The sequence below is a fragment of the Diuraphis noxia genome, unplaced genomic scaffold (genome assembly GCF_037042655.1).
Source record: "Diuraphis noxia isolate RWA-SAM2 unplaced genomic scaffold, SU_Dnox_SAM2 contig0004, whole genome shotgun sequence".
NCBI classification, from domain to species: domain Eukaryota; kingdom Metazoa; phylum Arthropoda; class Insecta; order Hemiptera; family Aphididae; genus Diuraphis; species Diuraphis noxia.
Window position 1 is genome coordinate 39062646 of NW_028301714.1, and position 144179 is coordinate 39206824.

At 31.4% G+C, this 144179-nt stretch overlaps 2 protein-coding genes across 8 annotated transcripts; one reads left to right on the forward strand and one right to left on the reverse strand.

The window, feature by feature from the left end:
* Window positions 1-489: 489 nt before the first annotated feature.
* LOC107163239 (soluble guanylate cyclase 88E-like) lies at window positions 490-14800 on the forward strand. Of its 3 annotated transcripts, none has more exons than XM_089226919.1 (14): window positions 490-751; window positions 3983-4157; window positions 4258-4384; window positions 6131-6309; window positions 6377-6558; window positions 6737-6860; window positions 6925-7060; window positions 7185-7311; window positions 7462-7666; window positions 7718-7864; window positions 7961-8093; window positions 8219-8422; window positions 8508-8762; window positions 12128-14800. In XM_089226919.1, exons 2-14 carry the CDS (start codon window positions 3990-3992, stop codon window positions 12964-12966), a joined length of 2826 nt encoding a protein of 941 aa, XP_089083045.1. In that variant the 5' UTR covers window positions 490-751; window positions 3983-3989; the 3' UTR covers window positions 12967-14800. The 3 variants fall into 3 exon arrangements, with proteins under 3 accessions (XP_089083045.1, XP_089083044.1, XP_089083043.1); XM_089226918.1 differs by having other exon boundaries at window positions 491-751; window positions 3902-4157; window positions 8219-8446; XM_089226917.1 differs by having other exon boundaries at window positions 491-751; window positions 8219-8446.
* Window positions 14801-17971: 3171 nt separating this feature from the next.
* Window positions 17972-85610, reverse strand: Ten-m (teneurin transmembrane protein Ten-m). 5 transcript variants are annotated; one of them, XM_089227949.1, is made up of 32 exons: window positions 85302-85610; window positions 52024-52299; window positions 36393-36614; window positions 35881-35965; window positions 34063-34265; window positions 32998-33924; window positions 31677-31954; window positions 30643-30859; window positions 30035-30229; window positions 29759-29968; window positions 29279-29614; window positions 28702-28909; window positions 28020-28046; window positions 26939-27155; window positions 26689-26865; window positions 25904-26565; window positions 25583-25818; window positions 25075-25518; window positions 24308-24488; window positions 23661-24244; window positions 23331-23576; window positions 23085-23253; window positions 22837-23014; window positions 22490-22772; window positions 22250-22421; window positions 21913-22170; window positions 21615-21843; window positions 21195-21514; window positions 20789-21132; window positions 20505-20665; window positions 20157-20432; window positions 17972-20061 (listed from the first exon to the last, which is right to left on the reverse strand). In XM_089227949.1, exons 1-32 carry the CDS (start codon window positions 85333-85335, stop codon window positions 19606-19608), a joined length of 8811 nt encoding a protein of 2936 aa, XP_089084075.1. In that variant the 5' UTR covers window positions 85336-85610; the 3' UTR covers window positions 17972-19605. The 5 variants fall into 5 exon arrangements, with proteins under 5 accessions (XP_089084075.1, XP_015366039.1, XP_089084076.1 ...); XM_015510553.2 differs by having other exon boundaries at window positions 33793-33924; window positions 85302-85608; XM_089227950.1 differs by lacking the exon at window positions 85302-85610 and adding an exon at window positions 83671-83701.
* Between the last annotated feature and the right edge of the window lie 58569 nt (window positions 85611-144179).

Consider the following 144179-nt stretch of genomic DNA (forward strand, 5'->3'; position numbering starts at 1 on the left):
CGCACACGCCTTGACAGGCACACAGTAATGCCGATAAACCGTCCGCCCAAACCACCTCGACAGAGCGCCCCAACGAACTGGTCTTGTCATAAAACGTTTCAAGATAACCGTACAATATTATAATTCAACCGCCATCGTTACATTACTATTAATACAGCCGTATAATTATATTATAAATACAATATAATTGTGAGATTTTCCATAACAATGATATGTCTCGGTGACATTTTGAACCGGGACAATCGAAAACTCGGAACGCGTAACGCACGTTAATTTGTCGAGTGGTTGACGCCCGGAGCAATGTCGGAGGCGGGCTGTGGTGCAGAGCGGACGAGAGCTGAGAATAATAATAATAGTAATAATGATAAAATAATAATGAAAAAAATCGCTCCGGAGAGGGCGAGGGCCGAGGACACTCCGTTTGGGGCCTATCTTTCCGCCGTCACCGCCGCCGCCGTCGACGCTGCCGACTCCCGAGTGCCAGCCGTCGTCGACTACCGATGCACGCACTGGTTGATTCACACATTTCGACGACGGTCTGCCAGTGCCGCACTATGAATCTGGTGGAGATTTCACGTGCTATCCGCTGAGTAGTCACCGCGACAAATAATAATTAAAAATATCAACCATACAGTGATATTAAATAAATAATAACGACAAATCGAATTCCGCCGGCCACACGATATCATCATATTAAGTGCATTTGCTAAAATATTATCGCAAATATTATATTCCCAGTGCAACAAATCACGTGAGTACAGGAGAAGTCGATATTAATATTTTCGTATTAATGTTGTTATTATTTATTATTATTATTATTATTCGGGTATATACGTTTACGCGTGGGACATTATTATCGTTTCGACGTCGCAGTATTTATTTATTTTTACTAAGCCCGCACACACACCTTGGTGCCATCAATTTCCCAGAAATAAACTATTGTTTTTACGAGGTTTTTCATTTTTTACAGCTTTCCGTTTTTATTTTTTTTTAAGCTCAAAACTTTTTTTACGACCACACAAAAGACAATAATTTCGAATACCGTCTGGTTGACAGAAGACACTCCTGCGCGAACGGTTGCACATCAAACTCATTTTTTTTTTTCTTGAGATCCATTAGTGCAGCAATCCACTTGGTGCGCTTAATTACCTGGCTTGTCCGTGACTTTTAATATTTTAATATTTTATTTGCGATTTTATAACTTCAATACTGTTTGAACAATGTAAGATATAATTATGATGTCATCGTCCGTTTTTCAAATTACTTTATATTATGCGCAATTTATATGTTTAGTAAGTAATGTTTTGTATAAAATATTACATGTGAACAACTCCGATGCTTAAAAGTTGTTTTCTTTTTTATTTGACCCCAAAATGATTTTTACGCTGAATATTTTTTGCACGTACGCTTTGTCAGATTTTCCAATTACGTGTACCTATACGAATAAGGTGTAATAGGTTCCGTCAAATTCATTGCCAAACGTCGTTGAGTAAACCATCGCGTCGGTTCTGTGGACCTATAGAAGGTCATACAGAGACGAATATTGTGAACAGTGAATATGACGTGATCGGAATGGATCACAGCAAATTCAAATACCTACATTCTGTCGCGATGTATGCTTATCCACACACGATTTCATCTTAAAATTATACACACACAACTCATATTGCCATGGTATAAAGTGACAGGATAGATAATTATTGTAAAGCAATGTGCGATTCAAATAAACATAATGTGAGAATATCAACGTTTAATTAACTTAAAGTTTAATTTCTTTGCCTATATTAATAATAATAACCACATATTGATTAATATTCTTCTGATGAACAATATGATTCGTAACATTGCATCAAATCTTGTAATAATTTCAATCAAGCCAATAAAATGTATTGCTTATATTATTTAGGTATAAATATGATTTATTAAAATGTAATTTAATATTTATTTCTAGATTATAATATTATAACAAAAACATATAACATATAATTTGAATATTATTTTTATAGTATCAATATAATAAATTAATTTAAAAACTGAAGTAAAAACAATTTACAGAAGGTAAACACAAAATAAAACTTCTTCATCTACTTATTAATAGATCTACATATTTTATTTAAACATAATTTTTCGTCTAAAATGTTAACTTGACGATTCACTATGTACAACAAGTTTAACATGATGTTACGAAAAAATAATTCATTGCATTACACATAAAACACATAAATACAAATAGAATACATGTATTATAATATCATTATAAAATTTACAACTGTAGAGTCCATACAATAATTCTAAACTTTGAAATTAAAGTTGGGGCTATAGAAATCATTTTTTCATGCTAATAACTTTTTTTATTGTCTGGGTATAATGTTTTATTCAGAATGTAGCATATAATGAATTTTTTAGAACGAAATAAAAATCTATAGATTTTTTATTTTTGTTTCTTATTTTAAATTTCTAAAAATGTACTCACGATATCATGAGTCTACCTAGAGAGTAGTCATAATATTTCAAAATTTAATATTAATATTTTAATTACCTAGGTTAGTTTAAAAGGTAATTTCTATATATTTAACATAAAGGAATAAACGTGTTTATGTTATAATCAAATTGAAACAATGTTTAAGTTAACAATATATTTTCTTCAATATGACAAAATAATATGAATATCATTTGGGTTAATAGTTATATTAAATGTTTTAAGTGAAATCAATTTTTTTTCTTAAATTAGATTTAGTCTCATCAAATATTTATAAATTTGTATATTATTTTATAACGGTTAGGTTAAAAAAATATGATGTCTGAAAACGACATCTTGTGACCGTACTCTTTTAGTTGAAAGGAAATTTACGACATCTCGGATATTGGACTGTGAGCTTATGCAATGGCCAGATGTTTCTATGGCGACGACATTTTAAAGTAATTTATAGCTCAAAATCATTGCACCTGTGTGGAAAGTACGTTAAAAAGAAACACCCTATCTTACCACGTAATTGGCACACCAATAGTGTCCCGTTTACATCGGGCCAAACGTTTCAAATTAATAAATATATTTTGTCACGAACAAAACACGGGTATAAAATTAAACGTCCGATGGGATTTTGCTGATTGCAGAACTCGTAGTGGTACCACTAAATATTTGTTTGTACACGGACATAGAATTAAATGGCAAACGGTAAAAATTGTGATTTCAGAACATGTGATTGTATTACCTACTGAATAAATTGGAATTGAATTAATCACGAGTATTTTTCAAGGAATAAAAACGCAATGGCTATATCACGTATTTTTTTACACAGCAATTTAAAACGGGATAATAAAAAAATGCTAAACAGACTTATATATATAATGTAGAAATATAATAAAACCCATATTTATAATCATACTATATAATAAAATGAATGACAAAAGGAAAATCGTGATTGAAATATGATCGGATCCGTTGATTTTTTTTACTTAGGTTTGTAAAATTTGTCGTGAATGGATTAATTATTAACACAAAAAGTCTTTTATGTTTAAAATTATCGATGCAGTGGTAGATTTTGTACATAAGTTGTTTCGAAAAAGATTTTAAAATTGATGGTAATGTGTGATTTGTCATTCGTAACTCATCGGGGAAACTAAAAAGAGAAAAATAAAAGCTATAAGCTGCGTGTCACTGATAAACAAGAATTGACTTCAATAAATAATATATTATCAAACAAGGGGAACCTTTTCAAACAAATTACGTTTGATATCACAGTTCTACTTTGAGTTTAATAAATTAATTGAAATATATATAAAATGAACATTATTTCTTAAGTCCCTTTTAAATTATATAATATTATCTAAGAACACATTTTTAGGGAGGAATCATTGGTTTGAAACGTTTTATCTGGTCTCTTTTAAACCAATTTCACAGGCAGTTTGGCCCAATATCTTCAACGCGAGACTCTGGTAAAAACACTTCGACATCAATTCATAAAGCGACTATTTATTGCAGATCAAAAATGTACGGGCTCTTATTGGAAAACCTCTCAGAGTATATAAAAAAAATGTATGGTGAAGACAGATGGGAAGAGATACGGCGAATGGCCAATGTGGATCAACCCAGTTTTAGTGTACATCAAGTCTATTGTGAAACGCTTATTCCACGGCTAGCAAAAAAATCCCAACAAGTATTATTCACATTTAACTATATTTATAACAATTTTTCACGTTAATGTATTTAATATAGGTAATACATTTGTATAAACTCGCATTTTATATGTGTTTAAGGTACTTGGAATTACAGAGAAAGAATTTTTTGAACAAATGGGAGTTCATTTTGTCAGTTTTGTTGGCCAATACGGCTATGATCGAGTACTATCGGTATTGGGGCGGCACATGAGAGACTTTCTAAATGGTATGAAATCAATTTTAATTACAGAAATGTATTATTATTTAATCTCATTTAAAGCAATTTTCATTGAATTTTTGCTACTTAATTTTTAACATTGAACCAAACATATTTTTGTAATTATTTTTTAACAATGGATGTATAATCTGAATTTCACGATAACGGTTATTTATAGAACTAGTATATTACCTATAACGATTAACAAGTTTCATTCATACGCTTATTCGTGACTTGAATCAATAATGCACGTTTGACCTTAAAATATATACGTTCCTGTACACATGTTGAAACCCTACCTTCTCTATATTATGCACTTAAAAATAAACTATCATTGTTTATAGAATACTATTGATTTTTATTAATGAAAAAAAAATAAGGTTTCATATCATTTATTAATCTGTGCACAACGATATTATTATAACATTTTGTCGATGGTATTATAGTATCATTATAAGAAAATAGTTTATTAACTCATCAAATATAAATTGCAGTATGCATTATACGGTAAAATAAATATGTCAAAATTGAAAATACATATTATAATTGTGTACTAACTCTTATTTTATTTAACAATTTAATAAATTCCTGAAATCACTTGATTTATATGAATATACTACCTAATATTCGTTATTCACTATTTTACTAGTTAAATATTTAGTAGTCCCGACGTATAATTTACTGGTTATCTAATATTTTAATATCATTTTTATATGCAATAAAATATTTTGATTAACATTTTTATATTTGCATTTATACAAATTTAACTATATTGTAATTTTTCTATTCTATCTGTGTTTTTTATTTATTATACGTACTCATATTTTCTCATTCTGTTTCGCCCCTAGTATCATCTTATTTATTTTTCATGTTCTTTTTCTCATTCCATATCTCTAAATCAACTTAATATTATAAGCTTGGTGCATATATTTATATTTATAATAGTTATGTATATTAAAACAACGGATGTTCTTCTTCTAGTAAGGATTATACACAGAACCTATACAAATCATATGTCGTATAACATAGTGTCCAATACAATAATATTCGTTATTATGCAAACATAGATAATATAAAAAAACAAGATGGTAAAATTATGAAAACACACTAAAACGATTTCTTATAATTTTAACCCTTACAATATTACAACTCTTTCAAAAATATTTAATGCAATTTTTTAAATTAACGATGGGGTAGGTACTATATAATATTATTTAAACTATGTATTTATTATTAAATTACATGACCAATATTTGTATATTATATGGGCATATAAACTATTAGACTTAAACATATTGATATTTATTTTTAGTAAATTGTAAATAAGAAACTTTATTCACTGCGATATTCGTTATGTTTCATATAATTAAGAACATGCATTGTTATACTTTTTTATTCTTCCGTTGTATATTAATGGTTTTAATCAATAAAAAAAATGGCAGGAATTCTCGATTAAGTTTTTTTTTTTTTGTTATTATTATTATTATTGTTATATTTTTCGTAGTTAATTGATTGGTTTGGGTATTAAAACTAATAAAACAAACTGTACGTAACATGCTATGAAAAAAAAACCTTCAATATAAAATGCAGTGTTTTGCGATATATATAAACAATGGTATAATTGTGTTGTTGGTGCTTGAAATATATTTCAAATTACTCGATCTAAATTGTACTGAAATTTGGTTTTATTTACACCCAAATCAACTATGTTAGCACTAAAAGTACTATATATATAATGTACGATTGGCATTATAGGTTTGGACAATTTACACGAATATCTGAAGTTTTCATACCCAAGAATGCAAGCGCCTTCGTTCATCTGTGAAAACGAATCTAGACAAGGATTGACATTACATTACCGTAGTAAACGCCGTGGATTCGTGTACTATACAATGGGTCAAATAAAAGAGGTGGCTAGGCATTTTTACCACAAGGTTAATAACACGAACCAATACTATGGCTTTAACTCAACCTTTTTCATATGGTATGTAATAATTTTAGGAAATGCGCATTGAACTAGTTCGTGAAGAGATTTTAATGGATACAGTGCACGTGACGTTTCAATTGAAATTTGATAATAGAGCGTTTACATTAGCATCGATGACAATGACAAGGGAGGAAAAACATCTTCCAATAAGTGCATCGGTGCTGTTCGAAATATTTCCGTTTTGCATTGTGTTCAGGTCGATGACAAAAAACAGACGTAAAATTAATATTATTTCGCTTCATTAATTATTTTTTTAGCTATTTTTTTTTTTTTTTTTTAAGATATTATATGCACATAATTATTTTAAATCTGCGGAGGGAAATAATAGCTGTACCCAAAATACATATACTGAACTGATATTATTTCTCATACAGCTCCAACATGATTGTTCAAAGCATTGGAAATTCATTGATGGTCATTTTACCAGATCTAGTTGGAAAACGGATTACTAATTGGTTTGATCTTGTTAGACCCTTAATAGCTTTTAAATTTCAAACGGTAAATATTTTATAAATATTTAAAAAATTAAAAAAAAAAATTACGACAAACATTTTTGAAATAGATTTTGAATCGAACGAATAATATTTTTGAGCTTGTTACTGTTCAACCAGTGCTTTCAAATCGACCAACAGACAGACACGTTATTCTAAGCGATGAATCCTATTTTTCTCCAGAAGAAAACAAGCTTCGATTAAAAGGTATAAATCATAAATTACACGTAGGTATTAATAAGTTTTTTTTTTAATTTTTTGTTATGTTTTTAAAAATATTATTTGATTAGTAAAATTATCATTAAATAATCACAACTCTTCATTATCTTAGGGCAAATGATTTATATGGACAATTGGCAAATGATGATGTACTTGGGTACGCCCGTGATGCCTGATCTCAATGCATTAGTAACTACTGGTCTATACATTAATGATCTCTCAATGCACGATTTCAGCAGGTTGGTTGCAAACATAATAATTAATTGAAAACTTTCCGTTCACCTATTTCATTTTTGTCAATAAATCTGTACACGATGGCTGATTACTAAGGTACACGTGTATTACAATACAAGTTGATGGGTGCTCGTTTTGTTTCTGTTTTACCCTAGGGACCTAATGTTGGCAGGGACACAACAGTCAGTTGAATTAAAGCTGGCACTAGACCAAGAGCAGTTAAAGTCAAAAAAACTGGAAGAGTCGATGCGGAAACTAGATGAAGAAATGAAGCGTACTGATGAGCTGCTATATCAGATGATACCTAAACAAGTGGCCGATCGACTGCGGTCGGGTGAAAATCCCATAGACACATGCCAAGTAAGTCTTTAAAAATGAATTGATTATAACAGTACATAAATCATTTTTTAGATGTTTGACAGCGTGTCCATATTATTTTCGGACATAGTCACGTTTACCGAGATATGTAGCAGAATCACTCCAATGGAAGTGGTTTCAATGCTGAACGCCATGTATTCTATATTCGACACACTAACAGAACGAAACAAAGTTTATAAGGTTGAATATTAACGAATACTACGTTATAACATATATTATTCATGCTTACTTAATGCATTGTAATATATCGCATGAATTAAAAAAAAACATTTTCAGGTTGAAACTATTGGTGATGCGTATATGGTTGTTTCGGGTGCACCAATGACTGAAGATAACCACGCAGAGAAAGTTTGTGATATGGCATTGGATATGGTCGATGCAATTACAGATCTAAAAGATCCATCGACGGGTAATTTATTGTTTTTCAAATACACACACACACACACACACACACCTTAAGTTTCTGTCGATATCTCTACGATATCCTTTAAAAGTAAATTTAATTAAAAATAAAATCGTCTATATATTTTATAGGGTCTCATTTGCAAATCCGCGTCGGTGTGCACTCCGGAGCAGTGGTAGCTGGTATCGTTGGTTTGAAGATGCCGAGGTACTGTTTGTTCGGTGATTCAGTCAACACTGCGTCCCGAATGGAATCTACAAGCGAAGCTATGAAAATTCATATATCACAAACCACCAGGGATCTAATTTCGGCATCGTATATGGTTAAAGAACGCGGTGAGATTTACGTAAAAGGAAAAGGTAAGGACCGCCATTGCTGTGGTCCTGATGTGGTCTGTTTTGATTCGGAAATTTTTTTCAGGCGCAATGAAAACATATTGGTTGGAACACCGGGAAAGCCGACCTCCATTAAGTCGGGTGCTGCCACTGGCTAATTCCGATGTACCAGAGTTGGAGTGGGAGCGTAGTGCCGATGCTGTATTAGACATTGTGGAACGCAACACAGACATGAACATGCAATTGGCGGAAGACAGGATTAGAACATACTCACCGGTAACATTTCAAGAAGTGGCTAGACACTCGATATCGCGTTCACCAGTAAGAGAATATTACCGAGGTTTGTACAATTATTCATCATATGTTCATACATGTTAATATGATCTCGAAATAATATTTTAGTATATTATACTTTACAGTTCTTTCAACACTAATCAGTTGTTTAAATACAAAAAATTATGTGTACCTATATACAAACAAATCAGTTTATTTTAAATAAAAAGCTTAACATTTTAAGATAGAGTATAATACATTTAAGGAAACGTCAAAAAAAAAAAAAATTGAATTTATATTATTTCATTGAATTCAATTTCTAGCGTTAAATGTAATGAGTTTCTTTATAATATATTATATGTTACACGAAATATTGATTATTATTGTTTTCAATCTATTAATCTAGTACCTAACTAAGGTTTAAATAATCTATAGAAAAAATACAAGTTTATTGTTTAAATAAAATAATTACTTGAATAAAAGATAGAACAAAAAAACCGATTCTAATTAGATAAGAATAAATGAAAATTATAAAATAAAAAAATCAGATAATATTTTCGAATACAACAATGGTAGATTAAAAAACCCTTTAATGCATGATATATTTTATTATAACATATTAAAGAAAATAATAATCTTAAATTGTAAAGTATAAAAAATGTCTCATTTTTACCATTCACAAAACAAAGCTATAATTTTTGCAATTAAAACAACAAAATTTAATACTTTTTTAAAACTGATATGAAGATTGAAATATAAAATATAGAAGATAATATTATAAACCTTTTTTTTTCTTTACGGACATACATGTTTAGAAGCTAAGGTCACAGGTGTCTGAATGATATAATATTTTACAATAGAATAATATTTGCTGTGCTTTGATTATTCGTAAACCATATAACGTTTTGAAAGTTTTTATTGTATTTTATTCATATGGATTGAATCGCTATTTTTTTTTTATTGTAAAAAAAAATAAATATTATCTTGACTACAAAACGGAGATTCATCGATAACAATTATAATTTATTTCATTTGTAGGTTACGTTATTCTTTCAAATATTATCTCAACAATGTTTCGTTGATTGATTCTAATAGAATATTGATAACACCTACTATTACACAGATTTGTGATATATTATGCCATTCATCACATTAATGTATCTGTCACATCCACATAGTGAAACCACTCATTCCATGAACTGGATATCCAGATGGTGAAATTTATCCAGTTCATGAATTTTGATGAAAATACATTATTTGGACATCCGTTTCATAAAATGGATAATACCTATATTTCGCACTTTATGTAATTATTATAAAACAAGATATTTATTTTATTATATCATATTACTATAAATATAATATAGATACTTTTCTATATTAATTGTGCTATTAATAAAAATATAATAATTATAGTCAATAAACTATATCATATTAGTTTTTATTTTTATTTTATTTTTCATAAACTATACGCATATTTATTATATAGACGACTAACTGTATTATACTTATATAACATAGGTACTTTTCAGTATAAATAAAGATAATAATGGCTTATCCGTGATCTATATTTCATGAGAGAGATATTAAATTTAATTTCGGTAATTCCACATCAGATATCAGGTGTGCTTGTTTTAAAAATAATATGCAATGGAACAGTCGATGTCATAATCGTCATGCAAAAATAAATAATAAGGAAAACAATGTATAGGTATACTTTAAGCCGTTTAAGGTATGTTTAAGTTAATCAATTAATTATTTTGTTAATAAAACAATAGGTAGTTGAATATTATAATAAATTATAGTTAATTTCATGAATATTTTATAACAATTAATATAGGACATAGCCACATAGGTAACACTGTTGTTTATAAAAATATATAATATACGCATAGTTTTTGAAAAATAAAATAAAAATATATGATGTAATATGATATAATTTATTGACTATAGTAAAATTGTTATATTTTTGCTTATAGAACAATATAAAAAATTACCTATATAGTTATAATAAAATAATAATTATACAAATTACACAATATAGGAATTATCCGTTTCATGAAATGGATGTCCAATAATAATGTATTTTCGGCAAAATTCATGAACTGGACAAATTTCAATATCTGGATATCCAGTTCATGAAATCAGTGTTTTCGATATGGGGATGCAGCATATCCAAAGTAAAAATTTAAGAGTTATTTAATTTAATTATTTTGGAAATATATACTCATTTTATGTAATCAATAATAAAACATTGTTTAATACTAATAATAATATAACTTGAAACACTTTATAATATATAGAATACATTGTAAACAATAAGACAAGTACTATATTATGTTTTACATATTATTGAGATTATTTAAAGCACCTACTTTATTTTATTTAATGCACCTATGTCCTATACTGTACTTTAGAATAATAATAATAAAAATAAAACATAATAATAATATTAAGTTCGCGTTTTATATTAGCATAAAAATAACATAAAATATATTTTCATACGAGTTGAAAAATGAAAATGTACCATAGGTACCTAAGCGTTTTAAAAAAACTCTTAAGTAATTATTATAATTGTGTTTGTATTAAGAAACATATTTTAAACAAAGAAAAAAATTTTGAACATTTATCTGTCTCTCATAATATTATGAAATCTGCTACAAATATACCTACTCTAACAATTTACGAAATACGAGTAGGTAGTTTATAAATAATTAATCATCATAATAGTTCTGAATACCCAAATAATTATCATATTGGTTTTTGGTATGATGATTTATGATGTTAGAAAAATATATTATAATAACTAAAAATATTAATTAAGTACTTAAATATAGTTTATAACGGACAGTAAATTAACTAATAAATTGTACACATATTTTATATTTTATACAAAAGTATAATTACACTGGGATATTGTATTTTTCAAATAATTAATTTAGATTTTATTTACTCAAAAAGTATGTTTAAATATTATACCTTTTTAAATTAATAATTTATATAAAAGATTATTATTAAATCATATTATAATATTACATTGAACTGTACAAATTAACTATACAAAACAATGATTTTCTCAAGAAAAATGTGATGTTAAAAAAAATCTTTAGAGAACTTGATGCACATAATAAAACATTTATAACGAAAGTGCACTGTATAAATAGTTAACATCAAAAATCAAGACGAAGTTCGTAGTTTTTTACTTGTATGCATTAAGGTTTCTACCTACTAAAACTAAAAATGTAACTCCTGCTATATTATCTACCATTTTCAGATCTATTCAAGTAAAATGCTTGTAAATTGTAAAAAATAAAAAATAAAATGATAAAAAAAATAAATGTTTTCTCCTTAAAATAAATAGGACAATTAAATGTAACTGTCCTAGAGACGTTTCTATAGAAAAAAATAATTAACCATTGTAAATGGTTTCAGAGTCCAGGTCAAACTCAATAAGCTGCACACCCATCGTTTCACAGAAAGAGCTGCAACGATTGACGTGTCTGAATAGAAGTTCGTCACCGCTGTCACGGTTCACAAGGAAAATCGAACAGTTACCAAAGCCGGATTCCACTTCGGCTATGATTGCCGTCGTCGCCGTCCAGAGACACAGATTCGTGAGAAATGCGGGTGCTGGTCGGGGTGGTACTCAGACAGCTCCGTCATCACCAGAGGCGCACAAGGAAGAGGATACGTTGGCCGAGTCATCGCCGATACATCCGGTGGAACTATCACCATCGGTATCAGCGCGATCACCGTCCCCACCTCCTCCACCACCGCCTCCACCATCGCCGCCACCACCGACGACGACTAAGTCCAATCCCGTTTTGGTGCATGTGGCTGATTACGTTTCGTCCGATTGTGTGGACAGCGTTGATTCGGATGATCAGCGATCACTACACACCAGTGAGATTGATCTCGGTGGATCAGACGTCGAGGGGTCTGACGACCACCCTCATCCTTTCCCGGAATCTTCCGATGACGATCTACCCCCAGACGACGATGACGACGACAATGACGATTTAGACCTATCTTCGGTTGGTCCGACCACTCCACTACCTCCTTTGTCGTCGCCGTCAGCTTCGCTAACCGATGTTCGAGCGGTGACCACATCCAAGTCCGACGGGCAGATATACGGACGGCGACGTGATGAACTAGATGACGATGCGAGTACGTCTAGCCTTAACAGACAGACCCAGTGTTGCATTAGATTCAAAACACATCCAAAGTCATCAAGGAAGCGATCGCAATCCCATTCTTGCAAGTTGATCTAATCGTATACGTCACCTGAATTTAATCGTGTATATATTTATAAATATAATATTCATAATAACCGCTTTTCAATTTACAAGTGCTGTTGTTTTATAGTTACAATATCATTATTACGGCCCAAATTCTGCAATTTTCTTTTTGTTATTCAAATTTAGACTAATTATGGTAACCAAGCGGATTAGTAAAAATAAAATAATCATATGTTTTATCACCACTGAATATTACACAATTTAGCAAAAATCATATTGTAATTCAATTAAAATAAGCATTTTGATTGGTGGTTGAATTATTTTATGTTGTTTATAAAAACGTGTTTAATTATTACCATCAATAAATTGTCCAAAATATTGAATAAATGCAAAATAAAATTATCAAATATTATATCGCATGAATGCCATACCTACGACAGACCAGCCCCTATTTTACTGTTTATTTGTAGCACAAATAAAAAAAGTGTGTGATAAACATTCATAAATTTAAATTTGCCAAATATTTTCCAAAATAGCATGCTCTCTCCAAATCTTCAAAATGAACAGAAAAATTATGCAGAATGTTTTTTTTTTTTTGTAGGGGTGGTGGGTGGGTGAGAGGAAGGTTTGGATATAATAGCTTAAATCTATGGTTAATTCTTATAACGGTTTAAGGTTAACCATTGTTGTAGATGACAAGTCATCATCGCTTGTAGATATTTAATCAGTGGAACTTTTTTGTTGTGTTTCTGTGTGTGATAAGACTTAAATATTATTTGTATAATAAATTATTACTTGTATACAATCAATTTCAAGTTATAAGTCAATTTTATTCAACCACGTATAGTGTAATATTTCAAAAGACTTTTTTGATATACAGTGGTCGCCGCTTATTGGATTCACGGTTAATTGACTCATTCGCCTATCAGACTCAAAACGGCTGGTCCCGATCGCACATAAACTAACACATAACAAAAAATTCGTCTATTCGACTCACAAAACAATTAATTGGGTCATTTGAAAATTAGATAAATAAAGAAAATATGCACATACATTGAACAAACGTGTTATAAATAAGCTGGTACCTTTTATCTATTTTATGATTATGAAGTTGGCCGAAGAAGGGAAAATCCAATCAAAATTAGATGGATTTTTATCAAAAAATTAATTTATTTTATTAATTATGACGTATGTATTTTATTAATTTTATTTTATTTTTAATTGCGTATAGCTAGATTTTTATTTTTATACATACCTTGAATTTCAATACATATTTTTAAATAAATACGTTTTTAAATTTAAGCATTTTTTTGAGCCATTTGCCTTATTGACCCATTCGGTTAATCGACTCAAATTGTCGGGTTCCTAAGTGAGTCCAATAAGCGGTGACCACTGTAATACACAAGTATTTCTCAGAAAAAAATTGTACTTAGTATTAAATTGTATTTTTTTTATATATATATACTTTTAATCACTCTTGGCTGATTATGTTCCTAAATTTTTTTTTTAAATTTATTTAATATGACATGTAGTAATATTTTCGAGATTAAAAAAACCTATATACCTTTTAAGGTTTTAAGATTTACGTTTTTCCGTTAAAATTGACAAGCTTCTAATAACCCCACTTGGGACGAATATAATATAGCTACCTATAATGAGCAATATTTTAACTGGAACTGAATTTACTTTCAATCTCTCCCAATAGACCATATTCACACTTTTCAAGTAGTTTTCTCATAAGTAGTGGTTTAGGTATCATATAAATATATTCTAATCTATTGATTATAATATCATGTAGTTTTTTACAACAACTTGCTTATATTTGAATAAATAATAACTTTCGATTGACTGTATTTTCTTATTTTAACGATCAATTGTTTTTATTTCGACAGTTGTTTCTCATAATCAATTCCAGATTCCATATGTTTGTTTTGTGTTAAATTTAATAGGTACGATCCCTATTCATAATCATAAATTAATCTAAATAAATAGTTTGATATTTAATACTCATCTATTATACCTGTTAATGCCATTCAATGAGCTTACGAGTTCCATTGAATCAATTAAATAAACTAACTGGCAATCTTTAACATTTGAATTCGTTCATTCATCGTTCATAAACTTATCTTAGATTAATTATCTTATTTTAATTAATGGTATCTAGTTGGAATAGTTATTTAAAATTATATAGTTCTTACATTTGAAAAAATTACTTTTGTATACATTATGAATTTTATGAGTCAAGTTAATACTACTTCTAATTCTTTTTTTAAGGTTTTTTAAATATATCCCCTTTGTCCATTTATTTTTTCAACATTACATAGGTTGAATCAAATTTGTATTTATAAACTAGCATAATTGTATTGACACAAACGAAATTATTTTATTATCTAATTAATTTCTTTTTTTATTTAATGTGATATATATCTAACACCCATGTACAATATTTAAATGTGTGTGCATATATTATACGTAATTATTAAATACCTATCTATTTTAATTAAAATATGGTAAGAATCTTTAATTGTATCAAATGCATATTATAGTTCTCCATAGGTACATTGCATTAGTACTTATATTAGATATTCGTACCTACTTAACAGTATTAAGTACGTATAATTATATTTACCATGGTTTATGAACGTTTATTGATGTCATATTATCATAGGAGCTATTACATTAAGAATTCATCATTGTTTATTTGTCTGTCCCTATGGAAATTGAAAACCACCCAACATCACTTGTCACAGTTATTGTATTTTGAATGAATTATGACCAATGCGTGTAAATCATTAATGTTATTATGATTTCAAGCTATACATGCTAAAAGCAGCGTGCTAATTGATTGTTAATTAATATTTTGTGTACATAATATAAACAATTGCAAATCCACGAAAAAACTATAAATGTAATTATGTTTTATCAATAATATCAACACTTTAATAATATAATATTTTCCGATATTTTATGAAATACTTTCATAAACCTTATTTAATATATATATAATAGATACATAATTTATAAATAAATATATATTACTATATATGAATAATTTCATAAATACATATTATATTCGTAGTCTCAATGAACGCTTTTGATATATTACAAAAATTTTATTCACTTTATGAAAATTCAGCAATCTAAGTCTTAAAACTTTATAATTTAATAATTATACACTTTATAAACTTAATGTTTTATTACCACGTAGGTAACTTTAGATTGTAATATTAAGTAGGTATGTAGTTATCATACTTATATTAAACGATAGCGTAGTTATCTTATTTTATACCTAATAATTCAATTTAACATGTGATATAAATTATACTTATAAAAGATTAAGCTAGTCGTTTTAAGACTACATACATATGAGTAGTTTGTATTAATTATAAACTTATAATGATTATTAATAAACCGATTTAGAAAATCCATTACATTATTTTCAATTTCAATACTGAAGTTATTTGCATTGTATTTTTCTGCGAATTTTTAATGTTTACGAACGTTTTTAAACGTTAAATAGTTCATGGTTTGCATTAGTCCAACGATATTTCAGTTAAATTATAGATTTCTAAATGGTGTCTTGTAAAAAACAATAACTCTTAAAACAAAAAAAAATTAAAATAAGGTTATTAATGTAGTAGTTAAAATAAATAAATATATTTTAATGAAAAAAAAACTAATAACTTTCAAGTGTTCAAAAGCATTTTAATCTGAATCTGAATTGAAATTTCAATTTAATATGAATTAAATAAAATATTTTTAAAGTCACATTTTATTATAACGTTTTAATGTGATTACTGATTGACCACTATGTATATAACATAATGTTGACCTTAATATAATGACAATGTTGATAAACATATTAAATCTAAATAAAATGTATGTGATAGGTACATTAAATTATAATTATGGCTAAGATTTATATGCAATAAAAAATTGTAAAATATGCATTTTATTTACCAAAATATGCAAAAATATGCAAAAACAAATTTTTATTATTATTTATTATAATTCATAATTTTTTATTACTTATTATTAGCTCATATTATTACATTAAATATTAGTTTGTTTAGACGTAACTTGGCACTTTTACTTTGAACTTTCGGCATACTGGTCACTGTTATTAAAACCATTCAAATTATTACGTCTGCACATTTACGCAACACACGACGTCCCAATACAATTTTTCTGTGCTATCACACTGTATAACATTGTGTAAGTAATTCTACCAGTCGTCCGACCAACGATAAGGTAACGAACGGATATTATCTGACCTAAGATAAAATAGGTAGTATTTATGCTATATATTTACAAAAATTCAACGGATAAACCAAAAACTGTCGACTTCGTGAAGTACCATTTAAAATTAACGATAACTTATAAAAATTAAAAATGTTAGTTAAAAAATATCGAATTCTAAAAAAATCTATGAATATGCAATTATATGCATTATGTCCAAAATATGCAAAAAGATGCAAAAATATGCAAAAAAAAAAATGGTCCTATTTAAACGAGAATAACCCAAATCGTGGACAAATCTGACAACCAATCAATTTGGACTAAAGGAAAAAATCATGCAAATGCACATAAATCCTAGCCCTAATTATAACAAATGTATTATTTATTAAATAATTTCTATTCGTGTAGTAATTATAAAGATATTTAACCAACCAAAATATCAAAATTCATAGTATAAATAGTTACTATTTTTATATTCATTTGAGTTAAATAGAATTTAATGAAAGATTGCACAAATTAGAATTACTTTACTGTAATATTAATGCCTATAGACTAACTAAATAATAATATGTTATTTCATCAAGTTATATATTTATATTATGGATACGTACTACGTATCTGCCCATTTAATAAGTCATTATTTGAATATGTTTGTATAATATTCAATGCATAAAAAACATAATTATTTCTGTTTTTTGAATAGCCATGGTTAATGTGTTGAAATGTTATTGATAAACATTTTTATAGTATATGTCAGTTTGGATAAATGTCATTTTGCGTGGAAATATAAAATCCATAGTATAACTAATTCAATTTTTATTTCAATAATAAATATCATGTATTACTCCAAACTAATTCATGTATCGTCTTAAAGTATACATATTTATAAATATATATATATAATATAATGTATGTACATAATAAGTCTGCATGAAAAAAAGTATATATACAAGTCATCTATAGGCTAAGGCTAAGAAATAACATGAAACGTCTCCATGTTTTATCAACGTCAGTTCTGTATAAAACATAACTATTACTAAATGTATTTTGTATATATTACATGTTTCTCTGTTAATAAATATAAGGCCCTATAATATTGTATAATTATTAGTGTGATCATATATTTTTTTTTCTTTAATAATTGTAAAGCAAATTACACAAATTTAAAAAAAAAAATATATATGTATAATATAATATCCCTTAATAGTATTTTTTTTCAGTTACTAAATTTAATTATTTGTTTTATGCTGTTATTTTTGAAATAACCATGTAGGTTGCTATATATTATTATAATAAAGCCTAACGCACCATATACGAGTAACTGTATAAACTACTTCTTTTTTTTTTAATTGTCATGCAAGCAATTAATTAACATAGTCTAATAATCATAATAGACATATGTTATTGATTATGGTAACATTACATTATAATTAAGGTTTATAAATATCATTTAATTTTAATGTAATACTTAAAAATAATAAGAAAAACAAAAATAATAAACAATTGCACAAAAAAAAATTAACAATCTATATTTACAATTCAGTTGATTTTTATTTACAAATTGTTTTCCGTTTGAATGGAAATACAAATCATCTGTTTCAATGATGCGTGTAAGTATAATTACACATACTTGTGTAACGTCTTATTGAAAAAGAAAAGTTTTAACAAGATCACAATAGAACAAACTATTCCTGATTATTACAAATTATATATTTTATTACACAATTCAAAAGGACAAAAAAAAAATTGATTAGTAGGTAGGGATATTTTATTCTCAAACGAAATATGGTACCAATTTACGATTCCCTGAGTGTACCAATACAAAAATATATGTATTTTTCGTTATATATTTTTTTTTATATAAATATAATCAAGACGTAAGAAGAACTATGAGAATTTAAAATTAAATGTTCGTGTTATTTACTCGCTCATAACATAATGACTAGATACTGTTGATTATTCTTATTTTGCCAATTAAAAACAAATCACGGCCCGGAAGATAAATATGATCAGACGTGTATCGAATGGACGGAAATTGAGCAGTTGATAAAAACAAAATATGTGATAATAGATTTAAATCTTAATTGTGTTCACAGGAACGAAATGGAATAAGGATTTAAAAATAATATGCATAATGTCTAAAATCGAAACGTTGTTGGCTTGTTTATTATGCACGAGACAGAGTACTTATTGGCATAAGGTAGGGTGGATCGGATATTGAACAGATTGATCATAGACCGGCGAATAAGTTACGCGAGTAATAAATAAATAAATTAATAATAATAATAATAATAATAATAGGTAATAATAGTAATAATAACATGTGGAAGTATATATTATAAAAATAATAATGATAATAAGAATAAGAATCGTAAATAAATAATAAGTAAACGTTGGCACTATACATCTGATGGGGCCTTAGTTAAGTACCGTTCATTCGTCCCTGGTGGTCTTTTTGTAATGGGTTCGTCTGTTTCGCTTTTTCCGGTTTGGCGTCTTCTGGAACCTTATGTTTCCAGGGTCATCGGCTAGTTGTGGCCGGTGACCACTAACGTCGTGTATGACTACTCCTTCGTAACCATCCACTCGACCGCGGTTCACCAGCTCATCCCGCTCTTCGGCGTTCCACTCAGCCCTGGCACCCCTTGATCCGGCTGCCACCAGCGAACGTTCCGATTCCCATGCCCGTTCTACTGCTCGCTTGTGCGCATGCTTGAGCAACCGGTGACGTTCCTGTTGCGGGTCCGTACCGTACCGAATCGATATCAGCGCTTCGGCGCTCAAAAGTCTCAGCTCTTTACCATCTGCTGTCTCGTGAGTGGTCACGTTAAACATGCCACCCAGCCGTTTTAGCTCTTCCATATCATCGTTCTGCTTTAATGCGTTGTCCTGTTAAAATAAACATACTCAGTTATTGTCTCGGGACTAGTTGTTTTCATAGTTTTATCTTATATAACTACTTTTATTGATAGATAAAAATGTACCTTAACGAAATAGAAGAGGTCTTTGTCATGTTGTTCAAAATGTAAGTCCAAGAAATACGATCCGTTGAACACAGACATGACAACATCTTGTACGACGCTGTTGTCACCGTCCACTACAGATATTAATGCTAAACCTTCGTTGCTGCGCGATACCAATACGCCCTCACCAAATATGGATCTCTGGAATGCCACTCTAGGCAACAGGTTTCTTGTCTGGGTTTCCATCTTCAATAGTGGCTCGGGAATGAATCCGAATTCACCAAAAAGTGACATTTCCTTTAATATAAAAAATAAACAGAACCATTTAAAGTAACACATTCATAACATTAGTGGTTATTCTTTAAATACCTTTTCTACAATACACTGCAGTCCGGATACGACATTAAATTGAGGAGTAAGTTGTGGAGAAGATACTTTTGCACTAGGTTGATGAAGTTGAATTCTGGTGTAAGACGATCCAATCATGTTTCCAATATCATAACCATAAAGTTTCAACCAACTGTTCAAGTCTATAAGACACCAAAAAATGTTTCAAATAACAAACCAACTATAATTCTTAAGTGTACAATATAATACGTCCTTATTTTTTTTATTTTTGTTGCATAAAATGTTTTAATAGTATTATTACACACCTGTCATATAATTAATATTTTGCGCACTACTCGAACTGATAGGATCATTATTTTGGAATCTATAGATAAATATGTCTGTGGGGTAGCTAAGTCTAGATGATAATCGTTCCCAGTCAGGAGTGATCCATTGACCAACAGAAGGATCGTACCACTTTTTATCAAGATATATCAGCCTAGTATGTGGATCTAAAATTCCTCCGTGGAAGTCGACTGGAATATATAAATCCGGATGGCTATCTTTTCTGAGCCCACCAAAAGGTGTTCTTGTTATTTCTTTAACTATGTTTCCAGAAACATCGAAAACAGCCAATGGAGATCCGTTTTGATCAGTAGCAACAAAAAATCTAGCATAAACAAGATTTCATTAATTACATGTCATATCATTAGTTTAGTGTATACCATTTACCTTTGTTCTGGAGAATCAATTGCAATCAAAGTATTTCTATCGTCATACAGGTAGTGGAAAGTTCTTCCAGTACTTGGATAATGTATAGCCATTACTAAATTAGGCCGTTGAGGATCAGTATAAAGAAACTGAGTTACGTTTTCTCCGGCGTTTCTAATACCTAATAATCGATTTTTGTGATCGTAGTAATAAGAAACACTAAAACGGTCACTTTCAGTAGCATCACTGAGTAATCCCATATCGTTATAGTTTAAATGTGTTTCTCCTCGTTTGGATACAAAACCACGTGTATCATAACTATAAAGTTGAACGTCAGCTACCTACAAATATACAACATTGTTTTGGTTTTAGTTATGAAACATTCTATTTATTTGTATAGTTGTAGTAAGCTATGGTGATAAAATCTAAACCGTATCTCACCTGAACCACTCTATCACCAACATCATAACCCAATGTTAATTTTTGACCGTAGTCCATGATACCAATTATATTTCCATTTTCATCATAGATGTACTTCCAGTCACTACTACCAGCTACTTCAAACAAATGACCATCAGCACTATATGTCATTGTATTTTGAATTTTTGTTCTGCCAAGTGTAATCTTTTGAGATGAAATTCTATTTCTAACATCATATTCTAATTCCATTCTATATATTTTATAAAAAAAAATAGTAATTAATATCAATGCTCGCCGAAATATTTACACAAAAACGTACCTATACACGTCCATAGACTTAATGTTGGTCATTATCGACTTCAAACGACCGTGATTGTCATATTCAGATATAGAGAAAAATTGTTTAGCGGTATCATGTATGACTGTTTTATTAAAAGTATTTTTGTAGATTCTCAAATCACTAATGCTTTCTAATGTCCCAATATTTTGATTATATTTCAGTTTTAACTGAGAAAGTTCTTTATTGCCGATGGTAACATCAATAGAAGTTACTCGTGCATTACCATCTGTTTGGTATCTATAAAATAATGATGAAAAAATAATATAATTAAGAAAGTAGTAGCTTTATATTTTTATTATGTGAATAATTAACTTACTTCAAATGCGTATTATGTAATCCACATTTCGCACTGAACAAATAACGTTCGTCTTTGATCATACCCAGATGATAACGAATTTCATGTTTTAACTCGAAACCAGGTTCAACTACATTTATATTTTTTACCAAATTTGTATTGGCTTGATAGGTATAGTGTATAGATAAAAGTCCTTAAAAAATATTATTTGTATTAAAATTGTGCTTGACTTAAAAAAAAAATAATAGTATTTATACGTACCAGCTAATATTATTTCAATGTTTCCATGTTGGTCATATAAGTAAGATACACGGCCGGATTGATGTGGATAAATTTTTGCCAAAATGTTCGTGTTGTCATCGTATCTTAATTCGTATGGGTGTGGGCTTACTGGTGAATGATATTGGTACTTATAGAAGCCTAATGACGTTTGTATTGAAAAAGCGTGTATGTGTCCTCTTGGAGTTGTTAGTGACTGAAGAGCACCAGATTCGTCGTATTGTAATAAGTAATCACTTCCTCTTGGGGTAGTTACTTTCAATGGCTGTACAAAATTTTTTATTAAATATCTAATAATAATATAAGTTATCTTATACTCAAAAACTTACCAAACTGCTAAACATATCTTTGAAAACGTAAAGCGTAGATTTGCCATCCGCATAACGAATTTCAGCTAGTCGACCAGCTCTATCATAACCATACATTTCTTTAAGGTCACCCCAACGCCATACACTAAGTCTACTAAAACGATCATATGTCAACTCCACTTCTGAATATATTTTGTTCCTGTCAAATCAAATTAATAGATGCAGTTCAATACAGTTAAATAATAAACTATAATTTTATATAAATTTACCTAGGTCCCCATCTAAACGGTCTTCCAGCGATATCGTAGGTTATATTTATTAGTTCAATGTGTTCGTCAATAAATGCTGCAACGGTCCCACTATCCCTGTCAAACTCGAGGGATACGATATTTTCACCATTTATTCGTAATTTTTTACCCACTTGTGCAACAGATTTAGCTGTAAATTAAATGGAATTATTTAACATTTGATTCTAATGACCTATTATTTATTTATTCTTTTATAAATATTTTTACCTTCACCCGGTTTCAATTTGCCTCCCGATTGTCCTCTTAAATAGTATCTCCATTCAAACCTATTGGCCAATTCAGATCCTATTTCAGTTTTTAATTTTCCTGGCACAGGGTAGCTTTCCACTAATACTGAGTTTGCTTCCATTAGTACTGCATAAGGAACTGACTCAATTGTCACTCGATTTCCCCAAGACGTCTCAGATACAATATCACCTTCACTAGTTATTGATGTATGTTCCTCTGAACCACCTTTTAAATAATGAATATATAATATTTAAGTACCTAATCGATTTAAAATATATTATCTGATCAAAATTGAAATTAAAAATTTACCTAATTTTGTTTCTACAGACGTTCCTTTAATCAACATTGTCATTGGTTGACTATCATCATTATATACCATTACTGTAGCACCTTTTGCGCTCAAGTCAAATGCCAATCTAATGAGTTTTCCAGTAGGCGTAACAGCACCAGTTAATCGTCCAAAATCGTCGTAAGTATATACATAGCCCCTACCAGCTGAATCTAGCTTTGACCGTAATAATCCAGACGGTCCATAATAATCAAAGGTTATATTATAATTGTCAGGAGTGTTAACCTCCGTTAATAGTTTCATACGAGACATGCGTAATCTACATTTTTGGCCTTTAGTATTTTCGATTGAATTGACTTGCTGTGCATGATCTCTTAATAAGAATACTTTATTTCCAGCTGCATCAGTAACAGAACTTAGTTTTCCACTACTGGTGAATTGATTGTAAGTAAATTGATAGCTAGTCTCCCCAGTAAGAATATTACGAGTTGTGATATGTTGACCAAAACGGTTGAAAACATAAAGTTCTTGAGTAGTTGGTGAATAAACTTCGTATTCGCGGGTAGCTGACGCTTCTGGTGACCTCGACATAATAGATCTTATTCTGAAAAATGTATAGGACATAAATAAATTATAAAAATAAAGCTAATATATTTTAGAAATGTACCTATAATTTGCTTGATCTGCTACATGGACTACACCATCAGGAGATACAGTAATTGATGAAATCGTATTAAACTTTGCAGTTGCTGCCAAATAATGGTCTTCTTCATAGCAGTCACACCCACGGTCCAAACAATTACATTTTGATTCAGTACCGGCGAATCGTGAAATCTTACCTTCAGTACCTAAAATATAAATATTATATTACAATGTAATTATTTTAATCCAAGGTTTTACTTCAAGTGTATGCAGTTTTCTGTATGTATTATAATTTATGTTTAAACTTAAATTTATTGAGTAATAAATCTGAAGCATGATAGTAAATAAAATTTGAAAAAAAAACACGAGCAAATAACATAAAATTAAATATTAACATTCACTTAAATTTTAATTGTCTATAATCAGAGTTAAATTTTCAAGGCATTTAGATTAGCTTTACACTATTTATGTTATGAAACCATTTTCACTTTTCTACGATACGTCAGTAATAACTTAGAATAATAACAGCCTTTAATATTATGTGAAATAATTTACAAAATCATATTATATTAATAATTATATAATATATTATGCCAACTATTTTAATGCTGATGTAAAAAAAGGAACTATTAAGAATGTAAAATATCCTAAATACGTAATAATTATGTTATTTTATTATCAGTTTTATTTGACTGTAGAAATTATATTGAAATGATTGTAAAATAAATTAACCATTTTTTGAATAAAAATTTATGTATCAAATTTATTTTTTCAACAAACGTCAAAACTTACTTATGACTCTAATCCTATTTGTTCTCTGTGAATCCGATTCAGCGACATACATATTTCCATTAGGCGCAAATGCAATACTTTGAGGCATAACTAATGCAGTTTGTATAGCTAATTCTTGATCTGTATTCAAGACAGTACGTCCAACGGGTGGGCAATGCATTGGACGGCCAGCAATGACTTTTAACCTATTGTCTGTGGTCAATTTCAGTACCATGTGGTCATCGATGATGTGTAAAGTATTATCTAGAGGATTGATGCTAAGATCAGTTGGCCATCTTAAATGTACTTCGCCTGTGTTTAAGGTCCCTTCACAAGGTATAGGTTTCCAGTGTGATTTATGCATATGATTACCAATCAAAGTGGATACTAAACCATCTTTGTCTACCATTCGAATATTTGTCCCATCGGCAAAGTATAAAATGTTATCTGAAGATATAGCAACACCTAAAAGAATAATGTATAATAATATAATGAATTTAATATTAATATCATTCATTGATTGGTGTACCTTTGGGGTAAGCTAGTTTCGCATCTCTAGCTAATGCACCATCTCCACAATGCGCTTCATCTCCCGGTAGACAACGTTCACCTGATCCAACTGCTGGTTCCCAGTTATGATCTGGGTCAGAAAAATTATTTGGGTTTTTAACTTTTAGAATTTGATGACTCTCTGGATCAGAAATAAACAATGATCCATCTAAAGGACTAACGGCGATATGATATCGATATGACACCCTCGTAACACTGTAAAAAAATGTATTAGATAATTATTATTTCGTTATAAGTAATAAAAATTATGGTTAAAATTAAAATTAAATTGTATCCTTACTTTAATCTAACAACGGTTTTCACTGTACCATCTGTCATAATACGTCGAATTAAATTAAAATCACCCACATATATGGAGCCATCTGGGGCAGAAGCTAATGCGACCGGAGCCAAAAGTCTCTGTTTTAAGCCATTATCACCATCACAGTCTATACAATCTAATGGTCTCTGATGTCCATCGCCCATAGTAGTCAATATAATTCTAGGCTTTTGCTTTAAATAAATATTCGATCCATCACCTTTTTGCAGTATGCCTTCGTGAAAGTTGTAGCGATGGTGAATATCTAGATTCCAAGAGCCTACTTCTGATATACTCATATCGTTTCCACTCAGTTTGGTTGTCTGAACGTCCCACACAATATTTCGGCAATCGGTATACTCATATCCGACCTTGACCAAAGCTGTTGTGACTCCATATACGTTTTGGCGATAAACATTAAGTCTGTTCCAAGCGTACGTATATTTTATAACAGGATCAGCCTCGAACGTTTTTTCAAAAAGTATTCCTTCTATAGTTATTCGTAAGTGAATCAATTTCAAAGTCGATGGGATTGTCTCGGGCGTGAGTTGTAATTGTATTGTAGACAAATATCCAGCTGATCTAGAGCTATGATAAACCAAATTTAACCCTGTTCCCGGAATTTGGAAGCTTTCTTGTACAACCTAATTTAAATAAAATATTTATATATTGAAAAATAATACAGATATCAATTTATTTACGTTAGAATATTAAATTTGAAAAGAATAAAATATTAATATGTCAAATACAAAAATGTAAATATTAACCTGAGATTCAGCTAAAACCGCACTCTTATCAGACCAAGATCCTTGAAAACCATGTTTCCAGGATGCTAATACAACGGGTTTCATAAGGTCATAATCGTGAGCTTTGCACGCTTGTCCGCTAAGCTGAATTCCTTTATCTTCTGTCAATGACATCACTATTGTCTCAATAATAACAATCTGCCGATATAAAATTTAAATACAAAAGTTAGATGAATCATATAATTTTAAATATCACCCAAATAAACATTACTTCATTCCAAGGAACGTTTACAATTTGAGTCTGTGCTTTAAATGGACTTCTACCAAACTGCAAAGTAACAGCTCCTCCTCCATTTACCAATAAATCAAACCAACCATCTTCACGAGTTAACGTGAATCCTTCAGGTGCAATGTTCGTGCTTACCCGAACACCCATTAATCCCATTCCAGTTGACGTAACAACTCGACCACGGATAACAGCCGATCGGCTAAATAAAATAAATATTTTGTTTAATTCCAACGCCTTTTTGTGTTTGAATTAAAACCAACAAATCTAATTTACTGTATTTAACGTGCTATGCATAAAAATATTGAAACAATAATAAAATAAAAATAAAAAAACAATATCCAACTAAGTAAAAGAAAATTATTTAGGGATATTACTTCACATTTTATTTTTAAACTGAAAAACAATTTTAATTTAATTTTTTTATTGTATCTGTTTCTCCCACATAGAGCATATATATTTTTAAATTTTATTACACAAAATAACAAAATTCAAATCTATATCACTTGAATGATTATAAAAATCATACGACAAAGCATCAAGTGATAGAATTTGAGTTACATATCTAATTATTTCCAATTAATGGAACCAAACACAAAACGTCACAATTTATTAAAACGACACAAACATGTACAACTACAAATGAAGAATAAAGCTTTGACGAGTACACAATACAAAGGGGTTTTTTTTTGGATAAAAGCGTATAGGTCATGCAAGCAAAAGCTCTGTTTATGCCTAATCAAATAGTGAAATATATTTAATTTAACACATCGTGTAGCATTGAAGAAATTCCTATCAATACTTAATAATCAATAGGTACTTAAATATTAATCTTTTTGAAACTTAATATGAATTTTTTATTTTATAAATGTTTGAATTGATTCTTTTTTTATTTGGTATTAAAATATTATTTGTGTGAGAAATGCTAATTTATGCTAAGCGAAATATATAGGAGAAGACGAAAGAAAATATAAAAACACCCGTAAATATATGAAAGGAGTTATATTTCCCTTCAAAAATAATACAAAATCAAATTCATTCTGGGCAAACTATGGCCATTTCTTACCTCGTGTTGAAGTGACTCCAGAAAATGCTGGAAACAAGATAATATTCGAAAGAAAGCGTTAGGCTTTAGTTTAATAATAAAAAAAAGTATATAGATATTTTTATTTAATTTTTTGCACTTTTTAATGAAAAATATGAATCCCTATTAGTACACATTAAGCATAGGTACACATTAAGCTGCTTGGTAGTCGTTAATTGTAATGTTAAATGCAAGCACTACCTTTCAACATTTGCATATAACAATTTAGTTTAATAATATATATATTTAAAAAAAGGTTAATTTTTTTAATTTTCTTTTATGTGATATCGTTTATATGCATATGCTGAGAAGTGATGCTAAAGACATTTAATCTATAGAAACTGGAACATTAAGGAAAGGATATTTTCACATGGGCACAACGCAGTTTCAATAGAAAGATTCAAGACAGAAAACATTGAAGGTAACACCATTCACAATAAACACAATCACTTAAGAATTTCAACTTATATAATACATAGATATGTGTTTATTATTTTCTGGCATTCCGATATTCTCTCAATAATGTCATATTATAACATTTCAGAGAACTCCGGAGTTTCTAGTGTAATTTACTAGTCCTATTTGTTCCCCGAGTACAAAAAAGTATGAATTTTATTCAGTCATTACAGAATAGATTAAAAATAATAATATACTTAAAAATTACCTTTCGTTGAATGTATCAGGTCTAACGTAATTTTGAAGACTGCCTTCTTCGATTAAAAATTTTGTTCGTTCAAAAAACGATGCAGTTATTGCCGGAGGCTGTTTACGCAAGAGTATGTCGATGGGCTTTGGCGATGACACGCAGTGCTGACTACTGCGGCATAAATGGTTTAAACAACACTCCGGATCTTCACAGTCCATAAGACCATCTGGACAAACACAATATTATAGTTGAATTATATATTTCGTACAACGATACATAGCTCATTAGAAAATTTGTTTTTTTCCACATTATCCAAAAGTAAAATTACCCGAATCCTGATTAATATTTTACATAGTATAACTGATACCGTCTCAAAATAAGGATGTTTATATTAATAATTCAATTTTTATTTTTTGGGAAGAAGGGGTGCTCTAGAAAGTGTTAATTTTATAGAAGATCTCTCGTGTTCACCTTGGCCTAACTCAGAGTATATAATATTTTATATGACTAACTAAATTTTGAATACATTTAACTATTATTTCCGCTGGATTTTTACTGTTATACACTAATAATGCCACATCTGAAATATAATTACCTTTGTCATTATCAATATTATCGTTACAGTCTCGTTCTAATTGAGTATTACAATCCAAACCATCCCATCCATCGGAGCATTTACATTGCCATACGTTGTCACTATTGACACGACACTGCCCGTGTCCAGAACAACTATTCGGACATCCTTCGAGCGTACAATGTTTTCCATTCCAACCAGTGACGCACAAACAAGTGCCATTTTTGCATTGTCCATGCTCATTGCATCGGTTATCACATAGTTTTAAATTGCAATACTGACCAGACCAACCAGAATGACAGGCACAAGTATCTCCTACACAATGTCCATGTGTACCACAGTCCAAGTCACACAATTCTACAAATAAAAATATATTATCTACGTTAAAACTTAAAACGATCATCTGATACAGAACATATTAAGTTATATATAGTAAAAAATATACTAAATTAATTGTGTAAGATTGTTATCTGAGGAAAGTATGAGAGAAATATATTTTACCTTTAGAACAGTCTTCGCCAGACCACATGGGTTCACACTGACACGTCTGTGCTTCCAAATCGAACGTTCCATGTCCCGAACAGTCGGGCAGACATTGTAGGGCATCTTTATCCATCTCATCGCAGTTCACACCTTTCCAACCTTTTTTGCAAATACAAGTTCCCTCAACACAAACTCCATGGCCACTACAATTTGGATTTGGACAGTCCACTACATTTAAAAAAAAAAAATGTATTAATCATAATGCTTTGAATATATTGATTTTTAAAACTTTACCTTCTGAACAAAATTTCCCTTTGAATCCAAGGGCACAAATACATTTACCATTTGTACAGTAACCGTGACCATTGCAATCAGCCACCTCACATTCATCGTGTCTCAGATTACACTCTTTGCCTTTCCATCCAGGATTGCACTGGCATTCACCATTGATGTACTCGCCTCTTTGGCTGCATAATACTGGACAAACACCTTTAATATAAAAACAAAAATTAATATTCATTCATTCATTTTATTGCATAAAGCTAGTTAAAAAATTAAACACAAACATTATAACATGCTATTAAAAGCACACCTCAAATATTATGCGTTTAAAATTTAAAAAAAATATTAGTAACATAATATTATGGTTCCATAATTATTGACCATCATTCTTAACACAAACTTTAATTGTGTTAAAACAATAATATTATTCATAATGAAATAATAATAATAACAAGGCAATAAAATATTATTAAACATAACAATTTAAAAAAAAAATGTTAGTAAAATGTATTTAAAAAAAAAGTGAATGATTTTCAAATTGGCCGAAGAGTAGAATTTCAGATACGCCTGTAGAAAAAAAAAAATAAATACAATTTTCAATAAAATGTTAGTCTACTTACTGTCACTGCAATCGTCTCCGCTAAATCCAGGGTTGCACTGACAATGTCCTACCATACATTCCCCTTTACCACTACAGCCATTAGGACAACTTAAAGTCATGTCTTGCGAAACTGATGTTGAGAAAGTCAGCGTAGTTAAATCCCCATCGTCATTATACATCGATACAAACCAATGACCTGGTTCCAGATAATGTGTGACTTCTTTTTTAATGATCGGCTGTTAAATGAAGATATATTATTTGTATTAAAATATGTATTTAATCAATTAATAATATACTATAAGGTATAATCAACAGAAATCTTGATTGGTTTTCAAAATAATACGATAATAATTTGACGTTATTTCCAGTAACACTGACAGATTATTCAAATTATATTAACATTTATCTAATTATATACTTTTGGTATAAATTTAACAAATATAATTCAATTAGGTGCCAAATGTCAATAATAGTAATTTGTTGCACTCAATTGTTATGTTCATGATAACATAAATTGCTAACCATTTTCAACATTAATGAATTAACATGTCATAATATTTTATGTACAAGTACCTAAAATCTACAGGCTACAAAATATTCAATGTTATTGTAATTCAAAAATAAATGACAACTAATGATGAATTTTAGAAATAAATTTTTCAACAAATATAAAAATGTTATATCAATAGTAGGTAATATGCCAATATGGTCATTAATGTTATTGAAATCTTAACTAAAAATGCAAAATTATTTAAATATTTATTAATTTTGATAAAATATTTAATAGGATACCTGCCTTTATTAAATCATTAGAGTATTAATCAAAATTATTTATTCCGGCAAAACATTTACTATTGAAAGCGAGTTATCTAATTGGTTTTGAACTTTTTATTTCAAATTCGTCGTCATATTATAGGTCAATGTACATTTTTTTTTTTTTTTTTTTTTTAATTGTCTTACTGGAAATTTACAATACAATCAAAACAACTACAATAATACAAATTTCTAAATCACATATGTGAAAAGTTATATTATAGTGTTTGATAAACTTACATGTGTGGACCTGATTTGTCGAGATTGGAAGCCATTGAGCAACTCCAATATCTCGTATTGGGTGTGCGTGGGTAGTGCGTTCCTCCTTCCATACACAGCAATGCTGGCGCCTCTCGGAAAGTCATAGTTGAACCGTACGTAGGCAGCCCGCGGATGATAAAACTGGACATTCCAGTAGCCGAATGCCGGTATTTCTCCGTCAATTTTATCGCCTAATGTTATCTGCGCAAAAGTAGTACCGTCGGGTGGTGCTGTCCTGACTGGGAATAACTTTGACCCTACACGAAAACGAAACAATAAGTAAAAATCCAGTAATGATTATTCACATTAAACATTGCAATATGCTACCGTGACAATAATGTTAAATGTAACTCAATTTTATATATCTACGGGGAAACAAATGGCGTTTTTATTTTATTTTTTTAATTAAGTGTAAAACGTAATTAAATCCTACACATAAATGGAAATTAAATAAAAATTTTTTCTCGTACCAAATGGTTTATGAATAAATATGTGAAATAATTTTTTATAATATTGACCAATGACCGTTCACATTAACGAGGTTATTTTGTAGCACATTGCAACATCAATAAATTGCCTACCATTATAACTACGTGCTATTATTTTTAATGATATTTTCTTGTGGAAATAATTGAAACCTTTATCACATATAATTTACGCATATTATCAAATACTTATTAAAAATTAAATGTCATTATTCATTTAAATTATTTGTAGACTGAAAAATATAGTAAATTTATGTATACAATTTAAAAAGCTAGCTTATATTTTAAGTAAATTTGTTAGTGTAGTATATAATGAGGACTATTAAAGTTTAATGTGCAAATTATGTTCCCGATATCATTCAATTTAATACAAAATATATATTAATACAAAAGCTAATAGTACCTATGTACACTACAGTTTTTGTGTATTTACGAAATACTATACATCGATTGACGATTAGTTATATTAGGTATGTACGTAATAGAATAATAATATCAATTATATTAATACTAAAATAAATCATCTAAACTACTAAAAAGTGAAATAAGATATTCTAAGCACCATTACCAAAACCATCTACGGAATTCAAAACAATGCATAAGTATGAAATATAGGTACAATAGTTTCAATCACCAAGCACTAATCAAATAATTTAAATTAAAAAAAAAATTAAAACAGAATATTATGTTAAAAACAGGTGGCTAAACTTCGAACAATATGAAGCTACTTCTATGGACCAGCTTATAAATTTGTTATGGTCGCCGTCTTCGTTTTCGTCACGTTCTAATGTATACATGAGATAGTAACGACTTACCTGTTTCACAAAACAGCAAAACGGGAGGAGGACACGTAATGACGTCCACAGTTTGTTTGGGAAATTCAGTTGTTGAGTACTCTGTCGTCGAAATCATATCGGACGTCATGTTATCAATCGGTGAGAATGTCGAAGAGATTGTCGGTACGATATTAGCCGTGGTCATTCGATCGTCTTCGTCGTCATCTTGATCAAGACATGGACAGAAACAATCGCATTCTGCGCCGGGTGATTGTAGCAATGGTGGCATTGAGTTCACGGGCTTCGGAACGGCAGGGGCTCTTACCGGTTCAACTTGTTCAGCTCTGGGCAACGACAGGGACAGGGAATACATTGGACTTCCTACTGTGTCACCGTCGGATGCTATCGTCAGATTTACCCGGATACGGTGTTCGGAATCCAAAGGCACTATATCCACACTTTCAGCCATAACGTTGCCATCGTCATCGTCGTCGTTGTCGTCATCGGAATCCTTCCGATACACGATCATATCAGACGCTTGCCGTTTTCGATGTTTACGCGTCAGCGGTAACCGTTTGGACGACGAAGACTTGGATATCATAATGGCGTCGTTTATTTTTCGGGGAAAAGCTCTGTTAGTATTTACGTAAAGCATGCGAGAGGATAAACTATCTATTACCGAGTTATCATGCTGCACTACCATACCATCACCGTTAGCTCCAACGTCATCATCACCGCCGTCAAGCAATTCCAGTGGTCGGTGATTTTGACGTTGTCGTTCCAAACTACGCTTACTACGTGTGCGGGTTTCTAGGTCTCGTAGACCCCACCTACCTGTGTTCTCCGAAGTTTTAGTGTGGTTCAGCGATTTCGGCATGGCCAGTGAGTCACCATTTCCGCCATTCTCATCGACCAGCACCGAACACGATGCTGGACCTTGGTACGATAACCGCAAAAGGTTTGATGCTGAAAATCAAATGAATAAACACTTGTATACCTTTTTTCGTTTAAGTTTTATGGATTATTATACAAAGAATATTATTTTTATCATTATTATTTATTAATATTTAATACGGTACGAATAAACGTATTTTGAAAACTTACACGTGATATAAGTTAATGCAACAGCCATCAATAAGCACACAATTATCAACACTATTGACGTGCACTTCCATGAACACCGGGAAGCGAAACCTTTTTGGAACTGGAACCGGGAGGCGGATGAAAAATGATGAGAAGACGTAGGTCGTCTCAGGTTATTCCTGACTGGTAGTACCGGCATGCCTGCACCGTAACCTAAAGAGCACCTGTAATCATACAATTATTTTAATAAAATATTTAAGCAATTCTCAGATAAACAGAAATAATTACGATTTAAGATTATAATATAATATATTGTCTTGTTAGAATTACTTATTTGTAGGTTAGGTTTTCATATTATAGAATATAAAATGGTAAAATATGTATTTATATTGTTAAAATATTCTAAAATACGTAAAGATGTATATAAATAATAATAATTATACAAATAAAACAATTTGATAAACGCTGAATTACTTTGATGATAAACATCATAAACATAATAATTTAAAATACGAATTATATAATAAAATATAAACATAAACATAAACGATATTGAATTAGATTTAAATATATCATTGAAATTTCAAAAGCTTCGTTTGGAATCACGTATGTGATTAGAACATTTCTAATACACATTTGAATAAACAATATTTCCCACAATTTTGTTTCAACATTTTTAGTCATTGTTTTTAGATTCTGAGCGGAGTGAGTTGTATGTGTTTTTATATTTATTTATTTATTTATTTTGTTTCTGTCATAACGTTTTGGGGTAGTAAGCAAGTTTACGAGCATTCAAAGTTTGAATTTTGACAAAATACGTAAAAACCACACAAATTTTAAGTTAGAAATTCATATAAAAATGTATTTTTAAATCTAAGATTTAAAATTTTTTAATAATCTATAATATATCTTAGGAAGATAAACCGTCTCAGCTCAGAATCGTTTTTCGTATACAATGATATAATATCATTAGATTCAAACCTACTATACAGCAGAGCGATAACCAATTTTCTGTTTTTTTTTTTTTTTGTATTGGTTCAATAAATCATTATATTTTCTGACTTTCTATCAATTTTTTTTCATTTTGACTGAATGTTACAGTCGAAATATTAAATAATATGTTACATTCAAAAACATTCAAAATAAAAAATACAACACTCGTATTATTGACATTACTCAACAAATTTTAATTTGGATTGGATGCAGTAAAAAAATAAACTAATCAAAATGCAGTAAATCTTATCATATTATTATAAATATTATTTAAAAAAAAAACGAAACCTGTATTAGATACAATAATAATAATTATGACAAAAGTTCTACTCAGTATTACAATTCAATGCTGACGTACTCGACATAAATGCCAATAAATTACGTGTACGTATATCAGAGAGATTTCTACCACAGTGATATCATTGCACGGAAACGATGAAGGGGGAAATTGTGTGGTCAGCAGAACCCTCTCTGTTTTTAAAAGTAATTTGCGGGCGTTTCCATTAGCTAGTTAGAATTCGTTTTTCAAAACGGTCCCCAGAACGAAGCCCATTAAGTAATATCAATAATACCATATGTAATGGCTCCTTTCATTATGACTGATTTATGTTTTTGAACCCTTTCCAAAACAAAACAAAAAATATTTGACACTGGGACGCTCGAGTCTTGTTTCCGACACGTGTTTACGTATAGGTAAAAACCGAGTATGTCAATCATAATCAAGATATCAAAATAAATGCTTATACATAATTAATATAGCTATAAATCAACTTTACCAGCTTAACTGATAACTTTAATAACATAATATTTCATTTCACCAACAATTATTGAATATTTTGAACAAACCTTTCCGATGATTTATGAATATCAGTCTTAGAAGGACTACTGCATGATGACGTATTCTTGTAGTCCAACACACTTTTCGTCATATCTGTAATAAGATAAAAGTATTTAATTATATTCATTATAAAAATATTCTAATGTAGTGTACGGTTTACTTAAAAAAGGACTCAAAATTAATATTGCACTATGTTTATTTCAAGACTATAATAATATTATAATCAGTTCAAAATCACTGTCCCTTCCCCTTCGCTTAAGAAAGTGTTAACTCAACTGTATGATTTAAAAAGGAGAATTTCTAGATGCATTATTCACGGCTCGGCGTTTTCTCCGATGTTCGGAATAATAATTGAGAGCCCTCCAACTTTTCTCAAACCCGTCTTTATCGTCATTGTTTGCTAATGACGTTTCTTTTTTTTATTTTATTTTAAAGGATATCGTTAAATATTTTCAGTTAAGTGGAACAGAAATAAAGATGAAGAAAATCCCTTAGTATTATTACTGTGCATGATACATACCAGGCTGTATATAAACGGACCCGGAAGCAGTTCTTATGACACAATTGGATGGTTCAAAGTCTAAGTCCATCGGGTGTTGATGGTCTCCTGCAAGATGTACCATCGTGCCGGCATTGGATCCCTGCCCAGAACCCTTCAGCCGACCGTTCAACCTACTCATCGTGCCTGGATTTCTAGGTGGCACATCGGGTGGATTTCTCAAAGAATCGTTAAGCAGACAACCTGGAAATGAAATGTATACAATTAAAACCAACGCCAAATTTATTTTCTTAAACAACTAGTTATATTATCAGTAGGTATCTATATTTCCTATGAGTATTATATTCAACTTTTTTGTAAATCAATATAATATATAGAGATGAGACAATTTATTTTTTATTTAAATGTTTATTTATTTATTTATTTTTGTAAATTAACACTAGGTATATAAAACTTTCAATGACAGCGTATTTTACATTGGTAAATAATTAACATATTAATGTTTAAGATTATTTTACGAAATGCCGTAATGTTTGTTTATTTGAAAAACATACAAAAATTTTAAAAAACAACAAAATAATAAGTTGTTATTTTCTATGAAAGTTTAGTGTTTGTATGTATAAATAATAATATATACACACCATTAATACTTAAACATTATAAATCATAAATACAGTTCAACGAAACTAAGTAAGAACTATAGCAAAAAGGAAACGAGGAGAAGAGCGGAACAAAACCTAAAGATAACTTTCTACTGAGAACCGTATAGTCGGATCCCGTTCGACACCTCTAACCAACACCCCCTCCGCCACAAAATAGCAATTGATTCTGGTCGTAATACCGTGAGCTCGCATCAGGATTAAAACTGTGGGGATGAAGACGACAAGAGTGAAGTCTGTAATCGGAATAAGGGACATTATCCCGTGCAGTATTAAATAGTATGCTATAATATGTATTATATCAGGGGTGGTGAGCGTCGTCGTCTCGACGTGTCGTATCAGATTAGGACCTTGCTGGAATAATATACAAGATTACTATATATAATATATTATGTACACGAGAAAGGAGCGAACTCGGTATTAAGTGATCCGTCAAATAGAAATCGAGAGAAAGAGAAGATTTCGGTGACGTGTGAGTCACATGTACAGAAACACATTTAGATTATCGTTTCAAACAGGATGGGGAAGTTTTCCAACAATAATGTATAGGATAAATGTGGGGTGGCTTAAACAATCGGATTTAAAAAAAAAAATAGAATAAATTGGAGTTTGCTAATAAAATGCAGTTTTATTTAACGACGGAGGGTGATAAAAACAATAATAATACTCAGTATCGAAATTAAAGAAGGAAAAGGGACGATATTATTAGATGCATTACTTTATTGTAAATATGATACTACACGCTGTTTTAATCAATAATTGAAGAATATCATAAAATGCCGACATTTTAAATTTCAGTTTTAATTCAACAAATTAAATTTGATAAGTTTGTGTGAAACGAACGTCTTACGTTTATTGAACCCTTCATAAATATATTATATTATAGTCATTAACGTGATAAACTACAATTAATGAAAACATTATAAAATCAATACCAGTTGATAAAAATTTGTTCATAAAAAGCTAGTCATGACAAAATTAATTTTCTGATTTTTACATTATCTGATAAACCTGTTTAATTTTAATAATTAGTTAGAAATATTGTATCATTAAATATTGTATTTGTTGTTAATAGAAACACATTATCGATTCCAAAGTCAAATATAATATGACAATATATTTCTAAGTGATCTTATATATTTTTTTGATTATCAATACATGTAATCATCCATGTTTTGTAATAACTTACAACTTGCATAGTAAAATATATTTACAATTTATTTCGGTAGGTAATAGGATTATAAGTTTGTCATATCCGATTTTTGTCTTCAATTCTCAGCTGACAAATTCAAACAAATAAAAAAAGTTTTCAGCCTTCTTTTGTCATACATTGTACACGTTGGGTAAAAGTTTTCCAATTTATTTCCGATTTAAACAATGTGCTGGACAAAGGACAAGAATACATAGTGTACATCATTCAGGCCGGTTGAACTTGGACTTTTCGGGGCTTCAACATTTGGTCGAAAACTTTATGGTCGGTTATTTTTTAAGTTGTATTTATTCAATTTGGGTACGTCACGTTCTGCTTTCGTTTGTTAATCCCGTATAATGTACATCACATCCTTATGCTAACCCTCGAGCGTTAGGTGCTTAAGAAGAACACGCACGGTTACTTTCTCAAAGTATTTGCATACACATAGTCTGGTTTTGCATTAAATGAAAAGAAGGCACAGGAAGACAAACTTTGTCTCAACCAGAGCATGTACACATGTCCACTGTAAAAATGTCATGATTAAAATATATTGCTCAATTTGATAATTACTACCATCAGTATACCAGTAAGCATACTGTTCAAACAATAAACAATATACTACAAAACTAATATGCAAACAATGAAAATAATTAAATTTAAACACAACTATTTTAATTCATATAATATTATGATTTAAAGATCCAATATCATCACGGAATAGTAATAATTATGCATATTTGTATCTTTAATGGTTACTTGTCGTTAATTTAACCTCATTACGAAAATAATCTTAAAGCCATTATTTTCATGATGAAAACAATGATCAAATTTCTTAAAACATATTTTTAAAAAGTTCAATAAAAAATAAGAATGAATGAGAGAGAAGAGAAAAAGATTTTTAAAAAGAAAAAAATTGCTTTGTTGTTGCACAATGAACCAATTGTCCAATGAGTCGTGTCGGTTTATCCTTTAATGTGTGTATAGCTCACTTGTGTGCGTGTATATATGCATCCTTTCAAAGAGAATTTCGTCCTTGTTGTCCAGTTGCTGGTTCGTTAGGCTAGCCGGTTATAACAGAATATAGGAAGGCGTACGGGTGGTGAACAGGAAGTAGAAAAGGACGACGTGGATAGGGGTGAAACTCTGTCACCGTCTTAACGACTTGACCGAAAACCGTTGACAACTCGATCACGTCCTAGCCGCGGCCTTTGCTCTCTAATGACGCACCTTTCCTTGAACTCTCCCCCTACTGCCACTACGTACACTCACAAATGTCACCCTCTCAAAATGCCATCCGAGTTGGTCGCGCTATGTTTGACCTTTCGGTATTTACCTATTCCGCACAGCCATGGTTTGAAATTTTGACACCAGGCCAATAATAACGACCCACGGCGTCCGTCGTCAGCGTTTATTTTTCCCTCGCAGGTGACGTGTGTCGGATATTAAAAGCGCTTCTCACTACTTTCGTGTCGACAAAAAATCACCACTCATTGACTCTTCACGTTCATTTTTCAATGGCATACTTCTAGCAATGGAACCAAAACTACAATGCAATTTTGAATTTATCTACTCATCTCTATAAATACTGAAAAAAACAATTTCTTATTCATAGACATTTTTCTATCTGTACCTACAGGGAAGACGAGGGAATAATAAATATTGAAATGACATGCGATAATGCCTAACACGAAAGAAATATAGAAATTATAACTTATTATTATTATGTATAAGTACTAGTACTCCGTGTATGAATGTGGAATGTTTATGGGACAATTAGTTCTAATGACGTGTATTTGTACAACGATTTTAAGAGAAATAAAAGTTGAAAAATTCTAACGATGATACGTTATTACATTAGCAAAGTCTTAAAATGTAGTTTGTTTTATGAAATCTAGAACACTTTATTTTCAACTACACAAGTATCGAAATGTTTTTATTGTCTCTTGGTTGTTACAAGGCACTATTGTCTTTAAAATTCGTGTGGTATCCGATATAATGCCCTTGTTTACGCGCGTAATGTATCATTGTGTGTATACGGAGGGATATACGCACGTGATGATCTGCAGTGGTGCAGGATGGAGCAGTAGTGGAAAATACACGTCATGCAGTGCCAGTGCAAACAGTGTGTTTTGGAGTGTCTAAATAGCAGTGGATCTGGATGGAAAATTAAGAGCACTACCCATTAACAAATTGCTGTTTGTATATGATACAAGGGCAGATAGAGAGTTAGAGATATACAGAGTGAGAAAATATCTACACACAAACACGAATTGTGGAAATATACATAGTAACAACCCTTTGTAAAATACACGGGGGGTTACCGAACAGAGGACTCTTCTGCACGCTCCGGTTTTGAATTTGTCTCGGTTGACGTATATTGTTAATCATCTGCAGACTGCGTAACCAAGGCACACACATACACACACACACACATATATATATATATATAGTTGGAGGGAATAATAAAAAAATAAAAATAAAAAATAATAGCATTGAAAAATCGAACCACCGTCCTCGTATACGCACATTATACCGCGTTAAAGCTTCGAATCGAAACCCTGGAGTATACGACCGGAATCGATTAGACGTTTCATAAATCACACCAACCCTTCGAAGACACACTCACACACACACATATATATATATATATATATATTTATAAGTGCGTGGGATAGGTCCCCGGTATATGCATGTACATATAAGAGATATTCATACACTGCACGAAACGTTTTTTTTATGAACACGTTTTATGGTAGCGGCAGTGCGGTCTTTTGAAAGGGACTAGGCAGGACAACAGAGGTTTGATTTTTTGTACAAATTTATTTTTTCTGGTTATTAGTTTAAATACAGGAGGAAATTCGTTCTATCTATTTTTGAAACGAAATAATAGGCCAAATGTTCTTTTTACTAGTTTTAAATAATATTTGGAAATTGTATATGAAAGTTCAGTAATATTTTATTAGATATAAACACGACACGCATAAACGTTTATATATGCATAATACAGAACATAATTGACTGTCCCTCACTGTTCTTGTCATTGTGGTACGTCATAATCAGTTGAGAAACTCTACTCTCAATGATAGCCAAAGATCATATTATTGTACACACATTTGAATATTTAAAAATACTGTAATAATTAGTTTATCACTTTTAAAGATGCATATCAATACTATGATATTAGTTAGGTACTATCAGATACATACGTCATTCTGGGTATTCTGGGTATGAATATATTTTATGCTTACCAGAAATTTGCACGTCATTCGCTTATTTAGGCGGTTATTTTATCAGAGCAATTACCGTGGGGATATACTGATAAAAATATACTATTTATTATTATTATCGTGGGCGGTGAAACTCAAATATGTGACAAAACAGTTTCAAACCGACCGGAGCAGTGACGCGATATCGATGTTTTTGGGGTGAGAAAATAATGCTGTACACTTCCGATGCATACTTTGATTGTGTTGGGGTGGAAGTGTCGACTGCCGGCCGGAGATAACGACCAACCACTGATGGAACAACAATGCGTAGGCGCCCCCGGTGAGAGAGGTTACAATGGAAGTCGAGGGATATGTATGGGAGGGGGCAGTAGCTTTGGGGAGAAAAATACATCTCATCCCTTTACCCACACTGTGACTCGCAATCCAAAGCATTGAATCATATTAGATAGTTCTGATGGATGAGTAAACAAGACATTGTTTTTTTTTTTTTTTTTTTACTCCAGCGACATCGTCCCCGTACCCAAAAACATGGTTGTGTCCATAATATAGCAATAATAACAATATTACAGTCCCTCCAAAAAAATTGTTATATCATAATCGTATTACCCTCAGATGTGTTTTTGTATTTGAACGTCGATACGAGGATTAAAAACGTTATTTTACAGTGGTATTGTTTACGAAGTGACGTACCGCTGGTCATGTATACATATTTTAATTATAATAATTCCAAATAAATTTTTAGTGATCAAAACACAAATTCAGTGAGGGTCCTAGGATTAGGTCTGGGAAAAACAACCGGAACTGACACTCTGGTTTTATATCATACACCGCAATACTGCATAAATGCGATGGTGAATTAACGTTTTTTCATATTAATATTATAATCCCAGAGACCTGTGGAAGCGATGTAAATGGATAAAATATCGGCGTGAAAAAATATTTATGAGTGAGGCAGTAGGAAGAACGACGACGACGACGGTTTATAACACAATATATTATAATAGGTGGCGCACGTATCGTTAACGAAAAAAAAAAAACAGTAAATTAGTGCGCGTATAATATAGCGCGCAAGCGGGAACATGAAATATATATATATATATATATGTATGTATAATACACCATAGTAGCTGTAGGTATATATGGTTTTAAATGTACATTATATCATTGCGAATTTACAGTGTATACGTGTGTATGTGTGTGAATGTGTGCGAGCGCGTGCAATAACGATGCGTATAAATAACGATCCCCGATCCACCGGACCATGACACCCACACACCGGTGCAGTGCTGAACTTGCACACTCCCGCGACTCAGGATCAGTGTCAGCATTTCCACTAGCGAGCGTGTATAATTTGTGTATGTGAGCGTGCGTGCGTGTGTGTGTGTGTGTGTGTGTGCGTTTGTGCGCGGGCTTTCGTATCGGAGAGGTGGAGAAGAGCGAGCGGTTAGGGCTTTTGAATAATCGGCTGACCGAGCTTTACAATAGTACACAAATTTGAGCGTTCTATATATACATTATACATATATGGTTCCGGAACGAATAGTTATATAAATAATAATATAAACTTATAATATTATATAATACGTACATATACATATATATTATATAATATATATAAATGTATATAGATGCATGTCAATTAAATGACAATCTGGTCGAATGCATATTGGCCGTCGATCGGGTTTCAGATATTATTATTACGGAGCCTTATTATTAAGTGAGTATGTGGGACATGGGCTACATTTTTATCTAATTTTTTGGTTATTTTTCCCCCTATCTAGCGTATACTACCTATTTTGAGCAGATCGTTCGTTAAAAGGCCCATCGCTCTAATCCGATTCGGTGGTAATCGCCGCCGCTTTGAATCGTTGAATTAATCAATTGAGCTTTTAAAACGATAAAGTATTCCTTTAAAACCAGCTGAGCAAGTATCATAAATCTACAGTACGGTTTAATTCAACATTATAATCGTTGCACATGAGTCATACATATAAAATACCTACAGTGAAATTATATTTGGATAAACGAAAACACCATACAAAATCGTAACTTTTGAATACTGATACAAATTTAATACCAACTATTTACACTAATTTACACTCGTTGTTTTGATCGATAATGAGAACTATATTGAACAATATTAAAATGTGTTTACATTTTTGAAACGACATATGATTATTGATTGATGTGCGGAAATTCTACTTTTAGTATAAAAATCAACACAAAATAAAAAATATTCGTAATTTTATTTTTAACCAATTAGATTAGTACAAAATATAAAAAATTACTAAACTCATTACGTTTCCTCTACAGATTTAGAAGATATTGAGGCAGACGTTTTAATTATACTATTAGGTATTAATATTGTTTTTTTTAAATTTAATTTTAAATAAAAACCAATTGTTTAAAAATTAAATTTAAGAGAATCGATGGAATTTAAACAAAACCATATCGTTCACAGAACACCCACTTCCCGCGGTGTGTATAATTAGTAACGACATTGTTTGAACCCGAAGTCCTACCTGTTTCTCTTTCTCTTATATATAGACGTATATACACACACTATTCCAGCCGCCCTCTGTTATTAAGAGGCCAATAAGGTTTAGTGACCGGATTAATGAGCCACGGCGTTTAATTAGGGACCCTTGGGCTTTGAAACCCCCGAATCCTAAATATAAACGCACATAGTGCATACATTGCATTGTAGTTATCGTTTTCTCACGTAACAACTCGAGTGGGTTATAGAGAAAAAGAAAATTAAAACTTTGGATAACAACTTCAAATATCTAGCAAATGCCACTTCCACGTCGAGCACGTGAGTATAAGAACCATCTGCCAAAAACTTTTCGTTTTTCCCATATGTAACTTTAAAGTCGTCAAAATTTTACAGTTTTATTTTTTAACTTTTAAGAAACAATATATGTGTGCGTGTGTGTGCTATAAAACATACAAAAAACAAAATGTAAATTAAATATTCTAAACGTTAAGACAGTATAAGACGTAAATTTCTTTAATAAATCCAAAATACGAACGCCCAATATTTTCGCAAGTATTATATAATGATTTCATATACTTATAACTAGTCTAATTTTATACTTTTAAATTTTAATTCTACCTAATTTTTTTTTAAACAAATCTTATATTTTTACAAACATAAATTAACTGCACTAGTGTATATAAACTATTGACATTCAATTATGACGACAGTAGCAATGGGTACCGTACCGTGTATTTTTGTGGATATTATTTTGTGCTATAAAGAGAAAAGACATAATAAAAAGCGAGCATTTTAAACATAAATGAAATGATGTACAATAAAATTTCACAATTTACGATGCACATCAAAATAGTATAAACGAAAGTTAAATTTAGTTACTATATTCAACTCTTGTCTACAAAGCATATCACTAAAAGTCCAACTATATATTACACCATAAACTTATATATTCTATGGTGTCTCTACATTGTAGAAATATCTATGAGAACGTCAATCGATCGTAATACTCTAATATTTTTGTTTTACTTATGCAAGAGACGCACAGAAGCAATATACTGATGTTTAAAAATATATAGACCCTAATATTGGTTGTAGTTTACGGGTAAGCTCATTTTTATGAATGATTTGGTATTTTGAACAGTTATGTTTTAGGAGGTACTTTAAGCCCCCTTCTGGTCTAAAATGACAAGCCCTCGACCATTCACTCGTGTGATTCAAATCCAAATAATTCATAAAAAATACATATTCCCTCTTTTCAAACGGAACAAAATAAATCACTATGCATGAAATGGTCTGGAACGTCCAACATTTTGAAATGTATTATCGAATATAAATTTATGTATATTATAATATAAATACTAATGGTGTGTATTATTAGTAAAAATTGACCAAGTATAAATAAACAGCGGAAATATCGATTTATGAAGTAATTAACATGCATAAACCTCTATTTTACCTTATATTTAGCACAAATAATAAACAGCGACAACCCGAGAGAGCCATATCAAGGACCTAGATAACACAAAACACGCCCCTTTCCCGGTTAAACTAGCAATTATATGTCCAGGACCCTTATTAGCAGCCGGCCATACAGAACTATGTTTGCGCCAACCACACTGGCGATGGTCGTGACTTTTAAGAATTATGACGTTTAACGTGCGCGACACGCAATGTCACTAGTCACGCACCGCAATAACAGCTACGTCACTACAGCTGCACAACGCGAACCGATCAACTTCACGTCAGAACTTGAATCAGTACGTGTGAACGATGTTACGACTGTGAACATCAAACTGATAATATGCCGGAAAACGCAAGTCGTGCAAACAAACTTATAAATATTTGACAAAGTAATCTGATTTTTTTTTTAAACTTTGTTTTAAGAATCTAAAATAATAATTGTTGACAACGAATTTTAATTGTTCTGAACATTTATCGAAAGCTCTGATGAGTTATCGTGTACGAAAATATACAACTGTCTGAACATGGCCGTTATGGTCTACCGTTTAGATAATTTGACATGCAGTGGTAGAGACAATAATATTATAAATTGTAATATAAATAATAATAAATATTATGAATTCTGTAATGTCATGAAACGGATGGTGCTTTGTGGAGACATGCGCTCGTCTACAGAGAACATCAAGACATAATGCGCGTGTGTGTGGAGTGTGTGCGGACTTGTGTGAAATGAAATAAACTCGGCGCATTAATCCCAGCGATAAAATCTTCGAGTAATGAATCTTTTTGAAAGGATCGAGCAAGGGGTTGCGCACAATAATGGACGAGCCGCCGGTCCAATTAATAGGGGACGCGCTGTGAAATTGATAGGGCGAGAGAGTTCCGGAGCTTTGAACTCGCGAGATAAGCTCGTAGCTCAAAGTGACAGACGCCCACCGACTTCTATTCCCCCCTCCCCAAATCCATGCACGGTATATAACGCAATAATCTACGGAAAAGCCCATATGAAGGGAATAATATCGAAGCCGGGCTAATAAAATAAATATTCACGGTTCAATGGCTCATTTGTCGGTGGTCGCGTGCATTGCAATTTTGAAATTGGATTTTAGTTATAAATAGAAAATTATATAGAACCCTATGATTTTTCCCCCAAACGTAAATCCCAGAATAAAGTCCAAAGAAATATCATTATTATTTATTTTTTAACTTCCCTCACTTCGTATCAGCATCTATATTATATTTTATATACATAAAAAAAACCCCGTGGCTTATGTGGATACTATGGGTACTTGGATTTCAAAGTAAAACCAATCATTTTTCTTTCAAAAATATCAAATTATAAATTTGAGTTCCCGAATCAGATTAAAATGTTAAGTAACTTGTCATAAAAATAAAGTTATGTAAAATCAAGCCATTATTTAAGTACCATCAAAATCTAACATGCTTCTGTGTTTAGGGCTAAATTCAATATTATTATCAGATAGTTTCCAACGCCAACGAAGGATTCACAATCATTAAGCCATGCAGGTACTCATCATGTTCTTTTATAACATATTGTAACATTTTGGATTTTTTTTATACGTCATGCATGCTCACCACCAAATAATTTTCGTGAAAAATGGTGTTCCATTTTGTATATTTATGTATGCTGTAAGTGTATATAGACGCTACCAGCAGGAAAAACATCTTTTACCCGTCGCTGTTTTCAAAAAAGATAGACATAATGCTTGTTGGCTATAACCGAGAAAGAGATTGATTACTATCTTCATGTGCATTGTGCACCAGTCCAAATGCTTCTGCTCGTGGTAAACTTTGAACATTTTAGTTCGCGTGTCGGTTGTGCCATTAAATTTGTGAAACACGAATGACTTTAAATACCGTAAAACAAACGTGTGTTAAATCCCCCCGAATTGTCGTTTTTGAGCTAGCTGACTGAACCGGAAATGAACAAAATATTTATTGTTCCATTTCAGTTTACCCCTCTGATATTTACCATATATTAACAATATTATCATATGTCTCATTATATTGCATAAATATAGTAATATTGTACAAATGTGAGGATAATATTTCATAACGTAATGTAAACATTTATTTATTTGTTAGAGTATGTTTGATAATTTTATACTCCAACTTGACCCGTTATATTTTATTTAGGAAATAAATGTTATGCATTTTATTTTTGTTTACCTTTTCATTAATACAATTCTTTTTTTTTCAACCATGCTCTAGTAAGTGTACCGATTACATTATAAGGCACATTCATTTTTGCTTTTTTTTACTAAATATATAAGTAAACAAATTTAATCGACAAAGGTTAGCACAACCACGCATTTTATTATGATCAACGGCATTAACTATTAATAATTTATTTTGAATTATCTCAGTATTTCTCTTATATCAAACTTACTTTCCAATAGTGTAAAATTACTGGTGTAGCATAAAAGCTTTTGAATCAATTTCAACAGAGAACCTATTTTTGTAATGTTATACAACCAATATAATTCTAGTATATTTCAGTTTGTCTCTCAATTATTTTCGATGATAAAATATTGTATTATTATTATTATAAATACAATTTAAAACAAATTATACATAGGTATACATTTAATATTATTTATTCGTGCAGGAGTTAATTTTACACAGTTTTCGAAAAAAAAAAAATAAACCTGTGTAATATACATATTATATTTATTAAGTACACACTTTTACTGAAAATTAAATAAAATTAGTTTTGTGTGTTTTATAGTCAGTTAATGATTAGCAAACATTGTATATAATGTTGGTAAAATTATATAATTGTAGATAAAATCCATAATAAGATATGGGCAATGTTATATAGAATACTTTTTAAATAAGTAGAAAATAATTTAAATTTTAAACTATTAGAACTTATTTAAGTACTATAAATTGATATATGGATGCTTACTACAAGCGATTTTGCTGCATTTCTATTTTTTTTTTTTTTTATTACATTTTATTTAAATACATAAATCTATTTTCATAATTTATTGAAAATTTACAAGTTAATTATTTATAATTTATGAAAAATACAAATAAAATAAGATTATATCTGAAAATAATCTTACAACCTTCGGGATGTAATTTCATAAAATAAAATAAACGAAATCATAAAACTGCATTACTATTTACTACACTGTCCATAGGCAAGGATGAGAAATTAAATAGCAAAATCTTTAACTACTGGCTACTGAGCCAATTGAAATAATTAATTATTTTGACAGCCAAGACTTAAGTTTATTTTTTAAAATCGTATATTTAAATTAGAAATTGCTACAAAATATATATGGTTTTTAATTTTAATTTATTTAAAAAAATCCATAATCTACTAACATATGTCATCGCAATAAACCCACTTAACCCTCTAAAAATACTGATTTTGTTCAATCTATAATTATTATTTATTAATTATTATTGGTATAGTTATCTTATTTTTACAAGGATTTATTTTATTATATTTAAGACACACTATATTTTCCCATTTTACGCTTTATGGTTCGAAAAAATAGTTATTACTAAGTTTACCATAGAGTTAAATTGAGATATTTAGTACCAAAAGTAAAGATAACTTTGTACTATGTTACATAAACAATTGCTAAACTAACTAGTACAGAACTTTGCCTGTCCAATTCATATGCTGTGTTCAGCAGATATTGTTATCCTTATTTTCCTTCGCACGTCCTCATTATTTTTTAATAGACAATTATTATAAAAGGGTTAATATAATTCAGTGGGAAATAATAACATAGACTATTGTGGTGTAGGAATCGAATGAGTTGATCCAGAAAGCATTCAATTATACTGATATTAATAACTGATGGTAGAAAAATAGGATTTATTCGCCTGCGTAGAAATTATCAAGAAAAGGGGATAAAAACTTTCTTAAAGAAAAACAAACTATGAGGGATTATGCAATAAAAATGTCCGAATGGACAGCCGCTATTTGTTATTAGGAACTTTGAAAGTTGATCATTAATATCCATTTAAAAACAATAAGTTTATAAAATAATTTCTGTAGAAAAATCAAATTATTATGTATGTGTATTGAGTAAATTATGTAATATTAAAGTAAAACTAATTTATGTGAAATAAGATTTTACGCATTATACATTATGATTAATTATATAAATAATGCACTTACTCAATATAATTATTTTTTTATGAATCCATATGGATATTTTTCAATATTAATTTAAAAATTGATTTAGATTAGGTACTGTATTTATTATTTATTATTAAGTATAGTTTTATATTAGGTTTATTTAAATTGTAATAAATTATAAATTATTGATACTTATTAATAATTTTAACTACACACTTTTATAGTAGTCGTACATTGTATAATTTAGTATTTATGGAGAAAATTATGTAATAAAAAATATTATATTAGGTAAATATTAACTATCTTTAGTATCATCTGTGATAATAACTATAAATATAATTTAATTGTAACTTTTTAAACGATAACGTTAAGGAATAATGAGTATTCGTTTAGTTCTCATGCATTGAATGAAATAATACAATATTTTTATCTACTCAAAAACTTTATTTTTCAGGGGATGCGAGAAATGTACAATGTGTTTTGTTTGTTATCAAATTAAATCGATCATTAAAATGATATACTGTGTTTATAAGTGATAATCAGTAGCACAGTTTTATCATTTAATCTTTTTTCTTCGGGAGTGAAAATATGTATGTCTTTTGAAATATAAATTATGAAGTATAATGTTTAATCTTAATGTAAACTTAAAACATATTATTATTATTGTGTTCTCGAAGAATGAATAATAAAATTGTTAGAAACATATTATCGTTTTCTACCATCAGGTTAATTATGTTATTAGGTTAAGCGGTTTTAATTAATTTTTCAGATGCTGATGCACTTAGTGTACCTATACATTACATTATACATTGTATTATTATTAAATTGTTTGCTCGTGTATGCTGAATAGAGGCTTTTTAATGGTATTACATTAATATATAATATAATTTAATTGATCTGATTTGCTTCACTGGCCGGTCGACCGTTCGCTTTCGTCCTCCTTTCCCCCCTCCCACCCAAAAAACATACAACATACGTACACCGATTGGCATCGGGTATTTCCAGTTATCATATCCAATGTATTAACCATAGCGAATATACACACGGTGCCCAGTGGAATAATGCGGACGTCGCGGGCGCTTACATCAATTTCCCCTAATTGATGGACGCCGGTCAAACACAATATTCGCCCCCACCACTGGAGGCATGTTGTATATTATTATGTAGTTGAATTTCGTATTAGAATTATGCGTTTTCTTACCACCCCCTCTGCAAATCATGTTATAATAACATCCCGGGCTGATCGTTAATCATGTTAAAAGCGTATTTGATATTTTCCATCCAAGGTTCTGTGTATATAAAACGTTCTAAAAGCACCACCGAATAATTATAATTACCTAATGAACAGCACACATACATACACCTACGCATATAATGCATATTATAATAGTATTATAGAATATCGAATTGATTAATGGTTTACAACGTCCACTTATTTTGATTTGCGCTGTATATATAATAGTAATTATTCGGTAATAAATGAACAGGGTCCATTTAAAATTACCAATCGAAATGAAAATATTTGCAGGACCAAGCAGTAGGTGTATTATCACATAATATTATTATTTTTATAACATTGTTGATAATAATTAAGTTGTCTGGGCTACAGCGATAATAAACAAGTACGAAAGGTCAAAAATTAACTGTGAGCAAATCGTAATAAATGTCTACGCAGCCATAATGGTGGAACAATTTGTTTTGATAACAAGTGTGTTTGGATATTCTCGAGGTTGGGTTTTTCCTATGTTTCTTTTACCATCTCCGAGTAGTCCCAAGGGGATCACACTTCACCCACCCATTGTTTTCGTCACGACTCTTTACCGCACATAAATCTTGGCTCGTCGTTCGGTAAAGACGACGGTGGTCGCTAATTTTGAAAAACGGCCATTATTCGTTAGAGAAAATAAGAAAACTCCGAAAATGTGACTACTAGCTGTATACTGCGGAATACTCGAAGTTAAAAACTTGAAAATATGCGTTTTACCTAGACATTATTCAAAGTTGACTACGTGTCGGATTCGTTTCGAAAAATATAGGTAAAACCTAAAAACAAAACAATTCGCAGTTTTTGTTACCTCCTTCATAACTCCATAACATTTAATAAATTATTTTATTTTTATATTTTTCATTTGTATAATATGAATATTACGTTGTAATATAAAGGAATCAAGAACATTTAAATCGGAATTAAATAATTACGTATCGTGTCAAAGTTAAGATGCACATAAATAATCGAATTCTCGACTCATAACGTTTTAGTGGGTACTAGGTATATAATATTTACTGTTTAAGTTGTAAAAATCATCGCATCCGAACCCTGTTGGAAAAATATCGTCTTTATTCTGATCGTAAACCATTTACCGCTAGTGGACGATTGGTTGCAACCCGAGAAATGATTCATACTGATCTATGATTTGCTAGTCCGCTGGGACCGATTGAAATGTATAGGTACGACTTATGACTAATAAATGGGAACAAAAATGTCGCTCTTACCGCCGTCGTGCAGCTGCAATGTAGCGTCCCTGGTGAACGCTAGTTCCGAATCTGTAAGCGTTGCGTCCGAACAGTTTCCGGACGTGCCGCTGGTATCGGTGTTGAGCAGTGCACCGGGCTGCTGGTATGTATGATTCGGTCTGCGGTGCCTGTGATACTGATGCTGTAAGCTGTGCTGGTGACGGTTTGGCTGGAACTCGGCCGTGTCTTCGTCACATTCCCCGTCGCTGCTGTCACCGCGATGCTGGTACGGTTGGTACGCTCGATTCGCTTTTCCTGTAAATAGGAAGTTGAATTTTAAATAGATGCCAAATGATAAAATACTAGTATGGCAATAGGTACTGGTATGACAAAACCCAATACTTTTTGAGAACCAGTTAAGAACAATTATTTTTCATTCTCTGTTGATTATAAAACGAAACGCGTGATATAATACGCACCAGAAACAGTGTCAGGTTACAATATTAGTATGATTTAAACACCTTGTCAATTTAATTAATTAATTGTAATCGATTCAAATAGAGTATAGACATGCATTTATAATAAAGCTAAAAACCCATTAAGAACAATATTTTTCAACATTAAATAAAGTTAAGATGACTTGTGAATATTGTATAATACATTGTATATTTTCAAAGAAGCATTCCGTCAAAATTTAGGAACTGTACAGATAATAGTAGTACATTGTATCGGTTAATACAATCACCGCACAGTATCCTTAAAGGATAATATATTCCTACCTTATTATTATTATCATTATTGTTGTTTTTGTTGTATTTGTTACTATTGTTGTATAGTTGTTATTATTGTTGTATAGTTGTTATTATTGTTGCTGTTGTTATATTATATTAGTGGTCTGAAAAAGCTCTGCCCGTTCACCAAAGAACTCAATCATGATAATTGGCAAATGAATTCACGTGGAAGTGATCAGTGCGGTACGAGACGTCTTGCTTCCTTTAATTACGAAATGGACGGTTGTGTACAATACTGCGGAGCCCGGCCATCCGGCATTCGTTTCGCGGTTATTATTAATAAAAAAAAACCCCTCTCATCCCCTTGGTCTAGAGTTATGCATTTATTTTAATATAACTATAATATTTATCTTTTGATTTTCAGTTTTAAAAACCAGCAACTTGCAAAAAAATTAATAATATAATAAATCAACAATACAATTTTGTTTGGTTTTTTTAAAATTAAAACTATAGCTGTCTCAAACAAGAAACAATTTAAATTTTAACTTTATTCACAAACAAACTTTTAAGTAAAAAAAAATTTAAGTAGCCTTACATAATTTTAGTTTATTAAATAATTTTCGTTAAACATTGTATTTTTTGTACGATTTGAATAACGACCACTTTAAAAGAAATGGAGAACACTGTATTCTTAACACCATGAACAAAGTTGTTTATGTGTAGCTCTATAGATTGTGCCTTTGCACAAGTGAGGGAGCTGTTAAGTAGCAACAGGAGCTTATTATTACACGGGAAACCTATGGTGTGAGAAAAATGTAGTTATCTGGGTGAAAACAGTTTAATTTAAATGCATGGAAAATAATAAAAAGGGATTCTCTCCCATAGAATACGATGGAATTTTGCCTTGCACTTTACTGTTTCTAATAACGTGTACAGCTGTTATTTATTTTCTAACTATTTCAACCCTTTTCCTCCATCGCTGTCGATGAGGAAATAAATATATATATATTTTTTTTTTTGGTTCAGAGAGGGTGGGTTATATTTATAGTAAGGAAATGAACGGGGCATTGTCAGTGGTGTATTTCTCGTCTATTACTGAATAAAAGGCCCGGAACAAGAATTAGTGACCCGAGCAATATCTCATGTTTGTTGCCCCGAGAAAACGTTTAAACGCAACGACGACTCAAGGCTTTTAACGCCGGGACCAATGTTGTTTACCCTTATAGTTACTTGAAAAACAAACATACGATGGAGGCACATTTTATGACCCCTCAGCCCATGTTAAGCTTTCTAACAGCCACTTGTCTGTATTGCATTTCCCATTATTACAAGTCTTCATTTTCTATTAAAAACCACAATCGAAAATTCAACGTCCTATATTAATATATATTTACATTGTATTTTTGAGCACTCATAAGTTAAAAAGAGAGTGGTTTTTTTATCTCAACTTTGTGAATAAATAGGATTTTAAAATAAAGAAAATTCACGTTGTTATTCATCAAAATGCAAAATACGACTTCAATACACCCTTTTTGTTTTATGTTTAATCATTCGTCGGTCAAAAAAGCAAATATTATGCTTTATATTATAACAGTTATTAGAAATAATAATAGTTCTTATAACTAATTACTATAATACATTTCATACGAGAAGATATTTTTTCAGATAATAATTTAATTTTGATAAAGCCATTGTACGTTAACTTTATAGTTTAAATAAGCCCATAATACCGTATAGTGCTTACGACTATCGGAATATACGTGCTTAATTTTACTACTCGTCCGATAGTCAATTACAAAATCCATTAGTCCGTTGTTAACTTAAAATGATGTATCATATGAGTGAGTAAGTGAACTAGCCCAGTATTATAAGTGAAATACACTATAGAATAACTGCGATAAAATAATACCTACATGTATTTTTAATTGTTAATTGTTATTATTTTAACATTTCATAAAAGGCAACCAGCCAGTAAATGTGAACTAACAATTTATTTATTAAAATAATTTATTTGGTTTATTATCACACACACATATACTCAATTTACATTGTCGACGATTAAAATGTGTGATACATAATGAGAAAAGACACACACATTTACTATAATAGTCAAAGTATTAATTTAGGAACGAAACAGGAAATATTTTAGTGAAAAAATGAGGTAAAATAGATATCTTGGATTAAAAAAAAAAAAAACCATATGTACGAATAAGTCACAATTTTCAATACGAGTAAAAGCTACGTATTGACAATATAAACAGAATTGTCTAAAGACAAGGGTATGGAAGGGTTTTGTGTGCGAGAGCAGTGATGAAAAAAGAAACTTTTACTGTGAAAGCCACTTGAAATCCTCAAATTCATATTGTATTTGCAATAACTCAGAGTTGATAGCGGAAAAAAAGAAGTGGTAATAATAAAGGGGTACGCTCATTTTTCAAATCAGGAAGGACGGTATTCTATCAATTTTTTTTTCTTTTGTAATAAACCAAGCTCGTATAGTTTGGCAGTTATCATCAGTCTTTGTCAGAACATTTTTTGAGCGTCGGTGCACGACCACGTAAATTCAATTTCATAGCTTTTGGTGTTCATAAATAAAAAAAAATTTTATTTATATAAATAAATAATAATCTATAAATGTATTTAACGGAGATAAATTCACATAGTGTAGAAAACGTCTCATAAATAAAATGTTTATCCGTGGAAGTCAGTATACGTTGTAAATTCGTGTCGCAGGATTTACGCCCGAACAACTAATCCTCGGAAAGTGGACTCCCGGGGGTTTGTTAATTTTGAATGGCTGAAAGACGAGCGGGAGTACCGTGGACAGGGTGAATGGCGCTGTATAAGTGCGATAAACCACCTCCTGGTCAGGAAGCACTAATCAAAAAGGGTTGATTTCGGACGGTAACCCGTGAATGGCCGGAGGTATGTGTTTTGATTGCCTGTCAACCATCCCAAGGGTGACATTTACAAAGTCACTATAACTGTGCCCTTCTCTCGGCCTGAGTCGTCTTATATTTAATATACATACAAGTATATAAAATACATAACATGTATCAAATCAATGTATATAATGGTTTAGATTATAGTTGGCGACTACCACTAGCCGTATTTCAGTATATTTAATATTATATTTCATCAATGTTTAGCATCAATAAATATATTCTCAATTCCTGAATATTCATTTAAGTATTAATTTTATGTAGGTAATATCAAATCTAAAAGGTCAGTTGGTAATCAATTGTACAACCAGTACAATATAATTTATTTTACACCTTAAATTTTTGAAAACACACAGTAATGACAGTAAAATATGTGCGTCAAATAAATAATAGCAATTACTCGAATTTCTCAAACTCTAATTGATTTACTATATTGATAGATGGTATCCAAGGACATACATGATTTAATTTTCGTAATGCTTCATTGGAATTATGATTATCATGTATCCTATTGTATTATTAAAATTCAGAAAAAAAACAATCAAATTTATAATTATTTTTGTATTTTACTGTTTCTTTATTGAAGACTGAAATGGTAATAATTATGTAAAACTATGATAAATAAAATTATATTCTTGTTTAATTCATTAAAAATTTAATAAATAGTATTGAAAATGTATATTTATCAAAATATGTCTAATTTAAATACAAAAAACGATTGTGTAATATATATATTTTTTTTTTAATATAAATATGTAATGTAATTTTAGTATTTCCGGGATCATATAAGTGCCCACGTCCCTATGAAGATTGATGTCCTAGCGACTTCTTTTTTTTTTCAGATCTCAGGAATCTCATCATTCATTGGGTATTTTCATTGCATAAACATATGTTATGTTTCCTCCTCACAAATGTCATTTCAAAAATTAGGGACTACCGGCGTTTGTTATTATGTAGTATTTTTGTATTGGTTTAAACTCTTAAAAACCATATTGTACTGACAACCTAATTTATTATTTCCACTACTAGTAAACAATAATTTAACTTGATATTTCTATTTTCATCAGTAATCTTCTATTCAATATGAAAATCATCATATTGTATTAAACGAAAAATAATTATAATTACTGTTTTCAATAATATCAGACTTAATGATGTTTTTGTCTGCTTAAAATATTTTTTTTTATTTATCAGAATATCTACAGTTTATACCACGAACTATAGGTATAGGAACTATTATAGGTGTTTGACACAATATCTATATTTTAGAAAATAACATTTAAAAAAACACTACCCACATGTTATACATTTGGTATCGTTTTACCAAGTAATTTGATAGTTCAATCTAATGAAAGAGAAAAAACAAAAAGAATAATACAGCGTGGTGTATACCTTACATAATATTAAGTTGTTGATTTAAATACAAAATCAAATGATACTAAGATACATATTTTAAATGTATATAGAATACTATAATATGTATCTTAATTTTATAATTTCCATACTATCTATAACAACTATATTTGTCTGTTGCATTTATTTTATTTCTATTGGACAATTTCGGTTTACATACATTTAATCTATATTAATAAAAATTGTTGCAATGTAATCGCGTTCGTTTTCTTATAATCGAAATCAGTTTTATATCATTTTAGTAAAAAATTAAAAATTACAATTCCAATGGGTCCTTGAGCACGACCAGTATAGTTAGCGATGCGAGAGGATCTTCGCCACGGTGTAATTCAACTCCGTCGGATGAGACTGATTTAAACCGATTAGTCGACAAGCGAAAAACATATTAGAGTGTTGAATTTCAGCACCGACCTTGTCTTTTGTTTCAACCGGACTAGGCAGTTCTGTATTCCCCTTCTGTATTGCGTCCATTAATATTATTATTTTTCATGGAAAAAAACACTTACAATATTCAAACCTCCCGTGACAGATTTTAATGACGACACCGGGCGGATGATAATGATTTTATAATTAAACGTGGGGGACATGATGATAACGACTCCACCGAATCGCTCTCATTCTTACTCTATCTCTCTCCTTTCTCTTTCTTTCGTAAGCGCATCAGTAAATTCTATATTTAAGATTAAATAATTTTAAAAACCGTTCCCCACTCGTTTGTCAAACAAATCGTTAAGACGACCTCGTATTTTCGTATTTATATACATATTATATTTTTCCCCTTCCAACTAGCGGCCAACAGACCTCCATGGTAGATGGCTTTCATGGATCACACTCTCAGTGAGTCCATTAGTTACGACAGCGAGGGACCGTCGTTTAATTGATGTAAAAATCGCCTGGCCCATTTTCCCACAATATCATTGGAGGGTTTTGGCCTGAAATACCACTCGTGAATCATAATTAAACGCGATCATAATAATTTTATGTTTCACTAGTATAAGGGAGAGTGGAGTGCATCGAGGGTGATACGAAACCGCAAAATATTTTGGAAAACTCTGGTCCAAAGACTCTCGTAATGTAATTAGATACGAAGTAAAGTGCAATTACCATTACTTCTACTGCCTCTACTACCTACAAATAATAATAAATATAGTATTAATAATAACTACGCTGGTGTATTTCATATTAAACGAAACGAATTTTTAATAGTAGACCACCTCAAATAAAATGTTTTAGTTAAAATTGAAATAAAAGATAAACAATATTTTTGAACACAATATAATAACTATTCACTATATGATGTGTAACGGAAATGTAAAAGAGCCACTGAAGAATGCAAATCACCCATGTATGACTACGACGCCATGATACTTTTTCGTTCTCCATTTTTCATCCATGGTTGATGATTTACACAACGTAAAGCTATGTATTTTCTTTTCAGTAATTACTTATTAAACATAATATATTTTTAACTATAACAGTATAGCCGCATTCAAAATAACATTTTAGATACATTTGGAACATTGAAATAAAAAACAAGCATCATTAACACTATTGAGTAGTGTCTTCTTATAGTATTCTATTACTGACAGAAAAATTATAAACTGGTAGAAATTTAATATTTGACAATATTATGAACATTTTAATTAAAATTCTAAAGTATTTTATTATTATTATTATTATTATTATCATCATCATTATTATTAATGGTGACGGTAAATGCTTTTTTAAAGAGTTCATTCATATTATTTACGCTTATATAAATAAAACATTCTTTTAGAAGTGATTAAATTATAATTGACAACATTTTAGAGCATTTTCAAATAAACATACTGCATATAGAACATAGGTAGGTAGTTGAAAAACAGAATCATTAAATCATTAAATTATATTTTTCACGGTTACGATGATGTTTAAAAAATTGTTCTAAAGGGTGACGGGTTTTTTATTATTATTATTATTATTATTATCTGCGCTGCTCGCCTCTCCGACAGCTTAACAAAGTTAAAACGCCCGGTAATGAGAAAAGTTTGATTTTAATGAACCGAAAGCTCTGCACACGGGCGTTATTATGTCGGCTGAGTTTGTTAAAAACATCACGAGCCGACTTCAGGCAGGAAGCGTTCAAAATCGTTATTCCGTTTTAGTGGCATAGAGAAGAGAATGACATCCGGAATGTCTCAGCAGTTTTTCTCTGAAAACTGATTTTTCTAAGAAAAATAAACAAAACAAAAAAACACGTAATATTTTAGAGACAACTTTTCTTTTGATTTTCAATCAACGATCTGACATTCATTTTTCATATTTTTTTAAAAGATTTTTTACAAGCATTTTATTTAAATATACGAAATACCAGGCCTACCTTTTTAAAAACAAATGATATTTTGAAGGATTTTGTATTAATAATGTACGACAAACATTAGTTTTGTATTCAAACATATTATAATCTATAGCCGTGTGTACAATTGCGTAGGTACCTACTTTAAAAAATCTGCGCATTTTTTAAAATAACCAAAGATTTCTCAGTAAAGATATTCATATGGTAGGTAGTATTAATATAACTTTCAAACATCCATATTAAATACATAATAAGCTATTTAATATATATATTATGTTTATTGTCTATGCTCTAGATATTTAAATATTTACTTTGATTTTAGTATTATATTAAATTAAAATTATTTCCAGAATATATTAAAACAAGAATAACAAGTCTGTGACACGATAGTTGTAGTTAATCGCGAAACGCGATCTGATAATAATAAGCATCGGCCAGTGACATTAATTCCAGAGTAACCATTTGAGTTCTAAGCGGCAAATCCTTACCACATATACACACACGTGTCCAAAAACCAACCGTATTCTTCCCCACTGTAAAATACCTATAATAAAAATCCACAAAAACAGCTGATGGCCACAGTTACCGGGCTTAATTTTAATGAAAAAAAAAAAATAAAATATTTAAATAGTCCAGGCAAAAAAAAATTAAACTCATTATTCCTGATAAAAATTACCATGTACGTTTAACTAGAATAATTAATAATCAATTATTAAACTTTCTTGCAATAGATTTTAACAAAAACAGAATTCAAACATTAATAATATTTCTAAATCGTACAATTTTAGAATAAATTCCTAATAACAGAAATTCTTCGTAGAGCTCTGCATACTATCAGTGGCCGTAGGTACGATAAATTAATTGGTTAATATTTTTTACTATTGTTTTTTCGTATATTATGTTGTTTGTTTATTATTTTATGTATTGTATGTATTGCGTAAACAGATACTAAACATAATATTATACTGTAAATGTACCCAAATTATTATTTTTTTAACAATATTATTGTAAAAAATATATTAAAAATTATATTAATTAGTGGTACGTGACCATATATTTATGATAATAAAAATAAGTGATACTTAAACAAATGTTCGAGAATTTTTGCCTTTGTGGGTCATCATACTGTCATAAACTCATAACTCATAAAGTCATAACCTATGCATTTCCGAAGATGATGTGTTTAAATACGCATACCTATGGTGTACCTATTGTATTAAATTATTCAACACAAATAACAGATACCTACGTTGCCTAATCGAAGAAAAAAAATATTGTTAATATTATAATCTACAGCAAACCGTTTCTCTCGGTAAGAAAAAAACAAGTAAGAAATAAATTTACCATAACACTAGGCACGCATTGTTTGGTCAAAAACAAATGTCCCAGTTATTTTTTCTTTTCATTTCTTTTTAATCCTTGTTGACCTAACCTGTCCTCCGGAATAGCAGGAAGTCGATGATGCACATCGGTTGGTGTGTGTTAGTGTATTATCCGTGTTCGGAAAATAATAATAATAATAATAATAATTGGAAGTACGCGTCATTGTACACCGGTGAGACGGTGTCAAGACGCCGCGGGCGATCATCCAGCCATAAAACAATAATGTTCATGTTACCGAAGTGTTCGCTGATGTCGATTTTACAATGGTCCTTTTGTTTGTGTACTTTACGCCGGCTGCTGTGCGAATTCATTTTTATTTTCTTTATTTTCCATCTCGAGATCATCGCAGGTCGCAGAATCACAAAATATAATACCTACCTACAAATTCACCTTACCTTGTGCTTGGCCGAGTGTTCATTAAACAAAAAAACCATTCTATTCGCATCATCTCAAAATACTATTTCGGTTGTAAAGGGAAAACAAAAGTGATCCAAGCGAATAATAAAAGATACTCATTGACACCTAGTTATGTCGTTGCTACTTGGTCATATAGAAAGATATAAATGTCCTCTTTAATTGTAAAGTTTTTAATTAGACATTGTATCACTACTGCGTACCTATAACCTACCAAGCAATCCTTATGATAAAAATAAACGTATGGATATTAAAGACCTGGGTAAAACAAAGACGAATCGTTTTTAATTTTGTAATGATCGCGCTGAAAGTCGAGTCGTTTAAACGGTTGGAACTTACCTGCAACCTATTATAATAATTACGAGAACCACGTGAACACAATATTTTCGAATAATAATAATGATGGCTCAGAATATCCGATAGATAATACAAATAATAATTGTACAGCAAAACAAGACTGATGCGCACTGTTAACGTATACGGGCAATATTGGGCACGCATAATACATTAATAGGTACCTAATAATATTAATGTCGTAGTGTTTATTAAACGAAATTTATTTCGTTGATTTCGGCCGAGCGTCACGATAGAGCTCAATGAGCACGCACATGATTTTACGAGCGAAACGCAATCCAACTGCGATATTTTCATATTATGCAGCTGTAGAACAGTGCTCGGCGTGTGTATATTATATAATTTATTATAATATGATAAATAATAATATATGGCTGTCGGTAGGTCTAGTTCGTCGGTATCATTTTAAACGGGACGGTCGTAGACGGCGGCTTGCCGATTGTATATATATTTGTGTATTATTATGCGAGGGAGTTTAATCGAAGTTTCGGTGGGGCGACGGCGAGGCGAGCAAAGTTCAGTGTTCGTTCTCCTCCGGTCGTCTTCTGGGAGAATTAATTTCCTTTTCATTGTTTTTCGTCTTGAATACACGGTAATTAAACGGGCCGATGGAATCCGCTCGCGGATGCCAGGAAATCAATCTTCATTATGTATATATACCTATATATCAATATATTGTTTATTCGTTATTTTCTCTTCATTATTTTGTTTTTGTTCTTTATTTTATTTTGTGAGACACATATTTTTATAGCCACCTTTTTATTCACCCTCCTTTCTTATTTCTGTTTTATTTTTAATCAATATCTCCCGATATTACTTATGTTTACGAATATTATTTCCTTTTCGTTTCTTTTACACCCGACCCGCACCTCCCTTGTATTTCGTTTGGCCATTCCGTGCAACTGTTCTGTAGATAAATCGCAACGACCATGTTGTAGAAACACAATATTCTGTTACTCAGAACGTTATGCACAAAATGTCATTGGCTATTCCGGAATAACTGTCGTTGGCAATTGGATTCGGAAAACGGCACATGACAAATTCGCTGACGTTAGCCGATGTCTCGACTTATATGCACCGCATTTTCCGGAAAAGGCAGCGCTTGGGATTTGTCATGGAAATAGTAGTAAAGTGTAGTCCGTTTTAATTCCTCAAATCGCATGCAAACCTTGAAAAATATACGTTAGACGCCTGAGGAACTGTTATGTGCACTATAAAAATAGTATTACAATTTTTCACTTTATCATGCGACCGTGGTGAACAATATAAATAGAATTTTAGATTTCAATTATTCCAAAGTACATTTCCCAAATGATTTAAAACTATTGAGCTGTACGTTGATAATATTAATACACTGCTGGAAAAGTCGAAATGGTTTACAGTAGTCGTCTAAGTAATTCCATGGAGACTATATGTTTTCATAGCCGACGGCCATTATTGTTTCCCTCCGATCGCAAAACAGTATATTTTTATTTTGCCCAGCGCGTAAGGTAAGCCAGATTGTAAACGAAAACACAGCTACCGTGTCCGAACAAATATTATCTTTTGTATTTCGTATCTCCGGTTCGAACACCAAGTGACCACGCCTATTTTACGCATATATGATAAATATCCCGACGATATTGATCAAACGGTGTGGGTCTGTAGCAGGTGTAGAGCGATAACTGAGAAGGGTATATGCATCAAAAATGTATAAAACGGCATGACGGGCACGCGTTTGTCTTGAGGTGGGTGAAACGTCAGTAAATCTTGCGTTATTTTAATTTCCTGTTTTAGAAACGTCCAGTCCGTGATAATAATGTTGAGTGGCAGAAAGGCACCGAATTGGTGTTAATATTTATATGTCCAACCCGCCTTTTCCACCCCAGTCGTATGCACTCGTAACCGACGGAATGAATATTTAAGCGAAAAAGTAATTATTATTCTGATGTAAAGAGGTAAAAATACATTTCATTAGTAAACTAACCGTACTAATTTATGAAACCAAAATTATTCATCAGACTTTGATTTTTCGGATAAAATAATTATGATAGTATTATTAGCTATAATGTAACATGATAACTAGTGAAACTAATAATATTTGTTATTATTGAAATTTAATACAGACTACAATAATATTTGATACCAATATTCATTGGTTTCAGATTATCAATTTCTAATAATATTATATTATAATATAGTAGGTTAACTATCGGCTAAGTTAGGTTAAACTCCACTGCGCCATTATCACTTGTCAATCTCAAATCCAGTTTTATAAAATAAAAACTATTCGATACGTTTTCTCACACGAACGTCCATTGTTTTCAGAGTAACTGTTTTTTTATTTTTTTTTACTGAACATGTACAATATTATACACGTTATTAATAATATTATTATATTTTATGCTATTTACTAAATAACCTCAAGTGCATTATCTTGGATCTAGTGAAATCGCCGCAACGTACACTCACGCAACACTCGCTCGTCGTGTATCCAATGTACAGATTAACCGAACAGTGCACTTCTGGTAAACGCAAACACGTGAGTAGCACTTTATATAAATTATTGATGTCATTTAATGCATAGTGACGGTCTATTACCCCGTTCCACTACCACCCTTTGAACAACCATTCATTTGAGGAGAAAAAAACGCGGTCAGCCGTACGCAGTCCAATGCGACGGTAGGAACATAAACCGATCGCTGTAGATTTCGCGTAAAGGATTTAAAAAAAAAAAAACTTAATATTATGTACGATTTCCAAAAATGGTCGTGATGGTTTTAAAAAAACGATTTCGGAATTTAAAAAAAAACGACACATGAATACACGACATAGTAGTAACATTCCGTCGGCTAAATCGCTGTTTAAAGACTCGTCCGAGAGTCGATCACCGTCGGTTGGGTACACCGGACGCCTGGCCGCCGCCAGCAGTATTCCTCCCCGTCTGCCGCCCGTCCAGACGAATAACGCACAGCCACACGGGGGTCATAATGAAGGCCCGGCGGAGATCATCTACCCCCGCCGGTGCGCATCACCCGGTTTATTGATCTCGTGTTGCCCCTCCGTCCCCTCCCCGTGGACCCTTTATACGCCGACCGCCGAATGCGTGTACACACACGCGTAAAACTCGCACAATGTACGCACATGCATGCACACGCCAAGGCTGAAAGTTCGGCTATACGGTCGACGCGTGTCCAAAAAGTTTTACTACCCTCCCGTCGCGCCACCAGCAGTTTCCCTCACACCCCCGCGGACCCGGAAGAAGATACGAGTGAGGACAGCAGGTATCCGTACGTGCGAACGTATTAATTACACTAATTACATCGTATATATAGTTGTAGTGGCATCGCTTTGCCCGGGCCCGCGAAATAGCTGGTGTGATGTAGTACCTATACAAAGAGGCGTACGGTATTATAATAGAGCAGACACCTGTACAAGTGGAGTGGATAAATCGTGAAAAAAAAAAAGCCCCAAACGTGTACATATTTGTGCTTCAATCCGTTCGACACGTTCGCTGGGCTTACTTAAAAATCTGAACGGTTTCCGCCGTCGGCCACGGCCAGTGCACCGATGCGTGACCCCGCGGAAGCGACTGTGATCTCGGAGGACGGAAAATTAATAGGTTATGTACTTATGTGTAGTACTAAATATCGTTGAGTACGAGGAAATCGGCTGCCGGGCAAATCGGGTTGAAATAACAAGTACGATAGAGAATAGAAGGTAAAGAAAATAAGCCGAAGGTATGTATACCTACCTAGGTATATAATAAGAGAATGTGGAGATTGTCAAATAAAACCCTAATAAAATGACAGCCTCGACAACAGTTTATTATTATTGTAAACACTATAACGATACTCGTATGGGTATTGCACTAAACTAAATGCTCTTTTCCTCTACCTCACATTCTCACTCTATCCCCCTGTAATATTTTCGTCGATAGTAAACTGGACACCTATAATATAATACCTACACACATCATAAGACGTATAGTAAACGGACAATATTAGCGTATCACGATCTGTTTATATGAACCAAATAATTGGCTTGCAACTAGAATCAGCTTTCATATTTTAATTTTTTATCGTTCACAACGACATAACGGAAGGTTATACACTTTAAATATTGCACTGTAAAAATGTAACAGCGATTTTTTATGTCTGTAACAAAATTTAACGAAGTGAAAACGATTTTTGTTTTTTTTTCTCACTGACAAATAATTTATTGTATCTGGGAGGGGACTTTTTTTATGATGGACAACTAAAACCAAGAATTCGTTCAATTTAAAATATACATTCATAGGTATATATTTTTTTTATAAACAATTGCACGATTGAATGATTTCAATTTAAAAAAAAAAAACAAATATAAATTATATTCGTTGGACACAAATATATTGAATACTTTGATTAATTATAAGTTAAATACTAGGATACATTAGTTAAAATATGTGCGTTATTTTTTTTTTTTTTTTTTTTAATTTAACAACATTATTTATATGCAGGATTTAAAATGTTGGATTTCGGCCAAATTAAACAAGCGTGAAACCGATTTTTAAGAAAATATAATATCTATATAATATTTTCATAAACTCGCGTAGAAAATATTTGTTAATTAAAATGATTTAATACAATTTAAAAATGTACCTACTGAAATAAATTCAAAAAATTCTTTCTACCGCATTAATACTTTATTCTTAATTTAAAAACAAAATTATTCAAAATGCAATTGAAATATGTTCAGTAAAATTACATTTTCTTTTATAGAATGATACGAAATGGAAGTATGTTAAAAATGCCGATTAAAATGAATACCTAAATAAAATATGCAAATAAATTCATTGGTATTTGGACCCTATTCGTTCATTACGAAGTCGTAACATGATGTCCGATGGATAATATTCATCGGACGATACCTTAATCTTTTTTCCTCTAAACGCAGAAGTGGTTCCGGAATGTTTAATATTTTATTTTTCATTTGAACGTTTGACCATTGTCGTGGACAATTAAATAAAAATATGAAAGAAAAAAAATACAATATTCGAAGTCGATAAACACAGACGGGCGTCGGCGCCTATACGCCACTGTTATAAAAGAAAAAAAATAAAGAGTACTCACACTAAAATTTAGTCCCTTTCAGAACAATAGATACGACGAAGAGCACAGACGACAAGAGTTCGTCCTTGCGGCGCCTGTGACCCGTGGAGAGGTAGGTAGATTTGTAATTTTCTGAGTTCAGATGATGTGCGATAAATGGATCAGTGGCGCCTGTCTAAGGTATGCCTTTAATATCGTGGCGACAACATATTATGAAAAAGGAAACAGTATTATTGTAAGACTCTTGCAAGTATCTTTCGGAGTGATTTAATGGTCAAAGAAGGGTACTTTTATATTTCACGGAATATTATTGACATAAAAAATATATTTTTTGTAACGATCCTACAATTTTTTTTTAAAGCAACTCACTGTAGATGCTTTTTTTGACTTGGAGTTATGTAATTTATTAAAATTCGGGGGGAAAAACAATTTAATATTATATATCTTATATAAAGAAAAAAATTACTTTTTATTATTTTAGCGGTAATATGTAACGATGATCGGGTGGTACGTATATATAAGATATATGTATATATATATATTTATACCTTTATGGGATCTATATTTAATTCGCCACAATTTTTTCCCCGTCAATTAAAACTGTGTTTGTAACCCGATAATTATAGAACGCATATTAAAACAATATGCTGTAACATGAGCCAACAATAATTATTTATTTAGTCAGACAGTGTTGTTCGATATTAAAATATACCGGTACGAAGACAATTTTACGTGTACCTACAACGTCAAAACGATCACACCACGAGACCCGGACACGTGATTGCGTGTTTCTATGTGACTATATAGAACAGTATATTATCGTTTGAATGCGATGCGCGTAAGACGAGTGTATTATTATTATTATTGTCAGGGCGGAGAAATTATGGGATTTGCGTGTTTTTCTTCTACGTGTACATGGTTTATACGAGTAAGCCGACCAAGACGCACATTTTTTTCATAATATCATGGACATAAATAATATGATTTTTAGCACGCCGTTTCGATGGTTTTCCAATAAAAACGTCTTACACATTTCTGTATTCATTTGTAAATTTAACATGACCTCAGTTATTATTTTTTTTCTATTGAAAGGCACTAAAGTTTGGATTTGGTTTGATATAATATGGCGAAATTTTTGTTTTTTCATACGTTAACCGAATAACTTATTATTACTAATAAATGTGGCCTTAATGATGAGAGTGTTAGGGAATTTAAATAAAATGTAGACAAAATATAAACTTTTTGAAAAGTTAATAGTTGTAAATTGAATGGACATCTTGGTTGTTAACAGTATTTTATTTGGAATCCGAAACGTATTGCAGTGTACGCTAATTTTTAACAATATAACAATAGGATGGTAATACTCGTACACATAATAATAAACATCATTACATTTCATAATATTTACACGGATTAATACATTTTAATTTAATTTTTGTTTTATTTTATATTAATTTCATCAACAAGTTTTATACCACAATATTATAATTAAGTCGATGTCAATGTCACTCATAAATTTTATTTTATACACTTGTTTGAAATTTCCGCCATCCATAATAATATTATTAGATACAATAAATTAAACACGGCGTTATATCAAAGTCCGAAAACCTAAAACTGCACGTCTCGGGCGGGTGGTCTCGCCGCTATCCCAGACCAATTCACACTGCCACAAGATTAATTCGGCGACATTCCGGACCCTGGCGTCTGATGATTTTCTAGACCACAGGGCCGTCTCACCACGCAGGATTAATGCCGGATTAAACGGCTGCCGCCACCCTCTCATCACTATAACACACACACAAACATATATACACACACAGTCAGTTAAAATCACCTCGACCACCACCACCCTGCCTTAAGGGTAAAGTCAAACGGTCGGAGCGGGCGGAGAGTTATACATTTGTCGGGATACGTTTGTGTGTGTGTACAATATACATATATATATATATATATACTCTGTACATTATATTATTATACAGTGAGAGAGAGAGAGAGAGTCTGTCTGACGGCCATCCCGTGCCGGACCTGTTAATTATGTCACTGCCATCACCACCACAGCTGTACGACGTACCGAATTATGTGTAATAATAGTCGCCGCTGGACAAGGGATATTAATCATTTCACCTCTGAAAATGTTTCACTCGTTTCCCGCAAAACCTCTGCAGCAGCCAGCAGGACGGACCGCGAAAGGTCGCACCACGCGCCATAGTGGAAATCGGATTAGAAGCGTACTTTTTAATCGAATTCCATGTCACACCGAAACAGTTCTACGATAATTGTATTAATTTTAATTTAAAAATTACGTTATCCTCTACGGACTACGACCATTGGATGACTTTTTTTTTAACGTTTAGTTTGTGCCTTTTCCATTCCATTGCAATACTGGAAATTAGTTATAAAGTCGTGCACGTGGATAATTTCACCCCTGTGATGTAAGACTTTGAGCTAGCAAGAATATTGTATACTAATAAAAATTACACATATTACACATCCTTTCAATTATTCATCTAATTTAAGGTCATGCATTATGCAGGAATTATATTATCAACTCAATATTTAAAAAGCTTTTATTAACCTAATTTTTGATTCGTTCGAAATGCGGTGCTCCGTCACCGTGGATAAAAGCAGCAAATTGAAACAAATAAACACCTCGTTAGTTCGATAATACTCAATCCGGGTCGAATTACACGCTATCCGATCGTACCAGGTTCTCGGTTGTCGTGTTTGAAATTGTTTTTAAGAGTCCTTTTATACTACTTCACCCTATAGTCTGCGTTTACCTACATAATATTATCATTATCATAGCGATCTTTGGTAAACAATCGTTAATATTAACACGCCAACACTATAAATACATTTTTCGTTCAGAACTTGTTTAACACGTAATCAAGACAAGCGTTGGCTCTTCTTTTGGGTGAGGGGGGAGGGCAGCTAACCTAGGGACAGTATATTATATTATATTATGTACTGCTGTACTCCGGCAGCAAGCATGCAATTAACGAAAACGGTTATTTCGTGTCGGTTAAACGAGCACCAAGGGGCACTGAGCATTTGTAGTAATTAAAAACCTCGCCGGCGATGGTTAGGCCACAAGCGTGTCAAATATACGGCCAACATTACCGAATATTACGAACACATATATATAATATGTAATATATTCATTATTCAACGCATACTGAATTCTTGCGAAAGAGTCCTTATTTTGATCGTATTAAAATTAAAGTTGATATAAATAATATAAAAATAAATTATGATCACCATGCGAATATATAAAAACTGTTGAAATTTATTATTTTATTATAAATTTTAACTGACTGATTTGAACTGTGATGGAGTAGGGAACCAATATTAAAATATAGTTATCAGTAGTTCTGTTTGTATTGTATTTTTTGTTACCTAAATTATATCATAAAAATATACTTCGAGTATACTCTGATAGTTGAAAAAACATTTTTTTTTTTTTAATTTCATAATAGGTATATTATATTTAAAGAACAAGCATGTTAGTACCTGACAGTATTTTCAGAATACGTGAATCAAGTAAAATCAACATTTAGAGGATAGCTTTTGGTTTCGGTTTTGTTTTTTGGCAATCCCTGCGATATAATATTATATATAGCTCGATATAAACACACAACCTCACCCCTCGATTAATTTCGTTTTCCTCTTTCTCGGCAACCAGAGACCCACGAGGACTTTTGGACGACAGCCAGGCTGAATAGCATTTATGTCAAACTCAGATAATATTATGGCGGCTATTAAGGGATAGAAAACGAGTGTATGTGAGCGACATGGATGATGATAGAGAATGAGAAAGACAGAGGGAGAGAGAGTGAGACAGACAGACAGACAGACAAAGACAGACAGAGAGACCTTTTATTAAGCTACATAATATTAACCGTGGTGCGCTCCTAGCATATCTAACGCCATTAAACTTCTACTCACTCTTACCGTACTCTACTCTCATAATAATCGTTTACATGAGAAACACCAACGAATTTTTCATAATAATATATGCACAATGTTAGTGGTAATCTTGTGGTCTTGTGTGGAGATGAGACGCTTTTCCCTGTTCGAGGAAAAATGATCAAGAAACGTTATTAGCAGAATGTTATTATAATAATACGCCACCGGTACATAGTGTTGATAATAATCTTTGAACTGTAGTTAACAATTTGCATTCGTTGCTGGCTTCATAATATTATAACTATAGTGTATATTCAACCTGCTGGAAAAAAAAATATTTCTTGTATTTTCCAAGAAGAAAATAATCGGGAATAAAGTGGAAGTGTTTACTTGTATTCCACATCACATATTCTATAATACACGTTCATTAGGTAGCGAACCTAACAATTTATACGGAAAATCGTTTTACCCGTCCAAGTTACACGTGATAAAAGTAGATTGCACACTGGAATAAAAAGATTATTAAATGGAGTTAGATAGATAAGTCTTAAAGTAAATACATTTATAATAATTGTATAAAATGAAGAGTAATAGATAAATAATATGATTAACCTAGTAAGATAAAAACGTAATTAAAAAGAATGATCAAAACACCTCATTAAGATATAAAATGTTAATTTTTGTTTATCTGTTTGATATTATATAATATATTGTATATTATTATTTTATATTATACGCGGGTAATTTAAAATATTCCATTTGAGATCATAGGGAATTAAAATAGAGATTTAAATCCACACAAATAGTCAAGTTATAAAATAAAATTCAAACAAGATAGTGATCAGGGAGGGTACACATAACTAAACTGGTTATGTGTACTTATAATTTGTTCAACTTAAAGTTACGATTGTTTACCAAAAATATGTTTTCTAAACGAAACTGTCTACTATACTGAAAAAAACTAAAAATTAAAAACTAAAAGCTCGTTAATGGTGATTGGGCAAATGATTTTTAAGCACTACGACCGCAACACGTCAGAGTCACGTAGGCGGGGTGGAACTGGAATTTCTCTCAGTTTAATGTGAGTGAAATAACTCGCAGCAGGTACCGCCGAAGCCTATAATAATTATTATATACAATACTCTCGTGCACTCCGATCACACAAGTGCGTAAAGTGGTTTAATGATCCTGGCGGAATGCCGAGTGTGGGCAAATCGATGCAGATTAGGTCGGAAACGTCCGTCCAATTCCAGTTTTTCGGGCGGACGGAAAGTGGTGTGAAATCATTTGGTGATGAATGGACCCAATTATTGCCATTCGCGTGTATTTGTACAACCTGCGTACATAGGTTTGGTGAAATATTATGGTCATGGTGGACGGGCGCGGTGCGGTTGTATCCGATGTACACGTTAACGTGAAGAGGGTGATGCTGTAGCGGGGTTGTTCCCTGGAACTTCAGCTAACTACAATTACAGGGCGAACAAAGTCGCATTGAATTCGCCATTCACCCCTTCCCACCACTTCGACCTGGCCATCGAAGCCTTTAATTACGACACGGTCTCCCTCTGGATTGTAATGTTACAGACCATCGTGGTCCGGGCGGTTCGTTAAGCCCCTCCCGCCACTCGTCTCTTCTACCGCTTGCTCAGCACACAATTAGGTCTGAGGGACATTCGATTCCATGCATATATATATATATATATATATATATATTTATATATACATAGTCGGCGGAGCCCTTGGGATGGACTTTTTATTTTTTTCTCTTTTTTTTTTGTATTTATTTTATTTTGCTAGAATTTCATTAGTAACCGAATACGCCCTACGTCGGCTTGTCAGCTTAACGTTCGCTAAACGGATTTCGCAGCTTCTCGATAGCTTATATACTATATATAGTGTATATCGGCTATATTATAGTAGTATTGCACGCAACGAACAACGTGTTCTCTGGAAGTTTTGTTCCCAGGACGGGGAAAAAGTTTGTTACTGTGACATTTATGAAACATGACTACCATGGATGTTAAAACGGGTGGTAAATCCGACCTTACAAACTTATTCGTGCACTATAATATGTTAAATTTAATACTCCGTACGAACAATATAATTATGCAGAATATTTTTTATTCATTACCTATCTGTCTTTTCAATGTTCTAAAGTCAGTATTAATATACAAACATACTTTATATATTTTTTTAACCATATTTTTGAAAACTTTTGGGTCCCATTGAAATCAATTTGTTAAAATACAATCTTAGACACACAGAGAAGTCAGATTCTTCTAGATTTATGGGCGAATGTGTCCCATGAGGGTTCAAGGTTCTGGACAAATTGACACAAATCGGAATGCTCCGTATGTTTATTGGCTTGGTCAACAAAAGGGGATGTAATACAATTGAGATAGTTCCATATAACAAATAGAACAAAATTAAAGGACGCATATATCTGCATATCAAAAAATTCTGAACTACTTAAAACTTTACCACATAACATGTAACTAGATCTTAATACAGTATACATATAATATGGTAGGCATAATAGTATTTGTATATACAATTAATAATTGCTAACAATCTAGCAACTTATTATGCTACATGCACACATTTTACATTTTATCAACACTAAAATAGTAAAATAATAAATATGATTATGATACAGATGCATGTCTGGATGTTGTTTAATTTCATAGAATTAAATACATATTTGTATTGTTAAACTAAGTAACAGAAATATTTTTTATGCAAGATATGTTAATCAGGTAAGCCCATTAATCAATGTTTATAAATCTATGAATTATGGACTAATATACGGTAACTATGTACAACTATGTATATTATGTTAGATAGCTATTATAATAATATACAATATTGTTATCTGAATGAATAAAATAATGTTTAAGTCATTATTTAATTATATATTTTAATGAAACTGATAATTGTAACATAATCAATCCAAAAAAAAAAAAAATATATATATATATATATTATATATTATGATACATTGTAATAATTTAATTCAAACGTAACTATTGATTTTCTATTTGTTTTCAATTTTAACTTAAGTTTATTATTAAAACAAATATACGATATAATATTATTTATTATTACCTAAATCGTATCATATTCAATACCCGTGGGAATACTGGAATAATATAAGAATAAAAATTACATTGCTTACCGGTGTTACATGTGTATACTCGATTATTTTGGTAATGAAATATGGTTATAGCTGTTGGTAATGTTTAAATTAAAAGTATTTAATTTAAAAAAAAATAATAACATATTGTACAAAAACAAGCACATCGAACGTGTCAATGAACAAACTTGAATAATATTTCATAAATGGCCTTGTGTTCAGGCATTTATAACGCCTCCGGATCGTTGTTGGAGCACACTCAATTGGCCATTTTTATGACCACCATCCAAATGGCGTTTAATGAAAACTCGTAATTCATATTTTGGCATCATCTTTATTTCAAGCTCGCCGAAAAATGACCGCGCTCAACATGCCGCAGAGTGCCATTCCCCTGTACACAACTTGCCGTAAGAAGTGATATTTATGTGCCGTTGCTCGGGCGTTTGACATTAACGGCTTTTCCAAATTACATTTTTGTGTATGCCCAACGACAATGGTTTTCCCCGGCGCTCCTCCCCAAACCGCCGGCACTCAACGTGCCTGTCGCGCATGGCCGGCTTATCGCCCGAGCAGATACCGCGAGATGCCATAAATCTTACACTAACTCTGTGTGTCCGCCGAGACCATTCACATCCCCGGGGGTGAACCAGAGGACTATAGATCTAATTAGATGATTGTGTAGAATATGCAAAATATTTTTGATTTCGTTTATCAACAATTGACGACAAGTACAGGCAAATACACTGGTGTCCGATAGTATAAACATTACAAAATCACAATGCTTACAACATGGTTGTTAACATATTGTGCAACAAAAAAGTCAACACCATACGCTTTAAAGCTCATATATTAATTAACTATACTACTAATATACACTTTAGCACTTAAGCCCCAACACACGGCAACGGCATTATACAATAGGTAGCAATAATAGCATTACCTTTACCCTGCAATTTCGTTAAAGAATTAATGAGATGATGATGATGACGATTATAATGATAAGTGATAATGATAAAACTTAGTCGTTTGAGAATTTAATTAACCGTAAAGTAAAATAATATGTTTAACACCGATTGCGATCGGTGCGTGCCAACACGGAAACTCACTAAACCTACCGCGAAGCGACGCGATTGAAAATAAATACAATCCAATATTCATTAGAACTCGGTTTGATATCACCCCGCGTAGTGAATTATAATACGCAGACCATAGTAGCAGAGCGCTCTTATACTTAATTCATCGGACCGGATGTTTCGCCGGTCTAAGCGCGTTTCCGGTCGGATTCATAATATCCTCGGTGTCTGTGCTGATAAATCATTTTCAAAAGACCCCGCCAACAACATCGTACATATACTACCCCGCCCGTCTTTACGCACTTTCTCCGCTTACGACTTGGCTGTATAATATATACATATACATTTATATGTATACATAATATATGTACGTATAAACTTGTGCACACACACACACACACACGTGCATCCGCCTTAAAGGGTATAGTAGTAATTAGGTTGCAACTTTAATTGGTCGGAAAATCCCCGGGTCCGGATAAACTCAAAGGAGACGGTGGTTTTCTGTCAACTCTGCGAACTCTCCTCGCCGGTGTGGTGCACGAAAGGTATATAACAGCGGCAGAACTTTTGCAGTGTCCTCACCCGGCCACATACACACACACACTGAAGCGTGCCACCGGTGCGCCCAACTAATTGTGAGAGAAAACGCACACGTCACACACCTCCAATACGACTATATATCCACCACCGGCGTGAAACTTTAATTACAATTTTATTATAATATCGGACTATCATCTCCGGAGTTGGTGTATACTTGTATAGGCAGGGTAGAAAGTAAGTCGGTTTAAAAAGACTTAAACGATTCGAATATCGTTCGGACGTAAAGCTATTTATCAAAAAGTTCACACGGTAACGAAATACATAGTATAAAAGGTAGGAGGAAGCTCGCAAACTTTCTCACGGGCGTTTTAGTAATGATTAAACGAACTTTCAGCCTTGTTCAGTTTCTTACCTGCCACCTTCATCCCCGAAAACTCCTAATTGTTCCCGGCACAGAAACGTCGCATTTGTCTGTTATAATTGAGATAATTAATTGCGCACACTATTTAGCCAAGCAGTAAATACAACGTCCAATTAGTCGTGATACTTGCCAAAACAACCAGGATATCCATTTTTTTTTAATGTTATCTTGGGCTCTTAAAAGTTTAAATACAAGTTACAAATGTGTGATATTTAAATTGCACAACATCCGGCAATTTGAAGTTATAGATATAAAATTCTGAATATTATTTAAAATAAAATTTAATCAAGAAAATTATTGGTTTATAATATTTAATTATCAAATTAAAATTATTTCCTGGTGGCCTTTATGCCTTATCAGCAGTTGACATTTCATAACATAATTTTGCTATCGAAATAAAATAAGACAAGCGCCATTAACTATTTTATTACAGTTGATAAAGTTATTTTGGTTTCATTTCACAATATCAGCTATAAAAATGTTAAGTTTCGACTGTAAAAATGGTTATATAAATCAAATACAAACATAATAATTTATTATATAATATGTTTTAAACGTTAAATTTTTTAATAAATTATTCATTTATCATTATTAATTCAATTTTTTTTTTATATATACATAATAATACACTGGATATTCTCACTTATAGATACAACACTTTTATGAATGTTTCTCAATGTTGAACGAAGAAAACATTGAAAACTTAATTGTGTTATTTTTTAATGTGTATTATAGTATTAAAGTATCTCAGGATATTTTTAACGTCTGACCAAACAGGTGTGCCAAAGGGGGACATCGATTAACAGTCCGGTATCGAGTGCCAGGTAAGTCTCACCGTCATCTGTTGCCCGGCGTAATAATGATAAGGCATATGGGTGCGAGTAAGAAAAAGTTTGAAAAAGGGTTTTCAAAGATGAATTTCCAATCTGTTACATACACATACACGAGGGTTTTAATCTTGCCATGTCGGAAAGGGTGTGGAACGAGTTAACGATCCTGGCGGACCACAGGTACCTGTACATGCGGCGACATATGGTTACCGAGAAACAATATTACATAACTACATTATTATATTATATACCTAGCATGTTATTTAAAAAAAAACTCCTTTTGTTCGTTTGTTTTCTCTCGTCTAGTGCAAGAACGTATTTTATTATAAATTATATTTTTGTCTCACTCTTATAAAAGTAATGGGTTTTCATTTGTCAAAGAGCAGGTAAAAAAAAAAATACATTAAGGTAAGATATTGAACACGGTACAATTAACCGTTTACCATTTTCACATTAAAAAAAAATATAATATTAACAACAACTTTATAACACCAACACCGGAGAACATTGTGTATTCTTGTATCTACAGTACCTATGTATTATATTTTTATATACAGAGTGGAATATCGTTTTTTTTTTTCAATCTTTGACACCTTGACAGGAAAATACGGTGTTTCTACCCTGTTTATGAATTGTTTTTGCGTTGTTTATCAAGACATTTAATATTCTGGTATCATTTACGGTTAAAATAGTAACCCGTTGAACCTTAATGTTCTGTGGTTTTCGTTCAAAACTTCAAAACTTATTTAGCGTATTATCAACGTTGAATTAAAACTCTTTAATCTAAATTGCATATTATACATTAAATACCTTTACTTTAATATGTGTATTTTAAATACATTTCTATATTAAAAGTAAAATAAATACATGCACTACATAATTTTTTATTGCGATGCTAGAAGTATTGTGTTCAGATTATTATTAATGACGGCCTGATGGGTTAGGGTAGGCATTATTATTACTTCGACTGTTTCGAACCTTTGCTGCAAGTGAAAATAAAAATAAGTCTTTTCGAATAGAATATGACGGATTTTCTTCAGTAAAAATGTAAAGATACATCGCAGGGTGTTGCGAAAGTCCACCGCCGCCCGCCGACCGGATAAACATCTGTTGTAAGCGCTCAATGGGACAATTTATCGAAAACGTGCATCCATTAGTTTTGCTTAGGACATTTTTCACGGCAGCTCGGAAAGGGGAAAATAACAGAATAGGATCCTTCCCTGTATTGTGCATTTTGTTATAAAAAGTGTTTTCCCGGGTAGCTTATATTATTTTTGCAGCATGTATTAGGTTAGGTATACTAGAAACGCATTTTCAATACAGTCGCGTATTTCCGCGTCGATACATCGCAAGTTAGGACCGTTTTCGACTGCCAAGTTTTTATCTTCAATCGATAGTGAATATCAATATACTATACAACGCATGTAAAATATAAATTATATACCCTTTTTCGTCTCCGGTACAATGTGGGACGTTCCTTCTAAACGCGCCAATCGTACATAATAATATGGACCTTTTAAAGAAATACGTCGTCTTCGTAACAATTTGTTTAAAAAGATTTTTTTATATTTATATTCGTACGTAATATGCACTTTGTACAATTATATTATTATATATGAGTACGAAAAAAAATACCTCAGACATCGGCATCCCTCTGAAATCCGATACATTTGTACGAGATGTATATATATACATACCCGCGAGGCAGCTGATGTTATATTATATGGCGCGTACAACATATTATTAGCGTATTACAAGACGTATATAATGCCTGCACCACGTTTGATTTTTCTTTAAACTGGGATTAAACGTGTAAAGAGAAATGGGGGACAATGCCAGGTGCCGTACCCTTAGTTTTGAAATAGATATTGCTTTTATGGAATGGCGCAGTACATAATAATAATAATAATATAATATCGTAATAACGCGTAGGCGTGTAAACTCCGGCACTGTTATCACGCGTCGACCGGATGCTGCCAGTATCCGTTGTCAGCTGTGGTCCGTCAAACCGGAACGGATATTAGGCGTATATATATATACACTATAATAATATACCCACCAACGGATCGATAGCAATTCGCACCACGCTTATATATATATATATATATATATATATATACATGGTACAGTGGATATGTGAGCGGTATGACACGGCTGCATTGGTTGGCGGCGGAGGCGTTAAAATAACACGAAGATAAAAACGAAAGGGACAGGAGGATATTATTATTATTATATTCCACACGAACGGTTAAATATGTGTGCAGCTAAATCAACAAAAAAAATAATAATAATAAATAAAAATGAGACGAGACGAATAAGAACCTCTAAAGAGGCGACGTTTAATCGCATCGACAATCGCACATTGTCCCCGCAAGATCACTCGACATCTTGAACAGCTGTTGCCACCGCGTTATCCTCCCATAACACCAACCACCATACGTACCAACGAGGGTTCTCAAAACTCGACCTGCGAGTCAAGTGCACCCGAACAATGGCCAAGAGTTTAAAATAAAATTAATTACCCTGTCGGTATACATACACGACGCCCATTATAGTATAATACCCACTAATATTATGTACCTGAGCAGCCCATCTCCACGAAAAATAATAAAATATACGTACGAAACTGACTCCACTCGCGCTTGTTCCGCGGCCACCGTCCCAGAGGTCTTCGGTATTCATTCACACACCCTCGTCGGCTTTTATAGCTAATTTTCCAGGTGTCTCATCACGATTCGTCTCGCTGGTCGCGAATAATCGATAACTTCGCTGTTATATTCGGACGCGATGTAAAGAAATATAACTAATGTCTCGCGTGTGTGCGTATACACTATAATATGGTGGGTTCTACAATGGGTCACGCCTCTTTGACGACCGTCCGAATCGCGTCTGAAGTGGCTTCTATTCCGCTCACGGTTACTAAAGTAAACTGAAAATTATTATGAATCGTAATCACGCGTGCCTTTCAAAACCACCACCGAGAAACCGTATCTAAATCGAATTCCTCAAACACTCTTGCATAATACACGGTCCCTTAATAATTTATTATTAGCCAGCGCAAAGGCTTCCAGATGGAGCCGGTTATATTGTTTTGTTGATGTTGCTGAATGTGGAACAATGGGCACAATGCAGATTCGAAAGGGGAATTGGCCCAGGCGTCCCGTTGAGATAATTCTCGAATTACGAAATTGGAACAACAATAACGTATACGCGGGCAGCGAAAAAAACAACACGGTGAAAAATTAATAATACCTTAGGTAACAATGTAAAACATTTTTTTTTCAAATCTACATTGTTTGTTTAACCTTACAGAAGAAAAAAAGGGTGGTATGAAAGATATATTTTTTTTTCTATAACAAAAAAAAACATTTACCTACGCTATGCGAAGCTAGCACATGTATCGATGTCCGAGACACGATGACAATAAAGAATTTAATAGATGGAAGAATCCGTACGAGCCAAGAGACCATATGGTCGTATCGTGTAAAACCTGATTTATATAATTTATAAACTCGAAAACTGCAACTTGAAAAATTCTATCGGTCGTTACTTGCTGTGCTTTAATTACAATATAATTAAATGAAAAAAATATTTAAAAACCTAACTTGAGTGGATTATAATTAAAATTACCAAAGTATATGTTTACAAACTAAGTTAGGTATTAGAATATTTAGGTTTAATTTGATACATTTATTTTAATTTATTCATTCCATAATAATATTGAATGCGTTCTGCGACTGTAACATTATCCATTATTATGTTGTTAAAATATAAACTGCGAATTTATTTGGAATCGTAGAACGTATTATTTTGTTGATGGTTACATGCACTCTTGATGATCATGAGGGGTTCGGTGGAAGAGGTGACGTGAATGAGTCATTTACAACCTCCGTTGCTAATGAATACGTACAAACGTTTTGGTAACGACTAACGAGTTTTTCAACCTCAGTAACTTTACTTCACAGAGTGTAAAAAATATTTACTTGTATATAATAGTACATACCTATATGATCGTTCAGTATTATTATTTAATTCAAAAAAATAGACAATAAATTATCACATGGCTTAAATAAAATAAATTTAAAAGATTACTTACAAGTATTTATATAAATATATATCTGATATGAGTTATTAATATTATTATGTCATTTTACACGATTAAATAGTTATGGAACAAAATTAATTTTTAAAACTTGTACACATTAATATTAACCAAACGACCTAAGTATACAATAAGCTAACCATGTTGGTATAATATATTACACTTGCTGTCGACGAAAAGTTAGTAAAACCAAGTGTAGAAAATACTTTTGTAGCATGTATGTTAAAACAACTCACGTAATATTTAAATGTTTACCGGCTAAGGTCTGTTGTAAATAATACTTTCGTTGTTGATTATCAGTATGTCGCGACCTTTCCATAATAATATTGTTATGTTTTGTTCCTTACATTTTGTTTAAAATAAATAAAACCACGTATGAATAAAATAATTAAAATATCATGTTTTTGGCCGCAGAGAAATTTATTACTCATTGTCGAACGACCTTGGATCTCAATCGTCTCGATACAAATCGGTGGCTTTGATGGTTTAAAATAATATACAATAACAGCGTGGTATAACAGACGTTATTGTTTTTACCACCGGTAAGACGAAAAAAACACACACACATAACAGCCATGTGTTGGACATCGGTAGTCACCGTTTCGAATATCAATCAATCAACTATACAAAACAGATACGCGTTCACGTGCGTCGTGGTATATAAGAATATATTTCTCTCGTTTAATCGGAAATACAGCTGCACGACATTAAGTGCCATTAAATACAAGTAGGTTTTTTTTCTTTCTGCTGGAGTAGTGTAACCATATCCCCTTTAACCACGCACGTACTCACTAATCCCGGTAATGTTTACCCCCGTGCATTTAGTGCTATAAATAATAATAATAATGATTTTAATACACAACGCGCCGCTGAAGGGATTCCTAACGAATTAGCTTTGTTTCCGCGGCCAACCGTATCTGGATGTCTGGTTTCAAGCAGACAGCGTGTAATTACCGTGGACAGATAAAAATAAAAACACCATATATATATATTATATACGTACCTCCCCGAAGGTATAATTTGCCAAAACAAAACGAAATGAAAAAAGTCCGTATGCAGATGAAAACCCTTTTTTGAGGGTGGATGACGAAGCGGGGGTTGCGGAAAGGGGGAGATACGGAAAAAATCAACCTATACGATATGCAGTTTGCCCTCGAGCAGCGTATGCGGATGAGCAGCATTCCGAGACAATTGAACTGAAACGATTGGCAGGCGACCGGGTGTTTAACGGAATACGACACTATCATATTATTTTATAGTAAACGACCATAAATCGTGATGGAACCGAACGGGCACGTACGTAGCGAAAATATTATGTATTGTTTTTAATGTCGGCATCGTAAAAATATCCGAGGTGGTATTCGTATTGTATCGCACGAACGAGAGAAATGAAAACGAAAAATATTACACACTATTATTGGAGAAGGTTATTTTAGCGTGTATATCTACGGTATACGGGTCGTCCTCCGACCAATAATATCATTATCGAGTCAAAACAAAATAATATATTTTAACGGCTTAGGATGGTGTATGAAAATTGTACAATATTGTGTATTATATTTTTGTATTTTTGTATTTTGAGTTTTTTTTTGAGAGAGAGAGAGAGAGAAATGCTTGGCAGAAATGTTTATTACCTACCCGAGTATTATATTTATATAGCATACTGTATTCCGAATAAACTATAATTGCGTTATGAATAATGCGAACATTATTGATAAAGTACAAAATTTGGCTAATTAAATTATATGCTTGGTTTTGATATTTAGTATATCCCACGAGACCACGTTACCTCCATAATTAATTTTGCACATATTTCAATCATAACATACAAAATGATAAAAATGACACACAACATGTTGGAATAGTAATATTATGTAGATACTTTTACGATTCATCGGATTTGACGTGTGCACAATGTACCGTTGGGACGGTCATTTTACGGATATATACAATTTATTAAGGTTCTTGCAGAAAAAAGATCAAACGTCTATCTACCTGGATTTTTTTAAGAAATATTTTGGGTTTACGCTCAGTCTCCGTTGTGTAAGAATAGATTGAGTAGGATTACAACCCTCATTCAACACATATTGGCCATAGCTATTTCTAATCGGATTTAAAATCTAATGATATTCGATCAACCGTTAACACTTTTTAAACGATTGTCATTTTACTATATCTATTCTTAGTAATGCCCAAAATAATTGAAAATCATTGTAATTTTTTCGCTTGAATTGTTATAAATGAAAATTGTAGTTTTGTTGCCAATACAATGAGCATAAAGAAGACTTATGCTACCCGTTAGCTAGCAGCCGTATTAAAATAAGTTTTCAAAAAATGATTTAATTAGTATATATATATATATGTATATATTTTATTTTTTAGAATAACTGTCGACAGGCATTATGTTCTTTGTCAATTTTACATTAATAGCTATAATATTGTTATTTAAAATTATACTATTATAATATTAATTTTAAAAAAGAATGTATAAAATATAATAAGCATGGCCAAAAACGATAACTTGAATAAAGTATGTAACTCTATATTATGTATCTATATTATTTATCTTCAATGAACTAGTTTGGGCGGAAATAAAACTACACAAAAATAAATCCGAATATTTTAACACTAAAATTGTTTATACCTATATATATATATATTTACTCTCACCTACGATAAACTGTACAATTTAGCGAGAAACACACATTAGGCGAAATCTCACGATGTCTTAATGCAAACCATATGGTTGTGTAGCACAAAGTTCAAAACCGGATTGGCCATCGGCGCTTTATAAATATCTTTGAATATAGAATTCGACCTTGCACGAAAATTTAAATCCAACTACTACTATTTCTACTAATTCTATACTACTATTCTTACGACTCGATATTAATATTACTACTGTGCTTTGCTAGAATTTTTTTTTTTTTTTTTAATTGACAGCTGACAATTGTCCGTTCACAAATTTCCCACGGTACCCTCACGTCCCTGTAAGCTAGAAATGATACTGACAATAATAATAATTATTTATTACTATGCACTCGGTCCATTGTCTTCTATTAGTTTTCACCCGGGAGTCATCCCATCAGCTGTGACCATCGTCGTCGTATTTTACAGCGGTGACGGACGTAACAATGTTTGACGGCCTGACACTCGGTCGTCGACCAGTGTCGCCGGTCGTCTCATCTTATCGGTCACCATTGTATTACGACGTGTTTGTATATTACATTATAGCACAAACAATGCGCTTGTTAATCTGAACACTTACCTGTAAAACAAAAGAATACAAAAATATCAGTATCATCCGAAGCTCCGGGGCACCTATTGTCAGATCGAAAATATTATTAAATACTCTCCCTCCTGCACCCTGCCGAAAACCACATTCTTCTTATTGTACACATAGCTTTATTTTTTACATACAGGGTGTATCGATCATAAAAAAATAAACCAAAATAAATAACAAATCCTTTGATCGGAGCCGTCAATCTCCGGTAAAATCCTACTCTTACGAAGACATGCGGCGATCGTAATCATCGGCGATTGGCTTTAGTTTGTATAGGTATTATCGTACTTAGACCTTAACTTCTGATTTAGAAAATAATAATATTACGATGTGTTGTTTTTTTCACTCTCCTAAGCGTAATGGTTTTTATTTTGTTTTTATTGTTAGATGATTTACAGTCAACCATACAATGCGGTCAATTAATGGTTCTTCCCGTTTAGGTCTACCTCGAAACGCACGACTCCACATACATAGTCAACACATACACACTTATACAATGTTTATTCTTTGATTCCATTTTTTGTACGCTACCTATGCTTGTATCAATATACATATTAAACTACAATATTTCTCACGTCCAATAACGGAACTTGAACTAATAACTTACTATGCGATTATTAATTTATTATGTACTATTGTTATTTTTTATTATTATAAATGTGTGTGTTTGTGCAGAACCATAGGTTCCATAAGATTCCTAAGGTTAGGGGGAGTCAATAATGACTGATGTGACAAACTACAAAGTCTAAACAAACAAAATAAAAACCTCGTTAAAAAAATATTGTTATATCATATCACAAATTAAAATAGTTAAATATGATATAGGTCTGGAATGTCAAACATTTTTAAATTTTTTTACTTAACTTATTATAATATATTATTATATTATATTTTCGAATAGAGATTGAAAATATTGTATAAAATATTCAAATTCTAATTTCAATTGAAATATTATATGAATTAGATTTTCTAACTTACGACTTTTTCTCCCCTTTTTGATTTAATGAAGCTAGGGATTTAAATCCCTAGAGTTCGATTTTATCTATAACTCGATTTTACGTCCCGTTGGGCAATCGTTGATAGAAATGCATGTATGTATAACATTGTACATTCAAAATTGATATAAATCTCGCACATCTATAAAACATGATATTTTATTCCTGCGAGTTTCTTATTGATGTATACCAAAAAAAGGTAACATAAATATTGACCCTAGTTCTCAGCTTACAAAGCTCAACCATATTACTCACATGAAAAATATAGGCATTTTGACACGACAAAACTATAATAATATTCATAAATATCATATCACAAAAAATAGTAAAAACGACACTGAATTTATGAAAACAAAAACAACAACCAATAGGGCGTCGATCGCTTACCATACGGTGGATATCCAAGTATCATGCTTTTCATCAATCACAGTGGTTTAGATCAATAGCCACAGCGAACATAGCACGATACGCACGCTACAATATATTATTATTTTTAACAAGAACGAAACATAAATGTCGATCGTTCGGGAATAAAATATTTTTATTTGAAAAAAAAAAAACAGATTAAAAAAAAATAAAAATAAAAACAAACAAAACTAAACAAAACCCGAAACGAAAATGATTTCGGACGTGAAAACCGCGACGGCGAGTGGGCACGACGAACTCTACGGATAGTGCGCGCGGCAGGGCGACGTTAAACTAACTGACTGGATGCGCGCCGGGACAACTACGGACGGCGGCACTGGTTTCGGCTGTGAGAACGTTAGTAATAATAATAATAATAATAATAATAATATGAGGACCGCGCGGTGCGCGAGAGTGCGCGCGGGTACTTCTCGTGTTGCCACTCGTAAAAACCGTCTCCCGTTTTGTAGCCGTACGGCAGAAGGGTGAAGACAAGTGAAACGGTCAGGGCAGGTCGGCCTGATTTGGTGTGGTAGGTTCTGGGAGGGGGAGAGGAAGGGTAGTGGCAACAATGGCCAATGCTGACAGTGTTTTACCGCGGTATAAGATGGAAAAATCAAAAATCAAATCATAAGTGTGTATCCCGGCAATGCGCTTTGGTGTGTGAGTTTATACGGAAAAGATTTGACCTGCGGCATTAAAGGTATTCAAAAGGGTAGTAAAAAAAAAGCAAAAAGCGAATGTGATTTGGAAAACGTTTGTAAAAGTATATACCCAGCAAAAAAAAAATATATATGTGTATGTGTGTGTGTGTGTGTGTGTGTGTGTTATAATACAAAAACAAAAAATAAGAAACAAAGGTAGTTAGACGTAGGCCCGTATAGGTACATATTATATTATTACATGAATAAATTATTATTACTTTTCGTTTTGTGCAATACGTGCAGCACTTGTAATATTAGTACTTTAACGTTTGATTCCGACGAACAATACAAAACCAGATCTCATAATTGCTAATATTGACTAATAATAATAATTGTTTATTACGATAAGATGATAATATTGTAAATTATTTAGTATTCATGTGGTGTTTCAATTCATACGCTATATTATTATTATATTAGTATATTATGTATCTACCGTGGCTTTATTGTCCGTAAACATACTATTATATATTATAATACATATTATATTATTAGTGTTCAAAACTTAGACATGTGTATAAAACTAATTAAGATATTTTCTGTTCCAAATGTCATTTGACGAAATCCTTATAACGATAACAACTTTTTTAATTTCAATTATAAAATGGTTAAATCGACAAAAAACAGTCAAAAGACGTATAAAACATTAAAAATATATTAAATTAATTACAATACTATAATATATTAATGATAACATTAAATATATATTAAATACGATTTGATTGAACACCTAAACATCCATTACCATAGCTCATAAAAAATGAAAAATAAACAGATGAACAAACAAATGCATATTAAAACACAATATCAGTAATTGATTATTTTGAAATAATATTTCACAAACGGGCTTTTAACTATTAATTTTTAATCCATTAAAGTGCATATTTTTGTTAGTAAAATAAAATGGTCTGCGTACGATTCCCTCTGAAATATATGAAATTGGAATACTACGCAGAAAAATCTATACAGGTGCCTGTTTCGAAGTGTATTTTATGAATAGCTCTTCATAAGAGTATAATATACAATACTATACATTTTTAAACTAGGTAATAGTATACTACAGTTTTTCTGATATTCCTGTAATACCACCCATTCCAGCCATAAACATTCACAAATAATGATAGTGAATACTGATTTTCCAATTTAGTACTTAAATTCAATAAAAAACTTTTAGAGAGGACTGAGGGGTTCTATGGTTTCTCGAGAACTGTGAAAAATGTTGCTGACGCACATTATTGTGTGTTTTGAGTGCATTTTCTGGCGACTAAAAACACCCTTAGGATCAGATTAGTCTTCGATAGCGATCCACGAGCGTTTATTATTACCTGAACTGTCAAGGGGAGGAGGACACAAGGATATCTCTGGACGATCTAGAAAGGACACAGTCATGCGCCTCCTGCTATAGCGCGTAGAACACGTATACTGTGAAAAAAAGGAAGACGGTATCTGTGTAAAAAAAATAGTTATATATATATATATTATATGTTTTCTTTATTATACACATATATATAAGAATATATATATATATATATATAAATAAAAATAAAAGTATAAGGCCTTTAAACCATGACGCCGGACAATGGTTCGACACACGACCGATAATATAATGGAGACATCAATATTTTATCCTACATAACGGCCTGCAGTGTACTTTATATAAAATGCGTTGCCACGCGATGATATCATCTGCAGCAGTTGTACGCGCGAGCAATCGCGCGGTGTCTGAGCGCTTGCGAATCCGATATTTTCTACACTACGACATATGGACCGCTATCGTCTTTACATTTTTTATTGTATTTTTATCCAACATCTTTACCATAATAATAGGTCGTATGTCACTGAGATTGTGCGACAGGCGCATATGCTTATATATATTATATTATATTTGTATGATATTATTATTATTATTATTATTATTATTGCTATTTTTATGAATTCATGGTGGAATTGAATAATAAAAAAAATCTGCATGTGTGGGATTCATAGAACTCCAGACCATTATCGTATTATTGTATAATAATAATAATGAACTTGAGTTGCGTAGAGACATGTTAGGCCGTACAGTACATTAGGGTTTTTAGGATATTCGGTCACTATTATGTTATTTAATTTAAATACGAATCTAAGACCCTCTGTCTTATTACTAATGCTCGTTTCTATGTTACAAACCAAGCTCTGCACTCTTATTTGCACATAAATACAGTCGAAAAACAAATCACTAATATCTACCACCGCTGTTTTCCATTCTTCACTCCAAAATCATTACAATCCTCATACGCGTATTATGTGTCATGTAGATTGAGTAAACATAATAAAAAAAAAGGTTTAAAAAGTATATTTTTTATTAAACAAGTCAGCATACTATAAGGTTATAGAGTGGATTTAGCTTTGAAATCTCTTTGGAAGAAGATCCCTTTGATATTTAGACGATCCGTTGGAAAGAAACAAAACCAGCCGGATACCTGGAGACCACTTAAAGCGTAGAACTATGGGATGACAATAAAACGGATACTTGAGCAATTTCGCTGACTACTGTAAAAATAAAATAAATACGAAAAAAGAAACTGTTTGACTACAAAGTAGAAAACAGATAAACGTCGGCTCTAAGGGTACATAGTTTGGTCTTTGATCTGACTAAATGAAATACTTTGGCGTAGGTATACGATTTTTTTTTCTATGTCCTTTATTCTTATTAATTATTAGGGTTGATGAGCTATAATGGGGAAAAAAATTAAGCTGTCGACTTATAAATACAATATAATATAGTTATTAGTTTCACTATAGAATCACAATTTCTAACAAATGCCCAAATCATTATTTATAAAAACAAAAGTTTATCTAATTCTATTGAAAAATCAAAGTTTTTACTTCGAACAACGATATAGCTGGTATTATTCGTTTGATTAAAACACAAGTACGGCTAATAATAAATTTAGTATATAAAATATGAAACTCAAAAAACATGTAATAGGTATAGATATTAAAAAATAGAAATATTATGCATAAGTAAAAATATTATTATTAATTAAGATATATTTTTATTTGAATAATAAATGCATGTAATAATAATCATATCTCTAATCATTATAATACTTGTGTTTTTATTTGGTAATTGATTATTGGATATCAAAAATCGTGGTTATTGATAAATATATGTATAATACAAACAATTAACATACAATATTTTACTTATGGATAAAATATAAACATAATTAAGAGTTTAACCATATACGATATTTTTTTGAGTTCAACCCATGTATATATATTATATACTATACAATATAGGTACTATATGTACTCGTATAGTACATAAACATAATATAAACTTGGTAATCGCGTCCTGTAGGATAGGTCCGTCGATAAATTAGATTTCCAATCTCTATATACATATATCCTGTGCGTATTATTTACGGATGTGACGGAATTTCTCAAAGACCTCTCTCCACCCCTCCCCCTACAACTTTGTATCCCACCAGTATCATCACGGGCCGCGAAAAACGGTCTGGTCGGATGACACAAATAAAATCGGGCTCACGTCATGGTCGGTAGGAATGAATGCGGGTAGGGGAGGTCGAATATTGTTGGACGGGTCATGAAATAAATGACCCGTAGAAAAGATCACCCCACCACCACTATAGCTTCGCTGAATTCAATCGGACGGGGCCACGAGAAAAATACCTTCCCTGCCGCTGGCCCATGCTTCGTCCTGTGTGTATCCCATCGCGACGGCAATATCTCGAAGAAAAGAAAAAACCCCGTGGAAAGGAGACGGGGAGGGGAAAAAATAAAAATGGTAGGTATATAATCTTAAATGGAAAACCGATGATGGATGTTTGTCGGGATATTAGCATCGGATGGCCGGCGAAGTGCAACCGGGAAAGAACCTCTGCAGGTCGGGACGCGCGTGTGTGTGAGCTCACTCATCATCCGCATGTCATCGATCCATCATGTACCCCGGGGGTGACGACAAATCCGTAATCGCTGCGATATATACCCCTATCCGGGCAACCCTCCCACCACCCGCCACTATAGTACACCACGATACCGTTTTCATACATACTATATATATACAGACGCACACACAATATATGTGCCGTATGCCAGAACGACGCACCCTCGTCGAGGATCGAAAAAAAAAACATTTTTTTTTCTCCCTTTTTTGAATATTATGCACATTGTACACGCGTATGTATGGCTGTGCCAACTCAGATGAAAACATATCGTTTGTAACCGATATTATTAGGGAGCCGAAACCTGTATGGATATTATTATTATTATTATTATTGTATTATAGATCCGCAATTGTGTTTGAGTGTAATATATGCCTGCAGTGTAACAGCAGCGACTACAAAATAAAAACGAGTATGAGTGTGCTGGTGAGTGTGTGACTAACAGAGAGAGAGAGAGAGAGAGATAGAGAGAGAGAGAGAGTGAGAGCGCATGGAGAATAATACAGTCGACCGGCTGCCGGAGAGTTTGGTATAATGCTATTATGTACATTTGACCACAAAAATGCGAATGAGACAATACGCAATGTTTATTCAATAGTATCCTCACAAATTCGGCTTTAAACACAAACATTCGAAAACATTTCAAACAGCGTGACAATACTTCTGTTGTCGAAAAAATGCGTGACCGTGTGCAAATATGCAATGTTATTATTACTATCCGTCCCAAAATGTTCGCGAGAAAATCTTTTTTACCCATCCGTAAAATGCTGTTTTGACGAGATGCAAACCAAATAGAAAAAAATGGTAGGTTCATACAATATAATATAATAGCATAATAACTGTGTGTGTAATCGTAGTTGTTTTAATCACTGTGAACACGTAGTACAAGTAATAATTACATAGTGTCCCTACGTTATTATCCATCCTCATAGCACGCCGAACGTCTAATATTATAATAAAATATCGAGAAAATAATACAAACACCAACAATAGCGTAAACGAACAAAACAGTTTACAAAACGTCTTTTATCATTTTTTTTTTTTTTTTTATCTAATTTGTAACCACGCGCGGCCGTGTTATACTCGTCTTTACGGTTTAATGCATTTACAAAGAATCTGTTTATCTCTGTCATCTGTTGATATTAGGCAGGTACGTTTTTCGATAAAGACTTAGAAAATGTAGGTACTTGGAAAAAAAACTATCTTTGTTTTTTTTTAGCACGTGAAATACATATAAACTTAATTTTACTAGCACTCATAATAATATGTGCGTTGGTGTAACAAATAGAAGTGTTTTGCATATTATAACCACATCGTCCACATCGCTTATTATTATTTATTATATACGTGTGCAATAATTATTAATGTAAAAACATTAATTTAAATTAAAAATATCATATAATCATTTTCGTGACTTGGGTACATTCATTAAAAAATAAAATACTAATATTATTTTAAGCAGTTTAAATCAAAAAAAAATTAAAATATTGTTTAAATTACAAATATCTCTTATTATTTTGATTATATCTTCAAAGATGTTTTATTATTCAAAGATTTTATTATTTTAAAACCAGGCCATTCTACCTATCCAACAAGTTATAATATCTTTGAGTTTTAAATCGTATTTAAATTTGATTAAACAAATTACAAACATCGATTTTTAATATGCAATTAAAGTTATCATCATATCTATTATTACTTTTAGAATTGTTATATAGATGATTACATTTCATACTTACATTTTAAACATAACATTTTCGTTAATTTATTTTTATGTATGAATTTAAGGTAACGTCAAAATATTACACAGAAAACATGATTATTATTAAATTGAGATAGTAAAGTTTAACGGTGGGTAATTTCACGTACCCAGCCGCCGTTGATTTTCGTTTTGAACTTACAATCTCAAAGATAAATACATATATGTTGCTCGGGAATTTTGGAGTTTGCGAGAGGGGTAGCATATGAAAACTGCTAACACGTGTTCATATACGCGTTATACTACTATAAAAATTAGAACACACATGTTGTTAAACCTTTAGGATGGTGTTCGCTTAATTTTCAGATTTTTATTATGGCTGACGTAAATTTGTTATAATATTATTATGTAAATGTTATATTTGTTTTAACAGCATACAGAAATGAACATATACGCGTATGCCATTCGTTTTGTATGTAGCGCTTTTTGCCAAGTGCAATTGTTTAACTAGAAATTTGCATACATTAGAGGGCAGTCCGGAGAATCGTCAGAGTGAAAATTAATTTAATTAAAAAGGTAGGCGCTGGTGGCGATGATGTATGAACACTTGCTGTTTGATTTTCTACCCTATAGCGGCCATAACCCGATTGTGATGAACAATATTCGCAGCCAACCAAGTGTTGGCGTGACATTTTCTCTGCTAGGTAAATAAAATATAAAATAATTATGAAAAAAAATAAACAAATACCAAGGTGTTACCTCTAAATATTGTACGACGAAGTTATTGCGTGCGTGGTCGCTGCTTCTATAACCGAACACGTTTTTATTTTATTTTTTTATACCTACTCGGGATAGCAATACTATAGGAAAATTTTTCTACACTATTTCTTTGTCTTTCTATCATAGTGTCTGTCTATTTCTCTCTCTTACACTTTGTGGGACGCGCGACGCATTCCTCCTAGCCGGAACTAGCGTAAGCGCGTGCCCCTCGAAGTTCTATACTTACAATCACCTCTCGACATCTCGGGTTGATGAGGCAGAGTGTGGAGGTGGTAGCAAAAGGGTCGGAATAATGCAAAATATCTCGTCGTGGGTGACCATCATCCGTTTATATAATAATATGTGGAGTTAAGAAGGTTCCGGACGTCCGGTCTGCGCTGGTTTATACAGCGTTAACGTAACAATGATACTGTACGTACGGTCAGATCTGAGTGGATCTCCAGCGGACAGAGCCAAGTTGCTCGGTAGTCATTAGTCCATCAAAATGGCCGAACGTGGTGAAGACGGCGCAATGCGCATGGAATGCATATTATTATTATAAATATATACTTTAGGCGATTACAATATTATATTCACTTGTATATAATATAATATAATATGCAGAATACGTACACAATGGACGACCGTGAATCGACGATATTTTTAATGGCGGCATCACAAAGTCTCTATTCTTATTTATAAAATGCGTTGACGTTGCTGTATATATTGTAATTCGTCCCAACAGACGATTGCTGGGATAAAAGAAAAAACACATTAACATAGACGAGTACCTACGTTTCGAATGATTGTCGTTACAAATAACACGAATATAATGAAGTAAGCACTTGACAATTTGGTAGATATATATAATATTATTCTGCATAATATAGTAGCAATAGTCTTTAGGTGTAGTACCAAAGATCGTAATAATATATTTGATTGTATAGCAATATTGTACTTCGTAGACAAATGGTAACTAATCAAAATAAATTATGGATTTTAATAACAAGAACACAATCGTTTTTGAATAAAATAAATTGTATGTACATTTCTAGTCATGTTTATCAAACCATATCCATCTGATCTGCATCACGGATATTCTTATAACGCTATATAACGGTAATATCACATTGTTTGCGACTTGCGTCTCGACTGTTGCTGAGCCAAGAACGTGGAACATTCCACTTGTATCATTCATTTTGTCGATTTATCTATATTATTTTAAATATGTTAGCCTGCGGCCGATGTAAACTTCAGTAGGTAGTACCTAATGGCCATCACACGCAACTAATTGCAGTCCTTTCAATTCTGACATTCCTTAATATTTAGATTGTCGCAAGATATTCGTCAAGTTTTATGGACAACTGAACATTCTGTCCTATACGCGTATATAATATAATAGAATGATAATATCGTATTTTATATACTCCGATTTTCAATACACAAATATCGAATATTATATAATTGACTCCTCACGAATGATTTTTGAAACAGTATAAGTACTTTGTGCAGACTCAACACTACAGACACACCGAAATACGTGTCCATCGAATCTATCTGCAAACATAATATTATAAACTATAACCTTATATCGTTTCCTATACGATTCGATGAAATAAACCGTGTGAAATCAGACTGCCTGGCTGAAAAATTCGAAACGTTTCATTATATTATAGAACTCGTATAGCATTCGAATCGGAGCTACCGAGTATATTATATTCAAATAATTACGTTTATAATATAGCGGTCGTCATTGGATCGCCTGCAAGGACTATCGACACTGAGAACGCACGCCGAACGACCAAAATGATTATGGAATGAAAACGACACGTTTCAAAAGGCCCCGCGGGACCGTAGAAAAAAATACATGCCACGCGTATATATATATATAATATAACATGGTATAAAATATGAAAGGACGAAAAAAAATGATAATAATAACGAAACGAGTAAAGGCGGGTCTGGCAGACGGCACTCTAAACACTACAGTGCACATATATATATATATTACATAAAAGTATATATATTATGTATAGGTACATAATACGCGTGTATATAATAACGCCAGAATTCGGGTTAAGTCCACTTAAGTATTCAATAAACCGTCGTTGGGCCACCGAGATAATGACAACATACATACACAACGTACGTATACATAAAACATATATTTACTGTATAATATGTAGAATGAGTGAGTGTGCGTGTGTGTGTTTGTGTGGGCGTGCGGATTCGGTTCTGGAATGACCCACGGCTAACACCCATTATACGCTGCGGGAATATTATACTTATATGTACGCGTGCACCGCGCGTTTGGTTCGTTTTTCTTCTGAATTGGTAGTAGTAGCCGGGTATCTTTAATATTACCAGGTAATCGATACCGGTGCTCCAAAACGATAGGCGGGCACGAATGATAGTTTGGGGGCCACATCTGCAGCGGCTATTTCATCCGTTTTTTTATTTTTTCTTCTTTATATTTTACACCCCTTTCTACCTGTATATTAGGACTGAAGATACGATAAACTCTTCCGACGACCTGCGCGGTATTCGTATTATATATAGGTACGCGGTTCGTGTTTATAGTAATGATTGTTCACGATGTATAGGTATACTTAATAACCACGGCAGTAAATATTTTTTCGGAGCCTGGTGCGGTGAAATTAGTGTTATTTGTTCTGAAAAAGAAATTTGGGAGGAGGCAAATAAAACGTGAAATTAGATTAAAATATATTTTATTAAATGCCGGCTGGATTGGTGTTTGAGTGAGTGTGTGTGTATTATGCATAAATGTGTGATAATCGCTTTAGATCTACGTGCACTAGTAAAAATAATATAAAATAATAAAACAATAAATTGGTGTTTGTGGAAAAAAAACTTACTGTAACCATTTTCATCTTTAGGTTATATGATATTGTTATTTATAGATACAAAAATAACCCTGTGTTTATGTAATGTATTGGTTTTAATACGCTTTGCACCCGGTGCCGCGATGTGTTTTATGTTTTTTGTAAACACTTTTCTCGATACGACTATAATACGCGATACCTATATTACCTATCTATAAAATATTATCCGATTCACGGATCAATTACAAGGAACTCATCACAATACTGTAATTAAATAATTCTAGTCAAAAGTTTCATCATAATAATTTTCAATAACAGCTATTAATAGGACGCACAGACATAAACAACACATGTTAAAAAGTTTTTCCACTCAACCGTATACTATTATTATGACGCATACAGCCTGAGGCTGTTGTACCTTCCTATATATTATAAATACATACGACAGCAGCAATCAAAAGTATTAAACGAATATCATATATTGATATATCTATATAAGTGAATATGTATATGCTAACACATATGAAATCTAAAACTTAAAAAAAAAACGATATTACACGTACTCAAATCAATATGAAAAGTTTCGCTATAAGACATAAAATATAATAATATAAGTTATTGAAACGTGATGACAAAAAAATTTACCGTACAGATTTAGTTTCATCGATGAAAGACTGATGCGACGTGGTTGTTTTATTGGTTTATAAACAACAACCAGAGTATGATGATAAATTAAGAGAACGATATATTTTGCCATTGTTTAAACGGTTGGTTTTACAATGTTAATGATAAAAAAATTAAAAAAAAAAAACAATTACATTATTATACCTACGTTCCGACGGTTTATAATGTCACAGGTATTTTACGGCTTATTCGTCGCTTTGATTAATCGCTTTTAATTAGCCATAGCAGACGCTACTATACTACTCCTCGGAGAAAACGTCTTTCTACTTTCTCTTTCACAAAAGGGTGGGTACCATATATCCAGAGTGTATAATTTAGTTGCCGTTTTAAACCGTCCCCGGTCCTGTAGATTTGTTTATGACCGAATGCTAATATCATCGCATACTACAGTTGTATATACTGTGAGTCAGGCGAGACTTACGGTCCGTGCTGGACGAGGGCGAGGGATATATACGAATTTTATTAGTTTTTGCATTTGCACATTTCACTGTAATACGACTATATAAAAATAATAATAATACACAGCCCCATTATAAAAAGGCGTCTATTGCGGCTCCGGAACATTTGGTGACATTGGAAACGCGTTTCTGCACCAAGTCCCGTGTTATTAGGCATAAATCAGACGGCGGCAGACTTACAGCGCGGTCCAAATAATATAATTTGAACGCAAACGCAATGGGAATAACGGGGGAATTGCGGCGTCGGTGTAGGTGCTTCACAGAAGTAATCCGGACCCTCTGTCGAGCGTTTCCGGCGCGGTGAATCAGCCCGCCATATAAATTGTATGTAATATGTATATAGATGCACCGCGACGACGACTGTAGAAAATTCATCTGTGACAATCAAAGCTCTCCCCCACATGTGCTTATAGTAATATCGCGCGAATTACTCAACTCCATATTATTATCGACTGTCATTGCTCGGAAAACGGTTTTTATTCGATCTTTTTAAGACATCGTAATTTATATCATATTTTTACGACTACCGCGTATATCAATAACGATGTAATGACTATAAACGGACCGAGAGAGGGAGTTTTTCGATTCACGATTTATTATCATGTGGTTTTTTTACTCTTCATCTTTTGCCATGGTGAAACGTCCGCTAAATTATATACGAAATTATTAGTGTTATATTACATAGGTTACTATATAGTATTATTGTATGTTGCGGCCCGGGCAAAGGGTTTTGCGTATCTGTAATAATTTATAAAAAAAATAAAAAAGTCGTAATCGAAAGAAGATGTCTAATTTACATCAATTTGTTAGTCATCAAAATTCATGTCTAGTAAATGAGTGTCTTTGTTTAATTTTAAATTTAAAGTATTTCAAAGTCGTTGTTATTCATTTTCGTATCCTTTGAAATGTACCCGACATCAAATGATGTAATGTAATGTGTTATCTTGCATATGTATGACTACCATGAAGAGTAAAACTAGTTAGGACCTCAAATTAATGTCCAAAGTATATATTATAATTTATAATATACTTTTAACAATATAATTTCAATATTAATATTTAATGATTAACGGCTACCTATAATAATACACACATACACATAGTATGAATTAATAATGATTAAATGTTAATAATTGAAAATTTAAATTGTTCTGTTAAATTCTCTAGGGCATCCCTGTATATTACGGGAACCGGCCTCGACATTATTCAATGCTTATCCGAATACTTTCTGTTGGTATTCTCCCGGATAAAATCTAAACTAAAAACTTGGTAATCGGTATCCGCGACGGCTGGACGCCACTGCATCGTAATTATGCGGGTTCCGATGATGCATGTAAAAATACCATGGTCAGAAAGGCTGCGGCAGCACGAGAATGTTTAAATACAGAGAACGATACACGTAAATATTCTTAAATTACCGAATGTTCGAAAACTACCAGGCTGATCAACAAATATTAATATTATATTAAATTATTTAATCTGAATATATTGTGATGTTACAAAACCCAATTTAAAATTTAAATACATTAGGTGTAGGGTATTTTTTAATAACAACTTTATTTTTATTTTATATATTAATGTCGCGTTATTGTTGAGCTTAGGAGTTGTCACTTTGTCAGGCCTTCTCCGCGTACCCATGCTCGCACCTAACATACCCACGCTCTTGGAATAAACATTATTTTAGGGCGTAAAGAAACTTACGAGTACGGTAATGTTGTTATCATACTAATAGAATTTAATTCATACTCAGATATACTTACAAAAAATGGATTTCTATTATAATACGTTCAATAATAGCATTATCATGCGTTGATAGATACTATATTTTATTATATAAAACGCACATGCAAAATAATAATATAAAATATTACAAAACTTAAAGATTAACTTTAGATTACTTTTTGCCCGAATAAAATCTTCTCAGATTCTTGAATAAAAACTTTCATATAAATATATTTTATATAGATACATTTTAAGTGAATATTTTTACTGTTGTAGGTAGTTGGTACTAAACACTATGTACTAAATGTTTATTTTTAGTTGATGCTAACTTTATTATTTGCCATACATTCCAATGTATATTTTATATATAGTATATTACTAATGTTGTTTGAAATTAACTCAGATTGACATTATTTTTATGGGATATAAATATAGAAGAAATAAATTAAGAATGTGTATTATATTCTTTATTGCTTTTCATTTTATAAAAACTTGTTGTCATTCCAGAACCTCGTGTGCAGCATTTTGAATAATTCAGTCAGATTTGTTTCCCAGTGTCCTATTTATTTTCACCAACAACAAATGCACTATTGGCCATCAGGATATTAAACGACACGGAACCATAAAGGTTATTTTGAAAATGACGGAATGTGACTTTATAGCGATATACACTATATAGGTGGCGGTGGATTTTCATTTCTCCTCGACGACGTTTTATAATATACATATGATATTATGCTGTAATGGTAAAATATTCCACAGGCTCGTGAGCACACCCAGACCGTCAGACGCCCTAATAACTGACTCGTGCGACATTCACTATTACACTATTATTCGCTATTGTTCGTTGATTAGTAACGCTCTGAACGTTTCCGATTGTGTATATTTTAATATTATACAACGCGTACTTATACATATAACATAATAATCGTTTTGAAGGAGTGTTTTTTTTTTTTTAATAATAATAAAATAACTGTAAGAAATATAAGATAAAAGGCTTGAGAGGGGTGGGCAGGTACTATACGTTGTCGTGAAATGGAACTACGCCCATAACCACTAAATCAATTCGGTCGGGAGAAGGTCCACCTCGGCTAATAATAATTATTGTCGAGCCATGTGCGCCGCAGCCAGCAAGCACAGGTACTCGGAATGCATTATTTATCATGAGGACGTGCGCGCACACGCTTGTATAGTACTAGTATTGTAATTAATATCGGACAATTAACAATATCTGCCCATCTCTACACACACACGGCCGACCCGGTGACCCGGCGCTGCCGCGGTTCACGATGGGCCACGGACGGACGAGGTAGGCGGTGCGTGGCGGCTGCACCGTTGTTGGCATTCCCGAGGAACACAGATGATAATATTGTATTATGGTTGTACAGAGAGGAAAAGGAAGATACAGAATTTTCATTACCCATCGTGAATACCATCACATGAATAGGTCGGTTGGAACCGAGTATACAATATGGGCGTGCCGATCATAGTCGGATGTGTCTTGAACAAATATCACGTGGATATGGTGGATATATTATAATGGTATATAATATTATAATATAATAACATAATATATTATTATTATTATTGTTGCTGTTGTTGTTGTGTCGGTGGCATAGCATGGTAAATTAATTGATATCGCCCAGGATGTTGGAACATTTTTTTTTTCAGACAATAACCAATTAGGTGGTTTCGAGAACACGAATTTCATCTTTAATCGATTTTATATATATATATCTACCGTCCGTTTACTTTATACCACCTATATACCTAACATATAAACATATAGTGTCTGCTCGGTCTACCTAAAAGTTTAACTACGCGTCACTAGTATATATTATTATATAAAAACTACAAACATAATCTTAATTAGATTGCTATCTATAATTAGTTTTAATGACATTATTATATATATATATTCCATCGGGTATTATAATAGTAAATTGTTTTAAAACTTAGGTCTTTTTTTTTCATTTTTTATTTTTATTACACCTGTACTTGTATTTCAGTTGGGTCACGGATGCGAGGGTGAACGATAAATACCTTAAATGGCATATCTGAATGCATATAATGTGCACATCTTCAAAGTTTATTTGAGCAATATATTACAGTTATTCCTGCACGCAAAGCTTGTATAATATGTGTACGAGCAGCTGCAAGAAACTGAGAACGAAAATTAATACTAATACTAATAGCTAATTTACGTTTGGTAATTTAAATATAAATAGATGGTATAATAAAACTATAAACTTTAAATTAGTTGGTTAACGAGTAAATGCGTTATGTATAATATGTGATATTACATTATACGTTCAAACGATTCGGCATAAATGAAATGTGTAACTTCACTCGTTTTTTATTTTTTTTTTATTAAAACGAGTTAGTAAAACGTGATAATAGTTATGCGATTGAATGGGGGGAAAGACCTCTATTAAAATTTAATTTGTACAATTTATTAATATGTACGGTTGAAATAATAAAATTCTTTTTAACACCATTATAACACTATACGCGTTGAAATATTACACATACAGAATTATTTTATTTTTTTAATACATTAAAATTGATTATCAAAATCTTTTAACGATTTCGGATACCAAAAAAAAAATATATATATATATATATATACATATATATCAGTAACCCAGCATCAAATGCACGTACATTGTTTATAATACGTGTTTTAGAAATCTGTTTTCAGAAGCAACTTGCGACATGATGGTGTTTTGCAGGTGGCAGCACAGATACCTATATATTATATATACCTATACAAATACAATATAATACTCTCCCTAAACTCGATAATAATAATTATTACGGTAGGAAGTATCCCGGACCGAAGGGGGTGGTCGGGGTAGAGCACGTGAACTTTGTCTGCCGGCTTTTGTTCGGGACGATTCGCTCGGTGTTAACGCCCGTCCCTTCTTATTTATTATATATAGGTTTATATGTATAGGTATATATATAATAGATAATATACAGTATACACGGTCGGACTCGGTGGGGCCAGGAAATGCGCTTTGAACCTCACCTCATACCCATTCCCACCCCTACCATCAATATCGCCGCCCAAAAACCAAGTGTTTCCTCGCTTGTTCCCGCATCTCCTCACTCTCCCGAGACTCACAACCCCCCGCCTGTTTACTGTATATACATTATGCTCGAGACCCCCGTCCATCCAACCACGACGGAGCCGTGTAATAATATAACGAAAGCCGATTGTACACTACTACTACTACTATACTACTACTAACTGCTACTGCTACTACCGCTACTACCACCACTACTTCCACTACTTCCACTACAACTACGACGGGCTGAGCGCGATAAGAAGTGGTAGGTAAAGTTCTATTATCACCGGTTCGCCGAAAAAGGTAAGTTATAAATTGCAAACCCCCCTATAATATATCTATATGCTATTATATAGCCACCCTCGTATACATGCAATATGAATACACGGGTGTTTTGGGCAAACGACGTGATTTTAACACGATCACGAATATATTATTATTATTATTATTATTGCCGCCGGAATTTGATACGATATTATAAAATAGCGTACTATATAGGTATGCGCTAAGCTCGAGCATGTACATTGTATATTTTTAAATCGGTTGAATATTTAGGAAATTCACTCGGATATAAAACTGTTCTCAAAAGTTAATACAGAAAAAGCCAGTCGAATAACAATTATTTTTAATTAACTGTAAATATACAACGACTTTACAGTAAGGTTTTGTGTTACGGCCGAACACGCACACGGCATAAATGTAAAGCGTTGACCGTTTTTTTTTTCGTATTTATTTGCACAAGCTAATCACGAAACTATTAAATTACACGGTTTAGAAGGTATATAGTTTAAAATATATATTTAAACGATTTAACACAATATCGTAGTTAGAATAATAGGTACTAATAAAATATGGTACACGCGGTAACTACTAAAATTATAACTATGACTCATAGCCCGTCATAGGTAGTTTCGATTCGTGCGATGTCTGTGCTTTAAATTTTATAACGTTATAACGTTGGTGGTGCTGAATCCGATCAATATAGAATAATATAGTAAGAATATTATAGTCCAACTACTGCTGAAAGATGCATGCCAAACCGCTCCAACGACATATTATCTATTACAGTGCCTATACTGCGGGTTAGCTTACGGTATATATATTATTGTCATTATTACACGTCATGATTAACGGATAGGTCTCTCTCGTTTTTATTCAATTTTTTATTTTTCACCGTCCAAGAGTATAGCCGTATAGGTTTGCGCTATGTGACTTTACTCGCTTCTACACACACACATACATAGGTAGGTAGTATTGTATATTATTATTACATACGCATTTTACTGATAATTTATAAATAACCACCGTATTATAATGCGTAAACATTCCAATAGTTGTCGTCGCCGTCTTCTCGGTTGCGGTCATAATAACAATATTATCGTCGCTATATCGTTTTCTGCAGAAGGTGTATCGGATGTATGACACCGAACAATACTCGTTATTACGCGTATTATCCGTTAATATTTTATTTCTTGTTTTTTTTTTTTTTTATGTGGTAGGTTGTCTCGTGATAATATACAACCGAATGCTCGCAGTGAACCATACGACAGGTTCAATCGCAGAGTAGGTATATTATTATTATATGCTTATTTATATATTTTATGCCTACCGATGTAATATTATTGTCTAACTACCTTAACTGCACACCGAGGTGTATCGAGTTCGGGATCAACGCCAACCGCAGCCCAATATTATGCGAAGCTATAGTGTATACACGATTACCGCAAAACCATTTTCGATCTAATGAGATGGTCTCGCTATAGTTGTATTATAACCGTGTCCACTGGTTAAATGGTAAACGTATTTTTTTTTTTTTTTTACTAGACCACATTATCTAGCTGTACAATAACATCACATAGGGTACATAATATTATACACATGCACGTGCCCCGAGGCGGCGGAGCAATAAAATGTTGAGCGTTGTACGCTAACTACTTCAGTCGAAAATTGGTAGAATTTTTAATATGGTAGGTATTTGATGTAAAATTTGTAATAACTATATAGTTGATCACCATGATACCGACGTGCAGTTATTTTTACGTGCAATAATTTTTTCATATACGAGTAATTATCTATGTTAAGCATGCAATACGATTATAAAATATTAAAATTAAAATTGTATGATAAAAGACTACCTGGAACAGAAAGCAAAAGTAATGTTTAACATTCAAAAAATTATAACGGTGGTGTTTGTTGAGATGGATACCTGAAAGTCCAAGAAATATCTAAGTAAAAAAGTCCATACTCTTTTATAATTACGTAAAAGGAAAAATATTTACTCAAATTAATTTCATAAATAAAATAAGGTATTATTATACTAATGTGTTGAACAATATTAACGTCCTAATGAATATTAATATAAATTTGAATACAATTTTACCTTCAGAAATTCATTATTAACCTACTTCCGAAATTTGGAGGTTTAAATAATGAATAATAATAATAGTCGACTTGATCTCCAGAGCCCAAATGCATGAAATTTTCAAAAAACACAATATTATTTGATGTCATTACACAATTCACATATTATGTGAATTCTGGAATAATAGGTTTAGTCATTGAGTTGGCCACATCCATCCAACTATTTTATGGACACTTATCCAGAAAATTAAATGTGAAGTATCTACATATAGAGTTAGGTTAGTTGTCAATAACATTTTTGAACAAAACGAGCGGAGCAATGAATAATTTTGTATTGATTTTACAATATTGTGTTTTTTATGTAGGTAAGTGTCTGAAGACACTTTTTCTACTATAGAAAAAATGTTCCAATTTTAAATTCTGTAGTAAATAGGATCTAGTTTGCACTTCGAACGGACAAAAATAGATATTTCAAATACTTTTTTTTAAATGAGAAAAACCAAAACATATTTTAGTTTTAATATTATTATTATTATAACTGAAATAATTATTTGGTTATCATAACAAAAAATTTGACTATTTCTGCTCAGAATCAAATGTTACCGTGTAAAATTGTATTTAGGTTTTACCAATAAATTCTAATTTTACACGTACAGTGACCTCTCAATGACCAGACGATATGAATAAGATAGCGCAGAGGTTACATAATTTCTCGCTTCTCAATATTATTAAATTGTTTTATATATAATTATGATTATAATATAATATAATATTATTAAAAACTATAGCAATTTTTTTCATTTTAATATAATATATTAAAATAATTTTGAAAAGTATTTAGAATACCGGACTTTTTCATCGTGTTTCGTTTGCTGTAAACAATATAAACCAATTAGAATCGCATACTTCAACTGCTACAAGATAAAATGACAAGTTATGTACAATGGCATACATTATTATCTAAGTTTTTTAGAATATCCTAATGAAATGATTAAAAAATACAATTAGTGTTCAATATTTTAATGTAATGATGCAATACAATGTAATGCAAATTTTAAATATATTGATTGTCTTAATTATTTCGGATAACTGTCATAGTTCAACGCAAACTAGTTCATTGTAAAATATAATAATATCATAAACATGTAATAGCCTTAAAATTGGGAATATTATTGTAGTTACTACGCGTATATATCAGATGATTGCAGCTATGGCGGAAAGGCCTTAGCAACAACTTTATCTCAAATAATATGTCTAATTATTGGTATGGTAAATGCATAATGTTTGACCTCAATACGTTACATTAAGCGAATTGTGACATAAATAATAACGATTTTATCAATAAAAATATAGTGTGACTTAGCGATCAATGAACTTACACACGTGGGCATGATTTTTCGTCAGTTACTGGTCCGGTCATTACGTAGACAGAAATCAAATAAATCCGATTGACAAAAGCTGAATAATAATAATGAGTTTAACGAATTTAAGGAATGTGAACATTTTTTACAAATGACACGACCATTAGGAAGAGGTGTTTTTTTTTTGTGTGTGGCATTCATTTGCGGTGGCAGAGACAACTCCATGATATTCGTCGCCCACAATAGAAATCTGAAATATTCAAGCATCTGAGGTATAGGCCCACCGAAAAAATTAATACTGAGAAAAAAAATCATTTTGCTTGCAGCTCCATATTATATTATGCCGGCGTTCGTTGTCGCGTCACTCACGTTTTTCTCGTCCGATTTAAAAGTAATTTTTATTTTTTCATCTTACAATGGCCCCAGGTAGATCTATAGGTATATGGTTATGACTATATAGGCGAGGAGAGGAGGAACGTTGAGAGGCATCCGTGTGGCTTTTTAAATAATGAAATAGTAATAACAATAATCATAATAATAATAACTCGGCGGCAAATAGGCCGGTGCTGATGCTGTTCCAGCACGGTCTCTGCTAATGAGCTGTTAAGAGCGTTTAGGAGCGGTTTCGTCTGATGGCAATACATCAAATAAATGAGACAACCGGCAGGCTAGTGGGCCGGACAGCCACTACCTTCGCCGCCGCCATACACAAAGAGCGTGTGTAGATGTATAATATAAATGTAATATAATATATATGATATAAAATTGCTGTATATTAATGTATATACTAGGTATTATTATAAGAGCGACTAAAAATTGGTGGTACGAATGCGATCTACGATAATGTTCTTGTCAGACGGTTTATATTATTTTATGTACAGTACATAACTATAAAAAGTACCACAAGAGATGTACGCGGTAATAACTAATAATCCAAATACAACGACGACGACGTCGACAAAACGGCCCCGGTGCGTAGGAGGTTGTCTGGACGCGACGACGTCGATGGTTCTGCGCATACGCAGTCTATAGACCGTTCACAACAGTAATATAATATCGGATGGTCCGGACAATATCGTATATTATTTTAATATCTTCAAAAAAAAAAAAAAACTGGTTATTTATGTATTTATTTTATTCTTAACGTTTTTAATAATATGAACGCCACTATTTATATGCGAATTCAAAGGTGTCAGACAAGAGCTTATGCGTGTGTCCGTCGACGTATATTATTATGCCGGTCTCTGCTATAGTGGATCATTGAAAATGTAAATAAAAACACAATTGCCAATTGAAATTCATTTCGTTGAATTAGCATAAATTTTCGAAAGAATAGGTAACAAATCAAGAATACTGTTTTATCATATTATTATTGTTCGAATTTAAATAAACTTCATTCAATTACTTTGAAATAAATTAGAATTTTATTCAATTAAAAAAACACACAACTATTATCTCGTACATATAATACATTCTCAAAATATTCGTGTCTCTTCAACATATATGTTTTTAATAGTGTACCTATGTTATACGTATTTGAAATCCGTATGTAATAATATTATGTATGTTGCTGCACGCGTGCGTGTATACTTGTATACAGTACACGCAACTCTAATATTCAAGACAAACTTCCTGACGCTTTTCTTTACTAAGAAAATAAAGTTGCTGATGATTTTATCAAGAAAGACAACTTGTTTTTATCACAAAAACACAAATGTAAACACGAATTTGTTCAACATTGAAATGAGTTAAAAGTTTCAAGACAATTTTATCGCTTACATTTATAGTAGGTATATCCATACTGTCCTAGGTAGGTGCTGTATATATATAGTACCTTAATTTCCAACCACATAAGACATAATATAATTATACGGTTGTAATCGTAATCGACTGAATTGTCATATGAATTAAACGGTTGTACTATACAATCAACTCGAAATATATATGTATATGTACCTACATATAATAAAATGTTGGATTATACTTCGATTTGGCTCCGACGAATGACACAATAATAATCCGTGACGCGTGCAACGAACTTTGCGCATGAACTATGAAATTATTAATTTTATTATTATTTATTACTATTCAAAAAATGTATTTTGGTTGTACTGTATACATAATACTAGCATTGTATAATATTGTAGGTAAAAACGCAGTTCAGGTTTCAGCAGTTGTATATTGCGCACGTTCGACCGGGAGAGTTCCTTTGAGAATAGGTTCGATACAATACAGTGCGTCAGTGCATTACCATCTATACATATATGGGTAATATGAATGTAAAAACATTTCACCTTCACTATATTGGCGTTGATGCGAATGTGGTGGTGGTGCTTGTGTTCTCGCATGAACTGCCGAAGTACTTTTTCTTAAATAATAAAATAAAAAACTCGGAGAAAAAATACCGTCGTCTTTGTGTACGAGGATTAATAGAACAGACCGCAAAACGCTCTCGAATAAATGACTCGGTGAAAAATGCTCATGAGTATGAAAATGTTTTGAACGAATACATAGCTAGCCGCACAGAGCGGCGGCAGCGCACGGAATAAAAACGATTAATACGTCGTAATACCCGAGCACTTTGCTTGTGTAATAACGATCGTAAAAAAAAATAATAAAAACATGTATACGAACGCGTTATGTAATATCAACATTATATATATATATATATATATATATTATATACTCATCCTGGGCCTTGTTTAATGGACCATAAAATCGCGAACGGTCGATTCCTGCCTTTTAGCAAGAAATCCCGGGCGACCAATAACGGGAGCTCTCCGATAATAGAGAAATATGATAAAAAAAAAACCTCAGGGCTCCCTAAGTTTTTTTATGCGATCAGTTGACTTTTTCCCTCTGATAACGATTGTCGTTTACAATATTATTATATTTCGCATTTTAAATCCAAATAATATACGACGTCGATTTTACTATTTGCCAAAATCAATCGTCGCTGCAACGTATACTATAGGTATAATATTATCATTATACGATTTATAAATTAATAATTAATATTATGTTAATACAAACTAATGATTTATGACGACGACGCAAGAGGATCTCATAGGTGTCCGGATATGTGTTATTTTTTAGTGATTATTATTATTATCATCATTATTAATAGCTGCTCCCGTGCGCATTATTATTAACCGGTCGCTGGTGTCTACGGCCCCCGGAGTGAACGTGTTCGTCTTAAATGCACCATAAAATATATGTGTACATTATTCACTTTAACGAAAAAAAAGTTTCACTGGCGAGTTTATTATTAATTGTATAACATACGCGTACACTGAAAGAAGATATCGTAAAACTATATCTTTGTTTCTTCTCTTAACAGCTATACCTCGTCTTACATTTTCTTGATGAGATATACAAATTAAATGTATAGGTGTACGTTTTAAATAGATTTAAGCGAGTAGAATATTATAAGTGTGATTAAGTTGGATTCAAAAAAAAAATGTTTAATCGGATATTAGTATGCAAAGAATAAAGGGTGTGACGAGTGCGTGTGACTTTAAAAAAATATAACAATAACTTTATAGCAATTCGTCAAACATAAATACTGAATATTGTTTAGTAGAAATCCACCCGTTATCCGCTGAAGCGTATCATAACCAATTAATAGTTTTATTATCTTATTATCTTTGAACTTATATAGGTGTATACTTATTCAATGACAATCGCAGAGCATTTCAATGAACTTATATGTAGTGATATATCGTACTTATTGTGTTTTCAAAAGTTAATCAAAAATTAATTTAACAATGGAACTCGTTTTTTTTTTAAATTTAATAAGGAAATGTTCATTAGTTTATTGTTTAAATGATTTTTTCATTATTTTCCATAGTGACAGTTCAAAGAAAAACACCACATTATTTCATTTAAGTCCCATAAAAAAGTTGAAAACCGTCAGCTATTATTGGTTTTAGTACACAAATCGGTTTAAAATCAATTAGGTTCGGACAACAGGTTTTCGTTAATTTCAGCAGAGATAGTGCCAGACAGTCTACGGTCACACACGCCACACGGAATGCGTATTACTCAATTACTCATCAAATTACATTAATAACCGAATTCTAAAATGTAACAATAATTTATACTGTAGCGACCAACGTATTTTTTCTTGCCGTATATGACCGGAAATTATATTGTTACATACTTATTGGCCACGACGCGTTTATGGTAATTCACTTTTTTTGTATTTCAATTTGTAGACGTGCTCCCATATAATAATAATAATATATTGACGCTATCTATATACGCGTTTGTTAATTATTTTTTTCCCTGTCATCAATCAAATAAGTCGTGGCTTGGTGGATGTCGAGGCGTTTAGTACTCATAAACGTATCATTAATCAGTCATCCCGTCAATTTGCCAGTGACTATGGACCAGCTACCCGAAACATAACCTATACGAGATACGACTGCCTTTTAGACAACAGCTCAAGTTCAACATCGACGTTGAGAGGACGCAGTTCGATCTCATAGCACAACCATCAATATTATATTTCATCGACAATAACACACATTGTCCGACTATATCGTTCTACCCGACGCAAACACGTTTTAAATTTTATAACTTACATAATTTACATTTTATTATAAAGATATAATAATTTAAAATATACTGTTTATCATGTCCGTCGTAATTACAAATCATAATGTATACAAATTTCCGGAATATTTGCAAGTTATAATAAAACATATCAATACAAATAAAACGTGTTAACAAACTCACAATTGAATATAAAATGGACACACGTGTATAAAGAAATATACTTGTTATATGATCCTCGGGCTAAAAATAATATAACTATACTTGTAATTCGTTTTATAACAAGAAATTTACATTATAAGTTTGAGTGGCATGATTAAAACCAATTTATCGGTCTCGTATTATTTTAACATGCATACCTATGCTAAAAAAGGGAAAATATCGTGAGAAAAACACAGTCTACTAAATGTAAAATGTATACACCTACCTACCTAACCCATAGGTATACATTATAATTTTTTCATTTCAACGGATAACACGTAATCTATAAATAAACTATGGCTACCTACTATGAAAACTCTAACGACATAAAGGTACAAGATATTTTAGATTCTAAGCGGAGCATTGAATGTATTGATTTAACAATTATGTGTTTTTTGTTGTGCCAGTCACCACCTATTGAAGCAGTTAATATGCTTAAAATTTGAACTTTTAAGGTGCTTTCTGGTAGCAAATCTGAACTATATGGTGATTTGGGTAGTCAGGAGTAAATTTCCAATAATAATAATAATAGGGTAGAATAAATATAATTGATTTTAATTATATTGTTGTAACTAAGTAAATGTTGTTCGTGGGAACATGAAACTTTGTACACAATTAAATTTTCAAATTATTTAAATTAAATTTAAGTTGTTTATACCACAAACCTATTAAAACTGTCCTACGGTACGTCGTCATTGACTTATCAGTTAGTGATTTTATATTATAAATATAGTATAATATATGAGGTTTGTTTTTTTTTTTTTTATTAGTTCAACCTACCGTGATAAAAAAAAAAAAATAAATTACAAAAATATAAATTTATTATAAAATATCCTCAAAAGTACGTATGTAGGTTGACAGACTGTCTTCGTTCAGAACCGTTTTTCATCGTACACAATGGTTTATCACTGAATTCAATATTAACTCATCTATTATAGTGACCTACTCAATGAAGAGGCATACTCCACGGCTCCACGCTTACTATTTAAAAAATAAAAATACCATTCACTGATGTCTACCATACAATATATTAAATCTAAAAATAATATTATAAGCATTGACTTTTTATTTCTTAGAATTTTGGTTTAATAGATATTGTATTTTATTTAAATAATATAAAAATTAAAATGATTGCATTGTACCTCGGGCACAATGATGAATATCTGAATAAAAATGTTTATAATCGAGTTTTGAGGGAACGTTCAAATTTATCACGTGTCATCTCGAGTTTTTTATTTTATGCATACTCCATCACAATGACAAAGTCATTTTTTACACAAGCAACAACCCTTTAAACAATTGATAATATTTATGTCTTTATCTACCAGTGATGGTGTTGGGGTGGATATGTGTATATGTTCGTGCATGTGTGTGTGTGTCACAATTATAATATTATGTCGGTGACGACGAGTGCATTATGAAAAACATCTTTCTGTGGACATCCGGCAGTCAGACCACGCGGTTAAGTGTGTGTGTGTGTGTGTTTTTTTTTATTATTCCGGTTATATTTACACGAAAACACGTGGAAGTGAGCAGCTCGTGTAGGACACGAAAATAATAATAATAATAATACAAAAAAATTGTCGCATTTGAATACAATGTACGATTGATGTGTTTATAATAGAGTCGCGTGGTTGATGGACGCATTCGTATATTACAAGGATTACGTATTCAAGGCTCGTTGTCACTGAGCGGCGCATATACAGGGCACTATAAGGGGTTCCAGACACGACAACCGCGGCGCATTGTTCTTATACATATTTATTTTTCTTCCTTTCTTCGTCCTTTACGCGCGTCTATTCCTCACCCCGTCACCACTCCTTTATCGCAAAAGGGGTGCGGCGGCGCGGTCCCCGCGGACCTGGAGCTCTGCGCCACCGTCACTGCAGCGGTGCTGCCATAGGAATATAGAAGGCCGGAGATTTTAAAATTGTTTGTTTTATTATTCCAACAAAAGCGATAAATACAATTTGAGACAAACGATGCGCGCACAATTCTCGAGCACGGCAAAACGGGACAAGCTCGGACAAAAGCAATATAATAATTAGGTATTATTGCAGGGTACAAACGACGTGATGCTGCGCTCGTTATATTATCGTATCGATAGAATGTAGTAATAATAAAACGCATGATGAAGACAGCGAATGAGCTGTTTTTCGACCATAATAAATTATTATAGACGAAAAAATGTTTGGTTTAAACAACGTAGTTAATGATGACGAAAAGAACGTGTGTCAAGTGCAATATGTATAGGTACTTTTTATCAAACGAGAAATCACTTGGGGCACTAGCCGCGCGGATCTCATAACCACGGGGGAATTTCGAGTAAGATGATAATAATAATAATAATAATAATTATACATATTATACCGAAAAAGCAGCTTGTGTACACCGAACAGATTTGAAGACAATAATTATTCGATGATTATCGTTTCCTATTGTATACGAATCTATTGATAATAATCTAACTTCGTCATCGTACAAAAACAATATTGTTATAACACGCCTTTAAAGCCAAGAAATAAAAATAATATTTTAATTTGAAGAGTTACGTCATAAGAACCGTGATTGTTCGGTTTAGAGCTTGGGTGTATTATATTATTATTTATTTTTCAGTTTCACAGAAAAATGTTTGGATGGTGTTTTTGTAGTGTTTCTTTTTTTATATGACAGAAAATGTTATTATGTAACAATATTTTCGTTTATATATAAAATACATACAATCAAATCAAATAAAATTTAAAATAAGGTCGTTCAAAATTGGTATAAAAAAACTACATAATATATCTACCTTATGCTGTAAGTTCATGTGTTACAGGGCGATTCTTTTATCATGAACCACTCATTATTTCAAAAAGTATCAATGTTTTTGAAAATATTTTTTTACAATGTTTCATGTTGTTAAAAAAACAACGTTTTTATTAAAAAATTATATTTTTAAATAATTTTTATCCTTATAATTTTTTAAGTTTTTTACTTTTGTGGAGTAGTGGACAAACATTTTGCAGGGTAACCCCGTACCACCACTCCACTTTTCTAAACTTTAAATACTTATAATTCATAAGCTACTAGTTCAAAATGCGATTTTTACGTATCAAAATACTTAGAAAAATATTCTGCTTTGGAAAAACAAATTAAGACTCAAGGTTTTCATTCAAAAAAGTAAAAAACTTAAAAAATTATAAGGATAAAAAATATTTAAAAATATAATTTTTAATAAAAACGTTGTTTTTTTAACAACATGAATCTTTGTAAAAAAATATTTTCAAAAACATTGATATTTTTTGAAATAATGAGTGGTTCATGATAAAAGAATCGCCCTGTATACGAGTACATTATACATGCGAAACATGAGATATTTTTTTTTTTTTTACTTTTAAGCATTTTTCTAAAACTAATCGAATTTTAGCTAAACCCGAACGTGTGTGATAAGAAGTCAATGTGGAAATACATTTTATATATGAAACTTATATTACACTTTTAATTTATTTGATGGATAAGACCAGAGTAAATAAGACGAGGACGTGGGAGAAAAAGAAGATTACATCATGACTTATGTACTTAACAAAGATGATTCAATCAATATCGTTGACATTTTTAAATATATAATATACCACAAGCTTCAACATAAGAAGATAACTTTAAAGCAATTTTCTAGTAAAACACTTCTTATAGCAATAAGAACTCTCCGGGTCATGTTAAATATCATCTTAGGTATTCGAGATCACGTAAACAGTAATTCTCAATCTCTTAAATCTTAACACATCAGTGTTCGATATAATTTTTTACATGGATTAAATCTTTTGTATGTGTATCTGGTTATTTCTTTTACCTAAATTTATAGAAAACTAATTAAATTATATCAAATCAATAGAGCCTACCAAACTAAATTAAATTATTTGAATAAAAATAATTACCTACAAAAATAACTGAATACTTTTAGAATAAATTATATAAATTTTCTTTTATATGTTTATACTTTATACATTAGTTCTATGAAACATATAATAATGTATTATTGATTGCTACCATAAATCATGATTGGTATATTTTACATTATTCTTTATCTAATATTTACATGCGACTATGACCAGTATAATAAAATAAACATAACCAATAATTTATTTCTGCGGAATATAATTGTATTTGTTATACGCTAATCATTTATGATAGATAAATTGGGTCCTCATAAAACATACTTGTATGAATTTTTCAACAATATACGAACAATAGACAAATTCAAGGTCTATGTAAAAATGTCATTGGCACGCCATTTAAAAAAAAAACACACTTTTATAGTACATAATTATGAATACATTATGTATATTATAACAGTTGATCTATTTCCCATGTAAATTATTTTCGATAACATGAGTTTTCACAATAATTTCCGGTTCATAAAATTGATTGCCAATATAATAGATTTAGCAACACATATAAGTATAATGTAATAAATTACAGTGATTATTTATTAGCGTTTAAAATATGTAATTGATAACAAATTTTAAATTTATAAAAGTGTGTGAGCTTAGATAAAATATACAAAACACAAAGTATAAAACGATATTATTATATTATAAACTATAATAGGCAGACGCTTATTCACATGTAGTTTTTAATGTAAAATAAACATGATTCTGTGACTAGCTAAAAGAATAAACAAACCAAAAAACGTTTAAATTCCTATCCCACGCAATAATAATATAAAACTGTCTGAAACGTAAATGGCATATAAATTTTATTAACATAAATTATATTATTATGTTATGTTGTGTGAGTATTATAATTACAATTATTTAATACTATTTTGAACATATTTTATGGTTAAATTTTATTATCACACGTCTACATATCATGCAAAAGTGACTACTAGTTACACCGAAATGCGGTTTAATCATAATAAACATTTACCATATAACATAATAATAATATACTATTATAATTATCATTTTTACAGTATAATATATCGACGCCAATTTCATCGTTGCGTGGTATTACGCACTATTTTCACACCAACGGCACGTAAACTAACGATTTATAATATTCGTTTACTGCAAGCTACGTAATTATTTAATTCTGTAAATGTTAACCATTTTATTATTACTTTGATATTTAGTTAGCATATAGCAACTAATCCAATATATTTTCCTATAAAGCTACTTCTATTTTTGTAACGTAATAATAACAACTTTTTTTTTTTTTTTTTTAATTAAAATACGTAGTGATTAACAAAGACTGAAATAATTAATGAAGATCGTAGATTAGTATTAATTTTACTACGATTATCTACAGAATAATTTTTATATTCATATATTTTATTGGTTTTATTTATTAGGTCACTGGAAAATCAATATGTGCTGATAGTTTTTGCGTTTTGCTGATAAGAAAAAAAAATTTTTGAATAATGACTGTTAATTTTAAAACCTCGTCGACTTATAATATGATCTCGGAATTCAGCTGAAACGCATCGAAACTTTGTTCAGATTACCTGTGTGCTTTCCACAAAACATAATCATGTAAATCTCTCAGGAATGAGAGAATGCACCCGCGATATCCAATTACATATTGGAATTCAATTCCGTTGGCTTTTACTAAATTTGCGGCAACCGAATCGTATTAATTTAACATCTTATACGTTTCTAACATTATTCAAGTGGAACTAATTTTCTTAGCTATTTAATAAACGCCGTTTTTATGAAAACAAAATAGTATTTCAACTAAATAATTAGGCACGTATTATAATTTACTCGTATATATGCAATTTTCTGATTTCTGTGTGATGCTTTTATAGTAATAAAGTACTTACCTATCCAGTATCCATTGTATTTCATTAAAGTAAAATGTCTATAGTGTTATTTTTATTTAAATATAGATTAATTATAAAGACATGCTGAGATGGCAATTCTAAAAATTCATATAGTGTACAATAGTAGAAAAAATACTGAATCATTAACAGGGACTATAATGTATTATTTTTGTGCTGAGAGTTATGGTGTGTATACCGTATAAGTCATTATATTAAATATTAAAGCATCATTTAATAATAGGTAGGTAGGAATGTTTTATTATAACTATACCTAATATTTGTGCGAAATAATATTTAATTAATTAATGTTGATTTTCAAACTGCCACGTCCATTGAACTAATACTTGAATACATCCATACAATTAAAAATCTATAAAAAAGTCTTTAAATTTAATAATCTCTAAATCAGTTCTCAAATCATGCTGTAGTATAGTTCCATTGAGACGATGATTAGTTAATGATCGCTTTGTTTTAACAAAGCCTCCTTTGCTGTCGGTCAAACAGAAAAAAAAGTTAATGATCGATTTATTTTAATAAATTATAATTACAATACTGCAGTCTCACTCGGATTATGAAATGGGCAATCGAATTAGAATTTAGAAATAGGTATATTCGATGTGAAGACGAATATCCTAGTTTGCTGCTACCATCTTAATGTTTGGTGAACTTTAAAAGTTAATATATAACAATGACGTCGAACGCATGCAAAAGAGGGTTGAGAAAAAAACGGTTTGAATGCACATAAGATTTTGCACGACTTTGCAACTTTTTGTGTTATAATTTGTTATAAACGCTCGATTTTGTTATTACTTTAAACCAAAGTTTTGAGTTTCTGTAGATAAGATAATCGCTTCGCAAAGTTAGGAGAAAATCATTTGTTTATATTATTATTATTTTGATAATCTTAGCGAGCCGCGGCTTTACTCGACACGTGTGTAGGTACTGCAAGCGCCACCATTTATACGATTCCCCAAACCCTTCTCTTCCGAATAATTAGTCCCCGGGGCATACCGGATATTGTTTCCAGTAAATGAGTAGAGAACAATCTGAGTCGACATTTTTAAGTTAGTCTATTTACAAACAATATATTATTCTGTTCTGTCCCTATAATATATCTGTTTTAGATTATGATGAAACATGCCAGGTTGTATAGTAATAGGTGACAACGATAAACAAGTCAAAAAACGTTAAAGAAAAATTTAAAAAAAATTCGAATTGATGCAATTTCGAATTAATAACCGAGGGCCAGAATTAAGCGATTATACAGAAATTCTTAAAGAAAATGTATCTCAACTAAACCAAAAAACAAGAGAAAAAGGAAAAGAAATTGATGACGAAACAGCTAAAGGAAAGAGATTAAGAATCCAAAACAGAGATAAACCGGTTAAAAAAAAATATTCAACAAATCACAGGAAAAATAAATAAATCAGTAAACATCAATGATGAAGAAAAGATAATCGATATAATAATAAAAATTATAGCTATAATGAAGATATAGAAGCAAAAGTTATAAAAGAGAAACAAATGATCGAGTACAAGAACGTGAGTACTGCAGAGATAAGTCCCATACCCAGAAAAATTTAATTATAGAAGTAGAGAATCTAGCAGAAATGGTCAATATGGTTGAGATAGATCACTGTATAGAGAGAGACAATACTATACTAAAATAGAAAACAAGACTAGGTAATAAAAATAAAAATTACTAAAGAAAACCAGGTCATAAATACGTATGTCATGTAATACTTACGATTTATAATTTCTAAAATAACCTGAGAACAAAATCCGTAAACATACTGGTTATCATGTATATTTTATTTCGTATTATTCAATAGCACAAAACAAATTAATACAAATAACTTAAAGCATTAAAGTACAATATTTTGTTGTATTTACTTTTACAGACACCTATTCTGATACTGTCATAAGTTTTCTATTGTTTCTAATACATTTATTGAAGAATCAATTGTTAATTTAATCATTCAATTATTTACTATACTTTAAAAAAAATATATCAGTTTAGTGGTTTTTGATAAATGATTTTATATTTATATTTGTCTGATACACACAACACCGCAAACAAACACATTAAAAAGTGATAACAAATTTTGTTTTGTTTAAAGCATTTTCATTGCCATTGTTTTTTCACGGCGTTCTTAAGATATTCTAAAACTTGAAGTATAAATTACGATACACCGCAGAGTAAAAATTTACGATAAGTTCACAGCGAGTTTACTTTAATACGATAAGATATAAGAGGTATTTTCTAAAATTGGGGTTCGTAGTTATGTTTGACTTTACAAATACTTTATTTTTTGCATTAACTATTATCCGAAACGCTATTTGAATATTGTGCTACGAAATAACTAAATATTTTTCCATTTCAAATAATGATATGGACTATACAAGTAGTCGTCGCCATGGCGGTCGTTGGTGGAAATGGGACGAAAGGGAGTGGGCACACGGGAAATTGGTTATGATTAAAAAAACAAGACTACTATAAAAATGTAAAATAGCTAGCTCCAGTCGTGTAAACGTTCACGTAAGTTGATACGTTCCCCAAGCAAAGTAGGTTATTAAAGGGGCTCCCAGAATCGCGTTAAGGGATTATTTAATTATATCGGCGACGTTATTATATCGCGTAGCTCGTGCGCAAGTAGATTGGATTCCGAGTACGAAAAAAAAGAAAAAAAGGAGAAAAATCAAGAGGTAGTGGAAAAAAATTTAATCCCAGAGACAAAGAGCCCTTGGGAACCATAACGGCGTTTCCTCTCTAATAATCCCGAGGGGTACACCTACTCCACTTCTGGCTGTGAAACGGAACGGTTGGAGTGGGTGGGTCGGTGGGGGCTGCATTATTCATTTAATTTCGCCATAGGAATCGGGCCCGGGATAGTCATAAATTAATTTTGATCATATGTATGTATTTTATATACATATACATGTACGTATTATTATTATTATTCATTCTTTATATCGTGTCTTCGACCGTTTTCCCCGCCCGGTTGCGTCGACGTAATCCTTGACCTTGTGTTTTGAGCACATTCGCCCGTGTTGACACAGATGTTGCACTTGCATTCGGAGGCACGGCGTATTGCATTTCCTGCACCAACCCTAGGCCGGGTGTTTTCCGATGACTTCGGTCCTGAAATGATTTAAAGACTTCGTCGCCCTCACCCATTCCAAACACCACTCCCCCCCCCACCCGACACGGGAGCAGCAGCAGCAGTCGTAAACGTAAACGCGATTTTTAAATTGAACTCGCTCGCCTGAATTTGCAATATTATTATACGAGAAGGGGGTGCCGTCGAGCAGCTACATATACGATATACCGCCATAATAATGGTATTCTTTTCTCTCTCATTTTACGTAACCCATTCTGTTATATATTATATTATATTATTATTATTTTTTATATTCGCAGGGTTTTTTTAGTGGCTGTGCAGATAGGCTCCGGATCGTTTGAAACAATATTTTCCTCCCTATTTCATATCGCGATCTCGTGTACTTCAGTTAATGGATAATATTATTATCCTCCAGTTTCTTACGACAGCATTATGTCATGCATTTATGTACATTTTCCATAACCATGGCTCTGAATTTCAATCAATAATTTCATCGAATACAAAATTTAATCGACTTAAAATGGCAATGTAATTATCGAGACCAGTGATTTGATCAGAAATATTCATATTACTCATACCTATAATGGTCAATCGATATCGATAGTATATTAGTATATATTTTATTTTTAATAATCTTTACATACGTATTTTAAACTATAGTATACGAAAATTGCTCGAAATGGATAAATTAGGATGTGAATAGTTTTTTGAGCTTTATTTAAAAAAAAACCATTACCTACATTTTGTTGTCATGGATTATTTTTCTGAGAATAAATACAATTAAACAATATTTGCGTCTTAAATTACGTTTAAGCTTATACAGGTACGGCAATTATTATTATAGGGTATGCTATATATTCAATATTTTATTTTATTAGTTTTAATATAAATGCAATAATAATGGATTTAGTGTACTTACTAAAATACAATTGTTTTCTCGCTTCCTTAACAATTTATTTATTTAACTTTGCATTTCATGGTTTACATTTTAAATTGGTAGTAAAATTAAAAAGTAATTATTATTATTATTTCTATAAATTGATTCAAATTGAATTTTAAAAGTGGACTCGGTATACTGGAACAACAAGGGTACCTATAAAATATATATGTATTCTACCGAGTATACACTGGACCAGACAAATCAAATTACTTTGTGTCAAAATCTTAACAATGTAATTTCTTTAAGAGGACTTCGATTCACATATTGTACTGTCTTCGTTTTACACACGTACAACACAGAAAATTTTAATTTACCATTTCAATAGTGTTCTGATATTAAAGTGAATTGACTTATTACTAAACTTTGAAGTTAGGTTCTTTCGTCAATTTTTTACAATATTTTAATTTTTGAAGAGTTCTATAAGCATTTTAAAATATTAATACTATACACACTCATAACTCACTTAAAAACTTAAATATCGCAATTCAAGTTTGATGGTAGAAAATTAACAACACAGTAGCATACTATTGAAACTAGTGAACGAAAATTTGTCATGTCGTACACGAGTAAAACGAAGAAAACATAATATGCGGCCGTGACGTTCTCTTACTACCACTAAATAGTATACCACCATATTGGCATAATCTGAAATTTTATTCGTGTAAGTATGTTTGACATCACTTCGATATAAGTTCGCCAAAATCAATAGTATCGTAACGATGATTATTATAATAAGTGTGAACGGCAGTTTTAATATTTATTTAATAATAATAATAATATAATGTAGGCCTATAGATTATATTAATATTATAGACAAGTAGAGAGATATGTAAGCCATATACTATGTACTATATAGGTTCAGCGGAATAGTATTGTTTAATTGAAATTCATTATACGAGGAGTATATCATATGTAACAAGTGCGTTGGAGAGGGAAAAAATCGCGCATATAGGGGCACAGTCATATACCCTTTTGATATATTTTTAAATTAAACCTTTTTGGTGCATGAAAAGGATGCATGTGACGTTTCTAACTGAATTATTGTGCTCGTAATACAATTACGCTGAGTGATTTTTTCAATTTTATAGTTTAGCCAGAAAATAATTCAATATCGATTCGCTTTACCGACATCTAAAAATATAGTTGCGCGTATGTATGTACGTCATTTTACATAGGTATAGATTCGAAAAAAAATACTATTGTCTCATGACGACGTTGATCGTAGGAAAATCAAAATTTAGCTTACCACATTCTATCAGGTTATATAATATAAGTATATTTCAGTCAGTAAAATAATTTTGAGAACTATTATCATAAAAAATCCCAATGGAGATCCCAATATGGTTGTGACACATATTATTACCTAACAATTTTTTATAATTTATAATATTATATTATTGAAATAATGCTATATTTATTGTAATTATTTATTTGTGTGTGTAATTTTCACTGATGCTACCTGTGTTATTTTATGAAATTACATTAAAACTACACTAATTTTATTGGAGTAAGGAATAAATTTAATTTTTCTAAATAAAGATTCATTGATATTTCTGTAAATCAAAAAAATGCTGCAGGGATTTATACCCAGGCAAATATATCACTATGTTTTTGTTCAAAAGGCTGAATTAAACAAGTTTATATCGTATATCTCGCTTAATGAACTCGGATAGCAATGGTTTCTGAATACTTTTTTATATAGGTCACTGAAGACAGACTGCTGAACTAAACGGATTAAAAATGTGAACAGATGATAGTGTTTACAGGCAACATTTTTTAGCATTTTTATTTATATTTTTAAAAAAGTAAAACTTAAATAACTTAATTATTTAATTAGCCATTGAAAGTATTTAATTTGCTCTCCAGGATTTTTTTTTTTTTTGCAGCATACCATTGAAAGCAAGAATATTTTAAGCTACAACACGACTATGGAATTTTCACGAATGCTACATATCTTCTGTTTGGGAGCATTAACATTTTTATGTATGTCTGATGATCAAAATTATATTTATAGAGGTTCACTCGGTGTAGAGGAATTTCTGCGGTGACCGACGATTCCAATATGTGCCCAACACACATTATATAACGCCAAAGGATTACACGCGATGGAGGTCGTATAATATGCAGCTATAATATTATATAGCGGTGAGTTAAAGAATTTTTAAATGAAATTATTCAGTTGCAATAAGAGTAATTGTCCCAGATATATCCTCGGAGTATGGTTTTAGTACCAAAAATTAACACCGTTAAAGTATTATTATTTTATTACCATGGTCGTGCAGACGTCAGTATAAGTAGTGTTTCAAAATTTCTTCCGAGGATTATATAACGTAAAGATCAACGATTATGTACATTTTGCTATTGTTACGATGTATGTGATAGTATTACTTGAGATGATAAATCGTGATTTGTGATTAATAATTATGTTATGCTTAAAGACTTATCAAAAAACCTACAAATGAAATACACTTTGAGTACTTAGACAAACATTTGCTGACTGAATTATTCATATTTAATATTTATTAGTGTCATAAGTTTAATCAATGTGTACAATATTATATTGCATTTTGTATTCCACATTGATGTCGTCCGATAATTTACTAAAAAGAAAATCAGTACTAGGAAATCTTTTTAAGTATCTAATTATAAAAAAGCATTAACACAACGTTAATAAATTATTAATTAGTATAGAATATTATATACTTAATTGTATTTAACACCAATATCTGTACAGAGCCGTGTGGCTGGAGAGTATTTTATCTTTGGTTATTCACTTTACAGATACATATGGTTTTTAATAAACCAATCATTATTTTTTATCGTATTTTTATAATTGAAACACTAGTTTTTAGGTCAAACCAAATGGTCCACACTAGTTCATATGTTATTTTACAGATATGACATAATGAGTATATGACCTTTTAGTCTTTTTTTTATCTCTGCCGCAGAACTCAAAGATCTAATAACATAATGAGCTATTATAATAATGCGATATCATATTTTGAATAGATTAACAAATATTTATACCTCGGATGCCCATTTTGTCTGAATTTTTAAAATGATTTCATTCAAATGTTGTAAAATAGTTTTTTTGGAATTTAACTATTCGCGTATAAGAAAAAAAATATGATTTTCGAAAAAAAAATCTATAATACTATGGTTCGTAAAGGTCAAAGGAATATTATAATATTCATTGTGACGGCAAATAGTACACACACGCACACGCACTAAATCGCTGTACACAGTGGGTTTATTGTAATTGCAGTGTTGGACGTATTCTAATATATTCTGTAGGTACGGTGATGATGTCCAAATGATAAACCATTGTCGTGATCGTGGAAACCATAAACACCTACACGCGTGGTCGGTGCTCCGGTTATTCTTTCTCGTGCGCGTGCATACATAGTAATAATAATAACAATAATAATATAGAAAATACACCGAGCTCGCACATTTCGTCGTTGTCGCCTCCAGACACGCGGCGTATAATATGTTATTAGTGTAATGCTATTATAACGACGACGACGTACGTATACGATATTATAATATAAAATATACATATACGCTTGACGGCCGGCCATTTATATCATCATTGTTATTTTTGTTCGCATTTTTTAATATATATCATAACATAGTAATATAATTTACTGATTCCACAGATGGCCGACTGACGTAACGCCGCCGACATCGGTAGAAAATGTATCATCAATATTGTCGTCGGAACAGCAGTTTATTGGTTTTGATTTATGTTAATTGAGTACGCGGCAATGGTCAATTATTATTATGAAACGCATGTAAATAATTATTACTGTTAGCGTTTATATGTAATAGTAATAATAATGAAATAATTGTAGTGAGCGTATAGCGTGGGCCTGTGAACGGATGGACGTCTGCGCGAGGTCAAGCCAGCATTTCGATAGAAAACAATAATACTCCTCATTGTCTACAATCATATTTTTTACCCTTATAGTAATATAATTTATGTAATAATATTCGATACCTACGCCGTCGTCTGTGGCACCACGCAGTTTTTCTTCTTTCAAAACTGCAGTTCATATTGTAATTTATAATTATAATTTCATAATTTTTTTTCCATTTTTACACGTTTACATAATTGGATTAAGACGTATTTGTAGATCTAATAGATTTTTCCATACAAAAATGTAGATAGGTACGTGTCGGCAGTGTCCGTGTTTTCGTTTTGTCCAAACAAGATTAACCAGTTTAGGCGTTTTGATTTAATAACACCAGTTAACGCGGTACATCCCTTTGTGACTTCCTCTAAAGTAAATCTAAACTATATTTTAATCTCAATAAATCAAAACACACGAATTGTTGGTGCGTACATACGTAAACTACCTATTATTATAACTCGTCGGTTGAAGTTAAAATAACCTCTGGTTGAAACAAAACTAAAATACGTTATTTTGAAAATCATAACAAACTGAAATAATATGTTATTAGGTTTACATTCCAATCAGCTAGACTATCGGGTAATAAATTCTGTAGAAAAAAAAAAACGATTATTCGAACTAAAATATAGATAGGTACTAAAATTTATTGGTGTATGTGCACTCGTGGTTTGATTAAAAACGAACATTTAACGACAATAATATGGTAATTCAAAAGTTTTTTGAGAGAAGACAATACACGTATTTTTGTTACAATTATTTACGATCTTTCTGGAGGCGGTGGATCAACGCTGCTAAAAACCAGCAGGATAAAAAAAATCTGAAAATCTGACGAACAAACATTTTTGTCAAATAGGACCGATTATGTAATAAAATCGAGCGAGAAGTCAAAATGCGACCGGATTGCTAAATTCACAGTCACCGAATGATATTATCGTTAAATTATGTTAAGTAGGAGTCTATTATAATATTATATACATTTAAAAATTTAGAATTTATACAACACTCCTCCTTAACCACACTTATTTTTAACGTTAATGCATCTAAACGTGTCCGGCTTTTTTTCCCACTCGCGAATTTAATCATTTGTACAATCTCAGGGAAACCATTCGTATAGAGACGCAGCCGGCGCGTATCTCGTGTTTATTATACACTGTTATTATAGCTCTGTAGGTATTCATTTTAGTTTTTTTTTTCCCCGCTCTCTATTTAATAATAATATATCATAAGGTATAGCGTATAGGTACGTACTCCTATCGTCATTAAACCGTAATTAGTCGTAACAAACGGTTGGGTGTATCAAAACGGTAACTGTGTATGTACAGAAGTATAAATGTATAATAGTGTAATGTTGGACGGTAAAAATATAGATAAATATTAAACGAAAAAAAAATACTAATCTTATGGAACGATCGGCGCATATCCGTTTGTCGAGTCAGCCGCGGGCCTAGCGGGCACGTTCATTTGTAACTGACGATAATCGTATTTCCGACTGTTTTTTTAAATTAGTTGGTTAGTCGTTCATAAATCAGAACGTTTAGTCGGTCCAATTGAAACGTTTGATGTGATCTATCTCGGAAAAGAAAATGAAAAAATATACCGACGATGATGTGTGTAATTGCGTAAATTTCGTACCTACATGACAATAATAATAACAATAATAATTATTATTGTAAGTTTATAATTACGTACGATACAAATTATGTTATTGTAACCGTTTTAATATTATACAAATACAAATAGAAATGTCAATTCAATAACATTTAAATTTCAATTACATAACGTGTACATGCAACTATTATATAGTATCCTGCTTACCTAAATGGCTGCCAATTGAAATTAATCATAGAAATAAACCATCATGTTATGTATAATATATTACAATATTATATAATAATCGATATAGGTAGCGGGCGTATAATAATGTTATAATAGACATAATCAGAATACTTATCAACGGACGATAATCGAATAGAAATCAACTGAGAATAAGCAGGTATTCCTATATCTCATAATAATTTACAATTGCTTCTTTATTTTAGTGTATCGTTTTGGTTTTAATCAATATTTTCTGCCTCGTCCCTGTATTAAAAAAAATTATATTAAAGTTCTTTCACGATTTATCGCGTTCAACGTAATAATATTATAATGCTTTCGGGGTGGCTCTCTCTGCGTATATAGTAATATATTACTCTTTTATACTAGAATATTTGTTTAGGACGCCAAAAAACCGTTGAAAACTTGAAAAACTTACTACAAAAGAGCATTTAGTAGTTATAAGGATTTCATAAAATATTTGAAAAACTTTAGGTGGTTGGTACTTTGATTTTTTTTTAATTATTATAATTTATTTATTTTTATTTTTATTATTGTTGTTATTATTATTATTATTATTATTTGGCTTGAATACCAGCGTGTTGACGGATTATTGAATCGGAAATACGGGATGGTAAATATTTTTTCTCTTCTTATTATTTTTCATTGTGCCGTATCGACCGCAGCATTCCCCGACCCACTCGAAAAGGTCCATTTGACGTATTGAATCGCCAACCAATTCGTTTCCACAGGACTCAAATCGTAGATGACACAGTAGTTTTCAATGGGCGGTCTAAACTATAAATGCAGACTTCACGTGGTATTATAATAATATATAGTGGCTTTACATATAACGTAACCAGCACAGTGGCTTCCATGCATTTTTAATGGTTAAACTTATAAAAACACACCGCGTTCGACTGAATACTGAAAGCAAGCAGCTGTGACTGATCTACCCCGGTTCGTATAATAATATAACAGTTGTATATACACAGTAGGTATAGATACCTTATATATAATATTTAGTGTAACCTCACGTCACACTGCAACACTAGTCACTAGTCAGACGTCCAAAACATAATATATATTGTAACGACTTTGCTTATTGATTTTATAATATTATTCGTTAGGTACCTATAATAATAATATTTCATTCTGACTTGTTTTATCGAATCGAGTTCATTAATCATTTTGTTTGACGCGGTATATCGCATAATTAAAATATATGCACTAATAAATAATAATAATTCAACAAAACGTGTAACCACCATAATGTAAAAAAAAATTTAAAAAAATAAATACATTTGTAAATTAGAATTTAATTAGAATTCTATGTATTATAATTGTAATACATTGTTTTACGTATTAATAATAATTCAGCAAAATATGAAACAACCATAACGTAAGAGTAAATTAAAAAAAATCACACTTGCAAGTAATGTTTAATTAGAATCATATATATATATTATATACACAGAATGATTCACCAAGCTTGATCAACCACATTTCAACCTTTTAAGATTTTTTTTTAAACTTGTATGTACTAATTTAAATTATATTTTTAGTACTATAAATTATTTAGTTGATAATATTTTTGAAAATGTTGATTTATCTAGTTCAAAATTCACTAAAGAAGTTTCTCAGTAAGTTATTTAATATGAATATAGGTACATAAAGTACACCAATGGTAAATGCCATCAAAAATGGTTTTGAAAAATATAAAATATAATGAAATTTGTTTATTGGATCTAGTATTAAACTTTTACAAATTATAAAATGTTTATAGATTAATTACCAAAATGTTCAAATTATCAGCACACATATCTTTAATGCACAAAGTTAAATATCTCAATGACTATCCTGGAAAGTTTTGAATGAGATACCTAGGTACATCAACATTTGAAAAAAATTCATCTGATAAAAAATATATAAGCAAAAGGATGTACTCATTTGTAAAAAAGAAATTTTTGTCGATGACAGGGCAATCCTTAAATGTAACAGAAAATCTATATATTTTAAATAATTGTTAGGTACATTCAATATTATGATCTTTAATTAAAATTAAGCTTGAAAATTCCAAAAATTATAGTTTGAATAATTGCATCAATAAAGAAAGGAATGATAGTAGTCATGCTTAGTGAATCACTCTGTATAATATCTATATCGTTTAAAATTATGTAATTAATGAAAAATATAAAAACAGTTTTCTCTGAGTCTGCTTGTAATCAAAATAGTTATTATTTTTTTAATAGTTTATCGTTATTAACTGCAGCTTTTGCCTTATTCTTTTTTCATTACATCGTCATTTTTTCGTTGTATAAAGTCGGCAGGTATAATATTATACCTACCGTAATGATAAGGCTATAAAAAATAAAAATATTACAAAAATAAAAAGCAATGATGTGAAAATATTGATGATAATATTAAATTTTTTTGATTTGCAGCCACCGGTAACTTTTTCTCCATATCAGCCGGAAATGTAAAACGCACCAAAATCGTTTTTAAAATGGTTTCTCGATAATAACAGAAAAACAATGACAATAATAATATCATCTGTGCAATATACAAGAATACAAGATCGAGAAAAAACAATTTCAATTTATTTTTTATCGTCCCTCGTGTTTTGTTTCGAGTTCCTGAAATATAACAGCAATAGTAATAATATAGGCAATACTACCCAGTATCCGACACCAAACTAAACTGATGATAACTTTAGAAAATTATTTTTATAAAATCATTACGAGAAAGAGAAAATATTAGAAGAGACAAAATTATACGTAAGGATCAGTTGTTATTAATATTAATTGTGAAATCGCCTCTCCGTGCTTTGACCAGCACTTGAAATTAAATTTACCACCACTGCCGTAGGCTTGGACCCACAGCTATATTCTCTTTGTTTCGCATAAAGCGATTTTCCGGTCCGGTAATAACGGTCGATGGCAATTTTGCCGCCTGCATGTGTACTCGTCTGTTGGAAAGCTGTAATTTTAATTTTTTTTTAATATGCGGTTATTCCATCCCTTTGTCCTCGGAGGGAGAAAGAAGAGAGACATAGAAATAGCCAAGGTCACTGTTTAATAATCACGAGGTTTCTAGCCCGTTAACGTCCGATATAATATATATATATATAATATATACTTATATATAAGAACTGGATTATAGAAAAACAAGTTTCTAGCCTTTAAGATGAAACCTAAAAGAAGGAAGATTTATTCAAGCGTTCGAAAATAATTCGTTTCAAAGGATGCAACACCCAAATCTATAGTTTACCTATCTATACTCTAAGCGTCAATGAGTATTTAAAGTATCACTATTACCTATAGGAGTTTTATTAGATGTTATAAATATTAATTTTAATAATGTAAAGAAATAATTGCAATTCAAATTCAAATGTATAAGTCATAAAAATATGGGCCAGTTAGGATTATTTTGGGCTAAATAATAGTAGGTATAAATCTCAATAGGCCGGAACTATCTAATTCGTGGTGCTTTAAAAGTACAATATTATATTATAATATAATGTTATATTGTATGGTTTAACTTTAGCTTGAATTGAACTGATATACATTTTAACAGTAAGTTAACTATCTATGTTTTTAAATGTTTAAACAAATCGTGAAGATTTTTACATAACATACATAGCTCAATAGATTTTTTAAGTTTTTAATTGGTACAGCTATACATATTAACGAAACCTTAGGACTTCTATCGCAATACATGTAAAGAATATCTATCACGTGTGAATGTCATTCATTTCTTATTTTTAAATTTTAATTCTGATCTTGATCGTCTCGTCCGTTTGAACTATATTTTATAGACAAAATGGAATGAAGTTTTATAACTTGCATGTCCTCAGTCAGTTCTTACTCGGTATATTTCTATAAATCTGTACTTAGGTACATATTTCAGTATTGTTTATAAAAGCTTTGAAAACTCAATTCCTACAATCCATGTACAAAAATTACTTTTATAGTTCTTTGAAATATGTCAATAGGACTTGGCTGTAAAAACTCTTTCTAGTCGTCATGGAAATAAATGTTTAAAATGAAATAATAATATTACGTAACTATGGATGAAGATTTGATTAGAAAGGACAATATTATTATTGAACGAAAGTAATTTATAGTCAGTGTAATCTTACTGTCGTCATAGGACATTTTATACGTTAATAGTGAAGATTTACGTGACTTTACTTTCAGAAATTCACGTGCTTAGATATTATGTATAAATAAATAAATATATATATATATATATGAAATTATAATACTATACACAATTTACGACGATATACAGCCAACAAGCGTATTATTAAAAGATTCAACTACACAGTATTATAGTAATAATTATTAATATTCAGCTACCGGCTTTCACATAATTTAATACTTGACAGGTAGCTATTCATTTGGTCGAAACAGAGTTGTAACATCTGGGGCCGAGTTCTTCAATGCGAAATTTCACATAATTTATACGCTCTAGGTAATCTCGAGGGCTTTTATTTTAATATTTTCGCAGATTGGATTTTCCTAAACACATACACCTTTACACGCGTGTAACAATGCGCAACATTGCTCACTAGTCGACAGTTGCCATGAATATTAAACCATACGCATTACGCAGCGAATTTTTATTTAAACGCATGTAAACCACTAATTATGCATTGGTTTTGAACGATCAAGTTCAACATGAGCATAATACTATAAACGTTATTGTACGCTCGTCAATGGTCTGAGATCACAAATATTTTAGGGGCTAAAAAACTGTTTCGAACATGACCGGAAAAAAACGATACTATATTGCTTTGTACGTACATAATAGTATTACGAAAATGCGGGTGATACGTTTCAGGAGTAACCGATGTCTGAATTATTAAAACTCGCAAAGTCATCGTGTGGGCTAATACATTATTATGTCACCGATTTTGACCGGACTTAATAGCGGAAAACAAAAAATAAACCGGGTGTACGTTTCTTTTTATTTTTTACACACATTTGAGCGGACTCTGCAGGACGTGGTGTTGTCGAGGATACGACGATGGGCGACGGTGGTTGCGGGGAGGTGAGCGCGGGTGTTCCAGGTTTCCTTAAACACTATTCCGGGGTACGACGACGACGTGTCCTGAATCGTGTCGCAGGACGTATAAAACCCTGGCAAAACGCTTCAGTACACCCGGCCTCTGATATTATTATTATTATTAAACGTAAACTTTTCTCCCGCCACTGCCGGTTGACGTGCCAGGCGTCGCCGAGTCGCTTTAACACACACACACACATGCAAACAAACGTCGTCGACGATAACCACAGAGAAACCCTTCGCTGACGCTACGCTGCGCCGAGTCGTTCTACTGGAAGACATTTTCATATCCGTTCGAGTGTGAACCCACGACTGCCGACGCCGCCTTTTGCAGCAATAGTGTGGCTGCTGTTGTCGCCGCCGCCACCATCTAATTCTACAGCAGCCGCTCACGTAAAAAATATAATAAGGCAAACAACGCTGCAGAGACCAGCTCCAATAGGGGGTGGGGGGTTTATGTTGCATTTAATATCATTGCAGTATACAAAATAATTTATTATGTGTATATTGTACGAGATTTTTTTTTTCTAAAACAGCGATTCACACAATAGTCAATAATAACAATCATAATATAATAGGTAAGCCTCGAGCTGTTAGTTCAGCATAGATCTTTCAGTTAGAATAATATCTAACTATATGGTAACGGTACAAATAGGTTCATCAAATTATATTGCATATTATTGTTACGGATATTGGATAATATATAATGTGGGTGAACTCGTAAATAAATAAGTATTGCATTGTAATCAGCTTACGTGTTGTACGGTCGATTGTTAAACAGAAAATTTTTTTTGGTTTTCTTTCTATAACGAATTGATATTCTGTCATTTGATATCTAAACGATCATATACATAATAAACGTACGATTTACTGAATACACTTATTGACAATCTACACACATCTTCGGTTCAAGGTGTTCTTATATCTAGCCATTATATAATATTCTACTTGATGTGTACTTAGTTTATTCTGTGATTACAATCATACCTAATCGATCTTTATTTTTTACATCTACACACATTTTAGACATTAATCTTGTTGTGCATAAAAATATGGTTGTTTGCTTATAGTAAATAATACATTGTATACGCTTTGGCGTTCAGACAGCACTACAGACAGACTTTGGCATGTTATTATGTTGACAACACAATATTAATAATAGTATTACATTAATCAATACTATTATTTGGCCAATATAAAAAATGACAAAAAAAATATTTCATCTAGTGAACTAACATAATAGATATTGAGAATACAGAGCGATTTAAATATAAAAATTAAATTTACTGTGAAAATAAATCGTAATATAGTGGTTTAAAAAAAAAATATATTTGTTATTTTATATGATTATATTATGTAAAGGATGCATTATTTATAAGAATATATATATTATATATGTATTATAATTTATAATTATATTTATTTATTTATATTAATTATATTACAGATGAAAAAATATGATGAAATTATACATAGAGAAAATATATTCTAAAAGATTTTATGTTGGATTTGTTGCTGGAATATATTTTTAGTACAATTTTATAATAATAGGTACCTAATTACTTTTCAAAAATGAATGTGAATTATCCAGGAACTAATTAAATTCTACTATACACACCGTCATTATACTATTAATTTAATTTTGTTTATTCCACTATTCATTATAGTAATATATAGTTTTATATTAATAACCATAATGGATTCAATGAATAACATAATAATATAGTTTAGTACTTTCGATTTTCAATATCAAAACATGGTCCAAGCTGTTTCTTTTGCATTTCATGTTCTATTCAGAAAAACCATTACGATCTCAATCTCATGAACATAATTCGGTCTTAGATAAAACTTCATCTCCTTTGGATGTATAAATTCTTTTGATTTAAAAAACCAATTTGTTTTATATCGTTTTTGTTTATATATTATACATACATTTTAGTTTAACTTCGCCGCGTTGCAGTTATTTTATTGTTTTGCACATTTATTTTAGATTTTTATTGTTTAAAAAAAATATATTCCGCAGTAATAAATCGTAATAATTACACATTGGGTATCTAAGCAGGCAGTTTCTTATTTGACGATTTATTATAGGATTTATTCCGCTGGTTTTAATAATATGGTTCAAGTAGTCCGTATACCATTTGGCACATTGATTCAAGAACGCGTTTTCAAATTTTGCAGTCGTGTAATAAAACAGTTATCCTAGTACTGATCACTATGGATAAGTTGAGCCAGTGAATGGTTGACTCAAATGGTTCGTAGTCAAACCATTCAAATAGAAAATCTTCTAAGGAATGGTGGGCATTGATTAAAATAATTATAGTTATCCGTTTGCACGATTTCGGGGTGAAGACGTTAAATCAACATTATTTATTGTTATTCTTTAAATGTGATTTCATACTCTTTAAATGAACACCGAATATTACGTGCAAACGATGAATCATTTGGACAAATGTTTGCCAATACTACTATACCACTGAAGAATAAATTACGCTGTTTCTGAACATCTCCTGACCTACTATTGGTAGGTATTGTAAGTATCAAATAATTAAGCTATTAGTAATCTACTGCGTGCGAATTCCTGTAAGCGGGTGATCGTGTGTAATATAATATGAATCGATAGTTATACATTCACTGCAGGATACAGGTAGATTATAATTCATGTTAATTTACACATTAGTAGTCACTGACCGGGTGGTTGACGTACATTGAATGAAATGGAATTCTATAGAGTGATGACGACTTGTATTCTTCTCCTTCACAGACTCAGCGTCCGAAGCCACATCGATTTGTTCGCTGAATACACCCTCTTTGATAACGAGATTCAAATCGATGATTCTTGGTGATTATCATGGTGACTGTTAACACGTCTGTTAAGGATTCCTTGGTAATGGGCCTCCTACCACCCCTAAACCCAACCACATTGTTGTGATTTTCGTTTCGACGAGATTCATGATGCCTGGCGCAGCTCTTTATTATAGCAGTGCGATCATATTATTATTATGACGTTTGCGAATTTTTCCCTTTCTTAACGAGCACGTGAAAGGAAAATAAATTATGCTTCCGATGAAAACATGCAGGTAAGTATAATATACTATGTTTAAACTTCACACGACACGCACATTCGTGCTTATTAAAATGTCTGTAAACGATAACGACCTCCTTAAACTGTACCTATCGATCACTCGCAGATACGTTTTGTATGACGCAGAAAATAATTACAAGAAGATTAAAAAACATATTTTCATAATATTTTGACACCTCGGTAATTATAAAATGTAATATAGAATCGACTAGTGCAAACGTTCTCATAGTGAAAAGTGAGTATGCATTTTGATATTTGTATATTAAAAAATAAAATGTTTCGATTATAATAATATTACTAGCACCTTCACGATGCACTGGGCCCTGACCAATAACCCATACAAAATAATTATTTATGAAAAATATTGAATTGTATAATCCAGTTTGAAATATTTAAAAACCATATGTTAAAATGCCAATGCTCACGCTATCGAGGTTTCCTTTTTATTAATAATAATAAAAAATATAAAATACTATTAATACATTATAATATGTTTAATGTTCATTATTATTGTTATTATTATCACTCGTACCGGTAATGTCGTACGGATGATATCCTCTGTCTTATCGTTATAACAATGTCCTTGTACGAATTCGGACATTGCAAATGTCAGTTCAATACCTATTAATAGTAGATTGCCTATACATTAGGTAGTTATGTAATGTTAAATGTAATAATATACCATTGTGTTCTATTACCTCTGCGTTTTTTTTTTACTTTTATTAACTTTACGAATAAGGCGACGTTGTCAGTCTTGTTTATTTTATAATCAGTTGACATTTTCTGCAGAAAAAAAAATATCTAAACAAGCCTAACCTAACCTAACCTAGCCGAACAAATAAATATTATAGAAAGATTAAAAACTTAATATTCCACTGAATGCATTTTTATATTAATAAGCATTTTATATTAATTAGAATTTCGTCCGTTATGCCAGCTACGTAATTATTATATTATACATTGTATCTTTGTGGCAGTGACTGTGATTCTATCGGCTTAAGAGTAAGAAAACAAAAATAATTAATAGAAAGAAACGTACAATAATGTCAATGACTAAGCTGTGAATAATTTACATTGTATGTAACGTTGCAAGTGGGTCAAATTCGGTTAATTATAATGTTCGTTTGATATGAAAAAATATCTGGAACAAACGTGTAATTAAACACACATTTTAGGTCTTAAAGGTTAGTGACCTTTGTTAACATATTCTACCCTTACTTTTGTTAGATAACTTTTTATTTTTAATCTCAACAGCCAATATATTATAAACTAAAATGTGTGGTGAAACAGTGATTATAAAAAAAGTCTCGCTTATGAACAACTATCAACGACAAATTATTATAGTGTTCATTACTAAATATTGTATTTTAATATAAAATATAGTGATTAGTGCCCACGCATGGTACATTTTAAATTAATCATAAGAAAATACAATAAGCCATAGAAACAAGTTTTAAAAACAACATACTTAACCTAGATATTGTATAATAAACCAAAGAAAAAAACATCTCAAACATTTAAATTTTACTACCTATTATGATTGTTCCTTATAGTAGGTACATTTCTAATTTCAGTATTCCATCCATATTTTATTTTTATAAAATCTGTTTATTGGTAATGTACTAATGTGGAATAACATAGTAATAAATAGAATAATGTGTGTATATATATTATATTGTATTTTCAAACTCTAAATTTAAAAGTATATGTGTACTCCTTGATTAGAGTGAGTTATTACGAATTGATATACGAAATATAGCAGTTTATAACACTATACATTATTCAAATCTATCGTACTCGATAATAATTATAAATTATGCTTTATTATTCATACGCTGAAGACCGATAAACTAGTTCTAATCGAATTTATATATATCATTGAATAATAATTGATATTTCAGTAATGGTATTATCAATATTGTGGTAAAATATTTCTCATAATAATATTAATATGCTTGTCGTAAAAAATTAATTAATATTTTTGTAACTTAACATATTAGAATATTTTTAGTTTTTATAGACGAATTCAACTGAAATTCAAAAATATAATTATTAATTATTAATAATATATAGGCTTAAAATGTATTATGAACACTCCATAAGTAATTATGTGATTTGTAGAGGTATTCATCAGCTCACGAACATTGCACTATGAAATAAAAGTACTTATAAACTTTCCAATAAATTATGAAATTTGGTAATTTGTATTTTCTGTCTAATAATATTCTTGCCTCTTGAATTCAGTTTTTAATCACTCGGTTATTTATGATGCCATCCTGATTAACCTCACAATATTATTAGATAGGGTCTTATATAATTTTCCAATTATAAAACCTTAAAATAAATTAAATAAAGACTAAATCTTAATTTCAGCTTAAATAACTAATCGAAAACAATAGTTGAAGATCGTACAACATTTTAATAAAGTATATTTTGTCGTTTTTTTTTATATGGTCGGTCATTTAAAAAGTTATAATGTCGTATTAATTTCACAATTACTTTGATTACTTTTTCTTAGTACGTTAGACACCGTAAATAATAATAATTGTTTTCACTTCATAAGGTTTTATTATTGTTCGAAAAGTTTAAGGCAATACATATTGCAAAGAATAGTTTTATTGAGAAATAAGGACTCCGGCTAATGATTTTTACAACGTTGGAAGAAAATTTTCGGATTCGAAAATTTGAACGACACGTTGCAGACAAAAATCATGGCGGTAAAAGTTTTCGCACTCGTATCACCCCGTTGCAAATCCCCCCCCCGCAACCATCCCGACAGCTCGCCAGATTAGTTTCAGAACAAATGGTCCGTTACCGGGCACCACCGTTATAGTTCGTTATTTCTCAGTTTATTGTGTCGTTAAGAAGGAGAGAAAAAAAATCTACTGCAAGAATGGGCTGTGCATATCTAAATTATTAGATGCGTCTCCTGGCTGAAGACTCGCATTACACGGTAGGTATACGTCATATTATTAAATTAAGTTTGGCATGGAGAAACTAATGAGTCAGCCGTTTATTCATCGTAAGCCAATAGTTTATTGTTCGTTTATTGGTAACCATCATATATATATATATATATGTGTAGTATATAGGTGCAGCCTACGCGCATATTATTACGATGATGATGATACCTACGACTTTTTTTTTTCGCACGCGAGACAATTGTTTGCTCAAAATATATAATAACATCGTCCGCATAGTAACAACAATAATAATTATCGTCGCTGAGTAAAGTAGGTAGGTACCATATTATAAAATTATAATGTTGTGGCCGTGATCCCGAAATTACCGATTTTTCGATTTCGTACCGTATCGGCCGACGATCACGACGTTCGTATTTTACGCCGTTGTGTCACGGGCAATAGTATACATGTATACGTTACACGTATATTATATTATAATGTTCTATCATAATATTATATTATTATATAACGCAATACGCTGTTATATAGTACGTTGGTAGGTACCTAACACACGTCTATTGTATTGTTCACAATCGAGAATTACGCAAGTTCACGGGTCGCGTAGAATATATTTATTCAGAACCGGGGCTAACGATGATTTTAGGGTTGCATGTGGAATTGCAAACTATATATACGTAACCTGCAATGAATACGGAACAATAAAATAAACTCGTGCTCTGCCACGTCCAAAAACGAACGGGTTAAGTCGTGATGAAAAAAAATTACATACGAGTAGGTACATATGCACATGGTGCTGAATAATCACTGAATTAAAATATATTAGAATATATCGAAAACCATGTTCCCTTTGAACCTGTATTCTCATGAATAAAATATCAGCAGTATAGGTTGAAAAATAATAGATATTGATTTGACATTTAATTATGTAGGCATGCACAATATTATTTTTACTAGTTATATTATGAGGCATATAGGTTTGCATTACACAACATGCCGCACGTGATCAAGAATTTCATAAAAATCTGCAATCGAAAGTCAAAACATTTAAACATATATTATTTTCTCTAGGAAATCATAATATGTATATGAATAACAGTAGTATTTATTATCTGCTTTTGAATAAGGAACATTCAATTGATTGTGAACGGATCAAAATAGTGTAATTCATTCGTCTAAAAGCGCTCATGCAATTTCAAATAGTTATGTAATGAAATAGTTACTCTTTGTATGTTAATATAATGTTTTAGTTTAAATTAACAAGTAATATCATCCTATATTCAACTGTAAATAGTATATCACTATAAAAAAATGTTTTTTATTACTTTTATAGTAATATAGAGATTGTTTCATACACTTTTTAAATATTTTTTTCAATAAAAATAAAATACAAAAACCAAGTAGACTATTAGGTATTCATATTAGTATGCACTATTGTTGACTAAACTGGCTAACTCGCAGCTATGTTTTTGAGAATTTTAGAAAAATATTTAGGTATTACTTAGTAAACCTGTTGCCTAATAATAATCTACCCATTTATAATTATATTATGCGCATTACTGTTTTGGAATCTAAATTCGTTTAAATGCATAACATACTTCGTATATTTAATAAAATCCACACACTTAAATATTAATATTTGATTAAAAATAAAGGAATACGTCAAATGGTATGAATGAGACGACGATAAATCTTTAGACATAACAGTCTACGATCTACCAAAAATAATAGGGCGTTAAAAGTTGAAAGGGTATTCAGTGGTTGTTATATTCTACTTGTACTCAACTCTTCTCTCACTACGCTTTAAACTTGTCGATAGCTTGGATAATGAAAACGACGACGATTATATAGTAGTCATTGAAAATTAATTTGCTTTGATTCTGCTACTAAGTTTCTAAGAAATTATTGAGTTGACTCGTAAATTACAATAAATACTCGATCATATATTATATATGCATATACTTTACGCTTTTTCCCTTCTAAATATATATTATTACAGTAATGTAAATATACCACAAACGAATTGAAAATAAGTTTTTTTGTATAGTACTTTTTCGTGTGAAATAACAATTTGAAAAAAAAATAGGTTTCTATTTTTACCAAGTCAAAGGATAAAATTAATAAATTAAATATTTACTTTACTAGGTATACTACAGTCTTTTAGTATTTAGGTTTATCCAATTATAGAAAACTTTGCGTTAACGCACGCAAATCGTTTAAAAATGAAAACTATTTGAAACTAACTTGAATATTTTATGCATTACTACATCGCAAATGTTAAATGGTTTCTATACATACATATATTGTAGAAATATAAAAAAATATATAGGTATATCTACTAAATTATAAAGATGTGTTATATATTTTGGACCTACCAATAACATTATCGAAGCATAAAAATGATTTACTTTATTATATAGAGTACGTATAACAGCATAATATAATGTCAGTGGATCATTGTCACCGTAAAATTAAACTTCCGATAAACCTGCAATGGGCGGAACTTTTTTTAAATAAATAAAATATCGTTGGTCGTGTGCACGCATGAAGCATATTATATAACTTGCAGCCGGGGTGCACGAGATAAAAATATTTCCCCGATACCTATAGGTACACTCACACACAACTCGAAAGCAATTGGTACGATGCAATCGCGATGAAAATCCCTCCATATGATATTCTTAGTAGAGTCGTTAAAAACTCACTTTACTACATACATGCACACACAATACACACACACACACATATAAATACATGTCAGAGATAGGTTGTGGAGATTATGTCGGGAGCGGTGATAACATGCAGTGCCCTCCGGACCCGTTATGGTCGGTCTTGGATAACGGCCAAATTATTATCATTACGTGCCCAGACGTGTAGTCGTTGTGGAGCGGTAGGAAAAAATCCTATTCGGAGAATTACCGGCATAAGTTCCAATTGTCGGAATAGGTGGAGGGGAGGGCAATACCGCCATTTCCTCGCACGATTATTGCACGGTATTATGGGCAGATGTGTCGTCAGCCCAGTAGGCCAGTTATTATACGTATAGGATATTTTTGCCTCGAGACCACAGACGTTTCGACGAAAGAAAAAAAGTAGGCATAGGTCATTTTTATGCCCACACCGCATAAAATACACGCCCTCAGTGTAACGGTTAGATTAGTTTAGGTGAACTGTATTTATACAAAAGTATTCAACGTATGGGACACGTAAAATAGTATATGAGATATCGAAAATGTCACGTCTAGGAACCCAAAGAAAAGTCCTAATTTCATACACAACAGTATCGGTGTTTTTATTTAGCTTGATCAGTTATTCTCTATATAGTAAGTATTCCATCATAATAAAGGGAAACTATCAACTATTGTATCTTATCTTAAATTGTAACCTTCGCATCCCATTATTAATTAATTGTTGAACTGTAATAGCTATTGCTGAAGGTTCTAAAATAAAAAAATTAAAATAAAAAAAAAGGGAAACTTGACCAGTATTAATACCTTTAGTTCAGCAGATGAATGTGCCACGACAGAGTTACAGGTCGACAAAATATAATCATATCATTGTTTAATATTACTCGAATTGTCTTCACTCCAACGGAGGCGGTACCGCCGTTGCTGTCGAAAACAAAACGAATGAAAAAAACAGTCGTGTCTTACCTGAAACAAAAAAAAAAAAAAAACAGAAAACACACCGTTAATACTTGTCTTGTTTATAATATAGGTTTAAGGTATATATATATATATAATATAATAATGTGGTGTTTATTTCGTCAGCGTCGTGTGCGAGTGATAGTGTTGGACTAAGGGATGAATCGGGGGTGTAAAAAATGTGTTACAATTTCAAGCTGTCGAGTTTGTATGGGGAAACTAATTCCGTAGACCACGCTGGGGTACCGGGGCTAAACGCGCGCGCAGAGGAGGCGTCGTCCGTGGAAGGGTGCGCTTGTTATTCGGGGTCGTCGTCGGTGAGATCCGGTGCTTGACGGGGCGGAGGGATTTAATCTGGACCCAGAGAAAAAGTCCACAAGGTTATTATTTTCCTCTATTGGTTTATTACAACCAACACTTTATATCCGCTGACTATGAAGAATTGTTCGCCATCGCGAGCCACCCGCCAGTCCGTTCACCGCACACTTCACAATAAATGTGTATTATTTTTCCTCTTCCTACCCCATCGCCGCCGAGAACCATATCTTTCGAGCCCCGTCCGTCCGATGCCTATCTCTTTTTCCCTTAACGCTATTTTATACAACACGGCAAAATTCCCGCTGCGAACTCCATTCCTGAGAAATTGCTCAGCCACCCAGGCCACTTATTTATTACACGTATGTTCGTCCCGAAGTTTACTTTTCCGTAAACCATCAATATGTGTTAAAGTCGTAATTCGATTTGTTGACAAGTGTAATTCAAACCTTTGGTCAGCGATATTTATATATTTATTTAGTTGCACAAACTATCGTGTTATCAATTTTTTTCAACCACAACATGCTTAGAATTCGTGTCTATGTTTGTTGTAATATTCTCAACGTAAAAGTCGATAACATTTTATTAATTATAATACTATGATCCCACAAAATCAATAATCTATCATGTACACACATTTTCCAATTTGTTCATCATCTTTCTTAATAATTATTCTAACAGAAATTTTCTTCTTGAAAGTTAAAATGATTAAAATTCACAATTCACAGTCAACATGATATAATATTAACACGCGATGTTGAACTTCAATTGTTTGTTGAATAGCACACACACATCGTGTGATTTAATGAAAAATCGACTCAATTTTGAAATATTTCGCGAAATACCTAACGCGTAGACGAGTCGTGAGATGTTTTGGTTTAGAATATTTTCATGACGTATACATAGAATATTATGCAACGTGTTTTGCATCACATTTATGAGCACTGCTATAATTATGCACCGAATAAAGGCCCAAAGTAATAATATATGCAACTTTTGTCATACGATGGCCGACGTGACGTGACAAAGCTTCAGACATAATACACTGAATATAATATAAGGGATGAAACGCCCACTATTGGCCTAGCGACGTGATTGTTGCTCCAACTGCTGCTTATTACTGCGACCGATCGTATAATATAATGACAATATTGTTACTAAGAGTCATCGACACTTTGTCAGATACCAACTTTTGTGACGATTCTGGGGGCATATGAATCAAAAAGCTTCGAGAATGCGCGTGGAATGACAATACCTTTAAAGACCATGTTGATTTTACCCTACTACTGTGCCTTATATTTTTCGTTGTTAACGGAAATTAAAACAGTAAACAGCTTTCGCTTTCAGTGCGGTGACAATAACTATTATTATAGACAAAAAGTTTAAACTTTACAACCAGGATTTATGATGAAAAAAAAAATAGAATAACATTAATTATTATTATTATTTGTTTCGATCGACGAAAATCATTACCATTGTTTATTTAATAACGTTATGGAAAAAAATTTGTTTAACACACTCGTGTTTCAAATAATGTTTTGTAAATATTTTTTTGACATTAATGTTGTTCAAACGGTAATCAATACGTGTTATATATTTTTTTCCCATTATTAAAATATTCGATTATTGTTACTCTTGAGGTAATTAATATTTAATGACGATAATATCAATGCTTATTATACGACTAATTATTAACACATTAGCTGGATCGTTAGTGGTTGAAAATATTTTATTTTTAAAGTGCATTAATATGTATTAAATTCTCAGGAATCTTTAAGCCTTTTTTATTTTGGTCGGATAAAGTCTGCGTATAATTATATATTTTGTAGGTATGATTTAATACTTTAATAGTATAATAATATGTCATTTATCGTCTATGATATTATAATTTATCATTTTTAATCATGCTGTAAACCAAAAATCGTGCTAAAAACTCAGAAACTTGAACAAAATTATATATTATTACCTAGTAAAAACGCTAACGTGATATTTTAAAATGTACATTTGTAATGAAATTCCTAATGTATATTAGATACATCATGCTCAATGCATGTATATAAAAAGACAATTTTGTTCACCCCTGGGAACCATATGTTTGAGTTAATGTGCATTTAAAAAAACGTTCTTGTGTTGCACTTGAGATGTGTATCGTGAAGCTTTCTAAATATACCACAGCGAGTGGTCTATTCGATCAGTTCGTAATAACTGCGTTCATAGTTTTGTTTTCAAAGCACGCAACGAAACCTAAAAATCTAATACCTATGCAACAGACATATTCTGTGTGTACACTCCAACGGCTATTCTCTGTGTTTCGTATCTCCTTTTATTTATTTTTCTTGAGTGCCATTTCTGTTGACACGCTTATGTCGAGTTATTATTATAATTGACTGCAATGCGTGCGCACAAATTAATATAATTTTTATATTGGTAAATATCGAGGTATGGTATTTTACCCTCTTAGTTACACGCCTTCACGAATGTAATTTCTTTAATTACCCTATATTTTGTCGGTTACTAATAAAATTACACACTGGTTACACAATTACACAAACAATTCTTGGTTATTTTTTTCGATTTTTATCTTTATAGTTAACTATAAAAAGAAGTGAATCACGAATAAAATGTAAACAACTTTTAGTCAAAGGTGCATTTTTAGGCCAAAGAAAATACACTCAATTTTTTATTGTGATTGAAATCCCAAAAAACCTTTTTAGACTTTTACGTGTATAGTGGCCGAGTGTTGTATGCATTTACATATTATACATATAATATTATACAAAATTTCCATTTGTGCTTGAAATTTCTGGCCGTTTAGTTTTGTCCCGTTATAATCAGATTTCAGTGAAATAATAATAATAAAAAAAAATTAAACTATATTGCTGCCCACAGATTTGGGTCCTGTCAGATGATAAGACAAGGATTACGATTTTCTCCCGAAAAAATATACTGCAAATGGTATTTTTTCTTTCTCGAATAAGATTTTTGATATTGGATGCTATTTCCACTAAAGCTATTTTTTATCGTCACACTACAACACTCATTACATGGATAACATTATACATAAAGTTAAATCAGTTTTTTTTTCAATAATAGTTAGTACTATCATAATGTATACAATATTATAGCATTGTGTGACACGTAGGTGCAACACTGTGTATTATTGTTGATTATTGACATTTGAACGCTACAATGTTCATTTTGTTGATTAATATTTCGTGATAAATGTTCAATAAAAATATTCAATTTATCGTGTTAAATTTATGTCAAAGCATTATAAAACAATATAAATCTTAGTCTTATAAGCGATTCAATAGTCATGCAATATTCCAATAATACTTTTAAAAAATACATTACTTTTTATGTCTTATTCCAAATTAATTATTTTTCTATGATGGTTGAATATACAATAACATTAAATTTAGCCATTCAAGATGAGAGAATCATTAAGGCCATATTATGTTAAAATATTATTATATAATTATAATTATTTATTCATATGTTTCCTGAAAATATGTACCTACTATCTGATTAGGCTGGTATCATAATTACTGGATTTCCTTTCATTATATATTATTAATTCTGGCAAATAATTGAAAAGCCTAATGCAGGTACAATTCTTTCAAAAAATACTTTAGTTGAATAATATAAAATAAAATTATACCCATATAAGTTTGAACAGAAAAAAAAGTACTAAAAGTACTATTAAATTACGTTCAATACAAATGTCTAGATATTATGATATTGTTAAAATACTATGTTCAATCGAAAAAAGTACACAATAATATTATATTTATGCAAGCAATATAGAGTATCGGGCAACGTGAATAGCACTCAGACCACATTTATAATATATTATCATTA

What these genes read in the sequence shown, in the direction of transcription:
- LOC107163239 (XM_089226918.1), top strand. Translation starts at nt 3,990, where the DNA reads ATGTACGGGCTCTTATTGGAAAACCTCTCAGAGTATATAAAAAAAATG. An exon ending in CCGTTTTGCATTGTGTTCAG is followed by an intron (nt 6,559 to 6,736) that starts GTCGATGACAAA and finishes TTTCTCATACAG; the next exon opens with CTCCAACATGATTGTTCAAA. An exon ending in AACGAAACAAAGTTTATAAG is followed by an intron (nt 7,865 to 7,960) that starts GTTGAATATTAA and finishes AAACATTTTCAG; the next exon opens with GTTGAAACTATTGGTGATGC.
- Ten-m (XM_089227949.1), bottom strand. Translation starts at nt 85,335, where the DNA reads ATGAAAAGCATGATACTTGGATATCCACCGTATG. An exon ending in TGGCGAAGACTGTTCTAAAG is followed by an intron (nt 29,615 to 29,758) that starts GTAAAATATATT and finishes TTTTATTTGTAG; the next exon opens with AATTGTGTGACTTGGACTGT. An exon ending in AAGTCTATGGACGTGTATAG is followed by an intron (nt 21,844 to 21,912) that starts GTACGTTTTTGT and finishes TAAAATATATAG; the next exon opens with AATGGAATTAGAATATGATG.